This window comes from Phoca vitulina, unplaced genomic scaffold, assembly GCF_004348235.1.
Source record: "Phoca vitulina isolate PV1807 unplaced genomic scaffold, GSC_HSeal_1.0 scaffold6, whole genome shotgun sequence".
Classification (NCBI taxonomy): domain Eukaryota; kingdom Metazoa; phylum Chordata; class Mammalia; order Carnivora; family Phocidae; genus Phoca; species Phoca vitulina.
Genome location: NW_022589709.1, coordinates 19,267,207 through 19,405,753, shown reverse-complemented (window position 1 = coordinate 19,405,753; position 138,547 = coordinate 19,267,207). Strand labels below are relative to the sequence as shown.

General features: G+C 52.7%; 6 protein-coding genes, 1 non-coding gene and 1 pseudogene across 15 annotated transcripts; 4 read left to right on the top strand and 4 right to left on the bottom strand.

The window, feature by feature from the left end:
- Positions 1–7,878: 7,878 nt before the first annotated feature.
- Positions 7,879–18,373, bottom strand: TSPAN17 (tetraspanin 17). 2 transcript variants are annotated; one of them, XM_032403781.1, is made up of 11 exons: positions 18,120–18,351; positions 17,670–17,742; positions 15,990–16,030; positions 14,704–14,754; positions 14,468–14,614; positions 13,479–13,649; positions 11,622–11,747; positions 10,942–10,989; positions 10,184–10,300; positions 10,042–10,103; positions 7,879–9,517 (listed from the first exon to the last, which is right to left on the bottom strand). In XM_032403781.1, the coding sequence occupies exons 1-11, from the start codon at positions 18,204–18,206 to the stop codon at positions 9,481–9,483; spliced, it is 960 nt and encodes a 319-aa protein (XP_032259672.1). In that variant the 5' UTR covers positions 18,207–18,351; the 3' UTR covers positions 7,879–9,480. The 2 variants fall into 2 exon arrangements, with proteins under 2 accessions (XP_032259672.1, XP_032259673.1); XM_032403782.1 differs by lacking the exons at positions 15,990–16,030; positions 17,670–17,742 and having other exon boundaries at positions 18,120–18,373.
- A 1,630-nt stretch (positions 18,374–20,003) lies between these two features.
- EIF4E1B (eukaryotic translation initiation factor 4E family member 1B) lies at positions 20,004–23,345 on the bottom strand. Its single transcript, XM_032403541.1, has 7 exons — positions 23,265–23,345; positions 23,014–23,210; positions 22,597–22,692; positions 21,652–21,715; positions 20,745–20,858; positions 20,464–20,603; positions 20,004–20,118 (listed from the first exon to the last, which is right to left on the bottom strand). The coding sequence occupies exons 1-7, from the start codon at positions 23,343–23,345 to the stop codon at positions 20,004–20,006; spliced, it is 807 nt and encodes a 268-aa protein (XP_032259432.1).
- Positions 23,346–32,684: 9,339 nt separating this feature from the next.
- Positions 32,685–41,909, top strand: SNCB (synuclein beta). The gene is made up of 6 exons (XM_032403780.1): positions 32,685–32,974; positions 33,618–33,747; positions 36,565–36,606; positions 36,831–36,949; positions 40,794–40,883; positions 41,255–41,909. The coding sequence occupies exons 2-6, from the start codon at positions 33,627–33,629 to the stop codon at positions 41,285–41,287; spliced, it is 405 nt and encodes a 134-aa protein (XP_032259671.1). The 5' UTR covers positions 32,685–32,974; positions 33,618–33,626; the 3' UTR covers positions 41,288–41,909.
- Positions 41,910–52,146: 10,237 nt separating this feature from the next.
- Positions 52,147–61,874, top strand: GPRIN1 (G protein regulated inducer of neurite outgrowth 1). Its single transcript, XM_032403540.1, has 2 exons — positions 52,147–52,759; positions 58,814–61,874. The coding sequence occupies exon 2, from the start codon at positions 58,980–58,982 to the stop codon at positions 61,872–61,874; it is 2,895 nt and encodes a 964-aa protein (XP_032259431.1). The 5' UTR covers positions 52,147–52,759; positions 58,814–58,979.
- Positions 61,875–62,107: 233 nt separating this feature from the next.
- On the bottom strand, positions 62,108–104,667 carry CDHR2 (cadherin related family member 2). Its single transcript, XM_032403770.1, has 32 exons — positions 104,380–104,667; positions 87,445–87,511; positions 87,102–87,173; positions 84,462–84,601; positions 84,308–84,345; positions 82,978–83,080; positions 81,095–81,184; positions 80,359–80,484; positions 80,141–80,287; positions 79,979–80,054; positions 79,775–79,890; positions 79,422–79,655; positions 78,250–78,405; positions 78,006–78,167; positions 77,663–77,724; positions 77,170–77,413; positions 74,454–74,693; positions 71,774–71,843; positions 71,020–71,625; positions 70,185–70,256; positions 69,717–69,766; positions 68,252–68,403; positions 67,996–68,104; positions 67,816–67,904; positions 67,286–67,354; positions 67,101–67,178; positions 66,946–67,006; positions 66,742–66,866; positions 66,106–66,219; positions 65,944–66,024; positions 65,457–65,514; positions 62,108–63,154 (listed from the first exon to the last, which is right to left on the bottom strand). Exons 1-32 carry the CDS (start codon positions 104,587–104,589, stop codon positions 63,020–63,022), a joined length of 4,152 nt encoding a protein of 1,383 aa, XP_032259661.1. The 5' UTR covers positions 104,590–104,667; the 3' UTR covers positions 62,108–63,019.
- RNF44 (ring finger protein 44) lies at positions 104,181–118,758 on the top strand. Of its 8 annotated transcripts, none has more exons than XM_032403771.1 (12): positions 104,785–104,801; positions 110,919–111,229; positions 115,332–115,483; positions 115,661–115,880; positions 116,297–116,464; positions 116,886–117,059; positions 117,158–117,319; positions 117,403–117,527; positions 117,847–117,934; positions 118,023–118,144; positions 118,287–118,386; positions 118,580–118,758. In XM_032403771.1, exons 3-12 carry the CDS (start codon positions 115,377–115,379, stop codon positions 118,640–118,642), a joined length of 1,329 nt encoding a protein of 442 aa, XP_032259662.1. In that variant the 5' UTR covers positions 104,785–104,801; positions 110,919–111,229; positions 115,332–115,376; the 3' UTR covers positions 118,643–118,758. The 8 variants fall into 8 exon arrangements, with proteins under 8 accessions (XP_032259665.1, XP_032259670.1, XP_032259662.1 ...); XM_032403773.1 differs by lacking the exon at positions 104,785–104,801 and adding an exon at positions 109,411–110,442; XM_032403774.1 differs by lacking the exons at positions 104,785–104,801; positions 110,919–111,229 and adding an exon at positions 104,181–104,261.
- A 5,274-nt stretch (positions 118,759–124,032) lies between these two features.
- Positions 124,033–124,481, bottom strand: LOC116632139 (annotated as a pseudogene).
- A 2,398-nt stretch (positions 124,482–126,879) lies between these two features.
- On the top strand, positions 126,880–126,952 carry TRNAQ-CUG. The gene has a single exon. It is a non-coding gene; the product is annotated as a tRNA-Gln (tRNA).
- Positions 126,953–138,547: the final 11,595 nt, after the last annotated feature.

The window sequence follows — 138,547 nt, the reverse complement described above, 5'->3', positions numbered from 1 at the left end:
AATTATTTTGAAAACTAAGTCCTTTCCTGGCATGCCAAGAGCTCTGTCATTCAGTTCTGGCCTTAGGGAAATACTGTGCTTCTATCTTTTTAGCAGGACATGATCATGGAACCTCCTGAGCATCAGTGAATTTTCTTAGACTCTTGCTAATGGAGGATCAGCTCTGTCCCTGACTTTTTCAAAAAGCTTCTTCGAGAACACACTGAATTTTTCTTCAATTTAACAAACACTTATTAAGTACCCACTTAACTGGAAACAAGATGAAGGAGATGGTCCCTGCCCTTGTCTCTTCCTTTCTAATCTTTATACTTATTTATTTTCTTGTGTTAGTGCATTGGTTAGAATTCCACTACAATGCTGAATGGTAGTACTAACAGCATCTTTGCCCTATTCCTTCTATAATTTTCAACATTAAGTATGAAGTTTGTTCTATATGTCTGATAGATGCCCTTTATTGGGATAAAGAATTTTTTTAAATTTCTAGTTGCTAAGAAATTGTGATTTTTAAATTTAATTTTTTTTAAGTAGGCTCCGTGCCCAGCCTGGAGCCCAATGTGGGGCTTGAACTCAGGGCCCTGAGATCAAAACCTGAGCTGAAATCAAGAGTTGGACACTTAACCAACTGAGCCACCCAGGCACCCTGAAATGATCTTTTTATATCATAAATTGATGTTGAAGTTTATCAAATACTTTTTCTAGATCACATTTTACTGGGATGTGTAATCCAAAAGCTTTACTATACTGAGCTCTAATAGACAGTAGACAGGAACCTACAAGAGGGGGTGAGGAGGACCAGGGACAGCCAGGGAAACAAAGGAATATTTGAGTAGGTCCTTCAAGGATATGAAGAAACTGACCAGCATCAATGTAGGGAATGGCACTGTGAGTTGAGGGGGACAATCTAAGCAAAAATATGGTGTGTGAACATGCCTTCAGAGAATGGGGACTAGTCTGGAGTGGTCCTTTCATGTGAGATACCTCTGCTAGTTGGCAAATGCCGGCCCACTGTGGGTCCAGGACACACCTTAGCCCTGCAGGAATGGCTGCTTGGGCACTTGACAGTGAAGTGAGCACAGATGGCAAAAATCAAGAGAACAATCAAGATTACCCTTGGAAATTGCTTAAATTGTCCATAAAACACATGCATGGGTTTTATATCTAAAACCCTGTAAGAATTCTAGAGTGCTCCTGCTTACCTGCCAGGCTAACTCCAACTTAACTTCTGTGTTAAGCTTTGTTCTGTAATGTTAATGCTCATTAGTAGATTTGTTCAGTCCTGGGAGGACTACTTGAGTTTCATCTCAAGTCAGCCAGAAGTTAGACAATACAGGATGCCACTGTGATGTGCAGGTAGCAGGCACTGGATACCTTCTCCTGAATGGCCAAGAAGGTCTCTGTGTCTCCTCTAAATCAGGCTGAATTTGGCCCAGACATCCCTGGGAGTCCCTCTTATCCCCCTAAAGTCTGCAGGCACAGTGACCAGGGAGTGGCAAGGGTCTTCCCAAGCCTGGCTTCCCCAAGGCCCTCCAGCCCAGCTGACCCAGGCAGGACTGGTGTATGGCAAACACCACCTCAGGAAAGGGGTCCCATCCACCATGACCCCACAGACCTGGCAATGGGGCTTCTGGCCTTGACCATGACCCTTCTTGCTTTATTGCCACCAACTTCTCAGCTCATCTCTTCATGGGCCACACTCCAGCACACTGGCCTCTTCTTCTTCTTCCCCTTGTTCTTCTTCTTCCCTTTGTTCTTCTTCCCGTTGTTGTTGTTGTTGTTGTTGCTGTTGTTGTTGTTGTTGTTCTTCTTCTTCAGATTTTATTTTTAAAATTTTTTTACATAATCTCTACTCCCAATGTGGGGCTCAAACTCACGACCCCGAGATCAAGAGTTGCATGCTCTTCTGACTGAGCCAGCCAAGCACCACACTGGCCCCTTCTTATTCCTCAAAAACCCCAAGTTCATTTCCACCTTAGGACCTTTGCACTGCCTGCTCCTTTTGCCTGGACTGCTTTTCCTTCTCATTGTTCAGGTCTCAGCTCACATGTTGCTTCCTCAGAGAGGCCTCCCATGTTCCTTCCTAAAGTGCCACCTCCATTCCATCACCCTAATACATAACCCTGTTTATTGCCTTCTGAGCACTTACCATTTATTACCATCTTCAGTGTTTATTTTCCTAGTTACTCTCTATCACCCTGCACCCATGAAGAAGGTCTTGATTGTTTTGGTCACATTGCAGCTACCCAGTGCCTGGCACAGAGTAAGCACTTAATAAATATTTGTCAATTGATTATGCAATGGAATCCTTGTTTGCAATGGAATCCTTGTTTGCAATGGAATCCATGACTACCTGCTCCTGCTTTGGAATGTCTCTCTCCCTCCCCTATACATGACTAATTGAGGACATTGCCTGCCCTACCTTAGGGCCCCAATGCCTTCCTGGGATGCCATCCCAAAACTCCAGTCCTGCCTCCTAGACTGGCCCCTGCCCTTACCCCAGCAGGCAGCTGAATTCCAGAGCCCTTCTGCCCACCCATGTGCTCATCTTGCCCCAGGACCTGGGTTGAGGGCCAGGTGGCAGCCTTGGTGGGTGGGCAGAGGCAACTGCAGGCTCCCCATCCAAGTCACGGGCCTGCTCAACGCATCTCCATCTCCTCCCCTCCTCTCCACCCCTGTGTGGGCCTCTGGGTGAGCGTCCCTTGGCGGCACCTCCTGCCCCATTCATCCCCATTAGCGGGTGTCCACACTGGGCTGGAGGGAGATCAATTACCAGTGCTGGCCACTGAACCGTGCTAATGAGAATGTACGCTCGCTCAGCTGGAGGCAGGGATGGGTGGGAGGGGTTGGGGAAGCAGTCCATGTGAGCTACCTCACTAAAGGCGTCAGGGGGGAAGGCTCCCTCTGGGGACCCTGGAAGGAGCCCCCTGGGGGGCAGAGACCCCAGGAACCAAGGTTTAGCTCAAGCTGTGTGAGGGAGAAGAGGAAACAGCCTGGCTGGGGGGTAGGGACTCAGGGAGCAGGGGTGACACTGCTGAGAAGAGGGACATCCTCAGGCCTGAACTGATCAGGCGCCCCCTGAGCCTTCGCTCAGGCCCTTCCCTCTGCCAAAGGTGCCCTCCCTGTGTGCCCCACGCCCCAAGGGCCAGCTCAGAGATGTCCACCTGCACCCTCACCCTCAATGGCCTCCTGGCTCCCAGGCCTCCTTGGACCCGCCCTGCTGGATTCTGATTGTACCAGATGGTGCTGTTCTGTATGAAAAGACACTTGACCTCTCTCGTAAGAGCCATGCAAAGAAAAACCTCAAGGAGAGACTATTTCCTTCTATCAGATTGGCAAAGACAGACCAAGCAGATAAAGGCAGTCCTGGCCCTGCTGCTGGGAGCAGGAGGGGCAGGTGCAGCTCTATGTAAATGGGTGTGATCACTTCAGAGGGCAATTTGGCAGTAGCTATTTAAACCAAAAATGCCCTTTAACCCAGCCATTCGCTTCCGTGCATTTATCCTCTGAGATACAAGTGCCCAGAGATAAAAGTACAAGAGTGCTCACCGCCCGGAAACATCCCACATGTCCATCAGGAGTGGCCGTGGAAGTCCATGAGGCCTCATCACACAATGGGGCATTCCCCTGGCCTCCTCGCCTGTGGAGCGAGATTAGCGGGGTGCCCATCTCCAAGCTGTTTGGGGAAGTAGATCAGTTAATATAAATAAAGTGCTTAGAGGAGCATCCAGCACATAGTTGAGTACAAGTTCCCGCTATTATTATCAGTTTGCTATTGTTGAAAAGAATGGGGTGGATCTATACATACTGATATGTAATTATCTCCCAGAAATGCTGGTCAGTGAAAAATGCAGACAGAAGATTCTGTTGGAGGCGCCAGTCGTGCGGTATGTGGATTGAGTTCTGGCTTGCTTTGTTTCTTGAAGAGATCTGCTTTTGAATGCATAGACCATCTGCGGGAGGACACGGCCAGGACTAACAATAGTGGCTGCCTCCGGTGAGGAGAAGGTGACCAGGAGACAGGGCAAGAAGGGATTTGCACGTATCCTTCCATGCAGTTTGTGGTTTTTAACAACACGCCTGCACCACCTATTCAAACAAATAAATCACTTGTCAAGACTGGTGACTCACCTGCCTGAAACTCCCACCAGCCCCCGAGCTCCCTGAGGACAGAAACAGTGTCAGAGCTGCTGCCAAGTTCTGGGCACCCAGCATGGCCTGGCACACACAAATACTTGGCAAATGTTGGCTGGCAGGAAAGCCACCTGGAATTCCACGTGGCCCCTCTGCCCGGAACCCCCTCTCCCCAAGCATGATTCCCAGGAGACTCCCACAGACGGGGGCAGGTGTGTGCTGAAGCAGCCTGGGGACGGTCTGGCCTGATCAGGAGGCAGGCCTGAGAGCTAATTTCCAGAGGATCATTCCTGGAAGCAGGACCCAGGTGTCCAGGTGTGTCCGGGCCTCCAGGGGTCTAAGCCTCTGCCAAGGACTAGAACTTCGGGCCACAGCAGAGGCCCCTCTGTGTACAGGTTACCGATGTCCCCATCTGTCTGTGTAGCCCCTTCTTACCAGGAGGCAGTAAGGCTCCCTATCAGGCCAATGCTCGGGCTGGGGAGCAGAAATGAGGCCCCAGGCCCAGGAAGGGACCTGCCGGGACCAATTCTGCCATCAGCCCCGACTTGGGACCACCCTTCTCTGTAGCCCTCATCCTCTTGTCCAGTGAAGCTCGGGCTGCTTCAATCTGAACCCCAGGAGAGAGGGCTTGGCTGTGCCTCTTTCCAGAGCCTTGGAGTGGAGCCTAAGTGGGAACAGCTCGACTCTCCACCATCCATCAAGCAAGGGACAGAGAGGCGAAACATGGCTTGTCCCTGCAGGGAAACACCCCAGCAGTCACACGAAACAAAGCAGCTCTACACGCACAGACATGACTAGGTCTTCAAAACACATTGTGGCATCTGGGAAAGCAAGCTACAGCAAGACGGGGCAGTATCCTGCCACTTCGAACACACACACAATGACACCCAACATTTTCTGTGTGTACGCAACATGAGTGCAAAATTTTAAAAATATAAAATGTCTGGAAGGTTCTATGGCTCACAGCCGTGAAGACACGGGAGGAAGGCAGAAGAGGGGAGTAGAATGGGACAGGGGACTTTCGTTTCATCCATTTTTTAAGGAGATTGGTTTCCTGTTTTACCTGTGCTACCAAAATAATTTAAAATTAAAATTAGGGGTGCCTGGCTAGTTCAGTCGGTTGAGCATCGGCTCAGGTCATGATCTCAGGCTCGTGGTATCAAGCCCTGCATCGGGCTGTGCGCTCAGCAGGAGATTCTCTCTCTCCCTCTCCCTCTGCCCCCCTCACTCTCTTCTCTCTCTCTAAAATAAATAAATCTTTAAAAAAATAAAATAAAATAATTAAAATTAAAGGCTTTGTCCCATGTCGCTTTTTCATAGAAAGCGAGACCACTCACTGACCACCCCATTTAATACGCAGGCCGGCTCCCACCCTGCACCCCCTCACGGCCCCCTGCTCTCGCTGACATTCCCATAGCACTCACCCTTCCCCAGCTGAGTGACTCATTCTGACGCTCACTGGGTGGCATTTTCTTCCTTCCTTGGCTGGTGTGCAGCTGCAGCCCAGGAGGAGAGTCCTGCCCACTGCCTGTTGCCATGTAGCTCCAGAGCTAAGAATGGTTTTATGTTTTTTAATGGTTGATCATCAAAAGAGGGATAATATTTTGTGACACATGGAAATTATATGAAATTCAAATTTCAGTGTCCAGGAAATTTTATTATAACACTGCCATGCCCATTTGTTTGTCTTGTCAAGAGTTCCTTTCTGCCATAAAGCAGAGTTCAGTGGTTGTATGGCCTGAAAGCCTAAAATATTTACTATTTGGCCCTTTGCGGACAAACACCGCTGACCCCTGGTCTGGTCTGTGAGCACCACAGGGGTGAGGGATTTCTTTTTGTTCCTTATGTATCCTTATACTACAATGTCTGACACATAATAGGTATTCAGTGAATCTGGTTGGATCAGTGAAGTGTATGTGTTGGAGCCTATCGCCTGGACCTCCTAGGGAAAGTGACCCCCGTTCCCACCATCTGCGGGGGCCTGAAGGTGGGTTCAGGCAGTGTCGTTGGCTCTGAGTCCTTGCAGAAGAGAGGCCAGGGGGGTGGAAAGGCCTGGATTTGACACCAACAGGGTGGACCCCCAGGTCTGTGGAACCGTGGCTATGGCCTTGCTCTGCCCCAGGGGCTGCCCCCCCCAACGTCGGCCACACCCGCAGCCTCCCCCAGTTTGCAGCCGAGTCGGCTACACTGCCTGAGCTGTGCTTTGGTGCCCTCTGGTGATCACTGGGAGCGGCTCCCTCCAAGGTCTGCACCACATGAACCTCACTGGCCATCTTCTGAAGGAAATCCTACCTCAGCCTCCTGAGCCTGTCTGACCTCCTCACCCAGAGATCCAAGGGCTCACCAGGCCAGGATCTCTCTTTCCAGTTCCCCATCTGGAGTAGCCTGATGTCACAGGACACCCTCCCTCCAAGCTGATGCCAGACTCTCTCCTCTGGTTAGACTATGCAGGCCCAGGGCTATGGGAGGCTCCCAGGCTGCCAGACAATGGCCACCTCTGTCATCACTCGTGTGCGCTCCTCCCTGACAGAGGGTGGGAGGATGACCTCTGTCCCCATGGCCTAGGGGCCCACCTAGAGGGATGGGTACAGGGTGGCCTTATAAGCTTCCTTGTATTTTCTACACATCTGGAGAGATCCCCTTCTGGGTAAGGATTCCTCAGCACAAGGGAAAGAACGGCTCTGGGTTCCACTCTGGGGACAGGAAATGTCTCTAACCAGAATGAAATACCACCTAGCAGTGATCATCATGTGCTTGTCATGATATACACATTACACCACTAGCAACTGTTCCAACTGCCTCTGCCAAGAGACTGTGGGCTCCAGGACAAGGGCAACTTTGAGCTACCTCAGTAACCCCAGCCTCCAGCCAGGGCCCACCTGAGCGGATGATGGTGGATGGGGAGGAGTGGGTGGATGGATGGGTAGGTGGGTGGATGGATGGATAGATCGATGCACAGGTGGATGGATGAGTGGGTGGGTGGATGGGTGAGTGAATGGAAGATGGACAGATGGATATCCCATAGCAGAACTGAGCTTTGGAGAATCCTGGGTCCCTAGCCAGGGTCACAACCACTCCTGCCCGTCATACCTATCCCATCTCCAAATATATTCTGGTTCTCTCACTTCCCTCTGCCCCTCTCTCACCCACTCCCACCTCTTCAGCATCCCAGGTTCCTTCATGACAAATCCATGCCAGTGGCAGGGCCTCAAGGCAACTGGGACCCAAACCTAGAGAACACTGTTCCCCTTGAGCTTCCCAGAGATGGCAGCCCCTCCTAACACCCCACCAAGCGGTATCTTCTCCCAGGCACCCCAACTGTCACGGTCTAGCCATCCCTCTTACTTTCTTCAGAGCATATATTACTAACACAAATGCTTCCGTGCCTACCTATTTTTGCATCTCCTGCGCAGGAGTGCAGCACAAGGGCCAGGAGCTTGACCTTTCCTCTACTTCCGCACACCTAAGCAGGTGTTCGGACACCTGGGCTGGGACAGGTGCCTGCCCCTCATGAGCTGGCACTTCAAGTGTTTAGGTTCCACCTTGATGCCGCAGAAGGGCAGGATTGGTGCAGTGCAAGACAGCAAGAGGGGTCAAATCGGGGGCCCCCTCCCGACTGTGCACTCTGGGCAACTCCTTCCCCTGAGCCGGTTTCCTCATCAGGAAGACTCTCCACTTCACAAGGTTGGGAGGTTTGAGGGAAAATGAAAGGTGAAAGCATTTACAATCAGAAACCACAAGACACGTACATGCACGATATTGTGAGCCGCATTTATTGTAGCATGTAGAGACCACCCACAGCCCGTGTCTTTCAGAGACCCAAGGACACCGCCCAGCCTGCACCTGGGAGCCACGATGCTGGGCGCCTGCCCCACACCCTGCCCACCTGCAGCAGCTCCCAGCATTCCTGAACGGTGGAGTCCCCAGGGCCCCCATGGGGGACTGTCCCAGAGGGATCTACGGTGGCAGGGGGGCCACAGCTGGCCCCCACACCTTTTGTTCGATTAGCGGGGTTTAAGATGTTTTTTCATTAGTTGCCAACAACTAAAAAATCGGAATACTTCACATAAAAATCTAGCTTTTTGGCTTCTCCAGATTTCTCGCGTTAGACCTACTGACATTCCCGTACCTACAATACGGCAATTAGCTACAACTGAAGGACAGCCACCAATTTCAGGTGGGAATCTGTGCTTTGTCACAGTCCCCACGACATCTTATTGTCACTCAAGGCCAGTTGCCATTAGCGACTCAGACTCAATCATGCAAAATATCACAAAGCAATGTCTCTCCATATCCTATCTCCAGGAATAGTGGGAAAAATTAGAGTCGCACTGCAAAGGCCTCACAACTCAAAGGCCTCCTTTATTTTTATAACCCACCTGGCCCTGAGGGCATCTAAGTTGGCGATCTATGCACTAGCCCAAACGTCTCCTTTCATCCACAAATGCTCACTCGACACATACCCCTTTGTGCAGATCTGAGAACAGTAGCCAGACTTCCTAAATCTGAGCCAGTTTGCTCCTTGAGAAGTCTGTAAATTCCCTGAAACCCAAAGAACTAGTAAGCAGGGTGGACACACCAGGCGCAGGGCTGTACCTGGGTGGGGTTGCCCTAGGAAAGCCAGATCCAGGTAAAGCTGTGCTGGCGCGCCCTCTAGTGGCCAGGAGGCACCTCTCCAGGCCACCGGGGAGACTGAAGTAGATTCCAAGTGAGCCTAGGAGTCAGCCATCAATGGCCTCCAAACCTGGTTCCCCCACAGGTGCCAAGCTCAGGCTTCCAGCTTCCTCTTGCCCAAAACCTTCCTGATCTCCATCCCAACCATCAGCCACTCTCCTGGGCACGCTGGCACCCATCTTAGCCCCCAGGAGGACCAGACCCTTCCCAGGCTATGGCCTCTTCCAGGCAGGCTCCAGCCTCCCCATTCTTCACTCTCCCAGGCTTCGATCCGGGTTTGGCCCACAGCAGCCTGGCAGCATTCGCAGGGGAAAAACTTGCAGAGGTGGGGGAGGCCAATTCCCAGCCTACAGGGTCAGGCAGGCAGGGCACTTAAGTGAGCAGAACAGGCCAGGTGGGTCCCTCAGAGAGCGGGAAGCGCACGTCCCAGGAGCCGATGCCACTGAAGAGCCGCTGTGGCCAGATGGCCATTCTTCACAAGATGCTGGGGATCTGGACTTTTACGTGAAATATACCAAGTTTTAAAGGTTGGCTCAATGTATACACTATCCAGGCCAAGAAAACACGTTGGCAGGGTGGGTCCAGGCCGGGGCCCCAGGCAGACAGCACTGCTGAGGCCCTGCAGCTGACAGAACCTCTGAGATGGTGGGCGTAAGCCAGCGGTTTTCAAGGTTTTGTTTATTTGAGTAGTTTGTAGCCATCATCATGTTTGATCCTGAGAGGCAAGCGAGGGAGAGAAAATTCTTGGACCCGTTTTAAAGTCTGAGACATTGAGGCCGAAGGGGGCTTCTGGCAGGGTCAAGGTCCCAGCTAGTTGAGAAGACAGCTCTGAAGCTGCGTGAGGCTGTCCCAGGCAACAGTAGGCCCCAGGGCTGCCCTAATAGCCCTGCACAGAGAAGTGTGTCCCAGCCTGGGCAGGGACATGGCAGACCCCTCCCACCCCGCCCGGCCGGCACCCTCTTAGCTGTGTCATTCCTAGGCCCCTGGAGAGCCCGCCACCCGACAGCAGCCAAGATGGTGGCCCCCTGTGCACACTCATAGAGACACACCCGCCCTCCATGCACACGGCTCCAGGACAGGCAGCCTGGGCAGAGGCACACCCACACTCAAGCCCCTTATGGAGCTCAGGTCCAAGCAGAAACGCCTGCAGCCTTGCCCATCACGGGTACAGTGGCAGGGGAAGGGGGGGGGTCCCTGGGTAGGCCAGGTAGGTGGCCTTGGCCAGTGTGGCAGCCTCACCAGTTGGCCTTCACTGCCTTGATGTCACTCACAAGGTTCTGGGCCAGGCAGATACCAAAGATCTGTAAGACAAAGGGGCAAAGTGAGGGCAGGTCTGCTGGAAGGGCGGGGCTGTGGGGGGCACGCTGTGCGGGGGCAGTACCTGGAGGAGAGCGATGCCCACAAAGACCCCAGCCACGACGATCAGGTTGTCCTGCAGCCACTTCTCAAACTGGCCCACGCAGCCTTTGGTGTGGATGGAGCTCTGCTGCTCCAGCTCCTGGGGACACACAGGCAAGGGGCTTGGCCCACCCACCCCCACGGGCCTCCTCTCAGCCCAGCTTGCTAAGCTCATCCCCGCCCCAGGGCCTGACATCTTAGCACCTGCGGCCTGGATGGAGCTCTGCCACGGGGCCTTTGCATGACATGCTCCTTCTAGTCATCAGGGTCTCAGAAAAGATGCCCCCTCCTCCAAGAGGCCTTCCCTGACCACCCAGCCCCAATCCCATCGGCTCCCTTACTTTATTTTCTCCCAAGCTCCTGATTGAAATTGTCACATTACTGTTCATATGTGTTTATCTGTGAGCTTACTGTCTTTGTCCCCTCTACTGGAGTGGGAGCTCCTTGAGAGCAGGGGCTCTGTCTGCCTGTCTCCTGAGCATGAATCCCCAGCATCTAGGGCACTGCCAGCTGTGAGCACCAGCGGGTGCCCGATAAAGAACTGAAACGAGCAAACACACACGTGTCTGTGCCCACGGGTCCACTGCCCCCATGATCGGCAGTACCAAGGCCCAGGCGCCTGGATGGCTCCTAGGACTCAGCACCCCCTCCCCCACAGAATCCCTGAGGCCTTTCAGAGGAGCTTATGGGAGGCTGCCCTTCCCTTCCCAGTGCCCCCAACTCTGTCCCCACCCCTCTCACCAGTTTAAGCCGGACATCATAGCCACACTGGGTGTTGAGGACATCTTCCTGAGAAAAAACAGGCCAATGAGAGACTTGGTGAAGGGGCCCAAGACGCCCAGCGCTGCAAAGGTTCCGGCTTCTCAGGGGAAGCAGATGGAGCCATGGACTCTGCCATGCCCACCACTCCTACGTGAGGCTCACTGAGGCCCACGCACCTCTTTCCCTGGCGCCAGGACACACAGCCACAAACGCCAGCCTGAGCGGCCTCCTGCTTAGGAATCCTGCCTGCCCGTGTGTTGTAAGAATGGGAAGAGGCGTGGCCCTCAGTGTCCCAGGTGAGCTGTGATGGGAGAGATGTCCCTGGGAGAAGTTTCTGCTCTAAAGAAAGCCATAAAGGGGTGAGAACCCCCACGCCCTGCCACTCCAGAATGGTGGCCCAGGGGTGTGGCAGGTGGCTCGCTACAATCAAAGAGACAGGTTCTGCTGAAGGGGTGCAGCCCCTACCCTGGCAGGCCCCACTGCTGCCCACGGACACAAAGTCCTCAGCCTAGTAGGAGGACTCCCACGTAAAATGACCTCCCCCCAGCATCCAAGGCCCCCAGAGCAGGGCCGAGCCCAGCAAGCCCTCTGGTGGATTCTCCCCACACTTGGCCTGTGCACTGCGATGCCCCTGCCCCTCCTCACCGGGCCCCACTCACCGCAGGGTCCCTTACGCAGCAGGAGAAGGGCACCCCGCAGCGCTCCCGGCTCGGGTTCAAGTCAGTGCAGTTGAAATAGATATTGAGGTTCCAGTCATTAGGCCCTCGGGCTCCGCAGCAAGACCACTAAGGGGCGAGAGGAGAGCCCCAGATGAGCCAGGCCCACCCCAGGAGCCCCATCCAGTTTGGAGACAGGCCCAGGCTGCAGAAGACAGGATAGGGCTGGGCTGGGAGGGGGTCTGGAGGCAGCTAGGCAGGTGGGCACCTCCTCGCCGCCCCCCAACAGAAAGGCTGGACCTCAGCTGAGAGCCGTCAGAGCAGCACTATGCTTCTGCCCAGGTTGGTGGGAGCCGGGGGGACCAGGGAGGGGTGCCCTGAGAAGTGGGTGTCAGGCCAAGCCCTGTGGGGAGAGGCACCACTGAAGCCCGTGTCTGTGCCAGGTCTCCCCACACTTGCCCCAGAGATTTTATGAAGACCTTCTCTCGTCCTCTCTGCAGGGACAGGAGGGCAACCCTGCCACCCTCATAGCAATCACATCACACTTCTTCGATGTTGCTGGCAGCACCCATATCCCCATCACCCCACCCAGCACATCCAGCGCTGCCACCCTAGACGCCGCCCTGAAGCAAGCTCGTGAACTGCAGCACACGGGAACACAGGTCTTAACCCATGTGACACGGAAAGCTGGCCCTCAAGGGACCAGCTGAGCGCAGACACGGGGGGGCCCCCGTGGGCCAAGGGGGTGGGGCACGGCCATGTGGCTCTGCGTGCACGGGTCCCAGCGAACAGCCTGGCCTCTGCCGTCCTCCTCTCACTCTGCTCAGCACTGCTGCGCCTGCGGGAAACATCTGCCCCTCCTTCCACAGCCCTGCTCCTTCTCCAAGGCCTTCCTCTTCTCCACCCTTCCCCATTTCAGCTCGTAGCACAATTTATTATTTTTTATAGACACACAAGCACATACAGTTGTCCATTTTCCGTATCATCTATCTCTGCCCCCAGACTGCCATCCCCCAAAGGACAGGCCCCAGCTTTTGTCACCACCGAACGAACTCCCAGGAACTGGCCCAGGGCCTGGCACACAATAAGTCTGCACCAATCTGTTTTGAATGAACAAATCAATCACATCCTAACTGCCTGGCTATATGTCCGCTTCTGCCCTGAGTCGAGACCTCCTCAAAGCAGGTACCAGCTCTGGTTCATCTCTGGATCCCGCAACAGACTTGGGGTGGGTGGCGATGAAGACGTGGGACCGTGGAGGTGGGTGTGAGCGGAGAAGGTGAGGCGGCAGGTGTCTGGGAGCTCATGAACTGTTCACTGACTGCTTCTTCACATGGGTTAGGTAGAGGAGGATTTAAGAGCAGAGCTTCTGTAGAGGGGGAGGTCTCAAACTCAAATATGTTCAGAGGCCAAACAGACAACATAAATGAGAGAAGAGGGCCGACAAGTATAATAAAATACAGAGTGGCATAGACGATGGCAAACGGAGAGCTCCTATACCAGCAAAGGGGACAGCAGCAATGTAACCCCAGCTAATACTATGGGTCCAGAGTTTCTTAGAAGGGGAAATCTGTATTTTTATATCAAATTTTCTCTTTTAAGTGTTGTAAACCCTGGCCTAGGAGCTGCCAGATTGGAGCCTCTGGCCTCTGTTCCCCAACACTGTGTCCCTGCAGAACTAGGCACAGCGGGGACCTACAGGGATCACAGAAGCTGGCTTCGCCTCAGACAGGGGGCCTTCTGGCTCTTTTCCCTGGGGCGTGGGCAGGGGAACGGTCCCAGAACACACGGAACTTGCTCTCTCACACATCTGCCCAGCGACCGCCTCATGCAGGTGGCCCGGGCCGGCACGGGACTCACATATTCCTGAGCAAAGTCAATGAGGTTCTGGAGGTCAATGTCGTCCCGATAGGCCTTGACGTTGTTGTTGATGAAGAAATTGAGCTGGTCTCGAATCCAGTCCTTGAATACGAAGGCTAGGATCCCTGTTGCTAGCTCCAGGAAGAAGATGAGGCCGAGGAACACTGAGAACTGGGGTGGGGGCACACAGATGGTGGGCGTCAGAGATGCAGGGCCTGGGGATGCCACGGGACAGCGCTCCCCCCCCACCCCAAGATAGCCAAGAGTCCCCACCTTCTCTCCTATTAGTATTGTTTGATGACTGTGAAGGACAGCGCGGTTCTTACCTACCCATCCGTTCCGCTTCCCCTGGTAACCACCCTGTTTTCTTTGAGAAACCACCCTCCACATACGTGTTCAGCTCCTGTGGCTCAGGCAGAACCATCTACACCTCCTTTCCCATTCCTGATAGAGGACTGGGCCTGCGGCGGGCGCCCACCAATCAGAGCGCTACCTCTCCCGGGGCCACAGGGATTGGTCCAGAGACAGCCAATCTGAACCAAGGAGATGCAATTAAAGGACAGGCCCACTGGTTGGGCAGAGAGAGCCTTGGCCTCCTAGGAGTTCCCGGAGGGGCAGTATGAAGCTAGCCCCCACCCGTTCGTGGGCATCCTTCCACCCCAGGGGGAATGGAGCCAACTGGAAGGATAGACTCGAGAAACAGAGAGATCAGGCCAAGTGACACTGTGGTGGCCCCTAGATCGAAATGTGCCGGCACCCAGCATACCCCTGGGCTTTCCTTAGTGAGCCCATAAATACTCTTTTATGCTTGGGCCACTGGGTTTCAGTCACAACAGAAAGGATCCTATAAATATAGATAATACAATTCTGATGACTATTGTTACAATAACACGATAATAAAACCACCCATTATTAAGTACCAACTATATGCAAGAAGTCAGTGGGAGGAGGTTGGGGTCCCCAGTGGATCTAGGTGGGGGTGCACTCACAAACTTGAGCAGGAAGGTGTTCTCCCGGAGGGCCCCAATGCAGCCGGCAAAGCCCAGCACCGACATGATGCCTCCAACCACTACAAAGAGCCACACGGGGTCGAGGCCTCCCAGATCTGTGAGCGCCGAGATATTGGAGAGAACGCCCTGTGCCAGGGGAGCAGAGGCAAGTGGTCGGGCTGATCCTCCCACCACCTCAACCTACGGCAGCCCCACACCAGACTCCCCCACCTTACCTTCTCACCCCAGGCCCAGAGGCCAATGGCCAGGAACAGGGCTCCCAGCACCTGCAGAAGCAGCAGCAAAGAGCTAAAGGTTGGAGTGTCAGCATCCTTCCCCATCCCCAGGAGAGCCCCTCCCCCTCTAGCAGTCAGGGTCTCTGGAAAGTGGGGGGTAGGGGTGGGGAATGGACTATAAATGGGGTCCAGGGTCCTTTCTACCTCCCCCAGAACACATTTCAGTTCTTCTCCCCCACAAAACACAGCCTGGAGGATTGAACCCACCCTAGCCCTTCCCGGAACTCAGTACTGCAGCAGAGGGTGGCTGGGACACCCCTGCCAAGCAGAACCAACAGCACTGTCCTGAGCCTCTCCTCCCACCAAGCCTGTTCTCGGTTCTGGGCTCCTAGCCTCCTTTCTGCCTCCTCCCAATCTGGCCATCCTGGTGCCCTGCAACTCTGTGATGGCCGCCCCACTCTGTTCTGTTTTCAAAGCTCACAAGCAAAGACCCCTGAATGACAAGGAATCCTGATGTAAGCAGGATCCAGTTGAGCGACCCCCATCTGGGCCGGTAGCTCTGCCCTTGAAAACAGCTGGCCACAGTTCTGCCTGGACCTTCTTTTTTTTTTTCTTTTCTTTCTGCCTGGACCTTCTAAGCACCACCCACCATCCTGCCTCAATTCCTTACTGGGAAGAGTCCTGGATGTCCAGGCCATATGCCTGAGCCTGGGCAGGTCCCCGGATATCCAGTCTCACACGGAGAGTGCCCCTCATGCCCCAGCAGAAGGCCATGACCCCACCTCTTCACACCTTCCCCACCCACCTGCTTTCACAGGCTCCTTCCCTTCCCCCCACCAATTCCAGTCCATTCCACCACGACCACCCACTTTTAACGCCTTCCTCTCTCTGACTCCAGGCTCCTCCCACTGCAGTAGTCTTTTCTAAAAATCTCTTTCCCTCCGTCCCCCCACACTAGATCTGGGATGTGAAAGCAAACATCACTTCTGCTTCATCCCACTTGACCCACCCATGGCCTTTAGACAGGCAACTGACCACTACTTTCTCCTTTCTGAACCCCTCCGTGGTCAGCTCAACACCATTCCTCCCTCCACCCCTTCTCAGCCTCCCTCCCAGGATGCACTGCTTCACCTCCCTACGCACATGGCCACCAACCCCACCACGTTCCACCTTCAGCCTTCTGCCCTTCTTCCTCCTCCATATTTATTTCCACACCACCAGACACTGGCCTCTCCCGGACCTCCACCCCCACCTCTGCCTGGCTCCAAGCGGCTAGGTCCACTTGCCTGCTGCAAAAACCTCCATGTCCCAGGCTCAGCTCCATGCCCTGGGAATACATCAGCAAATAGGACAAATGAGCTCTCTGCCCTCAAGGAGTTTATACTCCAGTGGGGGAAATCCATAGTGAGCAAACAAAGTAATTTCAGATACCAACAGATCATTTAAAGAAAAGCAAACAGAGTGATGCGGTGGGGAGTGACTGGGGGCGGTGGAGGCATGCTTTTGTTAGGGAAAATGGGGACATTTTAGCTGAGCTCTGAATGATGAAAAAGTGTATGGAGGAGAAGAAAATTTCAGGTGGAGGGACTGGCAGAAGCCCAGAGGTAAGATCCAGTATGGTGGTGCAAGGGACAGACTGAAGGGCAGAAGGGCCAGACCCCAGAGGGTGCTGGAGACCACTGGAGGAGTATGGACTTCATTAATCGCTGGAAGGTTCTCAGCAGGGTAACACCAGGGTCCACTTTCCATTAAAACAAACAAAAATCTCTGGGCCTGTTTGATAGGCACCTCCCTCTGGCCACCTGGACCCAAACCTGAAACCTCGTGGCCCCCCTAAGTGGCGGGGTCCTGTCAATTCAGCCTCATAACTTCCCCTGGAGCTTCCTCACTTCCCACTCCGCACCCCCCATTTTTGCCCCAGCCCTCCTCCCTGGTCTCCCAACTTCTAAGCCCTCTGCCCCTCACCCACCCTCCCCGCAAAGGCAGACAGCTCTGCCTCCAATACAAAAGCCAAAACAGACCCACCACCCAGCACTGAAACCCTCACTGCTTCACAGGGCTTTCAACATAAAACTCCCAACACTGTCCCAGCCTTGGGGCCTTTCCTGCTCTGGCTCCCCAGCCCCACTCCTGTGCAAAAGTGGGCATGCCTGGAACAATCCTGAGTTTCTCCTGCCTGTCCCCCTTGAGGGGGGTTCATCCAGCGATTCACTCTGCTCAATGCTCTGCCTCACCCCCACCCACTGCCCACTGGTATGTACCTTGACTCTGCACTTAACTGGCCTTGTGACTCTAGATTAAATGACTTGACCTCTCTGTGCCTATTCCCTCATCCATAAAATGTAGATAATAAATAACAAAGTAGCTGTGCGAATACAAGTTAGAATTCATTTAATCTGCCTAACAACCCTGAGGGGTGGGCTTTATCATCACTCCTCCCAGGAAAGGAGGCCAAGGCCCAGAGCGAAGTCTCAAAGCTAGGCTTGCTACCCCCAGGCCTCCAGACATCCCCACCAGTACTCTCTGCACATTGCCCACACCCTTGAGAGCTGCCTGTTGCTGGAGCCAAAAGGCCCACCACACACAGGTGACTTCATGGTTAGCACATGGGTAGAGGGCAGTGCCAGAGTCTTGTTGAACAAACTGAATGGGCCTGGTATTTTGACTGAAGGCAGCAGGAACAGACTGCAGAGGCAGCAAGCAGCCTTAGAAAGATGGGATGGGGGAGGGAGAAGGGAAAGATGACTTGGCAGGGCCCAGGGGCACATGGCACCCTGGGAGGGGCACTAGCAGCTCCCTTCTCTGGCAGGGCAGCACCGCCTGAAGCCTCGGTTTTGTCAGCTTTTTTGGCATGTTGAATTCTGTTATCCCAGGGCCAGCTCACGACGTCTCCTCTCCCCAGCAGAGAACTAGAGCTATTGGCCCTCCCAGCCCGCAAGCTCTCAGTAAGGAGCAGGTTGACCTACCCTGCTTGCAGGAGCTTAAGGCTAGGCAAGGGGTTCCGGCCCTTCCCTTCACGGAGACACTCCTCCCTGTGGACTAAACCAGGGGCGGAGCTCAGCGCACACCCCACACTCCAGGGTAGCAAAGGAGCTGGACGGGAGATAGGTCCCTGGGACCTTCAGGGAAACACCTCCCCTTTCTCCACCCGGGCTTGGAAAGATACAGGGAGACTCCACCTCCATAACCTATCCCCGCGGCGCCTGGGGCCCGCCTCCAGCAATCCGGGCCTCCGCGTAGTTCCCCGGAGTGGTCCTGGGAGTGGGTATGGAGGTGAGAGTGGGAAGAAGAGGGGGGAGGTGACGGTTCCAAGCCCTTGAGGCAGGGAGTGGTTCCCCCCCACCCACCAAGTAGGGGACTGAACCTCCTTCTCCCGACACCCCCAGCACGGGGCCCGGAACCCACCCCGCTCTCACCCAGAAGACAATGTTGAAGCCAAACAGGAAGTATTTCCCGCAGCAGCCGACTTCGGGTCCCTGGAAGTGCTGGTGTTTGCCCGGCATGGTGAGCAGCCGCCCGCCGGCCCGGGAACCGGAGCCGGGGCTGGGCTCGGCCCTCAACGGGCCGCCCTGGGCTAGAGCCGCCCGGGGCCTAGCCCGGCGGCTGCGGCTTCATGGCCGCGGCCACACAGAGCGCCGGTCGGGCCCCGCCCGCCCCCCAGGGACTGCCCCCGGCGACCCGACCGCCCAGCTCCCCGCCCGCGCAGTCCCGCCGGAGCCCCGCCGCCTCTAGGCCTGACTCCGCCCCTGCCCTACTCTGTCCCCTCGGAGCCCCGCCTCTAGGCCTGAGTCTAGGTCCTCCGGGCCCCGCCCCCAGACAGGCCCCGCCCCCGACCCGGAGCCCCGCCTCTAGGCCTGACTCCGCCCCGAGCGCCGGCAGCCACTTACATCTCCCCCAGGGTCCTGCGGACCCGCCTGAGAAGCCTGATGATGGCACCGCAAGTCGCGGGCACAAAGCACCCCCAGTTACTCCTACCCTACAAGGCTCGGTAGCAGCGCCGCCCCAGGCCCCAGCCTTGCTGTCGGAGCCCAGTCCTGGAGAGGAGTAACTGCTGATCTGATGAGCAGATGGGGACTGCGATAGGGATGGTGTTTTTAACACAAGTGCGGGCAGCTTTATTACAGTGTAGTCGAATCAGATGCGCTTTTCACTCAACGGAAATTCATCTCTACCTAGACTGGCTCAGACTCAGGCCAGATGACAGCTGGGTCTTGTGAGGGACGCGCCCCCTGCTCCCTGACACTGCGGCGTTGCCAGGGGCATATACCCGACCCCCTGGCTCTAAGCCCTCTGACGTGGAAACCTGTCCCCTTCCGTCTTACCCCTCTCACCGTACTAGCTTGGGCCTGATTGGGCCCCGGGGGGGGTCTCACATGAGCCCCCTCAAGGCCGGACCAGAGATTAAGGTTTGGGGGGGGCTCAAATCTTACTCAATTTTAGAACTCTCAAAAATAATTCTAATTTTGTTCAAAAGTGTTTATTTAGAACAGGAACAGAAAAAGGCTTAAACTTCATCACCTTTCAGCTAATCCACCTCAAGCAGAACCATGAGGAGACCTAACGGCCGCTGTCCTCCACTCCTGGGCCAGGACCTCATCTATCTACCCACCTCCACTGCAGCCTGACCTGAGCAAGGCCCACACACCACTGGCCACAGCTGAGGAAAGGGCAAGAGGACCCACCTGCCTCTCTGTGAGATAATAGGGTTCTGCCCCTAAGGCTCCAGCCCTTGTGATGTACAGCCCCGCTCCAGGGACCCACCCACATCTGGTTGAGGGAGGGTACAAGATACAGGGTAGGTCCAAGTAGAGTGATCACAAAGAGGAGAGCCCATCCCCCACCCCGTCCTTGAGCCCCAGCTCTCAGTGGCCTTGACAGAAGAGTCACCCTCAGGCCACCCGGCCCCTGTCCCAGGGGTGCACAGAGTAAGTGCTGGACTGTAGGATTCTCTTGTCATTTCCACCTTCAGTTGAGCTCTGCTTCCCCCCTTCCCCCCTTCCCCCGTGACTCACCCCAGCCCACCCTCAGATGAAACAAAGACACTCAGGGCTTTCCTCGACATTTCCTGGGTCCTCAGGCTGCCTCCCTAACCACAGAGCTGTCCCTAGGCCTGAGCCCCAACTCAGGCCTAAGGACATGTTCATATTCACTCCAGGACATGGGAAAACCCCATTCTCTACCCACCAGTTCTGCCCAGCATCAGCACTGTTGTCCAGCACCCCCTCACCCACCCACCCACACACACACACAGCAGGGAGAGGCTCAGGGGCAGTTGAATGGGGAGTGGTGCCAAAGTCTCATCACACCACAAACTTATTCTTGGCTAGGGAGTTGCTCTTGGTGGCCGTGTCTGCATGGGCCTGGTACCCAATGACGATCTTTGTGGAGAGACCCAGGCGCTCTTTGTAGACCTGCCTGGAGGATGAATAGGAGAGGAAAGGAGATAATCACCTGCAGGTCCTGGAGATAACCTGGGACCCTGGGTCCTTTGCCCAGAGCTCCTACCCTGGTTCCAGCCACCATCACTCTTTGTGGGTCTTACCTATGTGGAAACCCAAAATAGGACTCTTTAATGCAAAAGAAGAGACCTGCTAGAAATAGCTTGAAATCTGGATTCCAAACCCTCATACAGGTGGGTAAGGAAGAAGGGGGAGAGGACATGGAAAGTTCCAGATGTCTCCCTCACAGGCCAAGCCACCACCTGCCACACACACTCACCTTGTCCCCTGGAACAGACCCTGTGCCAGAGTTACCCCTCACCCGATGTGCAGCACGCCCGCCTGGTTCTCTGCCTCCCTCGTCCACACGGCAATCTTGTCCCCCTTGGTTCGGATGTTGATGACAGCCCCACACACCTCCCGGCTGTGCTCCTCAAAGCTCTCCCCGATCAGGCACAGCAGCTGGGGCCAAAAAGGGAGGATGGTGAGACCTCTACCTGAGTCACAGGGAGTGCTCCCACTATCCTGGAGACCACTGACACCACACCAGCCCAGCCTCTTCTGGTGGGGGGCCCTCCCCTCCCCCCGCCCCTCTGCACTCACCGTCTCCAGCCACAGGCGGTCCAGCTCGCTGTGGCGCTGCTGCTTGGCGAGACTGACCAGCCAGCGGCCTCCCCTCTTATTCCTGCTATCCTCCCACATGGGCTCAATGCCATCCTAAGAGGTGGAATGACAAATCAACTGCCTCCCTTTGTTCAAAGGGAAGTGGGTGCCCAGCCAGCTTCCCAGGCCCTGCTCTGGCCCCGAACTAAGCCTCCATAGGCCAGGGTCCCTCTTGTCTCCATCCCCTCTGAACAAGCAAGTTCCACCACCAGCCATTCAGCCCCCCAGACCCTCCCATGAGCTCCCCCAAGCCCCTGATCCTCAACATTTGTCACCTTTTGTAGCCTTATAGATGTACAATTATGTTTGTCTCCTTTACTGAACTGAGTTCCTTGAGGCAAGAGTTCAAGCCGGGGGCGGGGGGGGGGGATGATTATTAAGGAAGCCTCTGGGGCAACCATAGTGTGTACATCCCAGGCTGGACATAAATCACCTGGGGCAGTCTTTAAACACGGATGGTAGGGCCCCACCGTATACACCTGCTGGGTCAGTACCTCCAGAGATGAACAGGGATGAGGGCCTGGACATTGATGCGGAATGTTCCTGGGGAATTCTGACGCATGTCCCTAGTTAAGGAGTCGGGCCAGGAACCTGGGCTTCTTCCGAGTTCCCCCTTCTCCCCCCTCCCCTTCCAGACTCTTAAAGGTCCTACAAGATACAGGTCGTCTGACACTGTCCAAGCTTCCGTGTAGCATTTCCTCAGGTTGGGAGTCACATCTCGGCTCTGAGGAAGGCTGGATGTGGCAACACCCGCCCAAACTCTCCATGAGGGAGGAATGCAGCAGAAGCTGAGGAGGCTCAGCCCTCTGGTGGCCTGAGTTGGGGAGTAGGGGGAGGCAGAGCTTACCTTGAAGAGGGCGTAGTCACAGCCGGAAGAGAGCTTACTGGCCAGTTGGATGTGACTGTACATCCTGGAGAGAGCCCCCCACCCCCAACCCAGGCTGTTAAGTCCAGACTTTTTACAGCCTGGTTCCAACTTGCCTCATCCCCCCAACTTCTTACCAGACTCCACTGTTTTTCCACCCACCCTTCAGGCCTCCAAGACGTTGTTCACACTCACCCTCTCACCGCCTGCCTGGAATTCCATCCCTACTTAACCAAAACCTCAAATCTCACCTTCTCCCTGGAGCCTTCCCTGACCATCCAAACCCCCCGGGAGGCTTTTAGAGTCCCAGTGCTGGGGAGGGGGGGGTCCAGGCGCCCCTCCAGCTGAGGTTTGCACAGGCCCCAGGGGGATTCAGAGCCCCCCTCTGCCATCAAGTCCGGCCCTGCTGCCCCCTCTTTCTCTTCCTTTTTCTCCTCCTTCTCTCCCAACTTACGGATTCCACCCTTGGCATCTCTGGCCTAACCAAAGAAAGGAATCGGGGTGAGCAGCAAACCCCTAGGGTTTGTGGTGCACCTTTCAGATCCCTTCCCTTGATCACCCACGGACATGATCAGGCAGCCTAATCCTTCTTTTGTGGCAGAGACAAGCTCAGAGAGGGAAAAGAACTTGCCCAGGACCACAAAGCCTTGGAGCAACAGAGTCAGGGACAACTCCTGGTTTCTCCCACTTCCCAGGTACTTTACTGAAGCCCCAGGAAAGTTTTAGGGGGGCTCATATACCAGCCCCAAGGATCCCCACCCCCAAGCAGAACCCACCAAGCCCCAGCCCTCAGCAAATGCTGAGAGGTCCCAGGGAGAGCAGGGTGAGCTGGGTAGGAAACAACTCCTTGGAGGGGTGGGGCCTGGGAAGGATCCCCAGCTCAGAACTCCCTGGCTCTGGCCTCATCTGCGAGGAGCAGACACTCACGCCCAGAAGTCCTCCACAGTGTCAAACTTGGTGACAAGATGCAGGTTGTCCTGCCAGGCGCGGCTGCGGTCATTCTTGAAAAACCACAGAGCCCACCTGGGGGGAGGGGAGGCCAGGAGGAAGTGAGAGCCCTCCCAGGCCCATCACCAGCAGCACCTGTGCTGGGGGGAAGTCATGCCCCTTCAGGGACAAATGAGGAGATAGGATTTGGGCACAGCACCCCCACACCCCCCCAGGGTGACTGGAGTCAGTTATCCTGAAAGGCTGGGGCAGGATGGGGGAATCTAACCCAGAATCTCAGTTGGGTTAAGGCCAGAAGGGCCAACAGGGCCCAAGTCTTATGCCAGTTCTGACCTTTCTTGAAGAACTGGGGCCAAGAGAGGAAGGTCTGGTGCAAGCCCACAAAACCTGCCTTACCTGTTCAGCAGTGGGTGTAACTCCAACTTGACCCCCTGGGGGCCCCCCTCCTGGGCCTTCCTCCTCTGGGACAGCAGGGCCCCAGGGGGATTCAGAGCCCTCTCTGCCATCAAGACCGGCCCTGCTGCCCCCTCTTTCTCTTCCTTTTTCTCCTCCTTCTCCCCCAACTTTCGAATTCCACCCTCGGCATCTCTGGCCTAACCAAAGAAAGGAATCAGGGTGAGCAGCAAGCCCCAGCCCAGCCGCCCCACCAGCCCTGTCCCTTGCTGCATGAGGAGCAGGGAGATGGACTTACAGAACTGATAGTAGCCATGCAGCGGCTTGGGCTTCATCCCAGTTGGCCCCCAGCTGCCGGCTTTTAACCCACCAGCGCTACCCCACCCCCAGAGCACGGGATAGGGAGGAGCCAGCGTGGTGTGGCGGGAGCTCAGAGGGAAAGGGCTTGCGCTATGCATTCCATCAGCAAGCATTTAGTGAGCACCTTCTGCATGCAGGCAGGTGGGAGGGGGAACAGGTGTGACCAGACAAGCCCAGCCACCACCCACATGGTGCTGGCCATGTGCCGGCTGGGTCACAGGAAGGTAAGGGTCAATATTGGGGATGTGCCCATAGTGCAATCACGTCCCGTGGAGGATGGGCCTAGAATTTAAAGTGGGACCATCCCAGAGAGGGCAGAAGCAGCAACTCTGACATAGCCAGCGTCCATGGCCAGGTCAGAGACCTTAGTCGTGCATTGGAGTGTCTCTGTGTTTGTCTCTGCTGCCATTCACCACCCCCATTTGGCTACCAATGTCATCTGACACCAGCATCTGGAAGCTTCTGAATTTTTTAAAGTACATAATCATTTAGAAACAGGGAGATTATGTATTAAAAATCTACATTTTTGGTTACTCTTGAAAATTTGGGAAGGTCTCACAACACCGGGGCCTCCACCTCACTGTGGCTGAGGCCGCCCTTTGGAAGGACAAATGAGGTGCCGTAGGGCCCCGCTGGGCCACTGCATTCCTGCTTCCTGCTGCCGGGCTCACCTGAGTGTTCTCCACCCTGCAGTGATGGGGGTGCGCTGGGGGGAGACCGTGCAGCGGTCTTATAGCCTGGCTTCAAAGCCTCCCTGCCCTGACCTCAGCGAAGTACCTGAACCTCCAAGTCTCCATTTCCTTACCTGTAAAATGGGAATGTTAATGATATACAGCTCAGAAGCTTATTGTACTAAGTATAAAATACATAAGCCCATAAAACAGGGCCTGGTGTGGTGGTCAATACAAATCAGCTGAGGGCTACCCCAGTGTGCTGGAGGGAGGGGGAAGGGAGGGAGGGAGAGGGGAGTGATGGGGAAGGGGAGGAGGAGGGAAAAGCTCTGGTTCTGGCTACCCTTCCCCTGCCTTCTCAACAGCACCCCTATCTACTGGGGCTGAGGCCTCCCCAAACTTCTCACCCTCCTCTTGGCCACTTCTAGGGTCTGAGATCTATAAAGGGACTAGTCTCCTCCCCCCACACCCAGGGAAGCCCTTGACCACATGGAGGCTGACAGTCAATATCTGTCCAACCCACATGCCCGAAGCTCCAGGTACATGCCCGGCATGGGGCTAGGTGCTGGGAGGCAGGGAGGGGCCAAAACTGAGCGGCCTCTGTGCTCTGCTCTCTCAGGGGGAGCCAAACAGCAGGTACTCTTACAAACACCTGTGTAGTCACAAATTCAGACCTCTGAAGGAAAGGAGTTCGCAGATGGGAAAAGATAAAGTCCATGACCTGAACTGGGGGCTTTAGAGTGGCAGTTCTCAAACGCATGGATCAGAATCACCTGCAGGCCTTGTTAAACAGGCTGCTGGGCCCTGCCCCCAGAATCTGATTCTTTAGCTCTGGGCTTGGGCCTGAAAATTGGCATTTCTAACAAGCTCCCTGAGGATGCTGGTCAAGAACCCCATTTCAAGAACCACTAACTTAGAGGCAGTTCATGGATGAGGTGATGTTTGAGCTGATACCTAAAGCATGAACAAGAGTTAACTAGGTGGGTGGAGAAGGGCATCTCAGGGACTGGGAGCAGCATGTGCAAAGGCCCAGGGGCAAAGGGAACATGGAACACTGAAGGAAAAAAAGAAAGACCAGTGTGGCTCATGCCCAAAGGAGGAAAGGATAGTAGGTCTTGATCTTAGGAAAATGGAGAACCACTGAGTGCTTCAAGTGGAAACAGATGGGCTGGGGAGGTAATCAGAGGTGCTTTCCAGCAGGTTCTTTGGGCTGCTGTGCAGGAAACAGACTCTGTGGTAGTAAGAGTGCGTGGGATGAGATCTATTAAGTTGCTAATGTAGTTGTCCAGGTGACAGATCTCCTGACAGGGAAGATGGAGAGAACATGATGGATTTCAGAAGTGTTTAGAAGGAAGACTCCCTGGCGTTTGGTGATGGATAGGCTCTGGAGAGGTGGGGCGCAATGTCCCAACTACCTGTTCCTACATAACAAACCACCCCAAACTTAGTGGCTTAAAACAGCAACAATCCTCTATTTTGCTCACAGATCTACAATTCAGATCGTGCTCAGTAGGGACAGCTCGCCTCTGCTCCAAAGTGCTGTCAGCTGGAGTGGCTTACCTCGGACGCCGAGGGCTAGAGTCATCTGCTCACTCACAGCCGGCTGTCGGCTGGAACCTCAGCTGGGAGTGTTGGCTGGGACAGCTCTGTGTACCTCTCCATGTGGCCGCTTGGCTTCCTCACAGCATGGTGGCTAGGTTCCCAGAAGCGGCATCCCAAGAGACGGGAAGCAGAAGCTGCCAGTTTCTTAAGGCCTGGGCCCAAAACCTGGCACAGCATCGTGTCCGCTGTATCCTATTAGTGTCCCAGGGCCCACATTCAAAGACAGGGACATAATTCCACCTCCTGTTTGGAAGAGTGTCAAAGAATTTTGGACAGAGGAAGCACTGCAGGAGGGCCAGGCTTGGGGAGAGATCATGAATCTATATTTGATGGAAAGAAAGGGAGAAAGGACCCTCCCCAAGTGCCAGGCATGGTCTTAGCTGCCTTAGAGTCCTGGCCCAGAGCCTGGCATGGAATGCCCCTGCTAGCCACAGTACCCCTTTCCACCTTCTTCCACATCTTCCAGCATGGGACAGCCTGTGGACTCTCGAGTTAGGTCACTAAGGAAAGACCCAAAGAACAAATCCCCTGGCCCTATGGGGTCCTGGTCCCTACTCAAAGCCCTCCCAAGTCTATCTGTGGAGAACTTCTGCGCAGTGGGCTCCTGCACCCCAATCCTACCACACTGTTCCTAAAATATCTTGAATCTGCCCATTTCTCTTACTCCCCACTGCCCCCACTCAAGGCAAGCCCTGCCGTCTCTGGCCTGGGTCACTGCCCAAGTCTCTCCTAACATTCTCCTTGCTTCTACTTCCGCCTCCTTACAGAATATTCTCCACTTGCCTCAGAGGGCTCATTTAAAATATTAATCTGATCACTTAAGTCCTCTGTTTAAAACCCTCCAGGACACCGAGGATGTGACCCAAAGGCCAGGTTCTGGGCCTGCAGGTTTCTGCATGATCCAGCCTCGCAGTGCCCCAAGCACACTGATCCTCCAACAGGCCAGATTGGCTCCTGCCTCAGGGCCTTTGCACTTGCCATTTCCTCTCCAACTCTTTGCGTGACTGACTTCTTGTCCTTCAGGGCTGGGCTCAAATGTTGTCTTCTCAAAGAGGACCTCCCTGACCATCTTATCTAAAGCTGACCACTCTCCATAGCATAACTTACAGAGTTGTCAAATCACTATCTTGTATGTCTGAAATGAATGAACATTTTGTGGCAACTATATTTCAATAAAAAATAGACCACACGCTCCAGCCTCAGGACCTTACATGGGTTCTCCCCTCAATTCCTAACTCAAGTGAGGCCTTCCCTGCCCACTGTATGTAACTGTTCAAGCCCTCAGCTCCACTCCAACACCATCTAAAACATTTTACTTGGTCACTAGTTCATTGGCCGTCTGTCGCTTCCTACCAGAATTGAAGTTTTAGAAGAGCAAGGACTTCATGGTCTTGTTTTCTGCTGAATCTCTGGTACTAGAACAGTGCCTGGAATGCCGTAGGCACTCCGGAGAAACTGAGAAGAAGAGATGCCAATGGCCAGTTATATGATTTCCCCTCTTTGGGTGTTGCCTTCCTCATCTGTAAGTGGGGGATTGAAAATGCCTGTTTTACAGGATTGATTTTAGGAATTAATGATATAATGGATGCCATGCCAGGGACGTGGTAGGCTTGTGATAAGTATCATTCACTCCTCTCTCTGTTTTCAGCTCCCACCCTGCCTGCCTGTCTCCCTCCCCACCCTGAGGCCTGCAGACAGCAGGAATGTTGCTAAATGTTTAATCACACTGTCAGGCACCGCACACAGACTAACAAAGACCCATCTGGATTTTCAAAAAACCCAGGCAGGCCTGGGATCACCAGGATCCGCATGATCCTCTTAAGAGAATGCCTTCTGCTCCAACTGCACCCGGTGGGGATTTTCTCCCAACCCTTCCCCACATTCTCCCACCCTTCCCTCCCCCAAGCTTCAACAACCATTCTCCTTAGTACATTCTTAGGAAGAGGAAAGGGATGAGAGGAAGGGAGAGGCCCATTTTCCTGGGGGAGAAAAAACGGAAAGGTGGAGAGGTCCTGGAGAACTCACAGGATTAGGGCCTGGCCAGAGAGAGGCCCAGGGGCCTGGGCTCTGCCATCCTGTGCCCTAAAGGGGAGAGGGGGAGGAGGTGGGCAGCAGTGTGACACAGGGTAAAGAATCCATTGTGCTGGAAGGTGGCAGCCCAGTAACCATGCTGCCTTCTTCTGGAGACAGTACATAGAGAGAGAGACAAAGAAAGATGTAGCACATGTTAACACCTGGTGAATCTAGGTGAAGAATATTCGGGTATTCATTATATTTAATATTGCAACTTTTCTGAAGATTTTATTCACTGTAGTATGCTTGCAATTTTTCTCTAGGTTTGAACTTTAAAAAGTTGGATGCAAAAAGAAATAGCGACAGAGATGCTAGTGGCCCACTCAGTAACCATTCTCCCCTTCTCATACTTTGATTCTGGGAAGTCATATGCCCAGCTAGATGACCACACTTTTCCAGCCTCCCTACAGCGAGGCATAGCTATAGTTGTTAGCTTCCGAAAACTCCTTGTGAGAGACAGACAACTGGCGGGTGCTCTTTTACCCTCCTTCCTCTCCTCCTGCTTTCTGCATAGATACGATGGCTGGAGCTCCGGCAGCCATCTTGGACCATGAGATGACCTTGAAGGTAGAATCCACTAAGAATGGCGGAGCCGGAAGGTAGGAGTCTAGGTTCCTGATGAATGTGAAGTTATCAAACCGACTGTGGCCTGCCTACCGCTGGACTTCTGTAAGTGAAAGAATAAAAGCCTGCTTTGCCTAAGCTTCTGTATTAGCAGCCAAATGAACTTCCTGCCTGATTCAGAATAGAACCTGTCTTCTGCTCCCTTCGCACTCTGGACTTTTCCACCTGCCAAATCTTCTGCCGAGAATGCTCACCATTGCTTGTAAGGTCCTTCTCATCTTTCAAAACCCAGCCTGAATGTCACTTTCTCCTGGAGGCTTTCTGGAGGTGCCCCTTCCCTCCTGGGCTCCCATAGTCCCTGCACTCCTGTTAATGTCCCTGATGGCCCACTTGCTGTGAATCCGAGGACTCCTCACTCCTCATCACCTTGGCCGCTCTGTAGCATTTAACCAGCTGTCCTCTAATCCCTTTGGTTTCCCTGCTACCACTCTCGCCAGTTTCTCCTCTTCCCCGTGCTGCTCCTTCTCAGTCTTTTAGCCAAGTCCTCTGCCCCTGGCCACACATGAAGTTTGCAGTACCTCAGGATTCTGTTCTGGACCCTCTCCTTGTCACTCTGCATGTTCTCCTGAGCAATTGCATCCTCCCCATGACTCTAGCCACCACCTCCATGCTAATGACTCCAAATCCAGTGGGGTACTGGGCTGCCTTAGACCAGCTCATGAGAGCAATTACTACAGTTTCAGGAGTTTGTGAGCCAGGTCTTAAATTCATTATTAAAAATTAAATTATATAAACTTATGGTTATATAAATTATGTTTAAAACAGATAATAAATACTCAAAACATAGCTTCCTAATTATTTTACTATTATCCATGCTCTTAAGATTGTTCTTACCTATTTTATCTGTATGGTGAAAATACCGTAAGAGCCCATACTATGGCTCATCTCTTCCCAATTCTCTGCTCTGTGACAACACATTGACAGTGAAATCAATCACGGAGAGAGAATTTACACCACAGATGTGGGCAAACTCTACAAATCAAGGTATATCCTTGCTTTAGAAAGCCACGTGTTAAAGATTTCCAAGTATACCATGGCCCAAATCTACACCTGAAGCCAGCCCTGAGTGACCCCCTGAGCTCCAGGCTCAGATATCCTATCTGCTGGACACCTCCTCCAGTTTGTCTATCAGGCACCACACAATCGGCCCCAGTTAGGCCTCAAACAAGCTCTCCATCACCGCCCCCCCCATCCCAGAAGCTGCCCCATCTCCTCAGTGTCTGTTTCTTTCTTTCTTTCTTTTTTTTTTTTACATTTTATTTATTTATTTGACAGCAAGAGAGAGTGAGCACAAGCAGGGGGAACAGCAGGCAGAGGGAGAAAGCAGGCTCCCCGCTGAGCAGGGAGCCCCATGTGGGGCTCAATCCCAGGATCCTGGGATCATGACCTGAGCCGAAGGAAGACGCTTAACCAACTGAGCCACCCAGGCGCCCCCTCAATGTCTGTTTCATTTTGCAACAGCATCTCTCACCTGCTGTCCAAACCAGAAACCTGGGAATCTTCCCCCAACTCATCCCTCTCCCTCTTCCCCAACACCTAATAAGTTACCTCCTAAACAACACCCAACTGTCCCCCCCGTCCTGTTCCAGCCTCACTGCGGCTTCCCTAGTTCGGGCTCCATCACCCCTCCTGTGGATTCTGCCCCATCTTTCTCGTGATCTTGCTGTATCACACATCCTCCCACTGTTCACCTCCATGTGGCCCCACAAAGTGCAGATCTCATTTCCGTCTCCCTGGTGCTTAAAATCCTTCAGTGATTTCCCAGTTCCTACGGTAGAAATACAGACACCCTTCGTGTGGTCTTTCTCTCTTCCTCCTCTCCCTCCTGCTTGCTTCTTCATCATCTATTTTGACATTCTGGGTTTTTTTTTGTTTTTTGGGGTTTTTAAAAAGATTTTATTTATTTGACAGAGCGAGAGAGCACAAGCAGGGGGAACAGTAGAGGGAGAGGGAGAAGCAGGCTTCCCACTGAGCAGGGAACCTGATGCGGGGCTCGATCCCAGGACCCTGGGATCATGACCTGAGCTAAAGGCAGACCCTTAACCATCTGAGCCACCCAGGTGCCCTCGACATTCTGGGGTTCTTAGTCGAGAGTCACAAAAATCGCTTCTGGCTAATTTAAGCAGATAAGGATTTTATTATCCAATACTGGGCAGCTCAGAAACTCTCCAGGAAGGCCAGAGAGTCCCCCTTGAAGACAACACATCCTGGATTAATGCTCCCAATCACACTGCCGACGGACCCTAGAAGACTCCCCCGGTGCTACATCTGGGCATGGACAATGCGGCTTGCCCTGTTGGTGCTGGATGCTCCTAGAAGCAGTGTCACTGCCGCTTGTGGTCCCTGGTAGGAGCTGCTACCACCAACACCATCTGTCCTCACCAGAGCCGACTGCCCTCCTTCCCTGCTTCTTCAGGTTCCAAGTCTGGGGCTGGGGAGTCTGGGGCTGAAGTCACATGTCTGGGCTCATGGAAGGCTAGGAAAGCACTGTCAGCTCCTAGAGGGGGAGGTGGGCCCTGCCTCAGAAGGTGGGAGATCCCCCAAACATAAGAAGGGGACAGTTCCAATGCCAAGAGGCCAAAAATAATGACAGACGTCCCCCATGCTAGCTTTTTAAATTATACAAGTAAAATACTATTCCAAGTAAAATAACCAAACAGCCTAAGCAGGAAGGTGACAAAATGTAAAAACTTCTCTCCCTGAGTGCTCTCAGCCCCATTTGCCAGGGGCGACTACTGTGAACAGTGTTTTGGAAGTCCTTGCTGGTGTGATCTTTGTAGATCTAGATGTAAGTATGTATATATTCGTGTATAAGGGGTCTTATGTAACTATGTGTGTCTATGTATCAAAACTGACTAGTTCCCCACATTACAGTTTAGCACCTCTCTCTCTCACTTCACACCATTTCTTGATACACTCCCATGTCAGTGGACACGTGTCCTGCTCATCCTTTCACTGGATGGATGCCCCACGATTAACTAGCCAGTCCCCTACAGATGGACATTTGCATTATTTTCAGTGCTGCAGTGAGCATCCTTGCACAAATGGGTTTGTGCGCTTGTGTGAGTAGATCCAAGGAATGAATTCCTGGAAGGGCAACCGTTGGTTCAAAAGGAGCATGTATTTATGTTTTAGGTAAACATTGGCAGACCGCCTTCCAAAAAGCATGCACCAATTTGCAACTCTACCAGTGGCCTATGAACACTTTTTCCCCAGCGCCTTGCACAGTCTGGCTACCTCCTCACCGCATCACCTGTCACTTACACACCCTGCATTTCCAGCCACAGTGCCTTTGCCCATGCTATACCCATAGCTTAAAATACTGTTCCAGCCTGTCTCCTAGGTAAAAGCTTACCTCTCCCATGAGACCTAGCACAGATGTCACCTCCTCTGTGTAGGCTTCCCTGATTCCCCTAAGCTGTCAAAGTCCCCTTCCTCTGGGACCCCATAATTTCTTGGGCATAATTCTGTCATAGCTCCAACTGAGGGCCTATGTGTGCCTGGCATTCTATGGCCACTTGACAACCCCCACCATAACCACACACAGAAAAAGCGGTCTTGTCTACATCCTCATCCACTCCTGGCTCTCCAGCTGCACTTCCTTTTACTTGTTCCTAAGCACAGTCCTGTCTCAGGGCCTTTGCACTTGCAGGTCCCTCTCTATGGATCTTGCCCATATTGGTCTGGGTGCCTCTCTGGGGTCTCTGCTCCCACTGGCCTCCTCACACAGGCGTTCCCTGGGCACTCTGTCTCAAGCACCCTCCTCTAGTCATTCTGTTACATCACCATGCCATTATCTTCATAACACTCATCACAAGCTGAAACAACCTTGTTAGGTTTAAGTGTTGACACGTTTGTTTTCTGTCCTGTGTCCCATTTCTGCACACACACAAACACATCATTGTAAACTCCCCAAGGGCGGGGACCTTGGTTTCCTCTTCCACTGTCTCCGGCCTCAAACCTGCCTGGCACCTGTCTAATCGCTCAGTCAACATCTGTTGAGCGAATCATACGTCATTTTACAGAAAAAGGAACTGGCATTCAGAAAGGAAGGCTGAGTAGCCCGAGGTCCCACAGTTAATAAAAAACACAGCTGAGATTCGAACCCATTTGAACCCCAAAGCCAACTGCAGGTAGTATTTCTTCCCTACTCTTGGCGCTCTGCATTGTCTCCCCCACCCGATTAGGCTCTTGGGGGCTGGACGCGAGTCTGACGCCCAGGGGTCCCCAGCGGCGCGTCGGGGGTCGGCCCTGGGAGGCGAGCGGGCTCCGCGGAGATGTCACCCTCCCCGCCCCCCTGTCAGTCAGGCTGAGGGGGCGGTGCGGCCGCCAGAGGGGGTGCTGAGCTCAGAGCTGCCGCAGCGCCCGAGCGGGAGCCGGAGCCCGAGCCGGAGCGTGCGAGCGAGCGGGGCGCAAGGCGCGATCCGTGGCTGGCGACGCTCCGAAGGCCCGGGCACCGCTGCGCCCCGGCTCAGGGCCCGCGCCCCGCCTGCTGCCGACCGACCTGGGCGCCTGGCGAGGCCCCGATTCCCCATTCGCCCCGAGCCCACCCCAGCCCGGCCTAGCCGAGCCCCTGCGTCCGCCCGCCGCAGCTGCAGCCGCTGCTCCATCCCCAGCCGGGGCCCAGCTTCCAGGTGAGGCGGCCGCGCTCCGGACGGGGGTCGGGGAAGGGGCTGGGGAGGGAGAGGGGACTGGGCGGGATGGGGAAGCGGCTGGGAGCCGAGACGGGGACCCCGCTGGAGAACGGAGAGAGGGCTCCGGTAGGTGCGTGCCAGTGTGCGCGCTGGGGTGTTTGTGTGACCGCCGCTCTGTGTGTGCAGCCGGCTGGGGGGCCGTGCGGACGTGCGCCCGCGCCCGTGTGTTCGTGTGTGTCAGGGTGTCCGTGCGCGTTTGAACGTCTGCGTGTCCTGCATGTGCACGTGAGCGTGTCGGCGGAGAATGTTTGTGTGTATGGTCGTGTGACTCTGTCATGTGTACAGGCAGGCCCCAGGGCTGAGCGCCGAGCCCAGCACCCCGGTTCCGCGGGGCTGCAGGTCGCAGGGCCCCGGATAACCGAGGCAGTGGCTCCTCCCGCGTCCCCGGGTTTCAAGGACGCCGGGACTCGTCGCGGCCCTGTGGTCTCACGCTGGGGAGGGGGGTAAAACGGGAGAGGGCTCCCGGCCTGGAACGGCGCCGGGGTCTCAGGAAGGCGAGGAGGGGGTAACCCGTGTCCCACGGGAAGGGCTGCGGTGAGGGTGCGGGGCCAGCGCACCCGTGCCCGTGTGTTCGCCCTCCCAGGCCGCCAGGATGGACGTGTTCATGAAGGGCCTGTCCATGGCCAAGGAGGGCGTCGTGGCCGCCGCGGAGAAAACCAAGCAGGGGGTCACCGAGGCCGCGGAGAAGACCAAGGAGGGCGTCCTCTACGTCGGTGGGCAAGGGGCAAGGCTTCCGGGGCTATGCAGGGTTCGGGTGTCCTTCGAGGGAGTGGGGCCAGGGTCCTTGCCGGGAGGGAGTTGTCAGCGGAGGGGTCTGAGCGGGAGAATATGAGTCAGCAGATGGGGCGGGGTCAGCAGGGGTCACTGGGGACACAGCCAGCTGAAGGAAGCCTGGGTCAGTGATGAGACCCTGGGGAGGGGAGAATGGGGGGAAGAGTTGGTGAGAGGGTGGGGTTCAGCCGAAAGGCCAGGGACCAATGCATGGGTCAAAGCAGATAGCCTTTTTCTTATTCTTCACATGATTACTACTTACCTGGTGTTGAGCCCTTACTCTCTGGCAAGTACCAATGCCCTAACATCCATTACTTCACTTCGTGCCCCTCGCCCATTCCACAGACCAAGAAAAGTGGGGTTCCCAGAGGTTTAACTACCGCGCTCAAGGTCACACAGCTGCTGAGACCTAAAGCTGGAGTTGGAGCCAAGCTTTATGGGCTCCCGAGCCCCTGTCCTGGCGGGTGCTGCCTCCTGTGTTATTGGGGCTGCCCCTTAGCCCCCCCCCTCCTGCTGCGTTCACCTCAGGACTGCTCTCAGGGTCTTCCTGCCTCCCGATGCCTGTGGCCCCATCATTGCCTCTGGGTCCCTCCTCCTTGCAGCTTCCCGCTGTGTGAGGAGAGAGGCCGAGTGATTGAAATCTCTCACCCTAAGTGTGAGAGGAGAGGGAGCCCGCAGGGTCATTTGTATAAGGGGATGCAAGGCCCCAAACTGACAGTTACTGAATTTCTGTGGTGATTCTGGGCTCACTGGTGTGTAGTAGGCAGAATTATCCTTTGTGTGGGTGGAAGAGGGCTGGTTAATTTGCCCAGGGTTGTGGCAGATTAGGGATTGTGGCAATTTGAAAAATATTTATTGACTTCTTACTACGTGCTAGTAGGTGCCGACTCTCCTGATAGGGATGCAGAGCATTCCAATAGTGGAATTTGACATCAAGTGGCTGGGATGGGGACCATTGCAGTAAGGTAATCAAAGAGGATAGCATTTGAGCTGAACCCCAAAGAATAAGGAGCTGGGTGGAGGAGAGGAGTTGGAGGAAGCAGAAAAGACTGAAGGAGACAGGGCTGGAGAGCAGAGGGCAGGAAGCTGTGGTGGGGGATGAGATCAGAAAAATGGGCAAGAGGCAGCTCATGAGGGGGCCCTTGCTGGCCAGGGCAAAGGATCATTACAACCTGCCATGAGAGATTGTAAGCTAGGGACTGACATGATCTGACTTCAGTAGAGAAAGTTTTCTCGGGTTTCTGGGGAGAGACCAAATGCAGGGAGGCCTGCTGGGAGGTAGCGTAGCCAGCAGATGAGGGTGGCTGGAACTAGGGCACAGGTGATGGACATAAGGTGGAGGCTTGAACCCACACCTGCCAGGCCCCAGCTCTGGCCTCCCACCTCCCTCCCCCAACCCAGTCCTTTCGCTCCTATGTATCCCTGGCACCTGACACAGTCTCCCTGCTAACAGACTTGAAGCACCCCCTTCCCCTTAGTTTGGCACCTCCTGTTCCTCCCCCTGCCTAGGAACCCCCAATGGCTCCCAGTTCCTACACATTAAAGTCTCAGCTTCCTGTAGCCTGTAACTCAACGCCGTTCACGGTCCTGCCTTAGTCCGTGTTTCCATCTCTCCAGGTGCACAGACAGTGTTGCTGTGCTCTGTGCAGGCCCAGAAAGAACACCTCTCTGTGCCCTGTCTGCGTGGTTTCCTGTGTCTGAGATACCCTCCCCAGTCTCCTCTCTGCATATCTACCTGTTCCCCCATTTTCAAGGCCCAGGCAGTGCCCTTCCCCTACCATGTACCCCTTGGAGGCTGGAAGTCCTCTCTCCACTATTTGAGGTCCAGGGTGCCAAATCTGCTCTTCTCTTACCAATGGTGAGCCATTGGCCCGGGACCTGGCACAGAGTGGGTGCCAGCAAATGTTTGTAGAAGGAATGACAGGGTGCCATGCAGCGCACACACAGCCCTCCCCACAGCTGTCTCCGTCTGGCTGGCCACAGCCAGGAGATTCCTGCCTTCCCATGCTGTCCTCTCCTTCCACCAGCCTCAGCCCGCCCAGACACCCAGTTACCAATTTCGGGGTCTACCAGCTGTTGTCTGCATTGCCACATCCTCAGAATAGGAGACTCCCCGCTTCCCTGTAGGCTCCTGCCCCCCACCTCTGATCAGGCCATCTTGCCTTTCGCAGCAGCTAGGAGAAGACCCAGCCAGTGCCGTGGATGTCAGGCACCCTCAGACCCATCATATACCTGAGACACTCCTCACTTTGGCCGGAAGGAGGAACTCACACCCCAGTTAGAAGAGTCTTTAGAAGAAATGGAGTGGGGGCTGGCAGGTGTGAGTGCCCGTAGGTGGGATGTGGGCAGTCAGGAATCAATGGCACCAGAGGAACTTTTCTAAATACATAGCACGCCCCCTGCCCCCTGCTCCACCCCCACTGCCACCCTCACCTGCTCACCCTGGGCTGAGAGGTAAAGGAAATGTGCTTTGCACAGTGCTGGCTCCCAGGCAGCGACCCTCGTGCGGGTATCATTTCAGGTGGAGGAGGGGCAGACAGTGGAGGAGAACTCAAAGTCCTCGGGAAGTAGGTGTGGAGGGCTCAGTGCAGTGATGAGGAGGGGCACCCGTGGGATTTGGGGGCCCGAGGAGGCAGTGATGGGACCAGGATGCCCACTGCCGACTGGGTCCCTCTGCCCACTCTGTAAACACCATGCTCACCAGAGGCTCTGTTCCCTCAGCTCAGAGTCCTGATGTGTGCTCCTTTTTGTCCCTGCAGGAAGCAAGACTCGAGAGGGCGTGGTACAAGGAGTGGCCTCAGGTACCAGCCCAGCCCCGGCCCAGCCCCCTTCCCTCACCTCGGGCCTGGGATCCGGCTGGGATCTGGAGGGTGGGGGCTGGCGGTGGAAGAGGGCACCCCCAGGGATTCCTGAGAGTATGCTCTGTGAGGGGAGGCCAGCTGGGACACCGTGAGGGGGAGAGATGAATCTCTGTCTGCTTCACCTTGGCCCCCAACCCCCTTCCCCAATCTTCCGCCTGCTCCAGTGGCTGAAAAAACCAAGGAGCAGGCGTCCCACCTGGGAGGAGCCGTGTTCTCTGGGGCTGGGAACATTGCAGCAGCCACGGGCCTGGTGAAGAAGGAGGAATTCCCCACTGATCTGAAGGTGAGCTATCCTCTTACCGCGCGCACGCGCGCAAACACACACACACACACACACACACACACACACACACACACACGGGCCAGGCATGCCCGCCCATACATGTGCCACCAGGCTCCCCCTCTCCCAGCCAGCCTGAGGCACGGCTTGCCTCACGTTCTGCAGGGCTCTATTAGACTCAGCTCAGAATGAGTTCGCGTGGTGTGTAGGGGTGTGGTGCTCCCTGTGACAGTGACCCAGGTCTAGCCGTATGCATGTATCCTGCTTGTGAGTGTGACCTGGGCCACTATGGGCCACGTCCGCATGTCATGGATTGTTCGTTCTTTCTTGTCGTTCAACAAGTATCCGTGCCAGAGAGGAATTATTCTAGGAGTTGCCGTGGTGAATAAGTTCCTATGTTCATGGAGCTGATGCTAGGAGATAGACAACCAATGAATGAGATGGTTTCAGACAGGGATAAGTGCTATGAAAAAAAGACAAAGGTGATACGATAGAGTCAAGGGGTAAGGGGACTACTTTAGTTGGGAGGGCTTCTCTGATGAGGTGACATTTGAGCTGACACCCAAGGGATGAGGTAAGCCTTGTGAGCATTGTATTTCAAGCAGTAGGAACAGCATGGGCAAAGGCCCTGAGGCGGGCATGAGCGAGTATGGGCCACGGGGGAGGGCTGAGTTGTGCATCGCATATTTGTGCAGGCGTGTTCCCCCAGGGGAGCAGTGGTGGCTACCCCCAGGTTCATGAAGGCAGATACCTTCATTAGGACACACTACAGCGTAAGAGCTGTGAACTTTGAAATGCCACAGAGTTGGATTGAGTCCCACCTCCACTACGCCCTGACTCCGTGACCCTAGGCAGAGTCCATCACATCTCTGAGCCTGCTTCTTTGCCTGTAAGACAGAAGATGAACACAAGAGGGCTCTTACACAGATTAGATATATATCAGAGGTTCTCAAAACTTATGTGTGCGTCAGAATCATCAGGAGGCCAGGTTAAAATACAGACTGTCAGCCACCTCCCTAGAATTTCTGATTCAGTAGGTCTGAGGTGGGACCGGAGAGTTTGCATTTCAAACAGGTACTTGGGTGATGCTGATGCTGCGGGTCCAGGGACCACCCTTCACGGCAGGCCTTTACACAATTGATCTTTTCCCCTGTCGCAAGTCTGGGACTTAACTCGGAAGTTCTGGCTCAAGTCCTATGTGTGCATTTTACCAGCTGTGTGACTTCCCATTTATTATCATTGTTCCAGGGATCCCTCCCATTCATTGATCTCTTGTATGGGGAGGCAGTGTTCTAGACTCGGTACATGGAGTACATCACTGAATCTTTACACTCTCTGGGAAGAAGGCGCTACAACGTGTCCATTTTATAGATGAAGGAACTGAGGCTCAGAGAATTGAAGTGACTTGCCTGCCTCTTTAAGAAGGTGCTTGGGAGGATAAGCTCAGGTTTGTCAGTGGAGTTGCTGGGAACCAGCACAGGGCCAGGCCCCGTGCTGGGAGCTGGGGTGCAGAGAAAGCCAGATCTGAGCCTGAGGCATCAGCCTCAAGGGGCCTTTGCACAGAACCATTCCTCTCCGGCCTCCTCCTTCCTACCACCACTTCTGACACCCCAAGCCTCGTCTCTCAAGGGAGCTCAGGATCACGGACTTACTATTTAAACAGCAGCCCTTTGGGGCTACCAGGCCTGGGGAACCCGTGCAAGCCCAGGGTGCACATTTCTGAGTGTCCCGACCTCCCAGCCTGCTCCTATGCATTATCATGGGACCCTCCCTGTCCTCCTACAGAGCAGACAGCACCATGGCATTTCCCATCTGAGGCAGCTGAGTTCAGAGGTGAAGTGACTGACCTGAGCTAGTGAGTGGCTGGGCTGAAATGTTTTTAAAGTAAACTTTTTATTGAAGTGCAACATACATACAGAAAGCACACAGCCCCATGACATTTTCATAGAGCGAACCCCCCATGTAACCAGCACTCACATCAAGACACAGGACATCAGCCCTTCAGAAGCCTGCCTTAGACCTCCCCCCAGTCCCTAACCCCCGGCTAAGATGAGGGTAAGATGAGGGAGGGGTCTGGGACACAAAACTTGAGGGGGACACTCACTCTGGGGTCTCATTTGCATGGCCCTGAGAGTGGGGCCTTCCTAACATTTGCACCCTGAGTGCCTTATTCACATCACCTTGGTCCTGGCCCTGCCTCCCCCACCAAGGGTCATTGCTTCTTGACTTCTGTCACCACAGATGAGTTGGATATTTTTTTTTTTGAAGATTTTATTTATTTATTTGAGAGAGAGATCAAGAGAGCACAAGCAGGGGGAGGGGCAGAGTGAGAAGGAGCAGCAGGTTTCCCGCTGAGCAGGGAGCCTGATGTGGGGCTCGATCCCAGGACCCTGGGATCATGACCTGAGCCGAAGGCAGACGCTTGACCGCCTGAGCCACCCAGGTGCCCCGAGTTGGGTATTTTTAACTCCATAAACACATTATCACAAAGTGCACACTCTTCTGCACCTGGCTGCTTGCACTCAACAGTGCGGTATTCAACCACGCATGGTATTCAACCACGCCATTCTCCCCTCTCACTGTGCGCCATCCATCCCGTGAGGAGCCATACTGCACACCTCCATTCCGCTGCTGCTGGGCATGTGGGTTGTTGCCAAACAATGCGCTCAGGCTGGAATTTTTAATACTGGGTGACTTGGGGCAAACTAACATTTCCCCACCTCCTAGGCCTTGGTGTACCCATCTGTACACTGGGGGAAATGAGCCAGATCAGGAGCTGTAAACTCACGTGCCCACGGGGCCCACCTGTGCTGGTAATATGAAGGAACTGAGGCTGCCTGGGGGGGGGGGGGGGGGGGGGGCGCGGGGGGGGGGGGGGGGGGGGGTAAGGCAACTAGATGGCAGAGGTGGTCAGGCAGGCCTTCTCGGGGCCAACCCCTCAGGTTCCCAAGATTCTTAGCTCTGCCCAGTAGGGAGGGACAGTGGGAAATGGGGAGGTGGTATACCCCCTCCCTACAGATTCCCCCTGGGGGGTCTAGGAGTGTGGCAGCCCACATGTGGCCTTGTGCAGCCGTGCATGGACCCGGGGTGATTGTGTGTGCCCATGTGCAGCCAGCTCTGTCTCGTGTTTGTGCACATACATGTGCTCACCTGCAGGTGGCTGGCCATGTGTCTGGCAGCCCCCCTATTTATGTGCCTGCTGGTCTGCACCCGTCTGGGCAGCAGATGCAGGCGGGAGGGGAGAGTCTTAGCTCACACATCCAAGCAACACCATGAGCTGTTGCTTCCAGCTTATCTTAAAATAGCAACAGCTGAAGAAACCAGGCCACACAGGACCCTGGGGGAGGGATGGGTGGAAGGTGGCAGGGGAATGGCTCAGAGCTCCTGCCCAGCCCTGTCTCAGAGCTCCTGCCCAGCCCTGTCTCAGAATTTCCATCTCCCTTCAGTCCAGAGGAGCCTCCAGGGTTATCTCTGGGGTCCTGATGCCCAGCAGAACCTGACACAAGGCAGGTAGGGATAAATCGGTGATTGAGTGTACTGTCTATCTCCCCATCCCATCCAGTCCAAATGATGGAAGTGCAGGGGGCTACCAGAAGCTGGGGAGAGGGGTATGAGAGAGCCCCACTTCCCCTCGCCACTCCCAGCTTCGTGGTGATCTAGGGGGATTTCAGCCCTCACACCTTCATTCCACTTCCAAGGCACTCCAAATAAACAATTTAATTAAAAATTCTGGTTGTCTGCCAACAAAGCCTAGCCTTCCCCCCAATCAGCCAAAAGCTTCCCAGGGTAGGAATTTGGGGAGCATCCCCCAGCTGCCCTCATGGCCCTGTCCCTTCTCTGCCGGCAGCCAGAGGAAGTGGCCCAGGAAGCTGCTGAGGAGCCGCTGATCGAGCCCCTGATGGAGCCAGAAGGGGAGAGTTATGAGGAACCGCCCCAGGTGAGGGGTGGCAGGGCTGGGTGGGGCTTTGGGCATCCCAGAAGATTGCCACCATCCCCAGCTGGGGTGGGAGGTCCTGATAGGATAAGAGTTGGGCCAGGGAACTCCACACCCCCCTTTTCTAGAACCCAGGCCCTAGGAGGTGGCAGCAAGGAGGGAGGACAGATGGGGCCTAGCACTGGGCCCCAGGCACCCCTGCCCAGGAAAGTCCCAGCTGTCCCCAACTTCCAGGTTCCTCCCTTGCCCAGGGAGAGGGGCATGGGCTGTTCCTCCTTGAGGGGGAGGAGTCTCGGGGCCAGAACCTGGCCACTTGGTCTCCAACCCCTTCCTCTTTTGCTCTTCCCCACTCCACCCCCAACCCTCTGATGCAGGAGGAGTATCAGGAGTATGAGCCAGAGGCGTAAGGGCCCAGGACGGCCTCCCACCAGCAGCACAATCCCTTCCCTGTCCCCTGCCCCGACCCCCAGAACCAGGGCTGTCCTTCTACCCCTTCCCCCCAAACACGAGATCTTCCTTTGCTCCGAGGCGCCCCCTTGGAGCCTGTGTTGGTGTCTGTCCATCTGTCTGTCCTACCCGCCCGCGTCCAACCCTGGGGCGTGGACAGGGCCGGGGCTGCGGCGGTGGCTGGTAGCCTCGCCCCACCTATGTTGCCTCCTCCCCACCCCATCCCGTCCAACGTCTGCGCGGATGTAGCATGTTCTATGTATTTTTAAATGAAGATCAGAAAGCGACGGCTCCCCCCACACACTCCCGACAGAGGCTCTCTGGGAGCCCCCCGGGCCAGCCCCAGAGCCTCCCACCCCACTCCCACAACGACCCCAAGAATCTTTTTTTTTTTTAAAGCCAAAACCAGGAGCCAGGCTGTGCCATGCCCCCTCCCTCAGCCGGCCCAGTCCGAACGCGGGCGTCGTGTGTCATGATTGTGGCATGGAGAGTCCCCTACCCCCCGTGTGAGCGTGTCCTGGGTGGGCGGGCCCGGGCGCCTCCCCGCTCCGCGTGTCCACGAATAAAGCCAATCTGTCTGTAGCCGCCGCCGCACCGGCAAGGCAGGGTTGGGAGGTGGGTAGAGGCGGCCGACCAGCTTCCGGGTCCCAGACTACTCCACTCCGCTCTTTGGCGCCTGGCACCCTCAGCCCAGGTACAAGATTGACCACCTCGGGCCTCAGTTTCTCCATCTCCTATCCTCTCCCCCCGGGATGACCCGGGGGAGAGGGTCTACCCAGGCTGGGAATTGCTGTTGGCTAGGAGGCGTGAAGGTGGCCTCGGGCGCCACCTGCTGGACTGTAAAGCTCCCGCTGGGGGTGCAAGGCCAAGGGAAGCCCGGCGCCGCCGCAGCGCGAGGTGTGACAGGCTCACACCTCTCTGCACACGCAGAGCAGGGGCGCGGATGACAACGCACGCGCAGACATGTGTGCGCGTACACTGGTCCTTGCGCGCCAGCCGGAGTGTACGCACCCTGGCAGGCGCGCACGTGCAGACACGCGTGCACGCATGCGGACCGGCACGTGCAGACATGCGCGCGCACTCAGTTACACGCATGCTGACCGGCACGTGCAGACACGCGCGCGCACTCAGTTACACGCGCGCTGCGGAGGAGCCCTCGGAAACCAGCAGCGCGGGCACCGAAAGACCCTGTTACGCGCAGGCAGAACGTTTACAGGCGCACAGCCCTGCGCACACCTGACCAACGCAGAAAGACCCATCCAAGGGGAAGGGGAATGGGCAGTCGCCTCATAAGGAGGCAGAGCTCGGGCAACCGGTGCTCCACCCCCCCTCGGAAAGGCTCCCGAATGTTTGCGGCCTCCGCTGAGATGGGCGAGGGTCCGCAGAAAGCTGGGAAGCCGGCCAGGAGCCCTGAGCAGATAAGGATCGGCACTAGAGGACCCCCAATACCGTCTAGGTGGGGGGAAGAAGGGGGCGGAGGCGCCGCCGTGAGGCACAAAGGCCCCGCCTCCGGCAAGGGGAGGGTGCTGTTCTGCTGGGTTTTGAAGCGCCCCCCGCCGAAGCTCCGCCCCCGCCGGTGGCAAACCCCGCCCCCATCGGTGCGGCGCTCCGGCCTCCTTTGCCGCAGCGGCTCTCTAACCTGGTCGTACAGAGGCCCCGCCCCCGTCCTTGCGGAATCCCCGCTCTGCCTTGCCGCAGGAGCCCCCAGCTCATTTGCGCAAGACGTCACCCCCTTTTCTCCCGGATGCGACCTCCTTTCCGACTTTAGCCCTGTTTCGTCCTTCAGCCCCAGCGCCGGAAGGAGCTTGCTCTATTTAATCAACCCCCAGGTGTTAGCGCTTCGTCCTTCCCAGAGTCTTTGGGGGCGAGAGATGGTGCCAGGTCCGGATAGGCCTTGAACGCTGCGGGAGCCCGGTCCACTCAGGTCACCTTGGCCTGCAATGTGCGAGCCATTATTTCCGGAAGTAGGAGGCAGCTGGCAGACGTGTGTGTAGGGAGAACAAACCGGTGGGCTCAGAGTCTCCGATTCAACGTGCAGGTGCCAGGATTTCAGATCCCTTTTGACCGATTTAAGACACTATTTACAAACCCACTCTTCGTGGGGATTGCAAAGTCGTGGCCCTCATGTTAAATTTGGCCTGTAGAGATGTTTAATGTGCTAGCACAAGGTTTAAATTTTTCTAATTTGATTCCAGTTAGCGACAGTCCCTTTCCCACCCTATCCTATTCATCTCATCCACTTCACTCATTTTTATGAACTACCTGGCTGGTAAAGAATTTGAGTTCGCCGCCTCCCCTCCTGCTACCAGCACCTGATTCCCATTTTTAGGTGCCAAAACCAGGCTGACCATCTGGTTTGTGAGGAGGTTTATTCCTCCTTCCTGGGTGCCAAGCCACGCACCTGGTTTTCTGCTCGGAGACCAATGTTTTCATCTGCCAGAGTCACTTTAAATGCATTCCAGGCACAGGCCCAGACGCATCCGCAGAAGATGCCAGCCCTGTGTCACACGGCAGTCCTGACTCTGGGTACACGTGTGAGAAGACACAGCTCATGGGTTCCTCCCTTATGAAAGAATGAAGTCATTTCTCAAGTGCCCAGTAGGTCCCCAGCATCCAACACTTGACTCCATTAATTTTATTTGAAACCATCCTCAAGGGGTCCTTGGTATTCTAATGCCCCAATTTATGGATGAGAGAATGGAGGCCAGAGGGGCAAAGTTACCTGCTCTGGGTCACATTGCTGGAAAGTGGCAAAGGCCACATTCAGCCCCAACTCTGAGTCTGAAGCTCACCTCCTTTGGAATTTTCCCAAACAAACCTGCTCTGGGAGAGACAAAAAACACCAACAATAGGGAAATGTGGAGGCAGCCGCAGAGCAGAAATCAGACACTCATATGCAATTTCATGGGGACTGCAAGCGAGGAGGGGAGGGTTGAGCTGTGTGTGCACACTTACCTATGTGATGCACGTGTATCTGCATCCATGCGTGTACATGGATGTTGCCCGAGTGTGTCGTGTGAGATTAGTCCTTCAACAATGCCTACACCATTCTTAGAAGTGAGGGGCTGCAGGGAACAGCCCTGACAGAGCTCACATCCCGTGGGTCAACAAAAACTTGGAACAAGATAATCTGGAGTTTTGTGACAAACATGAAACAGAGTGACGTGAGAGACGATGACAAGGAGAGGGTGGTGACCAGTATTAAATTGGGGTGGTCAGGTCAGACATCTGAGGAGGTGAGGTTGGAGCTGAAACTTGAATGAAAGGGGGGTTAGCATGGGAAGATCTGGGGAGAAGAGCACTGCAGCTGAGGAAGGGCCCACCTTTCTGTGTCTGTGTCACATGGCGGGTGGACCGACAGCGAGGTTGAGCCCGGCCCGGCCTCCCCAGTCTGTGGGTCCAGCCCCACCTCACCTGACCCGCATCTTCCCTTCCTCCGCCTGTGCTCTTTCTTTCACCTGGGTAGCTGCCCTCAATGCTGCCTATTGAAATCCTTTCCTTCTCTGATCTTTCCCTTGTTCTCCAACAAGAAGGGATTTCTCATCACCCCTATCCTGCTCAGCTGGGTACCCGAGACCCCACCCCCACCCCTGCACCGCACCCATGTCAGTCCTCAGAGGGCCTTTGCTGGCTGGCTCATCTGAAAATTGCCCTCTTCCCCTGATGAAGGGCTGAGGGCTGTCCTGGTGTTCCTCCCATTTGCCCGTCTCCCTCCCAGTCTCCCCACCCCCACCCCTAGTAATTTGGCTCCACAGCTTTCTCTGGAACTTTATTTTTGTTTTCTCCCTTCCCTATTTATAGCTCTCTCCCCTCCAAACCATTCCTGCATCCATCCCGTTGCCTAGAAACTGGCTCTGGGCTGAGGGTGGGGGAAGGCCAGGCCGAGCCCAGGCAGGGGGGGAGGAAGAGCTGTCACCCACTCCCCCTCTCAGCGCCTCCCCCAGGCTCCTAGAAGCCCACCCCGCCCTCTGCCCAGCATCCATGGGTGTTTTTTTAAAAGATAAAACAAAATGTAAAAAACAGCATCTCTTGTGAAGTCCTTCACAGCCTCTAAAGGACATGATGCATGTGATTTCACTCGTGCCTCTCAATATAGCCTACTCTGCCAGAGGCCTGGACCCATTTTTTCAGATGAGGAAACTGAGGCTTCAGGAAGCAAAGTCCCCACAGCTGAAGTCTTCTCAGTAGCAACTCCACAGCTTTGGTTTTGTTAGTGTCAGGATATTGGCCTGAAACAATGAAAAAGAAGATTTAACAGTATAAAAAAATTCCATAATCCATGAGTTGCAGAGGCTAAAGAGAAAAATTTTGTCATGATCCTGCTGCACACTAAGCAACCAATAATGCCTCTGCCATACCCTCCACAGTGCCCCTTCCATGCTGCTCCACAGCACCCCCTTTTCTTTAGAGGGGGAGGGGCGGGGAGAGACTCTTAAGCAGGCTCCACACCCAGCGCAGCACCTGCTGTGGGGCTCGATCTCACAACCCTGAGATCATGACCTGAGCCGAAATCAAGAGTCGGAGGCTTAACTTGACTGAGCCACCCAGGCACCCCTACCATGCCCGTTTTGATGCCCCAACCATGCCTTACCATGCCACCCCCCAGTCCCCCTACCATCTTGCCACTATATCCCACCATGTCCAGCTGTAGCTCATCTCTGGCCCTAATCCAATCCACAGACTGGACCAGGAATCCTGAGCTTGGTTCCTGACTCTGTCATTTCACTGACTGGGTGACCTTGGATAGTTCATGTAACCTCTCTGAGCTTCAATTTGCTCAGCTCAAAAGTAAGGATACTAATTTTCACCCCATAGCACTGATAAGAGAATTAAATGAGATACTGATGAAAAGGTGTTTTGCAAACTATAGAGCCCTGTAACATGTGAGTGATCAATTAGAATAGTAAATATTGTTACTGTTATTATCAGGGCCAAGAGGTGGGGCAGGGCAACCAAAGTGGGCCTTGGGATCAGAGAGGTAGCCCATGACCTGTGTCTGGGAAGAAGGAGCTCCTTCTCTGGCAGAATGAAGGTCAAGGTTGGGGATGCCTGAGAGCACCTGCAGACCACTGAGGAGCAGAAGACAGCTCAGAGGCCCTCTTGTGCCTGATTCCTTTCTCAAGCACCCCTGTTCCCTGTCCCCATGCCCTAATACCCCCTCTTCCTGTCCCTCCTGCCCCAAGGCCCACCTCTGCCTTCAAAATAGGCTCTCTGGGCAGAATGGGAGAGAGGGCTGCCAAGGAGCAGCTGGGCCATGATTCAGCCTGAGTCACCCATCCAAATCCCAGGGCCGCCCCCAGCTGGGCCAGGGCCTACAGCTGCTAGTGGGAGGGGGGTGTAGAGAGGGAGGGAGGGGGCCTATGTGGGCAGCACACTGTGCTCATAGGTGTCTAGTCCAGGGGCTCTCATGAATATCAGGGCAGTGTTGTGAGGGCCTGGGAGTGATGCATATGAGGAGGTCAGGGTGGGGAAGATCACCCCATGGACATCAGTTATCTGGACTGACTGAGGAGGCAGGGTTTTCGTGTGTGTGTGTGTGTGTGTGTGTGTGTGTGTGTGTGCCTGCACATGCATCGGGTGTCACACGTACATGTGACTAAATGAAGAAGGGCTAATGGTGTGGGCAGGAGTTTTGCTCCCAGCTTTGTCACTTTCTAGCTGTGTGACCCTGGCAAGTTACTTAACCTCTCTAAATGTCTGTTTTCTCACTTAGGAAATGGGAAGCATATTATTAATCTCAGACGGTTTTCCTCAAGTATAAAATGTAATAAGATGATGACTGTAAAACACCTAGGTAGCCAGTGAAGGGTACACCACTACCACCACCGTCATCATCGGGGGTATAGTGGATTATACATTGCTTGCGTGAGGATGGATACATATCTGAGTGTTTGTATTCAGGTGAGTCTCTACAAGCCTTGGTGGGGCAGGGGTCTGGATGAGTGTTTCTTGAAGAACTGGGTGAATGTGTATTGTGTGCATGTCTCCGAAGCAAAGATAAGAACTCTTCAGAAAGTGGGTTTCCCCCCATACACACACACACACACACACACGCACGCACACATCACACCTTCCCTAGAGGCCATGATTTGCTGAAATTCAGCCTAGACCAGGACCAGTGTTCAGGCAAAGGAGCTGAGAAACTGTGGACGCTGTTACATCAGGAAACTCAGACTTTCTCAAAAGCCTTTAACCTCAAGCAAAGCTGGAATGGGTGTGAGGAGGGAATGTGTTTGATGGAGTGGATATGAACATGAGAGAGCACAAGGTGTGCGTGTGCATGCACACACGCGTGCACAGAGGGGTGGAATTGGGGGGCGGCTGCGTCTGCTCTGGTACAGTCTGCTCGTCTCCATGGCACCTGTCACCACACACGCGTGCTTTTCAGAAAGTCACTGGGATGTTTATTCCACCCCCAGCCTGGGTGCCAGCCAAGGAGCTGCAGGCACTTGTTTATCTTCTGGTGCGTAAGAGTGTGTATGGCTTCCCAGCAGCAGGGCAACCCGAGATACATGCGCACACACACTCACACGGGTGTGGTGACCGTGTTAGTTATCACAGGGTGAGCCACAACCTGGGCCCGGGCAGATTTGCTCCACATGGGGACAGAGATGACCCCCCAGCAGCTCCAGGGAGACACACCACCAATTCAGCCACCCCCAAAGCTCCAGGAAAGTGTGAGAGCCAGTTGCCCTGGCTGTGGTCTTGTGCTCTGGCCCCACCCCCAGAACTAATCACTGCATAGCGGTTGGTCAGGCTAGGTCACTGCCCACCCCTAAAGCTGACAGGGAGGCCCATCCTACCCCACCACATGGACTGGAGTGGGAAGGTGGTTCCCCAAGGAAAATGGAGGTGCTGAGGTCAAAAAGGGTGCACAGGACTGGCCTTGCCATAACCCTGGCATCTACCATGAGTGCTACACTATGCTTGGTGCTTGGTTTTATTTCTCCCTATATCCTCTTCAGGAATCTGAGAGCTGAGTTACATAGGATGAAGTTGAGACTCAGACAGACCTCAATCAAGGCCACACAGCTAGTTGCTGGCAAAGTCAGGATCTGAACCCACACTGCCTGCTTCCATGCCCTTTTTGAGCTCCCACTCTGCTTTAGCAAGTGTTTTGTTGTCTGGAAATTTTCATTTTTAAACATGTTTATATCAGTAAGTCCCCATGGAACAAAGGTGGTTGGAGAGTGTGACAAAGGGCACAGATGGAAAGAGGCCCTGACTGTGCCCATGTAGCAGACACAGCTGGAGCTCTGACCACATCCTTTCAGATGCCCTTATAATTTATGTGCCCACCAGCAAGACTCCCAACAGGTGGTACCTGCATCCTTGTAAAAAATCTGCCCCTGGGCTTTAGAACCCGCTTTACCCGCATGAACTGTGGACCAGAAGTGCCTAGGAATTAACACATAGCTCCATGGGTTGGCCCTTCATCAATGTCTGCCAGGTGCTGGGATATAAATACACCAGCTCACTTACCCTCAGCCAGGGGAATTCTGAGGTGTACATTTACCCCATTTTCTAAAACTTCCTGCAGGATTACACTTCACCCACCCACTGGGATAGTTGGCTTAATAACCATCTCTTATTGGATGCCTTCCCCTCCTGGGTCACCTTCCCACTCCCCTGCTGGTGTCTCTGCACCTCCCAAATGAACCACATTGCCTCAATCTTCATCTCAGGATCTGTGAGCTGCCCCAGGGCTCTGGATCCCATCCTCTTCTTCCACCCTGAGCATCTGGGCCCAGGCATTGTGCTCTCCCTTCCTGGCATCTTCCCTTTCCCTCACTACTGGCCCCTCTCATCAGAATTTAAATGCCTCCAAATCTCCTCAATTTAACCTCCTATCCCACTGTAGAGCTTATGATATTGCCTGTCTCCCTCCAAGCCCAAATTTGCGGAGAGAGTCATCTTCTTGCTCTCTTTACTCCTTTACTCCAATTTACTCATCAATTCCCCCGCCCCAAGTCTGCCTTCCACCCCCACCACTCCACTCACTGTGCTTTCATCAAATTTCCATTACCTTCTTTGCAAAGTCCAGAAATCATCTCTCAGGCCATATCTTGTCATCCTGATGCAGTTGACCCTGCCTTCCTTCTGGAATATTCTCTTCCCTTGGCTTCTAAGGCATCATTCTCCTGAGTTTCTCCTGGTTTATCAGATTACTGTTTCTCATTCTTTTTTGCAGTCTTCTTTTCCCAGCTGGTACCTTAATGTTGGCATTCCTCAGGGTGGATGTAGGGCCCTTGTCTCACCTTATTTGGTCTATACTCATTCTTCATGTACTGACACCCCTCTCATGACTTCCATCACCAGAACCCTGGTTTGTCTCCAGCCTGGCCACTCAAGAGCTCAGTTTTAGACTCAGACGTCTCAGCATGGTGGCCCCACAAGCTCCTTCTTTCCCTAGGGCTCATCAGATGTACCTGTCCTCCATCCACTCAGCTCCCCAGGCAACAGAATCCTCTCTCCCCTCACAGGCACAACACCCATGACCAAGACCTGTTGACTTTACCCCTAAATAGGTATCAAACCCGGCCCCTCTTCTCTATCCCAACAAACGCTGCCATGTTTAGGGCATAATCATCTCTCACCTGGACAACTTCACAGCATCCTCGCTCATGCCCTGGTTCTACTCCTATCCACCCTGACCCTGACCCCCAGGGGGAGCTTTTTAGATCACAGGTTGGTTCTTGCCAACTGTCATGTCTTTTGAACCTCTCCAAGACTTGATGTCTTCATCCGTATCATGGGGCCAATAATGTTTACCTGGAAGGATTGTAGGGGGAATAAAATGAAACAATGAATGTAGAATAGGGTTTGTATACTGTGAAGCGATAGTGCTCTTGTGGGCAGTGAATTAGCAATTTTCAGGGCCTGAAGCGTTAGGAAGCATCCCTTGTGTTTGGTGTTGTCCATGGTGCTGAAAACTGGTCCGGCATCCTGAGGTTTTCTGCTTCCCTGGGATGCTGGCTGAAGACGTTGGTCCGATAGATTTTCTTCATTTACTACCTGGATTTTCAAAAGATCACGGTGATTTATGATTCACCATGTAAGTGGGAGGAATAGAAGCTAAGGGTTTAGCGTGAGGTTTCAGGAGTTAGCTCCACTATTAACTAGTTGTGTGAACACGAAGTAACCTATCAGTATCTCAGTTTTCTTATCTGAAAAATGGGGATATAATATATAAATACTAATTTGCTCCTAAGTGATTGGAAATTGAAATTTTATGACACAGTAACAAAAACTTAGCACGGTTTCTACCCCTAAATAAACGTTACATTAACCTTAGTTGTTACCATTTTTCATAGGTGGCCTCTCTGTACAGGTAAGAAGGTTTTATCACCTCTCGGCAATTACAGAATTATTTGTTCTCCTCTGGGAGGTCAAAGAGGAGGGGACTATTTCTCTGCGAAGAAATGTCGAGGGGGGTGGTAGGCAAAAAGGCCTCATGTCCTTGGCAGTTCAGATTCAACTGGAAACCCCTGAACACCTACTTCATCCTTCCAAGACCACTGTGAGGTGATTAATGTTAGTCCCATTTTATAGATTGGGAAACTGAGGCTCAAAAATGGGGAAATAACTTGCTGAAGGATACCCAGGGGAAGAGAACCGAGCTTTCATAGACCAGAGAGTGGGCGGGCACCCTGGCTGGGGAGGCCCGTAGCGAGGGAATCGAAGGAGCCTCGCTCCCACCCTACTCGTGTCCCCTCAACTCGCGGGAGCGTGGGCGGTGGCGAGACAAAGGGGCGGGGGCGGGGCGGGGTGCGGGGAGAGAAGGCCGGAAGTGCGGCCAAGGCGGAGGCGGGAAATTTCCGCGCAGGGGGAGCTCGGAGATCGCGCCGACCTGGGTCCCTATCCAGGCGCTGCGTGCCCTTGGACAAGGGGCTTTCCCTCTCTGAGTCCCAGTTTCCTCCTCGGTAAAACTAGTAGAGGGTGTTCGCGGGGCTGGATTGAGTGAGATCTGACGGGCAACGCGCCCCGCCCGCAACAGGCGCGCAGCAAATGGGCAGGCGCTCCGCCCCTCAGTCTCCCTGTCTGTGAAATGGGAACCCGGTCGAGGAGGGCGGGGAACCCAGGAGCCCCCGGACCTCGGTGAGGAGTGCGGGGCGAGGGGCGAGGGGCGAGGGGCGAGGGGCGCCCTCCCTCCCTCGGGCCTCCTTTTCCTCGCCGGCACCGCCCCCTCCCGGCTTCGGAGGCCGCCAGTCGGCCAGCGCGCATGCCCGGGGCGGGGCGCAAGGCGAGAGAGCCGAGCGGGCGCGGGGGACGGCGGCGCGGAGTCCGCGGGTCCGCCCGCCAGCCCCGCCGGAGGCAGCCGAGGCCGCTCGGGCGGCGGCGGCGGCGGGAGCCGGAGCGCAGCGCGCCAAGGAGACGGAGAGGCAGCACTGTCGGGTAAGCTCCTAGCCTGCACTTGCTGCCCGCTATGGGCGGGCGACATCGACCCCATTCCTCGGGTCCCGGCCGCCCCGCAGCCTCTGTCCAGGGTCCTCGAACCACCTGGGTGGCGGGGCTCGCGCACCATGCGTGGCGTGTGCCCAGCGTGCGCCCGGGATGTGTGTGTGCGCGCTCGGCTGGGGGCGGCGGGTGTCCATTTCCAGGCTCCTCGCCCGGGCGGGGCAGGGCAGGGCGGGGGCGGGTCCCGCAGCCGGGGGCCGGGCGCTGGAGGGGCCCTGAGGGCCAGCCAGCCTTGTGTGTAGGACCGGGACCCCACGCCCGGCCTCGCCGCGTGCGGCCGCATTGTTCAACAGGGCTGTGCGGGAGGGGGCGCTTCCCGCCACCGCGGGGAAGGGGGTCCGCCCGCGTTGATTCATCTCCACCCCCCACCCCCCACCCCCCGGCGCGAGCTCTGTGCTCGAGTGGCTCCACTGGAACCACCGGCACCACTGAGCACACTCGCTGTCGCACACTCAGTGTGGCACACACTCTGGGGCACCGTCACACACTCCATCACACACCGCGTTCACACACCTGCATCTCCCGGGTGAGGCCACGATCTTCACACACACACACACACACACACACACACTGTGGCCCTTGGTCATTCCATCACACTCACAGACGGCCACCTGTGCACCCACCCAGTACACCCAAGTGGGAGCCTTGCGTGTACACCCGGGCTTAGCTACGCATTCACACCAGACATCACCTATCACAGCACACTCAACTCAACAATACTCCCTTATCACAACACACTCGCAGCCACCCTGCTCTGGCCTGCTTGTCCCTATTCACACTTGCTCAGGGTGTCCCTCATGTACCCCTAGACCCTGGAGTAGGCTGTGCACACACTTCCTCTCCCATCCTCTCCATCTCTAGCTTGCTGCCCATCCCCTGCACTCACTCAGCCCAAATGTGCACACCCCTGCAAGTCTACGCTTGCCCTCCTGTGGATGAATGGATGGATGGTCTGGGGCCACTTCTGGAGAAAGGTATGGCTATCACCCTTTGTTAGACTCTTTCTCCCCTGCAGCCACAGGCAGGAGGCTTTGCTGCCCCAGGGATACTAGGAGACAAGGGGCCAAGAGGGTGAGGGGCAGCAGACCAGGATCGTCAGGCACACGCTCACACCTGCTGAAGCACTCCCAGCCTTTGTTGCTCTTGTCACATGGGAGGACGTGTTTGCAGGTGCCTGGCAGCCTTGGCTTCATAGTGGGAAGAAATCCTAAGGAGAAGGAAGGGGCTGGCCAGGTCCCTGGGCCAGAATAAGCATTCGCAGAGGCTGCTCTGCCCAGGAGTGGGGCCCATGCACCTGTGCACACAGCCAGGCCAGCTCTCTGTGAGGGACCCTGAGGCCATGTGGCCACACATGCGCACACCCACAGGGTCCAAGTGGCCCCCACAAGACATAAGTACATAAGCCATTCTGCACATACAAGTTGCATGTATACACACCAAGCTCTTCTTGAGCAGAATGCAGGAGCCAGGTCCTGGCTCTCCAGGCTGGTCTAAGCTGGCACGGACATCCACATGCAGTCTCCACGCTCCTCTGCATGCCAGGTGAGCTGGCCCACACACCTAGGGGATCAGTTCAATCTTTTACCTCAATCAGGTCACATAAGCGTGCAGGTTCATCTGTTCATCTTGGTGGGTGTGTGCATGTGGGGACACTCATGCTTCCTCAGGCCCAGGGGATTGGGAGGACCCTTGGCCTGGCCCCAAAGAGCAGAAAGGGGCTTTAAGAGCCAAGTGTCAGTGTCCAAAATCTTAGCTGATACAAGCAGGAAGAACCCAGGCTTTGGGTTCAGACACAACAGGCTTTGAACTACAGCCTCCTGCACCAGCTGTGTGCCCTTGTCAAGTCTTTTCTCCCTCTGACCTCAGTGTCTGCATCTGAGAAATGGGATGATAATGCCCCCCTCATGAAATCATTGTGGAGTCCAGAGACCAAATGAGCCTGAGAGTGCTGGGCCCAGGGCTGAGCACACAGTGGGAGAGCGATGGAGCTGGGTTCCAGTGGGAGGGCTGGGCACAAGGAGGGGGCACCCCCGGCCTGGGCTGCCTCTTGGAGAAGTGGCTTGAGGATATTGAGGATCCCTCGAGAGCCAAGAAGCACCCAGTAGAACTGTGAGCAGCAGAGCCTCTGGGAACGGTGCCTTGGCAAATCTTAAACCCAGGGCTGGGCCAGCAATTCTAGATATAACTACATCCCTTCCCCCATTTCACAGACTAAGGCCCAGACTGTGGAAATACTCAAATTCATGGAGCAAGTCAATGACCAAGCTGGCGCCTGACCCCACATCTTTCTAATGCCCTGGCCAGGCTCCTCGTCCCTACCTCAGACCTTCTTCTGTGTCAGAGAACTGCACGCTGGGAACCAGCCAACCTGGGAAGAAGCCAACCTTTTCCAGGGGGGTTTTTAGAAGAGACGTGTTACCAGCTGGGCCATGCCTGCCTCTCTGTTTCCTCTTCTGGAAAATAAGAACACAGCACCTGCCAGGCAGGTGTATGGGGTCTGCACAGAGTAAACGTACTAAAGGCTTGCTGTGTGTAAGGTCACCTCCCACCCTTCTCAGCATCTAGGTCAAGGGTCAAAACTCAGGTGGCTAGGGGCGCCTGGATGGCTCAGTCATTAAGCGTCTGTCTTCGGCTCAGGTCATGATCCCAGGGTCCTGGGATCGAGCCCCGCATGGGGCTCCCTGCTCAGCGGGAAGCCTGCTTCTCCATCTCCTACTCCCCCTGCTTGTGTTCCCTCGCTCGCTGTGTCTCTCTCTGTCAAATAAATAAATAAAATCTTTGAGAAAAAAAAAAACTCAGGTGGCTATAGGCCAGGTGTATAGCCTACACGAGGGGCTGGCTATAAGAAAAAGGAGTCAGTGATCGATAGCAACGGGCAGTCAGCCCCAGTGTCCAGGACACCACAGGGAGGGGTGGAGATTGTGGCTAATTGGAGAGTACACCCCCATCCAAGAAGGCAGCCACTGCTTGGCTCCGGCTGACTGTTGCCACGCAGGAAGCATGCTCAGATTGCCAAATTTTAGTTTTCCCAGAGAATCTGGAAATCTGATTTTCACATGAAATCTTCTAATTTTAAATGTTGATCAGTTAACTCCTTTAAAAATTTCTTTTTAGCGCTCTGGGTCAAACAAGCAGATCTGAGGGCTAGATTCTGCCAGTTTGTGCCTCTGCTACAGGCCGTCCGTCCCCTGCCCCCTCCTGGGAGCACAGCTGGGCTCTGACAGGCGGGAGTAGATCAAAACAGGCCTTCCATGTACACAGCCCAGCCCGAAAGTGAGCAGAGCTCTGCACACCCCTCATCCTCTCTAATCCTCACAGCAGCCTCGTGGGAGCAGGGGCGGCTTCGTCAGGGTCCCCGGTGAGGAGAAGGGACTTGCCTGAGCTCATAGAGCTGCTAAGTGGGGAACCGCCTCCTCTCCCTCCCCTTCCAACTTCACTCCAGCCACTCTGGCCTTTTCATGGCTGCCTCAGGCGCTACCGCCTCAGAGGGGCCTTCCTCGACCAGGTGTGTAAACTAGCTGCCCCCCCCCCATAGTCCCACAAGTACCTCAGCTCAATTTCCAAAGTCAAGTGCCCCGTTGTCCTCTGCAAGACTGCTCCTACCCCAGTGTCCCCATTCTGGTGATGACCCCCATCCGCCCAAGTCCCATAAGCCCAAAGCCTGGGGGACACGGTGGTGAATAGTATCAGCTCAATCCCCATCCAGTGACTCAAGGTCTAGGCAGGGATCCAGGGGTATAAAGGGCAGAGTGACATGTGTCTGGTTAGGGGAAGAACAAGAGGCCGTAAGAGCTCCTAGGAAGCTGGTGGGCAAAGAAGCTCACTGGAGGAGGGGGCATTTGAACTGGGACCTGAAGGTTTCATGAGAGTCAGGCAAGAGGGTGTGTAGAGGCCGAGGTGAGAGAAACTGTGAAGCCATGGATGAGCCCAGAGAGGTTATAGTGCGCGCATGCATGCGTGTGTGTGTGTGTTTGTATGGACTTTGGGGGAGTGCGTACTGAAAGGTAAAGTTTAGCAGGTAAGTAAGTACACAGAGGCTTGGAAGCACATTATAGAATTGGACTTGACCCTAAAGGTAATAGGGAGTCATTAAGGTTCCCCCCCGTTTTTAAAAAAAGTAATATATGCACACATAACCAAAATTTCATGCATCACAAAGGGGCATACCAAAAAAAATCTCTTCCACCTCCAGATCCTTGGTCTCACTTCCCAGAGGCAATTGCTACTAAGTTTCATGGGTTTCCTTCCAGAAATTTTCTTTTTATAAATAAACCCATATATGTGTATCTGTCTTTTTTCTTGTCTGCATGCATGGAATCCCACTAGCCCTGGCTTTTTTCACTTAATTTATCTTAGGCATCTTTCCTCATCACTCTACACATTCTGATAGCTGGGGTGGGGGGTGGGGTGCCATGTGGCTGTCCCATATTTCATGAACTGGCTTCCAGTTTTGTTTTTCTCATCACCAGCCATGTTCTCGTGTACCCTTGGTGCACCATCGATCCATCTTCAAGACCATTCCTGGAGGTGGGCTTGCTGACCTAAATGCCAAGTGCATTGTAAACTTTTATAGGAATTGACAAATGTCTTTCCAAAAAGATTACAGCCAATTTACTTCCCTAGCAAGAGCAAGGAGGGGTTGGGGCCAAGGAGTAGCATGTTGGACCAACATCTTAAAAAGATCATTCTGTCTTTCATTTAACAAATATGCCTAGGGGACTACTGGCTTACTATATGCCAGTTATTGTTCTCAACCCTGAGGGTATATAAGTAAATATCATAAAGTCCCCATCCTCCTGGAGCTGACATTCTAATGGAGAGACAAACCATAAGTAATAAACCACTGTATGTAATATATCAGATGGTAAATGGGTAATATGAAGAAAAGCTGAGCAAGGCAAGGAGGATGGAGAGTGCCCACCAGTGCTGGGGAGGATGGGTCAGGGAAAGCTGCAGGGAGCAGGCCATGCAGATTTCAGGAGGGAAAGCATTCCAGGCAGAGGAAACAGCCAGTGCGAAAGCCCCAAGGCAGCCTGTGTGACTGGAGCAGCGTAATCAAGAGAAAGTAGTAGGAGACAAGGCCAAGATCAGTGATGGCGCCAGAAGATCAGGGACATGTATGGAGTTTTTACTTGGCATGGTTTGGGGAGATACTGCATGGTTCTGAGCAGAAGAGGGATGGGCTACCTTGGGTCTTACTGAGATCCTTCCAGCTGCTGTGTTAAGAATGAACCGTATGGGTTGAAGGAAAAAGCCGGGATAATCCAGGTGGGAGATAGTGCGAGTTCAGCTCAGGAGAGTGGCCAGATTCTGGCTATATTTTGCAGAGAGATCTGTTATGTTGTGCTGGTAGATGGGACATGGGGTGTGTGAGAAAAGTCAAGGGTGATTCTACGGCTTTTGGCCTGAGCACTCGTGAAATGGCTTTGGGAAAGATGGTGGAGCGGGTTTGGGGGGGATCCAGTGTGCTAGTCACTCTGGCTGTGGATGTGTAGTTGGGACAAAGTTGCTCACGGATCCAGCTGCCTGCCAGAGCCTCTCCCTGCATGTTCCCCAGACACTGCACACTCAGCCTGTCTAAACACAGCTCCCCTTTTCCCCAGATCTCCTGCCTCACACCCCCCAACCCTGGCCAGAATCCTGCGGGCCACCCCTACTGCCTCCCCCTACGGCTGGCTGGCTCCTGTCAGTTTTCCCCAGGATCTCTCAATTCTGCCAACTCTCTATTCCTTGGACCTTTACCGTGCCAGTTCTCATCTAGATTATTGCAGAGAAGGGCTGGGTGAATGAATGAAGAATTGGAAGAATGAGAGGTTAAAGAATGTTTGGCTACGGGCGCCTGGGTGGCTCAGTCGGTTAAGCGGCTGCCTTCGGCTCAGGTCATGATCCCAGGCTCCTGGGATCGAGCCCCGCTTCAGGCTCCCTGCTCAGCAGAGAGACTGCTTCTCCCTTTCCCTCTGCCTGCCGCTCTGCCTACTTGTGCTATCTCTCTGTCAAATAAATAAATTAAAAAAGTCTTTAAAAAAAAAAAAAAAAGAATGGTTGGCTAGCCCCTCTCCTCCCGCCTCCATACCATCCCAGAGCAGTCTTTGAAATCTCACATTTCAGACTATGTCCCTTCCTCAACTGTTAATCATTCACAACTCCCCAGGGCCTGCACAGACCAAAACTGTGGCCTACAGACATATTTTGTTTGACCCACATAGTGTTTTTCTTTTTTGATCTTGAATTAGGATATTTTACATTAAAGTTCTGGATCTCCTGCTACTCACTGATACTACCAGGATGCATTTCTCCAGAACAGAATGTGGCTAGTGGAGGAGTGGCTCCCCCTGTAAACGGGCATGCACTCTCTGCTGCTTTCCCTGCCATTCCCTATGGTACTATACCCAGCCTGCTTCCCTCACAAAAATTACCTACCTGGTCCCTGCGGCATCGGAGTTTGTGACCTGTGGCCTAGACGAAAAAAGCATAACTTCAGGGTAGCATGCTGTATGGGGTGGGCTGACAAGGAAGATGAAGGGTGCATGCTGCATGGGGTGATGGTAGATGAAGTTGAAAAGTTCGACTGTGAGGGCACCTGGGTGGACAGTCCGTTAAGCGTCCGACTCTTGGTCTCAGCTCAGGTCATGATCTCAGGGTCGTGGGATCAAGCCCCACATCAGGCTCCTAGCTCAGTGTGGAGTCTGCTCGAGACTCTCTCTCCCTCTCCCTCTGCCCCTCCCATGTTCTCTCTCTCTCTCTCTATTAAAAAAAATAATAAATTTTTTAAAAAAGAAAAAAAAAGTTAGACTATGGCCAAGTTGTGAAGGGCCTTGAATGCCATTTTAGGAAGTCTGACCTTTATCCAGAGGGCCATAGGAAGCAGAGAAGCAGGGGAGTGATATGGTGGGACAGGAAATGACCAGATGGGGGCAGAGAACCCAGTGAGGAGGCCCAGCTGCTTGGAGAAGGGTGGGAGGGAAAAGACAGAGGCTCCTCCCCACTGGGTCTTCCCTGAGTCTGAGTCTGTTTTCTTTATGTTTCAGAACCAGATAGCAGCCTGGGGCACAAGTATGGTCAGGAGGGCAGTTGGGCAGTGCTGAAGACCCAGCCCGGCTCCAGCTTCTTTGAAAGAACTCCAGCCCCCCAGCCCCTCAGCCCACAGCCCTCTGCTGCCCACAGGATGGGAGCTTGGGGGCTGGGAACCCAGCCATGAGGGACTGCTGCCCCTCCCAGCAGAAGGCCAGCCCTGCACCCTCTAGGCACAACCCTGCCCCAAGCCCAGGCATGGACTCCAGACACAGCAGCCCCGCTGGGGCTGGGGAAGGGGCCTCCTGTTCTGAGGGCCCTGGCGGGAGCTTGGCCTGCCCCTCCCTGACCTTCATCCCTCCCCAAGAGGCAGCTACCAAGGAGACATTGGGGGCACATGGAGCCTTGATCTCAGGGACACCAGAAGCCACCTTCTCTGGGAAGCCAGAGCCTGTGTCCTCAGCGAAAACTGATCCCTCATCCTTGGAGAACAGAAATCCTATGTTTTCAGAGAAGATGGATTCCAAGTCTTCAAAGCAGGCAGATTCCACTTTCATAGGAAAGGAAGATGCTGGGTCCTTGAGGAAGGCAGATCCCATGTTTATAGTAAAGACAGAGCCTACAGTCTTGGGAAAAGGGGATCCTGTGGCTTCTGGAAGGATGGATCCTGTGACCTCAAGAAAGGAGGATCCTGGATCCTTGGGAAAGGTAGATCCTGTGTGCTCTGACAAGGTGGATCCAGTGTCCCCAGGGAAGGAGGATCCTGTATCCTCTGCCAAATTGGATCCTGAGTTCCCAAGAAAGGAGGAGCCCAGGTATTCAGGAAAAGAGCTTCCTGTGGCCTCAGAAGAGGTGGCTCTTGCATCTGTGGGGAAGGCAGACCTTGTGTCCTTGGGAAAGAGAGATCCGGGGCCCTCAGGAAAGATGGATCCTGGGTCCTTGGAAAACACAGATTCTGCAACTGCAGGAAAGCTAGATCCTGGGTTCTTGGCAATACTGACTCCAGGGTCATCAGGCAAAACTGAGCCTGTGTCTCCGGGAACAGTGGCTCTGGGGTCCTCCAGAAGGATGGATCCTACTCACTTGGTGATGACAGATCCTGCATCAATGGGAAGTGCAGAAACTGGGTCCTCCACAAAAGAGGACCCTCAGTTCCTGGGGAAGATGGATCCTACCTCCTTGGGAAAGGGAGATCCCATGTCTATGAGAGTGATAAAAACCATGTCTGCTGGGCAGGTGGATGCTGTATTTTCAGGAAAGATGGAACCCACATCTTTGAAAACTGTGGATCCTGTGTCTTCAGGCAGGGTGGGTCAAGTTTCTTTGGGAAAAATGGATCCTGTGCCCTTAGGAAAGCCAGAGCCCTTGTCTACTGGGCAGGCAGAACCAATGTCTGTTGGAAAGACAGAAACTGTCTTATCACGAAAGGAGGACCCAATGCCCTCCACAAAGGCGGATCCCATTTCTGTGGGAAATACAAAAACATCATCTTCTGGAAAAGTGAATCCCGAATCGAAAGGAAGGATAGACCCTGTGCCCTCAGGTCCAGGGAATCCCAAATTCTTGGGGACAGCAGGACCCTCATCCTCTGTAAAAGTTGAGACAGTGACTGAGGGGAAAACAGATCCACTGTCCTCAGAGAAGGCAGGTCCTATGGCCTCTGGAATAGTGGGTCCCACAGCCTCAGGGAAGGCTGACCCCCTGGCCTTGGGCAAGGTAGACACTGTGAGCAGAGGGAAGGCAGAAAGTGCTCCCCCTGGAGAAGTGGATTCTGTGTCTTCGGGAAAAGTGGCCCCCATGATCCTAGAAAAAACGGTCCTGGCATCCTTGGGAAAAGCAGAAGCTGTCCCAGAGGGAAAGGTGGATCCTTTGCCTCCAGAGAAGGGGAATCCTATGAACTCCACAAAGGTGGATCCCAGGGCCTCAGGGAAGGCAGAACCCAAGTCTGAGGGCAAAGCAGAAACAAAGCCCCTTGGGCAGGAGGGCCCTGTTTCATGGGGAAAAGCAGAGGCTGCATCTCTGCGGGAGAAGCCACTGGCCTTGGAGAAAGGGGAGCCGGAATCCTCAGGAAAAGTAGACCCTATTGCCCCTGGGAAGGTGGAGCCTGTGATCCCGGGGCAGGCCGATGCTGCGCCTCCAAGAAAAGCAGAGTCCCCATCCTCGGGGAAGTTGGCCCCCCCGACTCTGGAGAAGGCAGAGGCCTCCTCCTCCAGGCAGTCAGATGGCAAACCCTGCGGCCCAGGCCCTTCTCCCGCGGGGGCCGGTAGTGGCGGAGGCCTCTTGGAGCCAGTGCCCAGCACGGAGGCCTCCAGCCCAGGCCAGAAAGACCTGGTGGCCGCTGGGGCTGAGAGAAGCCCGGGCCCTGAAGCCACAGGGCCCCCACCCGGGCCGCGGACTCGTGACAACTTCACTAAGGCTCCGTCGTGGGAGGCGAGCGCCCCGCCGCGCGAGGACGCGGGGACGCAGGCGGGCGCGCAGGCCTGCGTGTCGGTGGCCGTGAGCCCCATGTCTCCGCAGGACGGCGCGGGCGGCCCGGCCTTCAGCTTCCAGGCGGCGCCTCGCGCGCCCAGCCCGGCGCCCAGGCCACCCTCGCGTCGGGACGCGGGCCTGCAGGTGTCGCTGGGCGCCGCCGAGACGCGCTCCGTGGCCACCGGGCCCATGACGCCGCAGGCGGCCGCGCCGCCGGCCGCGCCACCCGCCTTCCCCGAAGTGCGGGTGCGGCCCGGCTCCGCGCTGGCGGCCGCCGTGGCGCCCCAGGAGGCTGCCGAGCCGGTGCGCGACGTGAGCTGGGACGAAAAGGGCATGACGTGGGAGGTGTACGGCGCCGCCATGGAGGTGGAGGTGCTGGGCATGGCCATCCAGAAGCACCTGGAGCGACAGATCGAGGAGCACGGCCGCCAAGGGGCGCCCGCGCCGCCGCCGCCCGCCGGCCCGGGACCGGGCCCGGGCCGTGCGGGCTCGGTGCGCGCGGCGCCCCCCGAGGGTCCCGCCAAGCGCCCGCCCGGCCTCTTCCGCGCGCTGCTGCAGAGTGTGCGCCGGCCGCGGTGCTGCTCCCGCGCCGGACCCACGGCCGAGTGATCTGCTCCCCTTTTATACGCCCGGGTTTCCAACCTTTTCAGGCTCCCTTCTTGACCCCAAGATCCTAGAAGGGATCCCCTCGACGGGCGGGAGGCCCACTGAGGGGTGGGCAGCCTCTAGGGCCTTCTCATCCTTTTCTTCCCAGCCTCCTCCCCTGCCAAACTCACAAATGAACCCTCTCTACCCGGCCCCCTCATGGTCATGGAACCACGAACCCAGCCCCGACACACACACACACACACACACACACACACACACCCCGTCCCCTTCCAGCTCTCAGCTCCACTCCTTCCCCGTCACACTGGGTTACCTTGGGGATCTGCTCAGCAGGCCCGGCCCTGAGAGCTGAGGCAGGCTCCTGAGATGTCCAGGCTGGTAGGCTGAAGTCTTCAGTGGCTGCCTGGTCCCCAGAACGGGAGAGACTGTGTACAAAAGCTCCAAGTGTGCAAGGATTGGTGTGTGAGACCCCTGAGTGTGCAAGGCTTCAAATATGGGGCCCCCAGAAGAGTGGTGTGTGTCCATGCAGTGGGCTGGCCCCCATGGCCCGGGCATGTCTTGCATGCTGGTAGTCGTCCCCAACTCCTATCTCCCCCTCATCTGGCCCAGCCCCCAGCCCTATCCACCCTCACTGGACACTGTTCACAATTCCTGACGGGGAAGGCAGCTGCAGGAATGCCGTGGGGGCTCAGTTGAAAAGAGAGTCTCAGACAGGTCTGGGAATCAGTCAGAAGCCAATGGAAAGTCTTGGGTCGCAGGCAGCCTGACAGCTGGTCTTGTTTATTGGGGGCAGGACAGAGAGCTCACTCTACAACCACAGCTGTCCTTTAAAGGCTGCCCTCTTCACCCCTCGTCCCCGTGTGCTGTGAGCCCCACGAGTCCCTTGTGACCACTCAATACCCCTGTCCCCACCCCCCCAGCCACAGTTTTCGGCTACAAACTGTCACAATATACGTTGGTAATAAAATTTTCCCCCAATCCTTGTCAGGTGTGATTAGCTACAAGCAGAAGGGGGCAGAGTAGCATGATATATTATTGTGTTCACAGAGGGGTAGGTGTGGTTTGGGGTGACAAGACCTCTTCCGAGGTAGATCAGAAGAGTGGCGGCCCGTGTGGGGCTCTGCAGCAAGGGTCCTGTGGCAGGGACATCACAGGTCCGTGGTGTCCAGGCCAGCATTGGTGAAGGGCAGCTCCTGCTGTCCACCTCTGCCCATCTTCCTTCCTGACAGCACCACACCCAGAGGCTCCGTATCTAGCTCCATCGGACTGTGTAGGGGTCCCTTCTGTGGGGAGAAGGAGGGAAGGTGTGAAGGGCAGGGATGGGGTGATTTCCTTGGTCTTTAAGGGAGTCTTCAAGCCCATGACAGATGGCTCCTTAACTGGGGTCCCACCTACTCTTCCTGGGGCCTCAGTTTCTTGGCTGTGTCCCAGAGGTGACCATGGCCACTAATGGTGCAGATGGGCTCAGGTGAACAGGTGAAGGGGTGGACCTGAGGGGGGTGGTCTACTCTGGCCTTTGCCCTGATCCACGGACACAGTAGGACTTCGGTGTTCTTCCCAATACTGAATAATACCGGGCTCTGTGTCCTGTGCCAAGGAGTCAGTCCAATCCAATTCCTGCCACCTGCACCCCAAGGCAGGCATTGTGCTGGGTGCAGCCCATCCATTACCTAAAGTCCCCACAGGAACCCCCTAAGGCAGGGATCCTGTACCCCACTTTACAGATGTGGAAACTGAGGCTCGGAGGGCTCTCATGGCCTGGAAGAGGCAGAGCAGGGTTTGGATCACTGGTCTTGTTGGCTCTAAAGACTGTCCATTGCTGCCCCTGGTTGAATTCGGCATCTCCCCCTGCCACCCTCAAAGGGCCACATCACACCCAGGGTCCCACCTGCAGTTCATCATGGCACTCACTCATCTTCCTGCCTTTCCTCTCCCCCCTCCCCATGCAACTTGCCACACACTCACACCTCCTCACAAGTATGCCCTCCTGTGGACCATCCCCCAGGCTCAGCTACGCCAACATAGAGACACCTATGGGGGCAGAGCCCCTGCCACCATCCTCCCCAGGGCATTCCACAGGCTTTTTCCAGACGTGGGCTCTTCCAATTCCTGGTAAACAGTGGAACATCTGAGGGGCCCCAGGAAGGACTAAACAGGGCTCCCCAGAGTCCTCACCATAGACCACCAGTGGGAGCCATTGGTGCAGTGCAGCCTAGGAAAATTCAACCTGCCCTTGGAGACAGGAGACCTGAGTTCTGGTCTGCTCTTGACTTGCAAGCTTTCTGACCTCAGGCAGGTCAACCAGAGCCTTCTGGCCTTGGTTGCTTGTGAAGGTTGGATTAGATCACCTCTCAGACCTTCCACACAAACATTTATGGAGGTCTTGGGTGAGTCAGGGCACCAAGAGATCCTCAGAAAAATGTCCCACCTGTGTTCCTCACCCAGAGACCCCAAGGCCCACCTACTGTTGCAGGAGAGGTGGTGGAGTCTTGGGCAGCTTCTCTGAAATATAACAACCCTCTGTCATCCTAGGGCAGTCTTGGCTCTTTTCTGGCTTTTGAAGGCTCTCAGTGGCCCAGCCTCTCTCCCTCTCTAGACTCATCTCTTAGGCTCCCTGCCCCTCCCAACCCACAAGTCCAGCCCCACCTGAAGTCCCCAATTCCACTCCCTTCTAGGGGTCAGCCTTGGCCTCCACCAGGGGCCACCTGCCTGGCCACAAGTTCTAACCCACAAGTGTTCTCTTCTTCCTCAATTCCCCCCAGACATGTTCATTGGAGTTTTGGCCCCAAACCATCTTCAACCAGAGATGAGCCATCCACCTCACTTCAGCACTGCCTGGTGGCCTGGATTACCATCTGTGACCCCCATCTTTGGGGGACCATTTGGAGGCCTCCATGTTACAGCCAGATCCCTGTGCAACATTCCCACACCCCACCTGCTGATCTACTCCCTGTTCTCTATCCTGCACATTAGAACCTCAAGAGCTTTAACAACACGCTCAAGCCCAGGCCCACCCCACCCATTGGATCAGAATCTCCAGGCTGTGACACTGCATTGGCATTTCTAAAGAGTTCCCCATGTGATTCCAATCAGCAGCCCAGGCTGTGTGAACTGTTGATCTCATTGAACCATCTCACCTACTGAACAAATAATGGCACTGCTATTTATTTGAGCCTACCTTCTCTCCTTTACTAGATTACATCCACCTCCAGATTTCTTCCCCGCACCCCGCCAGCTTTCATACAAAGTGTATAAACAGAGGGAACCAGAATTTTTAGCTCTTGCTTCATGCCAGGTGGTTTTCATACCTGCTCTAACCTCATCCTCAAAAAGCCCTGCACGGTTAGTGTTCCAATCCTCATATACAGATGAGAAAACTGAGAACCAGAAGAAAGTCACCCACCCCGAGTCACACAGTGAACCAGGTGACGAGCAAGGATTGGGCCCCATTCCAAAGCCATGGGCTTCCTAGGGCCTGGTGCGGAGACATGCGTATGTCAGCAGCAGGTCTGTCCCAAACCCCACCCTTTCAGAGAAGGACCCCAAGTCAAGAAGCCCCAGGCACCAACTCATCCCCCAGCTTGCCTTGGTTATCTCCTTGTCCTTTTCCAGGTCAACAGAGTTGTCATCCAGGGAATTGAGACTGTGGGGGAGATGATGGAGCTCAGATAGTTAGTAGCCCCAGTCTTCCCTGTCCATGGCCAAGAACCACCATTGCCTCCACCACCATCACCACATGACTGTCTCCACCTCCACCACCACCAACACCACCACCACCATCTCCACCACCATCACCACCATTACCATCACCTCCACCACCAACACCACCACCATCTCCACCACCATCACCGCGCGACCGTCTCCACCTCTCCCACCATCATCTCTATCACCAACACCACCACCATCTCCACCACCATCACCTCCACCACCAACACTACCACCATCTCCACCACCACCACCATCTCCACCACCACCACTATCACCAACACCACCATCACCTCCACCACCATCACCACCTCTACCACCATCACCACCACCGATGACCAGCATGGCTGTAAGGGTCACTGCTCACCTCATGTGGTCTAGGTCACTGGAGGAAGATTGGGACTCAAAGTTCAGGTCCTTGGTGGGGAGGTTCAGCATAGGATTGGCCCTGGAGAGAAGGCCTATTCAAGCAGTTGTGAACCTCAGACACCCCATGGAGCCTCTTACCCACCCTTTGAACCCTGCTCACCGCTCAGTGGTGTACATGTTCGTCCCAGGGATGGCAGAGGCTAAGGGCATCACCCCTGCCGCTGTCTTCCGGGCCTCCTTGGCTGCCTTCACAGCCCGAAGCTTCCGGTGGTAGCTGTGGAAAACCGGGGGCTAGGGGGTCACTACTTTCCCTGCACACCCACTGTGTGCCCAGTGCAGGCACTGAGAGTGTGACTTCACAACAACCCTGGCAGGTCAGAGGGTTAGCGCCATTTTACAGAGGGCACAAGTAAGAGCCAGGGGAAGGAAATGATTTGTCAAAGCCTGGCCAGTGGCAAGGCCTGGAGTCAAATCCAGATGTGGCTGCTCACTCCAAACATATTGGAAAGGGAAAAAGAAGGATTTATGAAATGCATAGTATGTGCCAGACATCTTGCTGGTGGCAGGACGCACATTGTGTCCTTGTGTGCCTTGAGGAATCTAGTGTTGTGCTCATCCTGCAAAGGAAACTGAGGCTCAGGGAGGGGAGATGACCTATCCAAGTGGTCATGACAGGTCTCGGGCGATTAAATACAGTTATACCGGATGCCTAAACCCAAGCTTTCTCTACCCACCAGACATCTCGGATGGTGGGAAAGGTGGGGTTGAAGACACAGGGGGTGATGGGGAGCAGTACCTCTTCCGGGTACACATGAGGGCCGTGGACATGATGACGATGACCAGCAGCAAAGCCACTCCCAATCCTATCATGACACTGATCAGCAGCTTTTGCAGGTCCGACTCCTGGCTCTCCTGGGAGCCCTGGAGAAGAAGTGTGAAGGAGGTTGTGGGTGGCCATCCCCTGCCTCACTCCCCCATTAATTCCGCCGCTGACACTCACCAGCACCACCAGCCCCAGCTGCAGCAGCTGCGTCAGTGAGTCCTGGTCATTCCGGATCATCCTGGCCACAGAATCCCACTCAGACCCAAGGGACATTGGCATCCCCCAGGCTTTTTGCTCACCCTCCTGCCCACCCCAAGGGGAGCCCCACTCACACACTCAGCTCATCAAGTGTCAGGGCTGACCCATTCGAGAAGACAAAATAAGCATCAAGGTAGGAACGGCCCCGGGCCCTGGAATGGGACAGGGGTAAAGAGTAAACAGTCCAGAACCACCCAACAGGCCCCTCATGCTGCTGCTTCTTGTCCTCACTCCAACCACCGGGCCTGTGGGCACTCACCGAGCCGTGGATTCTATGTCCTGAATGCTCACAACATAGACAGTAGTCCTGGTGGCCTTCACGAGAGCCCTGCAAAGGGGGCAGATGTCACAGAGTCACAGGGTAGGGACCTTAGACCAGGCCTCTGGCCGGGACTCCGCCAGTGGAATTAGGAATTGTGTGAATTAGAAAAGGGCATCTCCTCTGGACAGCTTCATTGGCTACTCAGGTAGCACCTCTGTGCAAATTAGACAAGGCAGCCCCTTCCTCTAGGGCTGGGTTTATGACTTAGCAAGCAGAATGCCCTTGTGTAGTACACAGCCTTCACAACTATACATGGCGGCCCTACTTAGGCCTCTCTCTCCCCAGCCAACCCTAGGCTTCTGGGAGCATTGAGAAAGGAAGTGAGGGTACAGGTACAGAATAAAGACAGGGACAAAATCAAGTGTAGGTCAGGGACAGGTTTGACATACATTCCATCCAGGACTTGTCAGGGACCAGACTCCCAGGCCCTGTTCTTCCCCACAGACCCCTCTAGGCACCAAACCTACGCGGTAATCTTGTCCATGTTGGCGCCCACCTCCTCCTTGTTCATGGAAAACTGCAACCTCACACGGTAACTTTGGTCCACAGTGAAGAGCTACAGGAGGAAGGCATGGGGAAGATGAGGCACAAGGGACCCAGGAGCTGGCAGAGGGTACTGGGGGCTAGAGGCAGGGCCCAACACTCACATTCAGGGTGATATTGGCTTCCTGAGCAGGACCCACTGAAGGTCTGTCCTGGGCCTGGACTGTCACTTGGTAGGTACCTTGGAGAGTGGAATCAAGGTCGGTCACCAGCCTATTGAAAGTAGACGAGCACAGCTCAGTCTTGGAACCCAAGCTGGAGTCCTCTGGAACCTGTTTATGTATCTCCCAGGGTAGGGAACTCACTGTCTTGAGGCCCCCTTGGCTCCCCCTGCCCCACCCAGGGGCTGCCCACAGTTACTCAATATTGCCAATGAACACGCTGGCTTCCGAGGAGGTAGTGACCCGGAAGAAGCCCTGGAAAGGGATTGTGGCCCCATCCTTGGCGATGAAATCCACTTGGAGGATGGAGAACAGGATGGCCCCGTTGTTCCCTGAGTCATTGTCTCTGGCCTGGGAGAAAGAATGGACAACACCTAGGGGCCAGGCCAGGCACCCCTCCAACCCCAGCAGAAATCAGCAGCTGAGATGGCCTGGGAGGCTGGTTCCAGTATCTCTATCAGCCTCCTCCAGGCCACCCCAACTAAGCAAACACCTTAAACAGTGTGCTTGCTCTGCAAATCCAGGTTTGGACAAGTCCCTGCTTCTGGCCCCCTAACTCAACATGTTGCTGTCCGAAGTCCATCCCATGTGGAAATCCTGCCCTGCTTCCCCTCACCCACCCACTGCCACACACACACACACACACACACACACACTCAAATTTCCTGAGCACCTACTGTGTGCCAGGCACCTTCCCTTAAATCCCTCATTTCAGTGTTTACTGACATGAGTACAAATTCCCTTAGCAGACCATGAAATGATTGGAGGAGAGGACACAAACATTCTTATTCATTCTAGTGCCTTTTAGAGAAGCATATAGCCAACATACAGACCCGTGAGTCTACTGTTCAGAATGAGACCAAAGCTGGTATTTATGTTTCAAAAAAAGGAATCAATTTAAAGAAAATGGCTCCAAGCTATGGCCACACTCTTGACATTGGAATGCAATTGGCTGAAGATTGGAAAACTCTTTAAGGCTTGAAAGTACCTAGAGAGAGAATTACTATCCCCATTTTATGAGAGGAAACTGGGGCTCTGAGGGAGACCCTGTCCTGCTGAAGACTCAGCACAGGGAGGGGCACACACATACCACCCAACCTCTTCACCCCCACACATCACTGCCAGGAACTGCCAGCTTCTTCCAGGAGGGAAACTGAGCCCCAGAAAGGCAGGCAGCTCCCCAGGTCAGTAAGAGGCCCCACCAGACCCGGGTGCCTGGGCTGTGTGGGAGGTCTCACTCCCCCGTGTGGTATGCCCAGCACCCTCTAACAAACACACCCACGTCCAACGCCATAAAACACTGCAGGTATTTTTATAATTTCACTCTGGAAATTATTTATCTGCAAGGAACTCATTTAATTTACAGTTGTTATGACTTGTCTGTATGACTCAAGAATTGTGGTGTAGTGAAAAAAATCTAGCCTGCAAATAGTTTTTATGGTCATGAAATTTTTATGACAACCAAATGACAATTAATGGAGTTTAATCCCATCAATTAGGCAAGTGCTCATTTCCATTCTGGGGTTTTCTTTTCATATGTTGGAGCCATTACCTTTCCTTTCTACTGTTAAAACATTTTGGGGGCAGCCAAAAGTCCTGAAGGCCTTGGTCCTGTGTCTCCCAGGGCTAACATGGGTGGACAAAGGCAGGAGCCAAGGGCTTACCTGGACAGACGCCACCTGCTGGTTGGGCACCACAAGCTCTGGGATGATAACTACAAGTGTGGACAAGAAAGGGTCAGTGGGGTCAGGGCCCATGCCCACCTGGCTAAGTGCTGATCACAAGCCCAGCTCAGGATGCAGTCCCCCCAAACCTTCCCTCAACCTCTCTATCATCAAAAACCCCCATTACAATAGCCTCTGAGTCATCAGTTAGCAGCTCATCTACCTCCCATTGTGCAGCTGGGGAAACTGAGGCCCAGAGAGGGAGGGCCTGGCCCAGGGTCCAAAATGAGTTGGGGCAGAGCTGGGGTGAAAACTCAGGTCTCCCCTCCTGCTGAAGCCCTGGGGGAGAGGCGGCACTGGAGGCCTTCCTTTCTTCCCAAGGGCCCACCCGGACCCTGAGGAGAGGGTCTGTGGGAGCTGCCCAAAGGAAATCCTGGTGGAGTATGGAAGGAAAGGCTGACCGCTTACCAAAAGTCTTATTGTCAGGCAGAAAATAGGGAGCGTTGTCATTCGTATCCTCGATAGTGATGGCGAGGCTTCCTAGAGGAACAACTTTGGCTGCTTCTGGCCTCTAGGCCAAGGCCTGACCCAGAAAGCCTGGGCCTCAGCCATGCCCTCCACTGCCTCCCTGCCATGCATCTCCCATGCACTGCCCCCTCCCCTGCTCCTGCCCTGGGGTGCCTGCTCAGTTTCCTCTGGCCTTTGTGGCAGGGAGGGGGGAAGCCCCTCGTCCGAGATCACCCGGCAAGGACTGAGCCCGGCCTGGGTGTGTCCCACCTGACTGCAGCACGAGCCTGACACCTGCTAGCTGCGTAAGCTAGGTTACTGAGCTGGCCACTGTGCGCCTCAGTTTCCTCATCTATAAACCGGGACAGGGATCCCTGACCCCACCGGTTGTGTGGGGAGGAGCACAAAGGAGTGCTTTTATGGTGCCTGGCACAGCTCTCGGCCGCAGGACGGTCTTGAAGCAGGCCAGCTGTTAGTGTGGTTCTTCGAGCCAGCACGATCAGAGGTGGGGTGTGAGCACCATGAAGGGTGCCTTCCCCGTCACCCGGCCTCACGAGACGCGAGCACCAGGGACTCTGTGCCAGGCACCGCGCTAAACGCTTTACACGCGTGTTCTCGCTTCGTCTTCTCGGCCAACCTGCTGCCCAGTGCCACCAGACAGATGGGGCCGGAAGCTTAGGGAGGTGTCACAACTTTCTCAGTGACACAGCTGGTAAGGGCTGGGGCCAGAAGTCGGACCCCAGCCCATGGTCCCTGTGCTACAGCCTCCCGAACCCGGCAGGCCGGGCTGCCTCACCATTGTCACTGTAGGCCAGGAAGCGGGGGTCCGTGGTGAGGTCACAAGCCCGCACGACCAGCGTGACCAGGTCACAGGTCTCATAGTCAATGGCCTCGCTCTGACTGATGAACACCGAGCCATTGGCCAGCACAGAGAACCAGCCATGGCACAGGCTGCCCACGTTGACCCCGGCCTTGGTACAGATGACGTTCACAAGTTGTACCTCCAGCTGGGTCATGGTGTCCACGTCCCGGGCAACCACCTCGGCCACCAGGCCGTGTTGTGAGCCATTCTCAGCTACACGGATGCCCCGGAGCGAGGCTGAGTCCAGAGTGGGGGGTTCATCATTCACGTCCTCCACAGCCACAAAGATTGCTGCTGTGGCCTCTTTCCCCTGGGGGTCTGGGTTCTCGGCACTCACTGTCAGATTGTAGGAGGCCTGGGTCTCGTAGTCCAGGCTCACATCCGAGGGCAGCCAGAGGCGGCCCTCAGCCCACCCAGACCCCAGCACCGAGCCTCGGAGCACAAAGTTGTTGGCACCGGTCCCTGACAGGCTGAAGCTGATGCGGTTGTTGGCTTCCGTCTGATCCGCATCCCAGGCCTTCACCACGCCCACCAGCTCTCCTGTGGATGAGGACAGACTTCATAGGGACCCCTGGCTCAGCCCCTGGAGGCTTCCTCTGCACTTGCCTCCCTCAAGTGCCCCGGTGAGGGGTCAGATGCCTCACTGGGCCCCAGCCCCAGGGCCCGGCCTGACCCAGAAAGGACTTACCTGGGTCTCTCTCCTTCACCGAGAAGGAATAGATGGACTGGTTGAAGATAGGCAGGTTGTCATTGATGTCCTGCGGGCAGAGGAAGTTCTGAGTCCAGGGACCTCAGGATCCCCCACGGCTCAGCCTCCCCAGAGCCAGTCTGAGAAGCTTGAGTTTCCTCTGGCCCAAGGCACAGACTCCCTGTCAGCATCTCCTCACTTCACAGATGAGAAAAGGGCCTCTGAGAAGACAGAACTAGCCCAGGGTGCACACCTGGGGCTCACAGGCCTGTGGCAGGACCTCTGAAGTTAGTTATACACTTTCAGGGAGCCCCAACTCCTCCCTGTTTCTCTGACCACAACTCAGAGCCATCTCAGACTCTGCTTTCCAGAAGGGTGGTTGAGTCCCTATTGGTGTCCCTGTCTGGCCCAGCTTGACTCCCCATCTCTGGGATTTATTGTGTTGGTACCAATACCACTGTTTCCACAAAGGCCCCGTGGCCCAAGCTTTCCCTTGTCCCCTCTTTTCTCCTGTCCCTCCTGCGCTCAGCCGACCCCAGGACACTCGCTCTGTGCTCAGGCAGAGCTGAGCTCCGGGCACCTGCCAAGGCCTAGGCCTGGTCCTGGCCTTAGACGCCCACTGTTTTCTGTCCTCACCTACCCTCTCCGGCCCTGGCCACCCACACCTACAGTGACCACCACTGTTGTCACTGCACGGAGCCGCCTCCACCTGCTGCTTCCGCCCCGAACACTGGTGCATGCTGGGGGTGTCCTTGGCTTTTCCAGCCCTTCCCCGGGTCGGCCCACAGGTGTCTGCTTTTGCCTTCGGCTTTTTCTCAATAATGGTTCAACAGACATCATTGAAAACAAAGGCATCTCCCCCTTAACTAGACGTGTTTTCCGCTGGTGATTTCCCAGAATGGCATTTCTGGCTCCATGCACATGGCCAACTGTTTCCTGAGTCACAGGGGTGGCCAAGAGCACAGCTCCAAGTCAGATCCAGCCCCACCTCTGCCTCACATGTGACTTGACTTCTCTGAGCCTCAATATCTTCATCGGCAAGATGGGGCCATAGTCCCCACTCTAGGGGCGGTTGTGAGGACTATTCACGGGTGAGAAAGGACCCACTCACTCACTAAATGCGGTTCTGCTCTCTTCCTTCTTCATGGCCTACTTCACCGCAAGGACAGCTGAACAAGCTGACAAGTCCTAATTCGGCTTCTGTTTCTCCCTTTTCCCTGCGGTCTCCCTCTGATCCTTGTAGGAAAGCCGCACATCCCCACCCAGGGGCACCCAGGGCTGCAGGGGGGGATGATGCAGGCCATGCACTGCACAGGCCTGGGGGCGCCGTCCGCATCACGGACATTGTAGAGGCGCACGTTTGTTATGACGCTTTTTTAGAGGAAGGTGCCCCGTGAGCTGGTGGCAGCCTAAGAACCAGACAGACTGCGTTCAAAACCCCATTCTGCGGCCCTAGGCAAGCTTCTCACCCTCCGTGCCTCAGTTTCTTGATCAATAAAATGGTAACAACCGTTCCTACCTCGCAGGGCCAGGTGTGTAGTAAACCCTGGAAAGGCTGATTTTCACCCCCTCCCTTTACCTTTGAATGGTGGTGAGGCGATGGGAGAGTTTCAGTAGAACTTTGTGAATGATAATTAGAGCCAACATAGTGAGTGGTTCTTGCCTTATCTGCGGGAGAAATGTTCCAAGACCCCCAGTGGGTGCCTGAAACCACCGGTGGTACCGAACCCTGTGCACACTACATTTTTTCCTAGACATACATACCCGTGATCAAGTTCAATTTATAAATTAGGCACAGAAAGAGATTAACAATAACTAAATAAAACAGAACAATTATAACAATATACTGTGATAACAGTCAATGTGAACGTGGTCTCTCTCTCTCTCTCTCTCAAAATATGCGATTGTTCTGGACTCATCCTACTTCTTGTGATGATGTGAGATGATAAAATGCCCACGTGATGAGATGAAGTGAGGTGGATGACGTGGGCCTTGTGACATCACTAGGTTGCTCCTGACCATCTGATACGTCAGAAGGAGGATCATCTGCTCCCGGAATGCTGTTGACTGCAGGTGACCCAAACTGAGGAAAGCAAAACTGTGGAATGTGGGGGGCGGGGGCAACTGGATACACTGAGTACCTTCCTTGGGTCAGGCACTCTGCAAAGCACTTCCCGTCCGTTAACTCACTTTCTGATATTTTTTTTTCTTTTTTTTCTTTTTTTTTTAAAGATTTTATTTATTCATTTGAGACACAGAGATACAGAGAGAGAGAGCATGAGCAGGGAGAGAGGCAGAGGGAGAGGGAGAAGCAGGCTCCTCGCCGAGCCAGGAGCCCGATGTGGGGCTCGATCCCAGGACCCTGGGATCATGACCTGAGCCGAAGGCAGATGCTTAACCGACTGAGCCACCCAGGTGCCCCTCACTTTCTGATATTTTTGTCACCATTTTACAGATGAGGAACTTGAGGGCACAGGGAGGTTGAGGGATTGCCTAAGGCCACACAACTGAGCCAGAATCCTAACCCAGGCAGCCTGCTTCCAGATCTCTCTTGCCCACCATACTGCAAAGGGCAGAAATGTGACTCCATTTGGAAGGGTGGGGGCGCTGGCCGTCTGCTGGGAGCTCCCCAACACAGGGCCCATCCTGGCACCCTGCGCACGGCTGAGCCAGACCTTACCTCCACATTGATGGTGACGTTGACTTCAGTGCTGAGGACAGGCTCACCACAGTCAGCCACGAGCACGGTCAGCACAATCCGGCCCCCCAGGGCAGGTTCCATGCCCTCTCGGTCCAGGGGCCCCAGGTTTCTGAGGATCCCTTTATCAGGGTCCACTGAGAAGTTACGGCTGTAGGGGCCGGGCAGCAGGCTGAAATGCAGACGGCTGTTGTTGGTGTCGGGCTGATCGTTGTCCTGAGCCTGTGCAGAGAACCGGCATCCGGGCGTCAGTTATCAGATGCTCCCCAGCTCCCCAGAGCCTCCCCTGCAGCCTGGCTTCCCCCTCCAGCACCGGCCCACAAGGGCAGTAACTGGGCCTAAAGCCAGTGGGACACGGGCCAATCTCTCAGCTTCAGTCTCCCATCAAGGAAGGTCAGATCAACAGCTTGCAAGAGCTTCTGAGATCTTTTTTTTTTTAAGATTTTATTTATTTATTTGACAGAGAGAGACGCAGTGAAAGAGGGAACACAAGCAGGGGGAGAGGGAGAGGGAGAAGCAGGCTTCCCGCAGAGCAGGGAGCCCAATGCGGGGCTCAATCCCAGGACCCCCGGATCATGACCTGAGCTGAAGGCAGATGCCTAACGACTGAGCCACACAGGCGCCCCAAGAGCTTCTGAGATCTTAAGCCCTGAGGCCATGCATCGATCCCACAAATATTTACTGCATACCTACCATGTACCCGGCCCTGTCCCAGACACCGGCACAGAGCCATGATCAAGACAATGCCCTTACAGAGCTGAGGTTCTAGTGGAGAGGAGGCTGGGGCAGTATATTATAGATATTCAAAATTCAAAAACAAACAAATATAAAATAAGTGTGAAGTCCAACAAGATTCTCATTTTCCCACAATGACTACTTCAGTGTTGTGGTGTTTTTTTTTTAAACTGTGGATTCTTCATGCAATTTGTGTGTTTGTGTGTGTGTGTGTGTGTGTGTGTGTGTGTGTGTGTGTGTGTATGTTCCTGTCCTGCCAGGGTCCTGAATGTGTGCTTGGTTTGCCTTTGGGATGAAGCAGCATGGAGAATACAACAGGTTCTATCATGCCCCCGGGCTCTTGCATAGGCCTTCCCCTCAGCCTGAATGCCCTCTACGGCTCCCTGCCTGGCTCCTGGAGGCCAGGTTGGTGAATCCCCTGGGCCTCCACATCCCCTGAGCTATCTTCAACACAGCACAAGTGACACCCTTGGGTGACTCTCTGGCACCCTCCCCCTAACTGAGAGTCATGTGTGGGCAGGAATTATGGTGGATTCATCTCAGAGGCCTGGGGCCCAGCAAAGGCCTAGTGCACAGCAGGTTATTCAGCAAATGTGGCTTTGAATCCAGAGCTGGGCTACTCTGACTTGGCACCTCGTCTTTTCCCTTCCTCTTTGCCCATCCTCCACCTTCAGCTCTTTCATCTCAGTTCCTTTGGGATCTTGTTTATGAAATGCCTCCTGTCCAGGCCAGCCAGAGATGGTTTTTCCAGAAGCCTGACCCTGTCTGTTCACCTCTCAGGACTGTGAATTCAGGCTGTTAATTCACCAAGCGCTTCTCAGGGCTCACACTGGGCACTGTGGTTACAGCAGCAGATCTAAAATGCTCCTGCCCCAAGGAGCCCACAGACCAGAGGAGCAAGAAGGAAAGGTCCAGGTTTCAGGGTAGAAAGGTCTGAGCTCTGGCTTCAGGGCTGCCATCACTGGCTGTGCAAGCCCAAGGAAATCATTTAGCTTTCCTGAGCCTCAGTTTTCTCCTTCTGTGAAATGGGAACCATTAGAGCATCCACTTCACAAGTCAGTCAAGACCCCAGGGATGGGAATGTGCTCTGGAAACCTCACAGCCCCAGGAGTAGGAGAGCGCTCTGTGGCCACGTGATTGTCATTTGGAGGACCTGGTTTCTTTCCTTCTTCCAAGGCCCCCTTTCAGATGACTCCGGGAGATGCTTGTCTCTGATGTTTCCCTGGAGCCAGTCGTGGGTTTTTATCTCATAGACTCCGTGAACCTGGCCGCTGATATTTCCTTTTTTGCATCGGCCATCAGGAAGCTCAGAACTGAATGTTCACCTCCCCTCCTGGCAATTGTGTGGTTCTGGGTTCTAACTTTACCTTTGTGCCCATTAGCAACACCACTCTCATTTTCTCTTTTTCCCTATTTCTCCCGTTTTTTACCTGACTTTTTTTTTTTTTTTTTTTTTTTTAAAGATTTTATTTATTTATTTGACAGAGAGAGAGATAGCGAGAGCAGGAACACAAGCAGGGGGAGTGGGAGAGGGAGAAGCAGGCTTCCTGCCAAGCAGGGAGCCCGATGTGGGACTCGATCCCAGGACCCTAGGATCATGACCTGAGCCGAAGGCAGACGCTTAACGACTGAGCCACCCAGGCGCCCTTTACCTGACTTTTTAATCAAAGTCACCTCAAATCCTTTTTGGAATGAGACAGGGGCTGGAATTAAAAGGGGCAATATGTTTTTGAGGGCATGCTCTGTGCTGGGCTTTGTGCTGAGCACTTTACATGTGTTATCTCATTATTCCCCGGTGACCCTGGAAACAAGGACCATGATTGTCCTCATTTTCCGAAGAGGAGACCGAGGCCCCGAGAGACGGATTAACTTTCTCAGATTCCAACCCAGGGCCGGCATGACCACAGACCCAGGCTCGGTCCCCTGCCCCTGTCCCACCCGCCGAGTCCAGGCCGGCTCGCACCTGGATGGTCACAAAGACGTCGCCCTCCTCTTCCCGGACAAAGATATTGTAAGAGCCGCTGGCCACAGGCTGGTTGTCGTTGATGTCCAGCAGGACGATGTGCAGCGTAGTGGAGGCCGACAAGCCCCCGCCGTCTGTGGCCTGCAACGTGAGGTAGTACTCGGCCTGCTTCTCTCGGTCCAGCAGCTCACCGTTCCTCACTGTCACTGTGCCTGAGTCTGGATCCACCTCAAAGATGTCTGCCCTGTGCAGCGTGGCCAGAGGGAGCAAACAAAAATACGGGATGCCCCCTTAAGTTAGAAAAATATTTTAGTATGTCCCATGCAATATTTGCCATCCACTTATATTGAACAAATTATCCGTTGTTTATCTGAAATTGAAATGGAACTGGGTGTCCTATATTTACCTGGCCACTCTAAGCCCCACTGCGAGGCAGAGAGGCGGGCTTGGGCCCCGCTCATCCGCCTGCCCCCTGCCCACCCTGAGACCTTACCCGTTCCCTGGAAGCAGGCTGTAGGTGATGCGGCCCCCCTCTCCCGTGTCGGGGTCAAAGGCCTGTGAGGCAGAGAGATAGACAATGGGACACGGTTCGGAAATGATGGCACTCACTGCCAGCCATGCAATTGAAGGGGACAGGGCTGTCCTGCTTCCTGTCCCAAAGGGAGAACGCCCGACACGCTCCGATTCACAAATAGACACCCTCACACACATGCGTGCACACTGGCTTGGGCCTGAGGACATCGGATGATACAGAGACTAGGGCAGGGTCACGGTCCCCAGGTCTGCCCTTCTCCGTGTCTCGCCTAGTCCAGCGCCATAGGGTCCCCTTCACTTACATGGATGTTGTTGGTGACCACAGTGCCATCTGCTCTGTGCTCCCAGACACTGAGGTTGTATAAGCTGTGGGGGAATGTGGGCCTATGGTCATTAATGTCTCTAAGGTGGATGGTCACCAGGGCGACGGAGGCATTCCCACTGCCTGAGTCAGTAGCCACGACCTGAGGAGAGAGGAAGAAGCAGCAGCATTGGGACCAGAGTGGCCACGGACTGTGCTCCCTGGCGCCCCAGAGCACCCCTCACCTGCACCAGCATCACTGTCTGCCTCTCGTAGTCCACCAGTGCCGGGGCTCTCACCAGCACCTGCACGTCCGCTGAGCCTGCCGCCCGCTCAGGGGAGACGCTGAAGGCTTCGGCATCAGGGCCCCCCACGGACAGCAGGAAGGTGCCATTGCTGCTCTGCGGAGAAGGGCTAGGGTATAGTAGAGATCCCAACCCCTGCATCTTGCCCCCAATCCCTGGCTGTAGGCTCCTGCGTCAGGAGGCCCGGCCCTCTGAAGTCCCATGAGAGGGGGGTCCCAAAGACTGCGGCTAGAATGCCCTGGGGAAGCTGAGCTGCTCACTATTCCCTGCAAATATGGGCTTATCAGAACAAGATGTCCCCAGGTGCCTGGGCTCTTGGCTTGGGCTGAAAAGACAGCCTGGACACACTCCCCTCGCTCCCAGAGGACATTACTGAGTCTTTTTTACCAACCCCCACTCAGCACAGTCCACCACCCATACCAACACCAAACACCAGCAGCACCTAACATCACCCGATTACCCACACCACCCTCCATTCCACACCCCTTGCACTCCACGCCAACCACCAACTCAACACACCCACCCACCTACCACCACCCAATATCATCTTCCACCCCACATTTTGTACCAACTCAATATCACCAAATACTACCAAACACCGTCCATGGGTATTCATTGTTCAATACCACCCAGCTCACCCACCACGCAGTATCAACCTCCACTTAAGAATACCCTCCAACTTTGCACCCACTCAGTCCACTTTATGCTCAACACGGCCACATCCCCCAATATCCAATACCCCAACATCCCTCAACTTCCCAAGCACCCATCACCACCCTCTCCTCAACACCACTGAAAACTATACTCCACTCAACTTTACCTAGCATCCAGTGTTAACCTCCATTCAGTGCTGCCTTTCTGTTCACCACCAGCTAGCATTGCCCTGAGCACAAAACTACACACCAGTGTAACATCACCCAGCATTTCCAAATATCACCTAACAACTCTGATTTTCCACCACTGTTCATGATCAGCACCACCATCACCCACCCACCACTCACCTCCCCACTTTGCACCTTGGTACCTTGTTCTATGGGTTGCTCCCCACCATCTCCCCTAGCCATCTCCCACCATCACCCTTGTCCAGCCACCCCTTGTCTGGGTGCACCTACCTTGTCTGGATCGTAGACCACCATGGTGAGGTCATCGATGGGGATGCGGGTGGAGGCATGCTCATCCACGTAGCCAGTGAAGTTGATTTGGGCCTCTTGGGGGGTGAAGGTGCAGGCCGGGAGGCTGCAGTTGTAGAACTCAGGTTTGTGGTCATTAACATCTGTCACCATCAGCGTGACCCATATGCTCACCTTGGCCTCCTGCCCATAGATGTTGGGGTGCATCTCGGTGGCCTGGGAGCAGAGCAGAAGCCAGAGAGCAGAGGTCAGAGAACCAAGACTCAGAGAGAACAGAGATCAAAGGTCAGAAGTTGAGGGTGGGGTACAAAAGAGGCAGTGGACCCCTCACTCACCGTGACCTGCACCTTCACCTCCTCATCCTCCTCCAGCAGCTGCTCACGGTCCAGGGAACCATTGACCGTGATCACCCCATCTGGCCCGATGTCAAACCAGCCAGGCATTGTGGAGTCTGGTGAGAGGCAGTAGGAGCTGCTGCTTCCAGTGGCTCTGGCAGAGCCCCCACCCCTTCTTCCACCTGGGGACACCCCCATTCTCACTGGAAATGCTGTAGGTCACCGGGTCATTGATGCCTTTGTCACTATCCACAGCCTCTACCTTCAGCACTGACGTTCCCTGTGCAGAGAACCAGCTGGTTCAGCGTGCCAGGCCTTTCCCTGCCTCTTGTGACCACCCAGACCCCTCCAGGTCCTCTGGCACACCTGGGGTGCATCCTCAGCCACAGAGGCTGAGTAAATTTCCCTGACAAACTGGGGGTCCAGGTCTGGCTGGTCGACCACAGAGATGGACAGGAAGACAGGCGAGGAGCACTGGTTGATGAAGTTGTTGTTGTATGTGCCGCCCGAGTCCTGTGGGGAGACAAGTCTCCGTAAGGCCTGGCCTCGGGTTGTGGCGCCCCTCCGTCTGCACCCACACTCACACAAGCCTTCAGCTCCAGCTGATAGAAGGCGCTCTTGTTGTTGTAGCTGAGGCTGCCATTGAGGATGATGGAGCCGTTGGGAAAGATCCTGAAGAGGTGCAGGCTGTCCCCGGTGCTAGGGATGACCTGAGGCCGAGCACAGTCAAGAGCCTCTGAGAGTCTGGGGCTCGAACCCTGCCTCTGCTTTGACCAGCCCTGCCACCCTCACCAGGTCACATAACCTCTCTGAGCCTCCGTTTCCACCTCTGGGAAATGAGCTCAGATATCTCCGCAGTGGGTTGAGAGGAAAGTCAAATGAGGTAAGGTATGTGTTAGGCTCATCATGGGCACTCAGTAGACAGGAGGTATAGATAGCAAACTTGTCTCCAGGAGAACTGGGGTCACAGCCCCCGCTGTCTGTGTGACCTTGGACAAGGCACTGTACCTCTCAATTTCCTCTTCTGTGTATCAGCTACCCGGTGGTGTCACAGGAACTCAGCAAGGGCCCAGGGAGTGCCCCAGGCAAGAGGGTGAGAAGAAGGGTCCTGTCCATGGGAGGCACCCTCCTTAGGTAGCTTGGCCAAGTGAGGTCCAGAAGGGGCCAGCAAAAGGTTTGGGAGCCAGGGCTGGGCCACCGCTAAGACCCTGTCCTCATCCCAACACTCAAGGTTCCTGTAAGCTGTGTGGGAGATGCTGCCCCCTGGTGGTCTTGAGGAGCAGTGGGGCCCATATTCCGACGGGACTTGACCATGCTCACCTCCTCTATGGAGTACACCACAGCTCCTGCAGATCCTGTGTCTAGGTCCTTGGCCAGCACAGAGAACACCAGGGAACCGACTGGCAGGGTCTGTAATGAGGAATTCCAATCCATCCCCTCCATGACCAAGCACTCATTTCCCCTCCCTGAGGTTGTGTCCCCAATTGTACCACAGGGATAACATCTTCTGGAGCCTGAAACCCGGTGTTCCCCTTTCCTTCCCATCTGGGCTGGGCCTCTGGAGACAGTTAGGAGGAGGGAGGGCAGGGAGCAGAGAACCCCCTCTTCCTCTCCCTACCACCTCAGCTGGCTTCTGATGTGCAGAGCCCCTCGGGATAAAGATGCACAATCATTCCAGAGCCCAGGATGTGCCACTCCCCTGTTCAAACATCCTGTGGGCTCTCTACAGCCCACAGCAGTACATTCCAGACAGCATCCTGCAGAGCTGGGAGGTTCTCTGGGGAGGCCTTTGCCCCCTGTGACCTGTCCACACCTTCAGTATTTCCACACAGTGGCCAAAGTGATCTTTGAAAATCACGGATCAGACCACATCACTCTTGTGCTAAAAGCCCTCCAATGGTTCCCCTATTCTGTCCAAAATACAGTGCACACTGCCTCTATGGCCCTCTGAGGTCAGGCCACTGGCCACCTCTCTGATCTTACCTCCTCTTCACCTTCTACCCTCCATTCACACCAGATTCCTGGCTATGCCTACAACACTCCAAATGCATTCCCAGCTCAGAGCCATTGAATCTGCTGTTCCCCTGCCTGGAACATTCTTCTCCTGGGGCATCCCACACCTGGCTCCTTCTTGCCGTGTATGTCTCTACTCAGATGTCACCTACTCAGAAAAGCCTTTCCTGGTCACTCAACCTAAGCCAGCCCCCTTCCTGGTCACTTTCTCTCACTTTGCCCTGTTTTACACTCTTTGTGGAGCTTAATACCATCTGAAATAATCCTGCTTATTTAATGTTTCATTGATTATTATCTATATTCTTCATTAGAATGCGGGCTACTGAGGGTGGCGACCAGGTCTGCCTTACTTACCAGATAGCCTCAGCACCAAGGACAGTGCCCGGTATACAGTAGGGGTGCTCCGTCAGAGTCTGTCAAATGGTTGCCTGGACCTCACTGGTCTTATGTCTGACCTAGTGTGGGGCCCCACACCTCATACATCTTCAAAGCCACATGGTGATGAAGATCCAGGAGTGGTGTTGTGTTTGCTGCTCAGTGACCATTGGGGAGCCTTCTCCCCATGCAGGCAGTTCAAGTGGGCCTGCCCTCCCTTGCTAGAGGGAAAGGCTCATGATGTAGACCTAGCCAATCAGAGTATTCCGTACCCCTAGGTTGATAGGCACAAAACCCAAAATGGGCCAATGAGAGTCAACCCTGGAGTTTTGGCCAGGACCATGGAGAAAGAGACATGTGTTCAACTTGCAAAGCATGGAGCTGCTCTCTTATCACCACAAGAGAGAATGGCCCCCTTACCCAAGGATGGGGGCAACAAGATAAGCAGAGCTGAGAGGTGGAGAGAAATCTCTTCCTGATGATATGGTTTGAGTACCAGGATCCACCATGCCTGAAGCTACTATACCTCTAAATTTTTCAGATATGTGAGAAAATCAATTCCTTTTAAAAAAAAAATTTTTTTTTTCTTTCATAACTGGAATCATTCTAATACAGTCTGATTGATTGCAACATGTTGCTGGAACTATCGTTCATGGGGTTACATTCCCCTGAATTTTGTTCCTGCAGCTGCCCCTTTTAAGGGGTGCTTTTCCCTGATCCTGGACCCCCAGCTGGCTGTCTCTGGTCCTTCGCACCCTGAGAAGAGCTTCTGGGATGCCCACATCACACACACCCCCCATTAGGGCACGTGTTACCTCATTGATGCTGGTGGAAAAGCCAGTATTCTGGAAAACGGGAGCATTGTCATTTCTGTCCTCCACGATCACCTGCATTTTCCTCTGCACCTGCAGGTGGGAAAACCCAGGCGAGCCCGGAAAATATGAGGGCTTGAGAAGACAAAAGGAGAAGCATCTGGGTGGGACTGCAAGTTGGGCTTCGCTCCTCAGGCAATTTGGCAATATTTGGGGTAATCTCATTTTTGATACAATTTCAAACACCAGAAAAGTTGCAAGTACAGTACACAAAACTCCCAATACTCTTCATCCAGATTTAGCCATTGTTTGCTTTCTCTCTCTCTCCACATGTTTATAGAACCGTTTCAGAATAAGTTGCAGACATAATTAGGTCGGTTTTAAAAAATCTGAAATGTGTCTGTCCTATTACAGGAATGTTCATTTTAGTTTTGTTTGCCATAGTTTTAAGCTGCGGACAACCTAAGTGTCTGTCAGAGGAGACCAGCTAAAGCACCGTGGTACGTGCCCACGTGGAAAATGGTACAAGAAATGGGGGACTCATGAGGCAACATGGGCAGAGCTCCAAAGCTGATTGTTGAATGGACAGGGCAGTTCAAGATAATATGTAAAGTAGGATCCCATTTGGGTTTCAGGAAATGCAACAAAACTACAATCTTTCTTCCATGGATGCATATATATGTAAACGCATAGTGAGGTGTGTGGACGGATGGTGACTGGATGCTTTGGCTGGGAGTGGGCTGGGAAGGGTCTACCCAGGGTACTCGAGCTTGAGCTGCAGTTTTTGAGATGTTTACGAAGAGAATGTATTCATGAATATCCAAGGCATTAAAATGATTTTTTTTAACGGATGGGGTTTGGGGAATGTATTTTAAAGACAAAATCCTTTACTTTCACAGACATAAGACACAGTGGTATCAGCATGTTATTTAGAAATCTGAGCGCTGACACCAACACATTCAGCCGGTGGAGTTGAAAGTGACTGCCTCAGAAGAGCTAAGATAGGGAGGCATTTAGCACTTGTTTTTTATTAGCATTTATATTAACATAATATAATTAATGTTATAATATAAATGAGATCTTTATATAATTAAAGTAAATTACTAATAATGTTAAAATCTTGGTAATATTGTGTGACCCAAAATGGACAAGTATAATTTGGATGAAAATAAACATTAAATTCAGTTTTTGTTAACTAGGGGCTCTGTCTGCTTGCTTGAGGTAGGGGACACAGTCAGGAGAGGGTCCTAGTCCCCTGCTTCCCCTGCTCTCTGATCCCAGGGCCACCCTCCCCTTCCCTCCCCCCTTCCAACTCACTGGGTTGTTGTGACTGTCGCTCACGGAGATAACGATGTTGAACAAGGGGACCGTCTGCGGTGGGCAGAGAGAAGAGGCCCGAGGTGAGCCCCTGCTCTGGGTGGGAGCACAGGCAGGGCCCCCACCTTCCCACCCCCCTCTCGGGGTCTTCCCAAGCTGCTGCCCTTTACCTCGTAGTCCAGAGGGTTGACCAGCTTCACTTCCCCGGTGGTCCGGTTGACCATGAAGAAGTAGGAATTTTGGCCACTAATCCCATAGGTCAGTGGGTCATTGTCCTGGTCCTGAGCTACCAACCAGAAGGCCTCGGCACCTGGAGGTGGGACAGGCAATGCCCGCGGTCCATGGCCACCTCTTTCAGCGCTGGTCTGGCTGATGGGGCCTGTCTTCTGTGTGTGCAGAAATCTGGGACCTCCCAGCCCCTAAGGCTCTGGCCTCGGTGGCCATAAATGTCAGGTTTTGTTTTGTTACTCGTCACCTGCTGGGTGGCTTTGATAATAGCATGCTGATTCCCTCTAGGGGCAGACCCCATCTGCACTGGACATGGCGGGGTGGGCTGCGATCCAGGCATCTCCCTTTCTCCTGGCCCTGGAATTCCTTGCCTGGAATTCCTTGAGAGAAGACCAAAGATGGCTGGAGTGGAAGTGTCTAGCTGCAGCAGCGGGGGGCATCCTAGGACGGTGGACAGCTAAAGTCCCTCTGGAGGTGCCTGGGCCTCCCCGAAGCCCTCCCTTCACCCGGAGAGCTTGCCCGGAGCCTGCCAGAAACACCATCTGCTCCAGTGAGCATCCGCTGCTGGCCAGGAGCCCCAGCTCTTTCACTGTGCCCCTGACGCCTGTCCCTGGGCAGAGCAGGGGCTTGGAGATATCGGGGGACTTGAAGATCCCAAGGCCATCAACTCTCCAGTCTGAAAGAAACTTTTTACAGATTCATCCAACCCCGCTCCGAGACCTCAGCTCCTTTATCACATCCAGCTTCTGCTCAGCCACCACTAGTATCGACATTACTCCTTCCCCAGCTGCCCCCTTCCACCGTCAGACAACTGTCCCTTAGCAAGGGCTTTCTCCGTTTCACTAAAATGTGTTTCCCTGTAAGTCCCAGCTGTGGGGACCCAAAGGCCTCATCCGTTCTGCCCATGAGGTGTGGTGCCCAGGGCCCATGAGACTTTCAGGAGACCCACAAGAATGTTTCACTTCTGGGGCGCCTGGGGGGCTCAGTCGTTAAGCGTCTGCCTTCGGCTCAGGTCACGATCCCAGGGTCCTGGGATCGAGCCCCGCATCGGGCTCCTTGCTCAGTGGGAAGCTTGCTTCTCCCTCTCCCACTCCCCCTGCTTGTGTTCCCTCTCTTGCTGTGTCTCTCTCTGTCAAATAAACAAATAAAATCTTTTAAAAAAAACACCCATAATTATATATTTTTTAAAAAGTCTGCCTATTGTACAGTGTTAGTGTCAGGAAAAGTGATCTTGTGTAGGGGAGAAAGGACAGGGAGTGACCAAAGGGATGAGAGAGGGGGGCCTGGGGGTGTTGGCAAATTCTTAGTTCCTGATCCAGTGATAGCTACATGTGATTCAATGCACTTTCTTGCTCATAGATTATGCTTCAAAATAGAAAGTCTAAAAGACATAGTTTAAAAAAAAAAATCTGACTGAAAATGCTTTCCCATGGTAAGAGAGCCGTAGGATTTATCTTGGAAGAAGGAACTGGCCCTTTGGTTTAAGAAAGCCCAGAGAGAAGTCATGTGGTTTTCAAAGAAGACCCTCATTTGGTCTGGCTCAGGGAGGGAGGTACCCTGCTTTGAACAATGAAGTTACTAGTTTTCTGTTTCCAGGGGGGTTGTGAAGGGCAGAGTGTGCCGGGCCCCAGGGCTGGGGAGGTGAGGAGACATCTTTCATTTCTGCTTCCCCAACCCATATCTGCCTGCTGGGAATTAGGTACTCAGTCCCTATGGTTCTTCCAAAACGATGCTTCCCAATGTCATTCCCTCTTGTACGCTGCCACGATCTTTACCATATCCAGTGTCTCATTCTTTATGATCCTTCTTTTTAATTGACTTAGCATTTCATGTAAATACACTTATTTTAAAAGTAAGCTTTAGGGGTGCCTGGGTGGTTCAGTCAGTTAAGCGTCTGACTCTTGGTTTCAGCTCAGATCATGATCTCAGGGTTGTGGGATCCAGCCCCACTTTGGACTCCATGCTCAACACAGAGTCTGCTTGAGATTCTTTCTCTCCCTCTCCCTCTGCCCCTCTCCCCACTCACGTTCTCTCTCTCTCAAATAAATAAAAAAATCTTAAAAAAAAAAATAAAACAAAAGCAAGCTTTAGATTGTGGCTGTAAATAGAAATCCATTTCTCTTGCCATAAATAGAAAGTAGCTCTATGAACAAAGGCAATGAAAATAAGGCACAGTTATTAACTTCTGGCGAGAAATGTGTGAAAGTCTTTGAGCCTGAAACCTGCTCCCTGTTTAGGGGGGAGAAAGGCAGGGGGTGGAGGGGGGTTAACAAGTATGAGAGGTGGAAGAGAAAGAATGGTCCCAGATGGATCCTCTCCTTGGGGCATCAGAAACACCAGCAAGAGATGGGAAACAGGAGGAATGTTCTTGTGGGGTGTCTTTGATACTTGACGCCGTGTGAGGGCCCTAACACACAGCTGAAGAGGAGAAAACAAACTTCTAGAACAAACTCCCTTCAGGCCACCTTTGCCCCATGAAGAGCCACAGAGCCGTAGGATGGGAAGCGAGTCCGTAAGGGAGCCCTTGGGAGCCTCTGTGAGTAAGGGTTTGGCACAGTCTGGGCACGGGGATGGTTACTCACCCACTGGTAGGTCCTCGGGCAAATTCACTCTCGACATGTTTCCCAAGAACATTGGGGCCACGTTGGCTGCCCCTATGGGAACAGAGAGCACTTTGAACACCTGGATGCGCCTGCAACGCCTGACCCACTCCTGCCCCCATGGGAGCCCACACCAGTCCCAACCTTCAGCCCAGCTCACCCGCCTGGGCCTGGATTCCTCCCTAGGCCTCCCCAGGGCCACCAAGCAGGGGGCTGGATCATAGGAGCTGGGAGTTTGCTGATGAGGCAGTGCCCCACTCTTCTGGAGGGTCCTGCCAGGATCTCCAGGCTAGTGCTACTCTGGGAGGGAAGAGGAAGTACCCACCAGACACCACGAGGGTAAGAAGCAGGAGACAGGACAGCCACGGCCACACCATCATGTCTGGAAGGACCTAGGAGAAGAGGGATCAGGGAAGGGGCAACTGTCCCCAGGCCTCCCTCCCTTTGGTGGACCCCCCTCTGTCTGGGTCTGAGCCAGGCCCGCCCCCAACTCCCACTCGTAGTTCTCCAGCTTCCAGGGCCCTTGCCACACACTGCTCTTTTCCAGATGTTCCAGGGTAAGGGGAGGAGCTCAGAGGGGTAGGCAGGGTACCTGATCCTGGTCCGAAATTCCAGCCTGAGAATGACCCTGAACTTGACTCCAGAATTCAGTGTCCTGTGTAGCAGGTACTGCTCTAAGCACGTGATATGCATAATCTCGATATCCCTGCAACTATGAGGTGGCTGAGAGAAGAAGGGGCTTTCCTGAGGCCACACGGAGAATCGATGACAAGACTCTGCTCTGAACACAGGAGTTTCGGGCTCCAGAATTCCTTCCCTCAACCACTACATTACCCTGCCTATTCAAAGTGTCTAAACTAATAGCATCCTTCAAAATCAGGTGCCTGAAGAGGGACTGTGACTTATCCAGGACAGACCAGACATTCTGTGGGTGGGCAGGGTCCTTTGTCTTACTTGCTGACACATTTAATAGCTGCCTTTGCAGCCCTTCCCAAAGTGTGCTCCATGGAACCCTGGCCCTGTAAGATGCCCCACAGCAGGAGGTTTCCCTAGTCAAGTCAGTTTGGGAAGGACTCCAAAGCTATGGGAGAACCAAGAGAAAATGACCCCAATCTATCGCTGATTCCAAAAGATAGGGTCCTCCAAGGGGAGAGAAAGAGACAGCAGAGCAAGAAGGGCTTCCAGAGCTGAACCTTGACAATGAAATTGTATCAAAACCAAGAAGGCTTCTCCCTCACGCCACGCTCCCTTCCTCCCAAGTTCCCGCCTCAGGGATGCATCCATTTGCTCAGGTTACCCTTGACTCCGCTTTTCTGGAGTGCCCCACATCCAATCTATGGTGACCCCTGCATGTCTCTCCATCCCACAGTGGCCACACCCATGGCCACCTTCCCCCCTCACCTGGCTCAGCCCTCCTGCAGGCCTCCCTCCCTTCAGTCTCTAATCCAGTTCGCTCAGCTCAAGTAATCCTTCCTCAACCCCTCTGATGATCTCTCTCCCCTGTTCCAAGACCTTTGATGGCTCCCCATCACCTGAGTCCAAATTCTATAGAAGGGCTTCCACAGACCATCCATGCCTGACTGCCGCCTACTTCCCCAGCATCATTTCTAACCATTTCTAACCATGCCCCGTTTCACCCCTCATGCCCTGCATGGCCAGAGGTGCACCCCGTTTTCCCTCACTGTTGGGGAAAACACGGAGGAATCAGGAGGGTTGGTAATTTTAAATGTCTGCTGACATTTCCTGAGCACCTACCATGTGCTGGGTACCCTGATTCATTCATTCATTCTTTTAATAAATATTTATGGATGTCCACAGTCCCCTATGTGCTAGACCTTGTTCCCAGCACTGGGGGAATAATTGTGAGCAAAAGAGCCAAGGGGCTGCCTTCACCGAGCTCACAACTTCAGTGAATAAGACAGACCCTAAACAGGTAAACAAGTTTAATTGCCTGCTGCATTCAGTGCTATGAAGGAAGAGAATGAGGCTACGGTGGGAGCATGAAGAGGGGCGCTACTTTACACAGTATGGCAGATAAAGAGGACTGCAAACCTTTTGACTCTGCTTGCAGCAAGAGATGAGGACTATGTCTGCCCCCGCCCTTTAAATCTGGTACATTCATCATGTTTTTATTTTCTCTGTTTATGAGGTTTTAACATCTCGGGGGCCTCACTGGCCTTTCTCAGGTGAGCTAGTTCCTAGAGATGGCAAATGACTTGCCTGCAAACACTCCTCTCCCATACGAGCCAACCAATCCAGAGCCCACACCGCAACTCCTTTGTCTAATTCACACATCAAGTCAAATATTGTCCCTGCCCTGAGTCACCCCAGGAACAAGCACTGGACAACTAAGGACGACCCCTCTAGCTGGCCCAAATTATTCCAACTATTCAATCCTAAGCTTGCTCCACTGCTTGACCTGCTGCTTCCTTCCCAACTTCCTTCCCATGGAAAACGCATTAAGGCTCTGGGTCATGCTTTCTCCTTTCTCCTTCTGCCTCCTAACCGAATGCTTCCCCATGTGGCCCTGCATGGCATGGCAAGCCCCCTTCTCTAGAAAATTGTGATAAAAATCTTCTTTCAATGGCCTTAGTCTTTCCATGTCATTACACAGTCATCTCCTTAAATTAAAAATCCCACTGGTTTTATAATTAAGACATCTGGGCAGGCCCCATGACTGACGATAGAATATGGCGCCAGAGATGCTGTGCCAGTTTCCAGGCCTTGGCCCCAAGATACTGGCAATTTCCCCTTCCGGTCTCCTGGAACACTCACTCTTGGAACCCAGCAGCCATGCTGTTCAAAAGCCCCAGCAGTCTCTTGAAGAGACTCATGTGGAGAAGATCCAAAACTGGGACACCTGGGTGGCTCAGTCGGTTAAGTATCTGCCTTTGGCTCGGGTCGTGATCCCAGGATCCTGGGATGGAGCCCCGCATCGGGCTCTTTGCTCAGCAGGGAGCCTGCTTCTCCCCTGCTTGCCACTCCCCCTGCTTGTGCTTGCTCTCTACCACCCTCCCCCACCCAAGTCAAATAAATAAATAAAATCAAAAAAAAAAAAAAAAGGAACCAAAACCCCTGGCCAACAGCCCAGTTGAGCTCCCAATGAACAGTCAACACCCAACCACGTGAGTAAGCCGTGGGCATAAACCATCCCAAAATGGACACTCTACCTCCTGACGAGCCATCCGGGCTGAGCCCTGCCCAAATGGCAGATTTCTAATCATAATAAATGACTGTTGCTGTTTGCCAGTAAGTCTTGGGGTGGTGTGTTATGTGGCAGTGGATAATGGGAACACATAGGGTGGAGTCTCTGAGAAAGGGACATGTCTGAAGGGTAAGAAGAGGGCATCCTGTGAGGAGTGGAGGAAGGAGCTTCCTATTCAGCATGGAGGATTCAACATTTATCTCCACTTCCTCCTTCTTGAAACCCCACTAAAATCATGGTAAAAATTTTAGAAGTTCAAAAGAGTTGGTGAGAGATGAACAACTTTTCAAGCTAGTGATAGTTAAAACCAGAGTAGGGGAGCGCCTGGGTGGCTCAGTCAGTTAAGCGTCGGACTCTTGTTTTCGGCTAAGGTCGTGATCTCAGGGTTCTGGGATCGAGCCCCGTGTTGGGTTCTGCACTCAATGTGGAGTCTGCTTGTCTCCCTCTCCCTCTGCTCCTCCCCCCACTCTAACTCTCTCTCAAAGAATTTAAATGAATAAAAAAAATTAAATGAATAAATAAATAAATAAATAAAATCAGGGGCTCCTGGTTGGCTCAGTCGTTGGGCGTCTGCCTTCGGCTCAGGTCATGATCCCGGGGTCCTGGGATCGAGCCCCACATCGAGCCCCCTGCTCAGCAGGGACTTGGCTTCTCCCTCTCCTCCCAGCTCGTGCTCTCTCTCGCTATCTCCATTGCTATCTCTCTCTCAAATAAGTAACATTAAAACAAAAACAAAAACAAAACAAAAACGGGCACCTCCCCCAACCACCAGAAATAAAAAACAGAATGGACCCACTCAAGAGAAAAAACCCTACAGATTCTGAAATGTGGGGGCCTCCATTGGATCACTTTATGACGTGGCCTCCAAAAGACAAGTTCCCCCACAACCCAGGGACCCCACTAGACTTGGAGCCTTGTTCTTAATCTGGATTAAGATGCATCAGACATTGAAGGGAAGACGGGTGCCATTGCATGCTGGAGCTGCTACTGAAAATTGCTATAGCTTCGGGAATTTTAGAAGCTGGTTGGCAGTATGTTCGTGGCTTGAAATGAGCCAGGGTGGAAGTATTTACACCACGGAAATAGGCAAATACAACAAATCATGGAAACCTGAACACCAGTGACAGACACTGAAAAATCTAAACTAAATCAAACAAAAATATGGTCAAAGGCAACTCAGAGGTGAATTGTTATTATAAATCTTGTAGTATTATTTAATTTTTTAAAATTCAGTGCCCAGTTGGTGGAGCATGCGACTCTTGACATGGGGATTGTGAGTTTGAGACCCACGTTGGGTGTAGAGAGTACTTAAAGATTAAATCTTAAAAAAAAAAAAAATTCAGTCCCAGGGCACCTGGTTGGCTCAGATGGTTGAGCTTCTGCTTTCAGCTCAGATCATGATCTCTGGGTCCTGGGATGTGCCCCCGCTCAGCGGGAAGTCTGCTTCTCCCTCTCCCTATGCCTCTCCCCCTGTTGGTGCTCTCTCCCTCTTTCTGTATCTTTCTGTCTCAAATGAATAAATAACATCTTTAAAAAGAAATTCAGTCCCATGTTATGCTGCTAAAGCAAGCACTGTTACAAGGTTGTTCCTGGTAACTTGGCCAATATGAGAGATGGCCCCTGGCCAACTAAGACCCAGGTGTGTTCCAGGAATTGGAAAGAGGGGCCCTGCAGCAGGAGCAAAGGGAGAGAGGGGCAGGGAGGGAGACGGGGATGGGGAAGCAGGCAGCGGCAGATCATGCCGGCCCTCTAAGACTCGATGAGGACGGTCTACTTTAGTCTAAGGAAAACAGAGGGTCATCTCAAGGTTTAAGCAGGGGAGTGACTGAGACAAATTTACTTTTCTAAAAGATCTTTCTAGCTGCTCCGTGCTGGTGGATTGAAATGGTGGCAGCAGGGCTGGAGAGAAGAGGCAGGAATAGAGATATAATTTGGAGGCAGGACATTTGAAATTCACAGAATTTAATCTCCGCAGCAACCCATTTTACAGACAGAGGAACGGGCTCAGAGGAGTTCACAACTAGAAGTGAGGGGGTCTCTCCCATGCACAGAGGGAAGGGTGCAGCCCTCAACTTCCCCCAGGGCTCCAGCAGGAGGGGAAAACCCCAGGTAAGCTGTGAATCCCAAACCTTCAAAATTTTTGTCCTCTCTGACCCGGTAATCCAACTAACCTAAAATAAAGAAACTCTTGCAGCAGCAAATTGTTCCTGACAAGTGGTTATTTATAATCACGGAAAACGGAAGTAACCTAAGCGTGGGAACGCCAAGGAACGGTCAACAAAGCCGTCACCGACACCTCAGTGGAATATGTGCGGCTGTTGAGCATCATGACAGTGAGCAGCAACAGGTGCCATGGAAGGGATGTCTACTCTGCGCCAGACACCGAGCTGGACACGACTTGACACAAGAACGCTTAAGATAGGCACCACTACACCCACTTTACAGATGGGGAAACGAAAGTTCAGAGAGGCAAATTGCTTACAGACCTGAGAGGCAGCAAAAGCTCTCTGGGCAAGTCGCTGCCCTCCTCTGAGCCCATTTCCCCCCCCCCTTTTTTTTCCTAGAAGATTTTATTTATTGAGTTCAGAGACAGAGAGAGATTGAGCAGGAAGGGGTCAGTTGGGGGGGTGGAGGGCAGAGGGAGAGGGAGAAGCAGACTCCCCATTGAGCAAGGATCAGGGATCAGGACCTGAGCTTAACCGACTGAGCCCCACAGGCGCGCCGACCATTTCCTCATTTGTAAGGTGGGACTGACAACTCTAAGAAGTCGTAAGGGGTGGGGGAGGGAATGAGAATAGACTGTGCCAACTCAGCGCCCAGTGCGCAGAAGGTGCTCAGCAAATGCAAATCCCTTCCTTCTGCCTGTTGTGGGCTTGTCCTCACCTTGTGACTACTACTCCCAGTCCTCCGGTGACACGGAGGTGGCCCTGCTCTGGAGAGTGCCGGCTTGATGGAGCTGAGGTCAAATGTAGTGCCTGAGGCGGCCCTGGAGCTGGGTGCGGAGGTGGGGTGGGACCAGGACAGCAGTTCGGTAGGGGGTAGAGGTGACAGTGGGGATGGAAGCAGTGATGGGGACAGAGGCACTGGTAACGTTTGTGATGATAAGGGTGGAGAGGCAGATGGGGCTGGTGGAGGCTGGTGGGGGGGTGGGGACAGTGGTGGCGGGGGGCACCCAGTGGGCCCACAAATGCAGTTGGACGCTGGTGATGGTGGTAGGCTGCTGGCGTCCACCGTGTGAGCAAAGTCCAGGGCACCTTAACACTGGCTGGATGCAGCCAGCCCTGACATCCTCTCGCTGTGCGATCTTGGATCTCACCCCTCACCTCCTTTGTTCCCCTGCTTCTTCTCCTGCAGAGGTGAGTCAGCAGCCATAGGACAATTAGTCATTAAGTGTGCAGGCACAGGATTGCAAAGTGTGCTCTTCACTATGATGAAGTGCAGGCAGGAAAACAGGAAACTCCTGCCCTCGGGAACCAGTGCTCGAGGGGAAAGAGGCTGGCAATGAAGGGCCAGGTGCTGTGGCTGGCACTTTGTACCCTGCGCCATTCAGTCCTCGGCACACCGTGGCCCAGGAGCAGAAGGGACATGATCCACTCACTAATGGGATCAGAACCCAAAGCAGGAAGTCTGTGCTCTCTCTTTCCCAGCTTCTGGGTTGCACTTCCTCATCAGCCAGACTTCCCCCAGACACCTCAGAGCCCCCAAGGGCAAGGTAGAGGGAGAGGCAGCTTCATCCTCCAGGGTCCCTGAGGCCTCCACCTCCAGGCCCCCTTTCTATAGCCAGCTACACTCATGGCTCATGGAAGCTTCTTCCGACTTCCCCCTCCCATTCTCACGGGGCCTCAAGAAGCCTGATGATTCTTACTCGGAGCAACAGTGATGACCCTCTACATTAGAGTAAGCAAGACCCAAAGTCTTTCCCCTGCATCTGGTCTGGATCATCCCCCTAGAAGGGAGAGGTGGCTGTCAATCCCCCTTATGCCTGAGCCCAGGGAGGATAAGGCTCCTGCCCAATGGCCCTGAGCCAGTTGGGGACAAAGCTGGGATGCCACCCCTCTGATTCCCATCCCACCCAGTCCAGTGCTCTGTCTTGCTGTGCTCCCACCTCTCCTCCCCCCTTCACCCTCTTCACGCTGGGTTTCCCACAATCTTGGCCCCTTGTTTGAGACTTCTTACACACACATTCATTTGCTCATAGTGAGGCCAAAGTTCTTTGGTCCAGAGTGTCACCTCTGGATTTGGTCATTTGAGAAAAATGTACAGGCCCATGTGAGCTGGGGAAGGAACAAGAATAAACCTGCCCCACCAGTGAGCTTCCCACCCACTGGGCACAGCACAAAAGTCTGCCATGGCTCCAGCTAGCTGCAGGACATACTTCCTGCCTCTCGGCCTGGGGGGCTAAGTCCGCATACGTCCTGAGTTTCTCTTCCCACACAAGCTCCTCGCCTCCCCCCTCCTGAATGCTCCTGTTCCCAGTCCACATCCTCTATTTTCCTCCCTCCAGGTATTTGCATATGCTGTGCCCTCTGCCCAGAACGCCTTCTCTGGCCTTCTGCATCTATGTAAATTTTCTCCATCCTCTAAGGCCAGGTCATGCACGGAGCCATGGTTATGCGTTGGCGGGTCCTCCTCTGGCCCCGAAGTTCCTGGTCTCGCAGCAGGGGCAGGGGACAGAGCAATTGCAAATGAACAGGATGTGAATGGAGTTGCCTATGGGCTGGGGCTGGGAAGAGACCTGGACGGTGCCCTGGCCAGCCCATCCCAGGCTTCCATGGCGCCAACCCACCTTGGGCCTTCCCTGTGCCATCTGCCCAGGGCCTCTGCTATGGGGGGGGGGGGTGCTGGGCGTGAAGGAGGCAGACTCACCCCAGCCCCAATACCACACAGCCACACCCAGAGGCTCTTCTTTCCTCCTCTCCACCTCTCAGTTTGCCTTCTAAAAAATGGGACTATCTACATTCTAGAAATTCCAGCTTCCTTCCCCCCACACTTCCCTTACTCTCAAAAAGGGCTGCATGGAGAAGGGTCAAAAAAGGACACAGAGGTGAACCCGGGTACTTCTGAACCCCCGGGAGGCCCCTCTGGTCTGGAGGAGGCCCACTCACCCTGGGCCTGGCAGCACGGGCTCCTTGACTCCAGTGGGTGGAGGCACCAGCCGCAGCTCCCAAGAGCCCAGGGCTCCCAGACTTTCTCCCAGACTGGGAGTGAGGACCCCGGTTGTGCCCAGGGCCTCTAGGAGGATGGGAGAGGGAGCTGGCACTCACCCCCCACAGGCCGCTGAAGAGCTAACTCGGCCATGGCCGCCTCCAGCTCACCACATACTTTCACTACCGCTCGGTTTACTTCTCACAGCTCTGCCCCCGCTGTAGGAATTATCGTCCCAGGGTCCAGGTGAGAAAAGTGAGGCTCAGAGAAGCTCAGAGAGGGATGGCCCAGAGCAAGGGACAGAGCATTAGACCCGGCCTAGCTCCAAATCCAGGAGTCCCTGGGTGAGCCTTGGTCTGGGCTCCATTTTACTCTGTGGGGCCCTACCTACAGCCACAAGGCAGATACCAGCCCATCCAGGGAGCGCTGGTGCAAGGATGTGGACCCCAAGGGCACCGGGCCCCCTGCCATGGGGCCCCTCCAGTGCCCATCACCCTGGCTGCTTCAGCGGCAGACAGATAATGGAGTCAAATGGCCCTGGTTTGGATTCCAGAATCTCACTTACTCACTGTGCCCTCCCCCCGCCCCAGGCAAGCCCTTACTCCCTCTGGGCCTCAGTTTCCCTGCTGAGAAATGGGGTGAGGTTAAGAACCACAGAGTCCACATGCTGGTTTCCATCGGTCAGATCCCACTGTTCCCTGAGCCCGGGTTGGGCATCTGGTGCCCCAGCCTGGCGGTCCCTGCCTCAGGGAAGAGGCCCACCTGTCCCTGGCTCTCAGCTGAGTCCCCACCTGGCACACCAGGCCTGGAATGAGCCAGAGCTGAGGGCCAGCCTGTAGTCAGTGCTAGCCAGATGCATCCTAGCACTGGCTGAGGGGGCAGTAAGTCCATCGTGGACCACAGGCCCGCCTCTGCCTCATGGCTCTCCAGCTTCCTTCCAGCCCCGAGACCATCCTGCTTCTACAAATGTGGGAGCCGAGGTCCGGAAGAGTTCCAGAGCCCCCCAAAGCCAGGATGGAGCTGGGATCTGAACTCAAGCAGTTGGGGTCAGAGCCCCGTTCTTTCTCCTCGAGCTCTGGGGAGCCCCCCCGGCCCCAACTCACCCCCTTGCATTTTTTGTGAAAGAGGTCCAGGCAGGTCAACACACTTCCCTGAGGGAACTGCCTCCTTTCTGTCCTGTGAAGAAACCTCCGTGTGTCCAAATGACCCAAGGACTTGGAAGGGAGGGGAGCCATCAGAATCTGGGAATAGGTACTACCAGCCCCACACGGAGAGGAAACAGGCCTTGTAGTCAGCCTGGGACTCAGCTCCAGATCCGCTCAACCCAGCACCAGTGCACCCACCTGGCTGGGTGGGACCCCCAGAGCTCACCTGAGCCCCTACAACCCCACTCAGCCCCTACCCCTAGCCAGAAGACTCCCGAGCCCCTGCTGCAGCCAGGCTGTGCCGTCCTTACCTGGGTCCCAGAAGGGGCTGTGAATGCGGCAGATGGGCACCGTCTGGGGCATGCCACAGTGCAGCCAGCAGACTTTGGCACCATCTCCTCCTCCCTTGAGCAATCATTAACCCTCCCAGAGACTGCACCTCCCAGGATGGGAAGAATGGGACTGACTCCTCAACAGGCACTGACCATGGCTAGGGTGGGAGCAGGAGGGCAGGGCTGAGGTGACCCGCCCTAGTACTCCCAGGATGGGAGGCTCAGGCCCCAGGAGAAAGGGCCTGGCAGAGCCTGAGCCCAGAGGACCTGGGATCCAGGCCCAGCCCTGGGGCAGGCAGGAGGTGCGGAGGGGGACAGCTGACAGTCCGAAAATGACCCTTAGGCCCCCCATCCCCTCCCGGCTATAAGAGGCCTCAGTGACGGGGAGCCTATAGAGAAGGTGAGAGAGTGGTTAGGTCAGGAGAGGGGACTAATAAGCAATCAAATATGGAGATTCCAGAGGGCATCTATGAGGTTTTCAGAGAAGAGCGAGGGCAACCTTGAACTTGCATAATGCACTCTCCTGCCTATTGTTGCTAATATTCCCCTTCACTGAGGCCCTCAGAAGATATCTCCCTTCCCCCAGGGACTCATCCATCCCCAGGCTGCCTTTAAATACCATCCAGGGGGCGCCTGGGTGGCTCAGATGGTTAAGCATCTGCCTTTGGCTCAGGTCATGATCTCCATGTCCTGGGATCGAGCCCCGCATTGGGCTCCCAGCTCGGCAGGGAGTCTGCTTCTCCCTCTGCCTCTTCCCCTGCTTGTGCTCTCTCTCTCTCTCTCTCTTAAATGAATAAATAGAATCTTTAAAAAAAATTAAAAAATAAATACCATCCAGGTGCTCATCACTTCCAGCCACGCAGGCCCAACCATCCCTGTGTTGACAAGGGAGAAAGGGGACCCCTGGTACAAGATCACAGCCTCTCCTAGGGTGGCCCTCTCCTTATGGGCAGGGACCACACCTGATTCAGTATCTAGAGATTAGATGTTACTATGTGTCAGGAACATTAACAGGGATGTTTGTTCTCCACCCTCCCCAGCCCCCAAATTTAAAATAGATTATCAAAGTACACATGCTTTGTGTACACCCATGTTCACAGCACCCTTATTCGCATTAGCTAAAACGTGGAAACAACCCAGTGTCCATCGACAGATGAACAGATAGACAAAATGCCATATATACACACAATGGAGTGTTATTCCATCTTAAAAAGGAAGGAAATTATCACCCACGCTGTAACATGGATGAGCTTTAAGAACATGATGCTGAGTGAAATAAGCCAGGACAAACACTAGATGACTGCACTTACATGAGGTATCTAAAGTAATCAGATTCATGGGAACAGAACATCGAATGATGGTCACTAGGGGTTGGAGGGGAGGGAATAAGTTATTTAATGGGGACAGAGTTGCAGTTTTGCAAGATGAAATGAGTTCTGGAGGTGGATGGTGGTGATGGTTGCACAGCATTATAAACATACTTAATACTTCTGAACTGTACACTTGAAAATAGTGAATTTTATGTTATGTGTATTTTAGCACAACTCAAAAACTGGAAAGAAAATATATGCTTCAACAAGCTTAAAAAGGTGAAAACCAAGATGAAGGGAAAAGGTATGAGGAAAACAAGGAGAATATAGACTTGAAGAAAATCCATAAAATATTTAAGTATTTGCCTTGAAGTTCTGGTTACTTGTCAGAGGTGGGTGATGAATTGCATTCTGAGCTTCTCAGTAGGCAAAGGGAAGAGAAAACAGGATCCACTGATCCGTTAAGTCTGGCATCTATCCACTAAACACACACACACACACACACACACACGCATGTGCGCGCCGGGGGTGGGGAGGATGGCGTGGAGGGAGAGAGAGAGCGTGCAAATGTCAGGACCTGGGAGCCAAGGCGATCTGAGTTCTGATAACTGAGGGGTGTTTCCTCTCGTGTGTCTCCAAGGAGCGGACGCTGCAGAAGGTGGATGGCTCTTGATAGGACTATTTTAAGATGGTTGTTAAGGGGGCACCTGGCTGGCTCAGTGGGTAGAGCATGTGACTCTTAATCTCGGGGTTATGAGTTCAAGCCCCACATCAGGTGTGTAGATTACTTAAAAATAAAATCTTATAAAGGGGGCACCTGGATGGCTTGGTCTGTTGGGCGTCTGACTCTTGATTTCCGATCAGGTCGTGATCTTGGGGTGGTGAGATGGAGCCCTGCATGGGGCTCTGAGCTCAGTGCAGAGTCTGCTTGAGATTCTCTCCCTCTGCCCCTCCCCCCACCCTCGGGCTCCCTCTCTCTCTCTCTCTCAAATAAATAAATAAAATATTTTAAAAAACAAAACAAGATGTTTGTTAAGAGATTGGGCTGAGGGGCCAGATAGCCAGGTTCAGCTGTGATGGAGCACGTTACATCACCTCTGTAAGCCTCAGCTCCCTTGTCTGTAAATCGTGGATAATGTATGAGACCTATCTCCGAAGGTGGTGGCGAGGATGAAATGAAGTCATGCATTTAAAGTCCCGAGCATGGTTGTAGGATCGAGCCCTGTGTCTGGCTCTGTGCTCAGCACAGAATCTGCTGGAGATTCTCTCCCTCTTCCTCTGCCCCGCCCCACGCTCATGCTCTAAATAAATAGATAGATAGATAGATAGATAGATAGATAAATAAATAAAATAAAATAAAATCTTTAAAAAAATAAAGTCCCGAGCACGGTGTCCAACAAGGGGTAAAGTTTCAAAGGATGTTAGTTTTTGTTGTGGTGTGGTGGGCTTGCTAGTGACCTAACTACTAAGAAGAAGGGCAGGCAGCCCCCGGCTCCAGGCCTGCCCCAGACCAAGGGAGTCAGCCTGGTCTCTCCTCCCAGCTCCAGGTAGGGCAGACCCCAAACCCAAGCCCCTGGTCTCCCTTCCTGCTGTGACACCTGGGGCCAGCAGCTCTGAGTCACTGCTCCAGCCCCAAGAGGGCATGTCCTAGCCTGCCAGACCTTTGGACAGCATCTGGATGAGCCAGGTGTGGCCCCATGGTGCCCTGCCCATCTCAAGCGGCACCTGTCTGCCTGCACAATGCAGCCTGAGAAGCTCACTGAGCTCTGGGCTGTGAAAATCTAGGTCTGAGTAATAGTCCCAGGCCCAGGGTCAGCTTCAGGGAAAGGCAGGCTGCCAGTCCGAAACTGGGGCTAAGAGGCCAGGATGTGGATTCAGATGACTTGGGTCCAAACCCCTCCCTTCCCACTTACCAGCTGGGGGCCTTAGCCATCTCCCTAACCTCAATGTCCTCATCTGTAAAATGGGTGTAACAGCAGAACCCAACTCAAAGGTTTATTATAAAGATTAATCAGGTAGGCGCAGTTCCCTCTCTTGAGTTCACCCACTCTCATATCTGGGGAGTGTACTTTTTGCTTTCATAAACTTTCCCACTTGTGTTACTCATCTCCTATAAAAAACAAAAACAAACAAAAAACCCTCAGGTAATACAGTGAAGCACTTAGCACAAGAGCAAGTGACAGAGAGATGTGCACATGGTACAGCAATTCAGATACACGCCAGGGCTCCTTCCTAGCCACTGTTCTAGGGGTGTGGTTTTTACAAATTTTGTTCAGAAAAACTTCTCATTGCCTGTCTTTCCTGGCAACCTACTGTGCGCACCCACTATGTGCTCGGAATTGATCAAGTTGAAATCAAGTCCTCACTTGCCTCTGACTACCTGGCTGACACTGGGCAAGTCACTCCTCTCTGAGCTGCCCCTTGTTCATCTGCATCATGGAGACACCATTCACCTCCCCTGCCCAACCCCCGCCACGTGGTACAACCTCAGGGGTCGAGCTGGAGAGCCGGAGCTTAGAGTGGCTCTTTGCTATGAATGTGTCCAAGCCCTCGTCAACTTCCCAGTCTTCTCTCCATGTTGCATACAGCTTTGCAGAGTCCAAGATTTTTTCCTTGCTCTGTTCTACAGCAAAGGGACCGGCCCAAGAACAGCCCCTTGGTGTCAGAGACTCACAGCCTCCAACCCTAGAAAGAATTTAGGACCCAAGAAACCAGCTCCTCCCCAACCCCAGAGCCCTGAGCCCCTTTCCAGGGCACACATTCCCTCTAAAGTACCCTTCCCAAGTGGCCGTTCTGTCATGCTCTCATGCCTCCAGTATGGAGACGTTCACCTGCTTACACGGCCTCCACTCCATGACCCCGACTATACGTGTTTCATTGAGTTGAGAACTGCCCTGACCACTTCCATGGGGTCCACCTTCTGAGAGGACCAGATCCTGCTTCCTGTCTCTGCTGTGAAACAGCTCCTCCAGAGCTTTCCCTCAGGTCCCTCCAACCCCTCCCCACTACCACCAGAGGTAGGTGTAGCAGCCACGCAGACCTGCGTTCACATTCCAGCTCTGTCCCTTTTCTGGATGTGTGTCCTAAGGAAAGCCACTCTCCCTCTCTGAGCTTTAGCTTCCCCATCAGGAAAATAAGGGAAAATAATCATGTGGCTGTCTCCTTTCACTGAACTTAGTGGAGTTCTAAGATGGAACATAATGCCTCTGAGCCCTCTAGGAATGTGACTTGATGCCACATGGCCATGGCCCTCCTGGGCCTCCTTGCCATTTCAGTGTTCATTCAACAGACAGGGATTGAATACTCACTTTATGCCAGACACTGTGCTTGGTGCGGGGCACTGACAGGGTTGGAGGGGACCAGAGGGATAATCTGTATGAGAGCAGAGTAGGCCAGGCCAAGAGGAAAAAAGGGAAGCCCAGGCACAGGGAATAGGGTGTACAAAATCACATTCCAGAAAGAGCCTGACCCTTGGGGGGAACTGAAAGATCAAGGCTGGAGTGCAGAGGCCAAACATTTGCTCAGAAGACTAGGTTTCAAAAACAGTTGTACATTTATACAGAGGAATACTATTCAGTGATTTAGAGACATCTGTGTTCATGGCAGTATTATTCACAGTATCTGAGACATGAAAACAACCTAAGTGTCCATGAACAGATGAATGGATAGAGAAGATGTGGGATACATACACAGTGGAATAGTATTCAGCCATTAAAAAAAGAAAGAAATCCTGCCATTTGTGACAACAAGGATGGGCCTGGATGGCATCATGCTAAGTTAAATAAGCCAGACAGACAAATACTGCATGGTGTCATTGACAGGTGGAATCTTTTTTTTTTTAATTTTTTATTTTACTTTTTCTAAAGATTTTATTTATTTTAGAGAGAGAGAGAGAGCACGAGCAGGAGGGGCAGATGGAGAGGGAGAGAGAGAGACTCTCAAGCCGAATCCACGCAGAGCACAGGGCCTGATGCAGGCCTCAATCCCAGGACCCCGAGATCATGACCTGAGCCAAAACCAAGAGTCAGAGGCTTAACCGACTATGCCACCCAGGTGCCCCTATATGTGGAATCTTTAAAAAAAAAAAAACAACTGAATATGTAGAAACAGATTGTAGAATGGTGGTTGCCAGGGTGCCAGGGGCTGGGGCATTAGGGAAATTGGGTGATGTTGGTCAAAGGGTACAAACTTTCAGTTATGAGATGAGTAAGTTCCAGGGATTTAATGTACAACATGGTGACTATGCTTAACAATACTGTATCTTATTTTTGAAAGCTGCTACGAGAGTAGAGCTTTAATGTTCTCATTGTAACAACAACAACAACAAAATGGTAATTATGTGACGTGAAGGATGCAGGAACCAAGGTTATTGTGGTAACATTCTGCAGTATAAACATGTATCAAATCATCATATTGTACACCTTGAACTTACACAATGTCATATGTCAGATATATTTCAATAAAGCTGCAAGGGCTGGTGGGACGGGTCAGACTAGTAATACACACAATAGATAGGATCTCAAAAATATGATGACCACTGAAAGGCAGTATATACAGAGCCAGCCATTCCATTTATCTAAAGTTCTAAACACATGTAACTAATCTATAGTGACAGGAACCAGATGAATAGTTATGTCTGGAGGGAAATGACTTGAAGGGGGTAAGAGGGAACTTTCTGGGGTGATGAAAATGTTCTCAATCTTGATCGGAGTTTTAGTTATATGGAGGTATACATTTATGAAAATTCCCTAAGCTATACACATAAGATTTGTGCATTTTACTGTATATATGTAAAATATACTCTAAATTAGGCCTTAATGCAGATGTAGTTCTGATAAAGGGAAGGCGAAGGGAGAAACAGGTTTGCTGAAGGATGAACTAGAGTAAGGCAGAAAGCAGGCTCCAGGTGTCAGGAGTGAGTAGAAATCCTGGACTCTGACACTTCCTAGCAAAATTTCTTCACCTCACTAATGCCTCAGTTTTTAAATATACAGTACAGGGATAATAATAATTTTCCCTCACTGAGTTGTTAGACTTTAAGGAATAAGCAAGTTAATTCACGTTAAGCGCTCAGAATATTGCTTTGCACGTGGTAAAAACTCAACAAATGGAAGCCTAGAGAAATAAGACGGCCTCCAGGGACCTGGCAGAAGAGCCCATCCCTGGGTCGAGAAACGGGGGGACCTCGTGGGGCTGCCTCTGCGAAGCGAGATCTGCAGGGACTCCAACAGGCTTGACCTGGCGGGCGCGGGGCAAGCTGGGAGTTGTAGTTCTCGCCAGTCTAAAACGCCCACGGACGCGGGGCGACGAGGATCAAGGCTCCTTTCTGGGAGTGGGGGATGCCTGGCCTGAGCAGGGAGCGGCCAGCTCTGCTCCACGGTGGCTCTAGCGATGGGCATAGGCGTCCTGTTGTCACTGGATTCTCCTAACCACCGAAAGAGGTATCAACGCTCCCAGTTCGAAGACGAGGAAACAGGCTCAGAGAAGGCACCAAAGCGGGGAACCAAGATCTGCTGCCCGCAGTCGTTATTACCGACCCTGCCCTCCTCAATCCGAAGCCGGGGGAGCGGGATAAATTCTACAGGAAGCGAAGGTTCTTTGAACGGCCACGGAGTCGCGTTATGCTCCCCATTTCACAGTCGAGACAGAGTCAGTCACTGGTCCAAGGTCACGCGGGCACTAAGTGCGCCGCTGGGATACCAGGCCCTGAGTGCTTCGCCCTTGCGCGCCCTTTGCCGCCAGACGCCGAGGGGCGTGGCCTAGAGACGCCCCGCCTCCGCCACCCTCCGCTCTCGCGCACTTGGTGCAGTCCAGGTAGTTCCACACGCGCTCCAAAGCGCGCGCGCGCGCCCGGGTAGTGAGGTCTGCGGACGGTTCCACTGCGCGGGGCCAGAGGGGGGGCCGCGGCAGGCGGCGCTCAGGCCGCAGCGGGACCGGGACCCCGGGCTGCAGCGGGAGCGACTCGCCGGCCGCCCGGTTGGGGTGGAGCACAGCCGCGGCCCCAGGTAACTCCTGGCCCGACCCTTCGCCATGCGCCCCAGGTGCGAGGCCAGCGAGGACGGAGCGATAGGGGGCGGCCGCGGGCTGACAGAGTAGCGCAGGGACTTACAGCGCGGCCTCTACCTGCGTGTGCAGTGCCGAGCTCGCTCTCCCAGGACCCGGAGCCAGAGGTGCTCCGCTCATCAGTCCACCGGCTAGGTCCGAGTATCCCAGTTCGGGGACACTTTCCCCGCCCCGGGAACTACAAGTCCCAGAGTGCCCTGCGCCCCGCACGTGACCCGACCGCCCCCCCCTCCCCCCGGCGGGTTCCGGCTTCGGCCGGGGCCCTGCCATCAGGGAACTGGAGGTGAAGAGGCGCCGCAGTCTTTTGGCTTCGTAACTTCCGTCCCAAACATTTTACCAGCGCTCCTGGTGCCAGCCGTTGGGGAGCCGGAGCTTCCCGAGCCCTGCCCTGGAGCGGCTGCGGGACCGGGGAACAGGCCACTACACCCCAGCGCCGTCGATACAGCTTTCAGGATGTCAGAACGCCGGGCGGTCCAGAGAGGGTCTGTGTCTTACCCAAGGTCACATAGCTTCCGTTGCCTAAGGATCTCTAAGCTCGAATCGAGCTGCTGTCGGGGGGGTCAGGGCGGTGGTGTGGACAGGACGGGGATAGGAAGCTGGCCCTCAGTAGGAGAGAAAATGGGGAATTCGGTTGGACTCATCCCCCGGGGTGTGCCAGGCGCCCGCACTCCTGCAGCCCCCGGTTTTCATCTCTGGATGTGATAGTACCTGCTCCCACCTTTGCAGACCCTGGGAGTTACAGTGGCCAGAGCTGCAGGGGGAAGGGTGTCAGAAAGGGGAGCCCCTTCCAACACCGTACCCACAAAGCTCGCACATTCAAGTGCAGACCCAGACCCCGAAAGTTGCGCAGGGACCGCCAAAGATGCGCACGTAGTGAGAGCCCCTGCTGACTCACTGAGGTAGGTACTGTCACCTCCGATTTACACCTGGCCAAACTGAGCCTCAAAAAAAGATGGTGACTTCCTCAAGATCACAGAGCTAATAAGAGGCAGAGTCAGGTTCCAAGTCCAAGCCCAGACAGGCTGACTTCAGAGGCTCTGTATTTATTTATTTATTATTTTTTTAAGATTTTATTTATTTGACAGAGAGAGATAGCGAGAGCAGGAACACAAGTAGGGGGAGTGGCAGAGGGAGAAGCAGGCTTCCTGCCGAGCAGGGAGCCCGATGTGGGACTCGATCCCAGGACCCTGGGATCATGACCTGAGCCGAAGGCAGACGCTTAACGACTGAGCCACCCAGGCGCCCAGAGGCTCTGTATTTAATCATCAGTGTGTGCCTGTCCTCAGTAGCCCTATAGGAGATGAGTATCAGTGGTGCGCGCTAGGTGCTCAGTAAATGTCATGTGTCACTACTGTTGTCCTGATTTTACAGGTAAGACTAAGGTGGAGAGAAGCCAAATAACTGACCCAAGTCAGAACTAAAGTACCCCTGACCTGAACCCCAGACCCATGACCACCTTAACAGACGGCCTGCCCTACCCCCATGTCCACAAACACAGCCACTTCTTTTTAGGGGAGCCAAAGCTTGGAGCTCAGATGTGAGGGTGGTGTGTTCAGGCGTGTCCTGAGCAGAGAGGACTTGGCAGGGAGCCCATCAGCCCTCCATGCTGGGGTGTGAGGCTCTGGGCTCTCAGGTCTGCAATGCTCTGTGGTAGTAGCTGGGAGGTCTGCGTCCCACGCTGGCTCTGCCAGGCTGTGCTGTGTGTCCCTGGGTGATCCCTCAATCTCTGTGCTCCGCAAGCTCCACCTGGGAAGGCTACTGAGCCCTGTATCTGGAGGAAAATTTGAGGGGTCTTAGAAGAAAGGAGTGGGGTGCTTTCTGACCCTGAGGGAGGAATGGAGGCAGCCAGCTGTCCCAAGTTCTTGGGTAAGGCAGGGACAGCAGGGCCCCAGCAGGAATCCATGACCCTCCCCCTTCCTGCCAAAGTGGAATCCCTCCCATCTGAAGAGGAGGCTTGGGGCTGGAAGCTGGAATGTAACATCCAGGGCTTTGCACTTGGAGGGGCTGGGATTTGAATCCTCTGCTGCTCATCCACCAGTCCTTGAGCCTCCATGGTCTACTCTTGCCTTGGGATATCTGTGCTTTTGATTATTGAGCAACCCTTGGGGACTCTGTTTTGACATTTGTATCGCATGAACCAAACTTAATGTGAAATTAGAATGTGATCCCAGGTTTGCCCCTTGATGGCTGAGTCATCCCCGCCTCACCCATTTCCTCATCTGTAAAATCCTGGCACCTAGCTCTTAGGTCGTCGGAGGACCAGTGAGGCAATCAGGATGGCACTTGCTTAGACTGTGCAGGAGCCCCTAGAACCCTAATTTCTCCACAGAATCTCACTGCAGATGCTTGCATAAGAATGAGCCGCCCCCACCTGTGGCTTCTGGAAACCCACTGGGCCACACTTCCGGGATCTGAGGCAAAGGAGGCACTTCCTGAACCACTTTGCTCATCTATGAGATGAAAACAGAACCTGTCTTCCAGTGGCAGGGGTGGAGTAGGGTGGAGTGATGAGAGTGAGGCACACGGTAGGTGTGCAGGCCACAGCAGCGCATTGGGGTTCCGAAGCAGAAGACCTGCAGGTAAACCTGAGGGGGGGGGGGGTTCGCAGGAAAGCCCAGACTTCTGGCTTCTCTGGAAAATCTGGTAAAATTGAGCCTCCTCCCCACTTGCTCCAAAGTGATTCTGCTTGTGCCCAGGAAGGTTTTTCAGATCAGGAGGAGATGTATTACTGGCCTCTGGCCCTGGGGGCACCCTGAGGGGCTGTGGGTGTTTGCTGAGGGCCTCCCAGGGGAGTAGGCCGGAGCAGGGTGTTCCCAGCCCTGTAGCATCAGAGGTGAGAGTCAAACTCAGAGCCCCTTCCTTGGGCATCCGCTACCCAGTGTGAGCCAGAGCCTACTGGGGCGGGGGAGCAGTCCCGGAGCCCGTTTCCTGAGGCAATGTGGTAAGGGCCCTGCCACGTTAAGGAAGCCAGAGCAGCTGACTGCAGAAGAGGGCTCAGGGAGGCTTCGTGGAGGCAGGAGGCAGTCTTGGACCTGAACCCCAAAGGCTGAGCAGGGTTTTGCCAGAGTTAAAGGGTGGTGAGGTCGTTTTAATTAGAGTCGGGACAGTCAGAGGTTCGGTGGCTTCAAAGTACATGACTTGATTGCAACTGGAGAATTGCATTTGGAGGGTGTGGGAACGGTAAGGTATTCTCACCATGGCCTTGGGCAAGTCACTTCATTCCTTGAGCCTCAGATGCTCACCCATAAACTGAGGCCTTCCAGTGAAGGCTAGATGATAGTGCACTGAAAAATGCTGAATCCCCTTATGGAGTGAGACATGAAGCGAAGAGACTGTGACAGGGGTGTATGCAAATTAGATGGTATGAAGTGAAGGCTGGGGTACGTCTAGCCCTGAGTTCAGAGATGGGGAGGTTCAGTACAAGCTGGAGACCACAGAGCTTCCTGTAAGAGGTTAGATGGGAACAGAGCCCCAAAGGACAGAGAAGAGGACTAGATTGGTAGAAAGGAATAGAGAAGGCATCTCAGGCAGGCAGTCCAGCTAAGTGCAGGTGGGAAGGTGGCAGGCAGGGAAGGCCAGTAGGTGCACCAACGTGGTTGTGGGAGGACTGGAGAGAGGTGAGCCTGAAAGGCTGGGGGACGCTGGTGAAGCCCAGCCCCAGAGGCAGGCAGCAGGGAGCCATTGCATGTCCTGTCCCTACATAGGCAAGCAGGGAGTGGTCTTAACAACGTAGCGCCTTCCAGTGAGGGGAGGATTTTCTAATTCCTTTTACATAGTGGGAAGAATAAAAGGTCAGAAGGGATATAGAAGGGAGAGATGATGAAAAGGAGTTGGTTAGAGAACGGCATCACCTTGTACATCCCCATTCATTCTCATGCACACATAGTTTTAACCAACGGATAGAGTTGGGCAGGGACTGCATCATGAACTCGATCTCCTGTGCTTAGTTATCTGCAGAGGGCCCCTGGGTACCATCTGCAGTCATTGCATTGCCGGCTGCACAGCCGCCATGCAGTAACTGATTGTTGCTGGTCTAAACAAAACTTGATTAAGTATCTCTGTTCCCCAAACTTCCTTCTGGATTGTTTCCATTGGATACCTTTCCTGAAGGGGGATTTCTTACTTTAAGGGAACAGAAATTTTTATGCCTTAGAAGATTTAAAACATACTCTTTCACAGTAATTTTTTAAAATTTCTTTAATTTTTTAAAGAGATTTTATTTATTTGAGAGAAAGAACAAGTGAGGGACGTGGGGCTCAATCCCAGGACCCTGGAATCATGATGTGAGCCAAAGGCAGACGTTTAACTGACTGAGCCACCCAGGCGCCCCCACAGTAATTTTCTTTAGCATTTTCTGTAGGTTATATTGTATGGATTTTTTTCTTCTTTTTCTCTTTTATTATTATTTTTTCACCGTCATAAGTGTACTCTTTAACCCCCATCCCGTTTCACCCATTCCCCCACCCAGATTGTACAGGGTTTTGGGTTTGTTTGTTTTTTAAGATTTATTATTTGAGAGAGAGAGCGCAGAGGGGAGAGCAAATGAGAGTCTTAAGCAGACTCCACACTGAGCACGGAGCCTGACGCAGGGCTCACTCTCACGACCCTGAGATCACGACCTGAGCTGAAACCAAGAATTGGAGGTTTAACCCACTGCGCCACCCAGGCACCCTGTATAGAGTTTTTTAAAAAGAGCAAATGTACACAAGCATATACAATAAAAAGTGTATCCTCCTGATCCCATACTCTTCCAGTTCTCCCTGAGGACACTTGTTAGTTTCCTGTATATCCTTCCAGAAGTATTCTGTGCAGATACTGTATATATCCAATTTTCAGAAAAATGGATAGTTTACACTGTTCAGCAAATTGCTTTCCATTTTTTTTATTTTTATTTATTTATTTTTATTTTTAAAAGATTTTATTTATTTATTTGACAGAGAGACACAGCGAGAGAGGGAACACAAGCAGGGGGAGTGGGGGAGGGAGAAGCAGGCTTCCTGCTGAGCAGGGAGCCCGATGCGGGGCTCGATCCCAGGACCCTGGGACCATGACCTGAGCCGAAGGCAGACGCTTAACGACTGAGCCACCCAGGCGCCCCTTCCATTTTTATTTTTAAATTTGGGGTTATGAAGTACACCAAAGAAGCATAGAAAATGACACCATCACACCCCCAGTAGCCCTAAACACAGGTTTAACAAATGTTAACATTTTGCACTGGCATCTTGTTTAGGGAGGTAGCCCTATGTTAGTGCAGTCCCATGCGGAGGAGTCCAGTTATTGATCATATGCACACATGATTCTTTTCAGCCTGTGCCCAGCTCTTGGATATTTAGAGTGTTACTGATTTTTTTTTTTCTTAAATAATCGATGTGGAGGTAATACCCCACTTTGTATAATGCTGCCCCGGTATGAAGGCAAAGGGGAACGAAGCTTGGCTGTAGTTTCGGTTCAAATACCTGTTCAGCCACCCTTCATAGCTGTGTGACCTGGGGTGAGTGAGTGACACCCCCCCTTGATCCTCTTGACCCATCTGTAAAATGCTGTAGTAATCCCTCCGCTTCATCGCTGCGGGGAGGAGTACAGTAGGAAACTGAAGATTTCTTTGGGCTTAGTTTCCCAACACCCTTAAGCAGGGAGCCCTCCATGGGGGAGACCAAGCTCTACTGGCCACGCGCCGAGAGCTACCAGAGCGCCGGACAACTGCAGCTCCTGCTTCAAACTGTTCCCCGCCCCTTTCCCGGGCCACGCTGGGGGCGGGGCGGTTAAATGTCTCTGTGGCGTCAGCGCACGCAGGACCAATCCCCCTGCCCCGCAGGCGTTAGCTCGTTTGCGTGGGTTACCCGCTATTGGTCCGTTGGGCAACCCAGGCCGTCCCAGCTTTTTAAAGCTGCCGCGTAGTATAAACAAGGAGATGCAGGGCGGCCAGGCCATGATGTCATCGCGGCGCGGTAGCTCTTGGGGCTGACGTCATCTCCGGGGAGGTTGCCGACCCAAGGCTGTTAGAGCCTTCCTAACCCAGTTGGGCTGGCTTAAGAAGGCCGCTCCTGCCCCGTCGAAGGTCAGTCCCATTGCACTTCAGTGTCCCAGGCGGCGCCCCGTCCCCGAAGAGAAGACCATGACACAGTAAGTCCGGGCTGCGGCTCTCCTAGGGGGACCCATTTCTCTGGCAGGGAAACTGAGCCTCAGAGGCGCGAGTGGTTCGCGAGTTTGCATAGCAAGTTCGAGTTGCAGCCGGTTGGCCTTGCCCACCCCGGGGTCTCCCATCTTTAGCTCAGGCCATGTGGCCCCGCCCCTTGCTTGTGATGACGGCGGTCACTTTAAGTGCAAAGGTGGGGGCAAGAAGGAGGTTTTAAAGAAAATCTGCCTTCCAAGATGGCGTCCCATTAATCACGTGCCGAGTCGCGGTGAGTGATTGGCTCTCATAGTCCCGCGGGGCGGAGCTCTTGGCGGGGCTGCCGCGGGCAGCAGCCGGCTACTGTTTGCCGGAATCTCCCGGCGCGCCCCCGCGAGCCCCCCTCCCGCCCGGCGCGCGACCCCGCCGCTTCGAATGTTGTGAATCAAATGTGGGGTTTGTTACATTCCGCTGCCGCCGCGGACAGTTCTTAAAGGGCCAGCCGCCTGCAGCTGCGCAAACCCGGCCGCGTCCTGCGCCGCCTCCCGCTCCCGGAGGGCCTGGGCTGAGAGAGGCAGACCGCGCGTGGGCCTCGCGAGGCGGACGCCGGCGGACCGACAACAAAGAGAGAGCCCCGGAAGGAGCTGGACTGCACCCGGACCGGGGGGTGGGGAGGGGAGCACATTGTTCCGCAGGGCGGGGGCTCTTAAAGGGTCCAGGCAGCCCCCCTCCCTTCTGTCCAGCTTGGCCGTCCTAGATCGGGAACAAAGGAGCCAACGTGTGGCCTGGCGGCCGAAGGTGAGTAGGGGCTAGAGCCCCAACTCCCTATTTCCGCATCCCTGGAACTCCTGTCCTCCTCCCTTGGGACTGGGGGCTGTGATCTAGCTGGCTCCGCAGGGGTTAATCGCGGGCGGTCCAGAGCGGGGACGGAGAGACCTCTAGAATCGAGGAGGATTCCCCCCAACCCCCCAAGGCCAGGTCGAGTCTTCCTTCTCCCGGGGCTGAGTGCCGCGGTTGGAGAGGAAGGAGCCGCCCCCTCCCCCTGCCGCCGCCACTTCCTTTGTTGTTGCTTTTGTCTCACGCCGAGCACATGGTCCGGGATCCTCGGCTCTTAAAGTCACAGCGCTCTGGCCCCAACGCCGCAGTCTGGCCTCCCGCCCCCTATGTCCTTCCGAGCGCGGCATAAATGAGTGAGGGGGGGACGTGGGGGTCTCCTCTCCGGGCGAGTGTCTGCACCTTGGCCCCCCATCCCCGGGGAGGGGTGGCAGAGGAAGCTCCCCAGAGCCCCGCAACCTGCGCCTGGTCCGCGTTGAGGAGGGGCCGGTCCCTCAGGAACACTGGTTTCCTCCCCCGCTAATGTGACCACCTGGTTTCTTGCGTCTTGTTCCTTCTGGCTTTATTTGGGCGTTCTAGGAAGGAGAGATTTCCATCCCCATTTCACAGCTGTGACAACTGAGGCTCACGGAAGCGGAGAGATTTCCTTGACCAAGGTCATCTAGGGAACCTGGGCTAGCCGAGGACTCCTAGCTCCGAGGCTGATAGTCCTGTCCTCAACTCCCTCCAGGCAGCACACGTTTGGAGAGCTCTGTTTGCCTACCAGCAGTAGTGGCCTTGCCTGCCCCATGGGGGGGGGGGGGCGGGCTTCTCATCATGCCTGAATCTACTCAGGCTCTCAGGCAAACATTCCCCCGGGGCAAATGACTTGGCAGGGGTTCCCTGGACTTGGACTAGGATAGTTACATGGGGCACTGGAAGTAGGGAGTTGGCTGCGTCCTGGGGGAAGGGGTGGATGCAAAGTGTGGTGCCTGCTTCCAGGCAAGATTGGATTTAGGGATGGGACCCTGTAGACCCATTTACCCAGACCTCATTGAAAGCACAGCACAGAGGACTATGGAAAGGCAGAGAAATTGGGGGTGGTCACCTGGCCACCCTTGCAGTTTGACCTTGAGCAAGTTGCTGCCTCCAACTCTGGGCCTCACTTGTTTCATTCACCACAATAGGGTTAGTAGTGAGTGCCTAAAACAGAAAACTCTCCATCTCCTTTAGGGACTGAAATTAGTTGGGATTAGGTGGTTATTGGGGGCTACTGATGCTAATTAAAGAGTCAGGGGTTGGGGGAATCTGGGCCTAGGTGGCCAGCCAAGGAGAACTAGTTCAGTCTTTCTCTGGCTTTGTGGGCTAGAGCAAGTTACTTCCTTTCTCTGGGTCTCAATTTCCTCAACTATGAAGTGGGTGTGTCCCCTCTGCACAACCTCTGTTCTTAGTAGGACTTCCAAGAACCAGGGGTCCCTCCCTTACCAGCTGGGGTTTTCCTCTAGGGAGGCATATTTCCCAGCTATCTCCTGCAGAGCTTGAAGTGGCACTTGATTTCTGTTTGTGGAGGTCAGCCTCTCTCAATTTCTAATAGTGATCACTCACACCTCCACTTTGCCAATCACCTCTGCCTTTGAGCAGCCCTTGCCAGTCCACTGGCAGGTGGTTATCTGGCTGTTCCATCTTAGAGGTGAAGAAGCTGAGGCTGAGCGGGGAAGTGATGCGCCCAATCCTCAGCCAAGACTCTGGCCAGAGTCAGGGTATCGTGTGTAAACTTTGGCACCATCATCTATAGCTGGAGGCCCTTTGGACTGCTGGTTTGGTTTCTCAGCTCCTTGCTACTTCCTTTTCCTGAGGAATGGGTGTTTTTGAAGGGGCTGGCCAGAGCAGATTCCCATGTGCCTGGGCCTCTGTGGCACCCACGCCCCACAGACTTTAGCACAGAGGAGCCATTGAAGCCACTGGGTCGTGTCCTAGTGCACTCACAACTCTGGCTGACAGGCTCTGGACCTCACCTCTCTGGGCCTCAGTGTCCTTACTTCTGAGGGCTGCTGTGAGGACTCAAGATGGCATGTGAGAAGTGTCATAGTTCTTACTGTTAATGTTTTTCATCAGCAGGACTGTGGTCTCCCAGGATCTCTGAGGTCAGTTAGAGCAGAGGTGCCCAAACCTGGCTGTGCCATAGAAACTGCTGGAGAATTTGGTAAAATGTCTAGATAACCTTGTTCCCCAACCCTCCAAAGATTCTGATCCAGAAGGTCTGGAGTGGCCTAGGAGTCTCTTGTTTCAGATATTTAGGGGTGTACTCTGAGTCTCTGCTGGCCTTTGTTTGCTCAGCTGAATTGTCAGCAAGAATCAGGAAGGCTGTGGGTGTACACACATGTGTAAGGATGTGCACTCTGCTCACACCGGGGCTTACAAACCTAGTCACCTACGGTGGGCAGGTAGAGCATGGGCATTGGGTGGCCTGGAGAGAAAGCTCGTGCTCCGGTGAGGGGGACCCAGCAGAAACGAGGGCCTAATGGGACCAGATTTTCTGCTTTTGTTTCCTCTCAGGAAAGACCAGATTTTTATGTAATCTCCCAGTTTTCAGTCATGGGCACCAATTTCACTCCTGCCAGACTGTGTGATTGGCTCTCGAGTGTACATTTACCACATCAGTGCTGGCCACAAGCTGGTCACTGGGCTCTGTCCGCCCTTCTGCCAAGTGCCAGAGCCCAGGTTAGGCGGGAGAAATGTGAACTCCAGCTCTTACACTTCTGGCTGTGGCCATGGCGAGCTTCCCCTGCAGACTGGCTTTGAGAGTTAGGGTCCAGGCTTGTAAAGCCGAGCACAGAGGAGGTGTTCTTGCCACTGCTAGCAGGAAGGAACAAGGCGTTGAGGATATGGTGCACTGGCTCCCTAGCTGTGTCAGCAGGGGGGTAACACTGAAAGCTGGCTGTCAGAGATGCATAGGAGTTTTGTCAGATGGAGAAGGGGCGGACGGAGGAGGCCTCCCTGTGGCAGGAACAGCAAAGGGCTGGTCCTATTTGATGCAGCCTTTGGCTCTGCAAGGCCTGACGGGTTCCAGAGTTCTCTCTGCCAGGGCCTCATCCCAACCTCTGGAGTTAATAAATGGTCCCCCAGCTTATCCCACCTGGACCCCCAGCTCCTACCAGAGGGAGGAGACCTGCCCCACCCCATTACCACTCAACTTCCTCCTTTAGGTTCTTGCTTCCCCTTTTTTCTCAGCAAGCCCCACTGCCACTTGGGGGCTGTGTTAAGCCCCCAGAGCAAGGGCCTGGCTGTATGCCAGACTCACCCACCCACCAGTGGCCGCTTCCTTCATTACCTCCTGCAAAGCGCTTGGGCAGGACCCTTCTTGCTGGCAGCAGGGTGCAGTGAGAGGCTTGTGGCCAGCTCACCTCCCAGCTTTGACACTTGGGCAAGTCCCTTTCAATTTCTTTGAGCCTCAGTTTTCTGTTCTTTGAAATGGACCTTGAAGAGTAGATGAAGTCACATGTGGGTAGGCACTGTGGGAGCTGGTTATGGAAAGAAAGAAAACAAACTGACTTGAATTGGGAGCCCCTGAGGGCAAGAACTGGGTCAGAACCTCTTACCTGGCAGTAGTGGAAAGAGAAGGCCTGACTGGAATCCCCCCCAGAGCCGACCCAATGGAAGGGAGGAAGCTGGAGTGCCCTCCCAGGAACCCCCAGCTTCCTGGAGATTGAAGTTGTAGACCGCCACAACAGCACAGGGTGCCCTGGGGTCCCCATCCTGAGGGAGCCTTACTGGAGCCACTTGGCCTGGAAGCATGCTGGCCAGCCCTCCTAACTCACCACAACCCTGAAGGGGAACTTGATCCCATTTCGTAGAGCAGGAAACTGAGACCTGGGCTCCCTGTTCCTGATCTGTCATCCCTGATCCCCAGTGCCCAAAAAGAAGGCCAGACCCAGAGTGTACACTGCACATGGAGTACAGGGACGTGGTGGATATCAGTAGCCCTTAGAATCAGACTGCTGAAGTTTAATTCTGTCTCCGCAATCCCTAATGGGGCAAGTGTCTGGACTTCTGTGTGCCTCAGTTTGTTTATCTGTTTGCCTCATAGGGTTGTGAACCCTGGCCCAGCCCCTCCACCCCTCTGCCACCCCTGATGCGACCATGGGCTCTGGCAGTGACTAGGTGGCCACCCTCTGCCCCTGTGGGTCAGCGGCGATTCTCTGTAGGACCCGGCACTACCCCGGGCCAGCTCCGGGGAAGGTAGGAAGGAATCTCCTAGTCCTACAGAGCCTAGAGCCCCCGGTACTAGGGCTGTCAGCTTGGGTTGGGGCATAGGGACCAGGGGTGGCAGGGCATAGGGCCCTGAGTGGTCTTCCTTCCCTAGTGGGTAGTGACCTGGCTTCTCTCCATGCTCTCTGAATGAGTGGCTCCCCTCAGTCCTACTGGGGCCTCCTCTCTGTGGTGCAGCCCCGGCCGCGAGGGCCCCCTGGCCAGCCTGCCTGCCCAGGATGAGCGCTTACCCTCCCAGCAGCCACCACCCCGACCACCACACCTCCCTGTAGAGGAGCACCGAGCCTCGGCTCCTGCCGGCAGGAGCCCCCGAATGCTGCACCCAGCCTCCCAACAGAGCCCGTTCATGGTTGATCTCCACGAGCAGGTAGGCACAATACTCATCACCTCTGTTTCCCCACCCTGCTGGCCCCTCCCCACCAGCCTCTGGCAAGTCTGTCTGAGGACCAGAGGTAGCAGAACCCTGATTTCCCCTTAACTCTTTGCATGTTCAGTGAGGCATTATTAGCCCTGTTTTACAGGTTGGTAAATTGAGGCCCAGAGAAGGGAAGGGCCTTCCTTGGGACTACACAGTGGATGAGTGATAGAGTTGGAAGCCCCTCCCAGGTTCCCAGAGGGTTCTCTCTGCCCTCTAGGGCTTGGGACAGGGGTATAGGCAGGTGTGTACCTAGGTAGGACCCAGCTAGAGAAGGGAAGGGAGGTGGCCCAGCAGGGCTTTCTCATTTGGGGGCAGCAGCATGGCCGTTTCCTCCCTACACTTCCCGGGTTTCTCTCTACCCACAGGTGCACCAGGGACCCGTCCCTCTGTCCTACACAGTCACCACAGTGACAACCCAAGGCTTCCCCTTGCCTACAAACCAACACATCCCTGGCTGCAGTGCCCAGCAGCTCCCAGCATGCTCCGTGATGTTCAGCGGTCAGCACTACCCCCTTTGCTGCCTCCCACCCCCGGTGAGTGAGTGCCTCCACCTCCTGCCCCATCCCCACTTGAAAGCCCTAGACATAGGCCAGCAGCAGAAGCAAGCCGAGCTTATGACACCCATCCAGGCTATCAGAGCACCTACCCAGCTCCAGGCCTCAACCCTGCCCAGAAAAGGCATGTGTGCATTCGCGAATAGTGAGAGGGCACCTCAGGGTTCAGGGACCTTCCTGCACCCCAGTGCCTGCCTTATGGTTTGGAATTGTAACTATGGGCCTTAAGAGTGTAGTGTCCTGCCTGGGTGGCCTCTGGCAGGGGTAGGAGGGGCCAGAGGGCTTCAGTGGGGACCTCTCGATGGATGGAATGGCCCCTGGCCTTTGGCACAGGCATAGGCCCAACCGAGAGCCTAGAAGAACATTCTACAGCCCCCCCAACCCCTCCCTCTCTTGGCAGCTGATCCAGGCGTGTACCATGCAGCAGCTCCCTGTGCCCTATCAGGCCTACCCCCACCTCATCTCCAGTGATCACTACATTCTGCACCCCCCACCGCCAGCCCCACACCCCCAGCCCGCCCACATGGCACCTCTTGGGCAGTTTGTATCGCTGCAGGCCCAGCACCCGCGAATGGTGAGTCTGGGCAATGGGTTTGATGCTATAGGGGATGGCATGGGGAGCGGGGCTTCCCTCCTTACTGACTCTGGCTGGCCCACCCCTGCTTCTTCCAGCCCCTGCAGCGGCTTGACAACGATGTGGACCTTCGGGGTGACCAGCACCCCCTGGGGAGCTTCACCTACTCCACCTCTGCCCCAGGCCCAGCCCTGTCCCCATCTGTGCCCCTGCACTACCTGCCCCATGATCCACTGCACCAGGAGCTGTCTTTCGGTGTGGTAAGTACCGCCCCCAGCTAGACTCTAGGGTGATCAGGAAACAGGCCCGCTGGGCTGACCTGCACCTGGCACCCCTCTCGTAGCCATATTCCCACATGATGCCACGGAGACTGAGCACTCAGAGATACCGCCTGCAACAGCCGCTGCCCCCGCCACCCCCACCGCCACCCCCGCCACCGTATTACCCCAGCTTCCTGCCCTACTTCCTGTAAGTACCAGCACATCTGCCCCAGAGCCGTGGTGCTCTGGTCTCCTGGGACCTCCAGTTGTTGGACCCAAACAAAGCCCCATGGGGTGCTTGGGGCCTCTAAAGCCATCTGGCATCCCCACCAAACCACACACATTCTCAACACTCACCAGCTGGGTTCCTGGCCCTCCTACAATGTCCTGGGACAAACACTGGAGTCCCTGGTGTGAACGGTGCAGAGCTCTGGGCTTTGTTTCACAGAGGGAGTCGGGAGCAGCTCTGCACCCCCTACACCTACTGACCTTGACCCTGGGCCCCCCACACCTGTCTCCCCCCCCAGCTCGATGCTGCCAATGTCACCAACAGCAATGGGGCCCACCATCAGCCTGGATCTCGATGTGGATGACGTGGAGATGGAGAACTATGAGGTCCCGTGGAACACTGTCTTGGGAGGTGGGAGCTTGGGGGACCTCCGGCCCTGAGCATTAATAACCCTCCCCTCCTGCCTGGATACAGGCCCTCCTGAACCTGGCAGAGCGGCTAGGAGATGCCAAGCCCCGGGGCCTCACCAAAGCGGACATCGAGCAGCTCCCATCATACCGCTTTAACCCAGACAGCCATCAGTCAGAGCAGACACTGTGAGTACTGTGCCCCCATCTCCTGCCCCTCTGTGAGCACAGGGGGGCTGCAAGGGGACCCCTTCCTCCAGGGGGTTTTGTGCTATGCAGTGAGCCTCCCCCTGCCATCACTGTGGAGGTGACGCTCTCTGCCCTCTCCCAGGTGTGTTGTCTGCTTCAGTGACTTCGAGGCACGGCAGCTGCTCCGAGTCCTCCCCTGCAACCACGAGTTCCACACCAAGTGTGTCGACAAGTGGTTAAAGGTAATGCAGCCCAGGCCAGATTCCAGGTGTTCATCATGTGGTGAGGGAGGGGGGTGGACCTTGGAGGGTTTCCCTTCTTGTCATCATCTAGAAGTCCAGGCTCTGTTCAGGGATCAAGTCCCAGAGGCAGAACAGACCCAGCTGGGGTGGGGGACAGGCAAGAGTGGAGCCTGATGTGTGGCTGCTCCCCCAGGCCAACCGGACGTGTCCCATTTGCCGGGCCGACGCCTCCGAGGTGCCCAGGGAGGCTGAGTGAGGCCCACAGCCGCCCAGGATAAACCCTGCCCGAAGCTCTGGAAGCTCGGGTTGGAGGGACCTGGGGAGGACGGGGAGGGAGTGGCCCAGGCCTGCCCCGTCATTCCCGCCTGCATCTCCAGAGCTGGTGCCAGGGTCAGCCCCAAGAGAAGCCCCTGCAATAAGCCCCTGCATTTGCCAAGCTCCAAAGACTCCTGCCCCGATCTGCCTGCCAGTCTGCCCACCACGGAGCTGCCTGAGTGTCCCTAACTCAGTCTCCCTCCTGTTTGCCCTCGAGTCCGTCTCCTTTTCCTGCCAACCCTAGGAGCCAGGGGTCTATCCCCCCAAGCTCAGCTAGGGGAGATCCTCAGCCCCAGGATGGGCAAAGAGGGCTCCGTCCTGGGTTGCCTGGTCTCTTGCACTGAAATGGTATGCCATCTGACTGGGTGGCACTGACAGGCGTGCGGACAGAGGGTGGCATGAGGCCATTTCCTGAGCCCCAGGCCTGGGTCCTCCTGCTTTGACCCCAGACAGACTCAGGCAGCCAGCCCTACCCAGGCTGCTGTGAGGGTTGGCTCCCTCAAGGACCCTCACCCCAGTCACAACATTCCAGCCCACCCCCAGGCTGGAAGGTATCAGAGCCAGCCTCCTGAGCAGATGGGAGACAGGCCCTGAGCTGGGGTGGCCTGTATCCTGAGGGGGCTTGGGCCATGCAGGGGAGAGAGACCTCCTGTGTTCCTGGTGGCCACCCCTTCCTGGCAGTGATGGCGGCCAGACACACGCCCAATGTCCCCTCTCTGTTGTTTTGCATGAACGTGAGGAGCAGCAGTTTTTGTTTATTCATTTGGCCCAAAACCGCGTGTAGGATTTGGGGGTGTGGATTTTTAAATAATTTGTTTCCTTTTGGTTTTAACGGGGGATATAGGGACCAACCAGGACCAAGTGCCCAGGGGGCCGGGAATGGTCTGGTGGTGCCGCCTGGTCTGCATGCATGTGTGCGGCTGGGGCTGGGCTGGGCGGCTGGCAGTCATGGGTGGGGTTGGGGGTTGGTCTGTGCTCAGCTGATAACTGCCATGCACTGTACTGCACACGTCCCCAGAGCCTACCGGGACCGTACGCTTTTCAGGGCATTTCTCCCTCCAGCCAGGGCCCGTCTCCCACCTGACTGGGCGAGTCTCCTCCAAGGAAGTCCCAGGAGGACAGGGACCAGGGAGGGCGTGGACCCCATCTCCAGGGGCCCCCTCCCAGCCTGAGTCCTGCCCTCCAAGGTCTGGAGGAGGCCCCCTGTAGGGTCTGGCTGAGCTCCCACCTTCTCTTTCCCCAGTCCCATTCCTTTCCCGTCCTACCCCCAGCTGGGGTTGCTGCCCCGAACGAACCGCGTGTGGGGCCGGCACATCCTAGCAGGCAGCCCCTGGCGCCTGCTGCCTCAGGGATGCTCCAACCACCCTCGTTCTCCCTGCGGCGGCCCTGGCTCCCTGCCTCCCCTCAGCCTGCCATGGGGCCCCATCAGCCTGGCCCCACCCCCGTGGAGAACCCAAAGTCTTACTGTATATAACTCCAGGTGATGTTTCTATATTTATAGCAGTGTTGAAACCCCACGTGTTTTACACAGAGAACCACCCTCTCCAAACCCCCCCTCCCTTTCCCACCCCAACAAAAGGTTTTCAGAATCCTTAAGGTTCCTGGGGCAGGCGGAAACAGGCTCACGGATTGTGTGTCGGCTGCAGCAATGATTCCAACGAGCAGCTATGGGGGGGGAAACACAACACTTTAAAAAAATCATTAAAAAAAAGATTTATAAAACAATTATTTAGGATGTTTGTGATTTGCCGACCTTGCTATAGATGCCATGTTACCAATGATTTCCTGTGGTGGGGGCTTGTCATTGTTTACTCTTTTATTTACCAACTTCTGGCCTAGGCATGACAGTGGGCACCATCCCCCAGCCCTGGCTGGGCCCAGCACCTGTGTTCTGTGTTAGAAAGGTTATATATATATATATACACACACATATATATATATATATTTAATTACATATATATATATAAAAATATATGTAATTTGGGGGGGCCCTGTTCCTTGCACATTTTACAGTTACCTCATTTTTCCCATGTATGTATTTGAGAAAATGCTAATATATAGAGAAAAAAATGGTTCTTAAAGCTTAAATGTGTGGTTTTTTCCATTCCATTGGATTCACATTGGTTTGTAGCATTTAACATAACTAGTATGTTGTATTATATATATGTGTATACTGATTGAAATTTTTAACAGATTTGTACTTTTTTTAAAATGAAAGTTGCTAGTTCTGCTTGACCAAGTAGTGCAATCATTATTTTTTTTAATATTGTTGCTGATTTCAGAGGGATATTCACTAATAAATGTATGATGTATATCAAGTACTGCCCAAGCTGCCTTTGGCTACCTGTGTTCTTTTGGTGGGAAGTGGGGGTAATGTCAGTCTGAGAGTGGGCAGGGGATAGGGATGAGGTGGGCAATAAAGATTGTTCTCTGCTGTGGCACCTTGGGGGTACCTCCTGATCAAAAGGGTCTGCCAAGCCAGGTTAGTGATGACATTCTGGGCCATCTGCTTCACACTCAAATTAGGCAGGATTCTGTTGGCAAGTGGCAGAATTCCATCAAACTGGTTTTAGGAAAGCGTTACTTGTTGGTCTGTCATTTCAGTTCTGGAGGTAGGTTCTGCCTCAAGCATGACTGGATTGGGCTTGGGCATGTTATAAACCAAGGTCTCCTTCATTTTACAACTTTGTTTTGAAGGAGCTGCTTCTGTGTGGTGGTTCTTGGTAGCTCTAGTTCAGTGTCTTCTAGTTTGGCATCATTCCATGGGAAAACCATTTTTTTTTTCCTGGAATTCTAATGGGATTTCTGGGATGGAGTCTTGTTAGACCCAATTTGGATTGTGGGTACATCCCTGAGCCATTCACTACCATACCAGGGAGCTACACCGGCATGATTGGCCTGACTTGCATTACATACCCTCCCACCCACAGGCCCTACTAAGACTACATGAACCTGAGTCCCTTATCCCCAGGCTCAGTGGGGACTAGGGGCCTGAGAACCACCCAAGGACCAGGTTGGTGATGTGGTTACATTCCTCTTACCCATGATGGTATATGGTGCGGCAAGGATATCCGCTGACTTGTTAGCATGTCAGAGCAACATGATCTGGAGCAGGAGCAGTGCGCTGGGGTCAGGAGACCCAGGACCTGGTGTCTGTGATGCCACTATCTGTAGCCTTGGTCAGGTCACTTCTCTTTCAGCCTCTGGATCAACTACAAAATAAGGGACAGTTAGTTGAGTGGTTCTCTGTGTTTCAGAGATGGTGCTATGGGAGCATAAGGGGGATTAAGAAGGGTTCTGTAGTTAAACAAGTTTGGGAAGGAAATAACACACTAAAGGTAATAGGAGCCTATGTTGCAGGGCTTCTCTGAGCCTTGGTTATGCTGATGCGTATTATAAGCCTCTAGGAATGGATACTGTGAGCAACACTTCCTATATTGGGCTTGTTTGGCTACATGTAGTGCTCAAATTGCATTCTCTGGGGCACACTGGGCAGTGCTGGACTAGACCAGTGATAGCAACGGAGTTCCCAGGGCCCTAGTCTGAAGTCTAGGGAAGTCTCTAAGCTTTTTTCAGTATTTAAAAAAACCTATGGGAAAGAAGACATGATCTTATCAATTGATGAAAAAAAAAACTTGCCAAAATTGAACATTTAGTCATGACAAAAACTCTCAGCAAGCTAGAAATAAGAGGGTAACTTCCTCAACTTGGTAAATAATATCTACAAAAAACCCGACAGCTAACATGTAATGGTGTGAAAGACTAGGTGCTTCACCCTTGAGATCAGGACAAGGCAAGGATATCCACTCTCACCACTCCTGTTCAATATCATACTGGAACTCCTAGCCAGCACAATAGGATAAAGCAAGAAAAAGGAAATAAAATTAAACACACAGACTGAAAAGAAAATTGTCCCTATTTGTAAATTTGATAACCTATAAATTATCAAAATCCCATGGAGATTTTGGAAATCCCAAGGAATCTACAAAAAAAAAAAAAAAACCTTAGAACTAAATGAGTTCATCAGGTCACAGGTTACAAGATGAATATAAAAATTAATTGTATTCTATATAGTAGCAATGAACACATGAAAATCAAAATTTATATAATCACTCTAAAGATGAAACATAAATCTAACAAAACATTATGAGATTTGTGTGTTGAAAATCAATAAACACTGGATGAAAGAAATCAAAGACCTACATAAATGGAGAAACATGGTCATATTCTCAGATCAGAAGACTCAGCAATAGGTAAAGATGTGATTTCTTCCCATATTGAACTATGGGTTTAATGCAATTCCTATCAAAATTCTGGCAGGTTTTTGTGTTTTTTTTTTGAGATGACATTCTTCAAAATTTATATGAAAAGGCAAAGAAGTAGCTAACTTTGAAAAACAAGAATAAAGTGAGAAGACTCACCATACCTGATTTTAAGAGTTGCTGTAGATCTGCATTAAGACAACATGGCAGAGAGATAGACAAGTAGATCAATGGAACAGAAGAAAGATCCCAGAAACAGACCTGCACAAGTATGGCCAGCTAATTTTTGAGCATTCAATGAAGGACAGGCTTTTCAATAAATAATAATGGAGTAGTTGGGCATCCATAAAAAAATTAAAAAGGATCTTAAGTCACAATACAAAAATGAACTCAAAATAGATCATAGATTTAAAGGTAAAACATAAAACTGGAAAACTTTGAGAAGAAAACAAGTGATAATCTTCACTAGGACCTAGAGCTAGGTGAAGAGATCTTAGACATGACACTGAAAGCAATCCATAAAAGAGAAAAAAGTGATAAATTGGACTTCACCAGAAACTAAATGCTTAATTTGCAAGTCACATGTGAGAAATTACTCATATCAGATAAATAAAGAACTCTCAAAACTCAACAAAAGACAGTCCAATTAGAATATGGGCAAAAGACATGAACACATTAAGAGGATATTTCATTTGTTCACCACCATAAGCTATTAGGGAAATGCAAATTCAACCACAATAAGATTATTACACACCTGTAAAAACAATGAAGATAATAAATAGTGACAATATCAAATTCTGGTGAGGATGCAGAGGAATTGGATTTCTCAGACATTGCTGACAGGAATATTAAATAGTACAGCCATTCTGGAATATAGTCTGGCAAGTATCTTTTTAACATTTATTTTGATACAATCTATCATAAATAAGTCAGTAGAGGTTCCACTCTGCCACTGAAGCATCTGTGAAGAGCCCTGGACCATTCAACTAATGAGCATCTAAAGGACGTCCCATCTTTTATCCCAGCCACCACACACACCTTCCATGTTGTTCCTGTCCATTAATTGCTTCCAAATCCAGATGATCAAATAATTCTTCATCCCCTAAGTAAACTAAAAAGGGTTGGTTCAGACATTCCAGGATCTGCAACCCTCTTAAATCCCAGGTGAATCATGAGAGGAACAAGGCTTCAGTGGGTGGCAAATTGGCCACCCTTGAAGAGCTGCTGCAGCCTCTGCTTGGCCTCTTTGTTCAGCTTCACCATGGCGACAGCCTGGCAGTTTCCTCTAAAACTAAACATATACTTACTAAATGACCCAGCACTCCTGGGCATTTATCCCAGAAAAATGAAAACATGTCCACACAAAAACATGTACACAAATGTGCATAGCTGCTTTATTCGTAATCACCCCAAATAGGGAACAACCTACATGTCCTTCAGTGAGCAAATAGTTAAATTGTGATCCCTCCAGATCACGGAATACTACTTAGCAATAAAAAGGAACAAACTAGGGGATCCTGGCTGGCTCAGTCAGTGGAGTGTGCGACTCTTGATTCGAGGTCATGAGTTCAAACCCACATCTGGTGTAGAGATCACTTAAAAGGAACTAAAATTTTAAAAAAAGGAACTATTGATACATGCAACAACTTGGATGGATCTCAAGGGAATTATGCTGAGTGAAAAAAGCCAATCACAAAGGTTATATATGTATATATATCAATATTAGGAGAGATGGAGAATAGATTAGTGGTTGCCAGGGGTTAGGGATGGCGGAACAAGGGGGTGTGTGTGTGTGTGTGACTATAAAGGGGTAGGAGGGTTAAGATCTTTGTGGCAATCAATGGTTCTGTATCTTGATTATGGTGTGGTTACATGAATTTATATAAGTAATGAAATTTACAACTACAAACACACAAATGGGTGGATGTAAAACTGGTGAAATCTGTGGATTATATCAATGTCAATTTTCTGGTTTTATGTAAGAGGTTATCATTGGGTTACATAAGACCTTTTTGTAATATTTTTACAACTTCCTATAAATCTATATTTATTTCAAAATAAAAAGAAAAAAAAGCCTGTGGAAATTGGATAAAGGCCGACATTATGAATCAGATTAAAATCCTATCATTTTTGTACTACACATAGAAAATCCTAAAGACTCCACCAAAAACTAAAAGTAATAAAAGAAATAAGTGGCAGAATACAAAATTAATATCCAGAAATTGGTAGTGTTTCTATACACTAATAATAAAGTAGCAGAAAGAGAAATTAAAAAAAAGTCCTATTTACAATCGCACCAAGAAGAATAAAATACTTAGGAATAAACTTAACCAAAGAGGTGAAAGACCTGTACTCTGAAACTATAAAACACTAATGAAAGAAATTGAAGATGACACAAATGGAAAGATATTCCATGCTCATGGATTGGAAGAATTAATATTGTTAAAATTTCCATATTACCCAAAGCAAGCTACAGATTCAGTGCAATGCCTATCCAAATACCAATAGCATTTTTCAAAAACTAGAACAAAAAATACTAAAATCTGTATGGAACGACAGAAGACCTGAATAACCAAAGCAATCTTGAGAAAGAAGAACAAAGCTGGGGCTATCACAATACCAGATTTCAAGACATACTACAAAGCTGCAGTAATGAAAACAGTATGGCAATGGCACAAAAACGGACACATAGATCAGTGGAACAGAATAGAGAGCCCAGACATAAACCCACAATTATACGGTCAATTAATCTATGACAAAGGGGGCAAGAATACACAATAGGAAAAAAACACTCTCTTTAATAAATGGTGTTGGGAAAACTGGACAGCTACATGTAAAAGAATGAAACTAGACCACTTTCTAACACCATGCACAAAAATAAACTTGAAATGGATTCAAGACCTAAATATGAGACCTAAAACCATAAAAATCCTAGAAGAGAGTACAGGCAATAATTTCTCTGACATCAGCTGTAGCAACACTTTCCTAGATATGTCTCCTGAAGCAAGGGAAACAAAAGCAAAATAAACTATTGAGACTACATAAAAATAAAAGGCTTTTGCACAGCAGAAGAAACCATCAACAAAACAAAAAGACAACCTACCGAATGGGAGAAGATATCTACAAATGATATATCTGATAAGGGGTTAATTTCCAAAATATATAAAGAACTTATACAACTCATCACCAAAAAACCCAATCTGATTAAAAATGGGCAAAGGACCTGAATAGACATTTTTCCAAAGAAGACATACAGATAGGCAAGATACACATGAAAAGATGCTCAACTCCAACATCACTAATCATCAAGGAAATGCAGATTAAAACTACAATGAGGTATCACCTTACACCTGTGAGAATGGCTAAAATCAAAATGACAAGAAACAAGTATTGGTGAGGATGTGGAGAAAAAGCAACTGTTGGTGGGAATGTAATGTAGTACAGCCAACTGTGGGAAACCTAGAGGGACCTAGAAGGTATTATGCTAAGTGAAATAAGTCAGACTGAGAAAGACAAATACCATATGATTCCACTCATAAGTGGAATCTAAAAAAAAAATTATTAAACAAAAAGCAGAATCAGACCTATAAATACAGAGAACAAACTGATGGTTGCCATAGGGGAGGTGGGTGGGAGGATGAGCAAAATGGGTGAAGGGGAGAGGGAGAGACAGGCTTCTAGTTATGGAATGAGTAAGTCATGGGAATAAAAGGCACAGCATAGGGAATATAGTCAATGCTATTGTAATAGCGTTGTGTGGTGACAGCAGCTACACTTGTAGTGAACATAGCATAATGTATAAACTTGTTAACTCACTAAGCTGTACACCTGAAACTAATGTAATGTTGCATGTCAACTATACTCAAATAAAAAATAAATTAAAAAAAATTTTTTTTAAATCCTATCATCTTGGGACTCCTGGGTGGCTCAGTTGGTAGAGCATGCGACTCTGGATCTCAGGGTCGTGAGTTCAAGCCTCACTTTAGGCATAGAGCTTACTTAAAAAAAAATTAAATATTTTTAAAAATCCTATCACCTTTGGGCTGTAGTTCTGTTACTTGAAGGTGTGGCAATGGGGGGGTGGGTAGAAGGTCATTCTGGTTACCGCTCTTCTATCAGAAGCTCTGCCTGCCAGCAACTACAACTAAGCCTGGCCCATGATAGCCATTTCTTGAAGAATGAATGAATTGGCAGTAAAGTGTGTCTTTAATAACAGTTGGTAGAATTGGTAACATCTCTCCAAGCGTTGCACACCATAAGTCCCTGGAGGGAGGAAGATAGAGCTCCAGGAACAGATACTTTCTGTGCCTCAGACCCCTTTGAACTCAGCCTGTGTACTGATGGGAAAGACTTTCAGAGTTCTTCTCTGGGCACAGAAGGTGTAAAAGCCTACATACTCTATAAGGGCAGTTTAACTGCCACTGAGTCCTCAGCACCTTGTAGGGTGCTTTGCATGTTGTTTGTGCTAAATAAAGTCATTCAACAGAACTGGCTGTTTCTGCCCAAAGCCATGTACTGTTCTAGGCAGTGGGGGAACTCCAGTGAATGAGACAAAGTTCCTGCCTCCAGGAAGCTGGCATTCCAAGATAGACAATATATAAGTAAAGAATAACTTCAAATTATCACAAGGGTCATGATAATGGGGTGGTCTCCCAGAGGAGGCGACAATGAGATCAGTGAGACCTGAATGATGAAGAGGAGCTAGTCAGGAGAAAAGCATTCCAGAAGGAGGGAAAAGAATGTGCAGAGGCCCAGAGGCAAGAATGAGTTTGGGCAAGAGCACAGGTGAAGTTGAAGAGATGAAGTTGAAGAGGAAGTCAGGGGCCAGGTCCCAGAGAGCCTTTCATTTGCTCTTCAGCTCCCTGAATTGAGGCACATATTATCTTTGGTTTCCCTTTGGAGGAGCTACAGCTCAGGGAGGCCCCAGGATAGCCCTAGGCCCAGGTAGAAAATGGGAGAGTCAGGATAACCTGGTAGTCTTTCCACTCCCGCATTCTCCAAGTCAGAAAACCCACTTTTGAAAAACCCAAAAAGAGGTCTCCTTCAGTCTGTTTCCCCACCTCCCTCCATGCTCCACTGCCACCTTACAACTTCTTGGGATGCAACAGGAAGAGTCTGGTCTCTTCTTTTCCTTTTTTTATGAATGGGGAAACTGAAGTCAGACTGATTGCAGCCCTAAAGATAAACCCCCTTTGTCATTTTACTGGAAGATAGGTGATGTCAAAGAAATGGGGTTCCATACTTGTCTTTCCCTCCTCGCACCTGCCTCTCCAGCTTCCCTAAGGGAGGGGATGGAGGTGGTAGAAGAACTATTATCCCAATCTCGTCTCACTCTTGTCAGTCCCTGCGTCTCCCTCCTTCCTTCAAGTCAAACCAGGTTCTCATGGTTTCCCCAACATGCCCTGTTTTTACCCCCGTGTTGTGCATGCTGTTCCCCCTGCTTGGAAGACCATTCACATTTCGTGAGTGCCCACCATGTTGACGAGTTATCCCTCAGGGGTCCTTCTTCGGTTTTCTTTACTGTAAAACTGTTACTACTTCCCTCATAGTTCCTGCTGAGGAAAAGGAGGCTCAGAGATGGGAGGGGACTTGCCAAAGATCCCAAAGCCAACACACAGTAGAGTTGGAATCAAGGGATCAAGCCCAGGTCTGTCTACCCACCCCTGCAGCCTTTGCCCTTGAACCACACTATGTTGCCTCAGATGCTTTAACTTTTCCTGGTAAGCATGCTCCTTTTCCAAAGTTCAGTTTGAATGTCCCCTCTTCAAGTGAGCTTCCCCAGATCCCTCCCTCAAGCCAGAGCAGGCCACACTTCTACTCTGCTTCCACAGCCCACCATGCAGACGGCTTTTCCCCACACATCTCACCTGTCATGATCAATCCAGCTAGCTGCCCATGTCTCTGCTTCAGTAGACCAAGGGCCATCACAGTCACCATGTTCCCAGATCCTAACAAAAGGGCATGGACACAGTAGGCATCAGTGAGGGTTTTCTCAACAGGTGATTGAATAAGTGAACAAATGAGCTGCGGGGAAGAAAAGCATGTGGGAAGATGACCCCAGTCCCGGGGCCCGGGTGTTTGCACAGGCCCTGCCCTCTCTCTCTTTCCAGTGTCCCAACATAGTGAATTAACTGTTAACTGTCCCATATCCAGTGATCTTTCTGTACGAATGATGATTCCTTGAACCATCCCCTCCTTGGCTTCCATAGTTCTGACAAGCTGGGGCAAACCCATTGGCCTCTGCTGTTCTTTCAACCTCAGATCAAGTCTCTGACAGAGAAGTGCACGCTGGGAAAGCCCTCTGAACAACAGACGGCTTACTGCTGGTCAGTGCTCAACACAATGGCAGGTTGCTCAGCCAGAAATTAGCCACATCTGCTGAGCATGAATGGATTTATTTTAGCAAATGTATAAACATTTTATATGATTTTAACCAAAGTATATCCAGGAAAAAAAAAAAGCTTGAAGCAAATATGCCAAAATATTAATAATTTGGTGTAGTAGGAATGTGAATAAGGGTTATTTTCTTCTTTATACTTTTCTGCAATTTTTTAAAAAGAAAACACCCTGCCATATATGGGGTGCAACTAAGCACAAAAACCCCAATCTACTTGCCAATTATGTTCCTCCCTCCCAAAGGTGGGAGTCCTGACATCCTAAGGATGTCCTCTACCTCTGACAACACCCTCCCACCAACCCTCCTTTTCTGAAACCTGGACCTCACCCTTTCTGAGATCTGACTTTCAATTCTGGGATATACCCCCATAGTCTTTCAACACATCTGGTTTTTTTCCTTTAATTAGCTGCAGTAGTTTCCTGTTTGTTACTTGCAACTAATGATCTCTAATATAGGCACCAAAAGGTAAGAGCTATCTGAAAAGATCCAGGTGTATGTTCCTAAATTGGTATACCATGCTAATTATTATTTATATCTACTCTCCTTGCCAGTACCTGTGTTTTAATAAGCCAGAGTCTTATAAATACGTTTCTGGAAGACCAGAATCACATGGTCTAGGCACTGCCTGGCTGGCAATCAGAAGAGTTTGAGAAATTGACAGCATATCTTTTAACCATTTCTCTTGAGTGTCAGTTGTTAGTTTATCTTTAGGCAGGAAGTGCATGGTGTGTTTAGGGAACAATCAAGAGATCTGTAATGGTTAGTTAGTGTGACTATGTGGAAGAACAGAAAAACAAAGCTGTAACAGTTCTGTAAGGGCCCAGAGTTGAAATCCCCAACTTCCAGGCTGAGGAGCTGGACTTTCACCTGGGACAAAGGGGGTGCTGAAAACTGAATGCCCACATGTGATCTCTGTTTTCAGAAAGAAAATTGGCAGCAGGAAGAAAATAGACTGGTGACACTACCTGGCTTTTCATGTCTACTCCCACCATGAATTCTGGTCTCAGTCTCACCTGGGCTCTCAGTTTTTCCAGAAAGCCACCTAAATCTTCCTATACTCTGGCCTGCTCTCTAAAATGGCTATTTCAACTCTTCTTCAGTCTTCTTAGACCTCTGACCCCCATCAACCCCCATCACATGCAGACACTCTCAACTTCTGCCTTCAAATCTACAAATACACCAACTTCTGTTCCCATCCTTCCTCCTAAGGCCAACCCTTCCACCACCCCAGGGGCATCTTTCTGTTATCTTTTCTCTGTGCATTTTCAACCTTTTTCTCTAAAATCTCATTGCTTTTAACATTTACACATAATGAAGTCTCTCTCACCTTAAAACAAATGACCTTTCCTCATTCATAGCTCCTCTCTGGCTTGTTCTAGTTCCTCCAATACCTTCCACCGACTAATTTCCTGAGCGCTGCCTACATTTCATCTTTCCACTTCATCTCCCATTCATTACTTCTGCCTTCTGATACTGTACTCCACTGAACTAGCACCTGTGAAGGTCACCAGTGACTGTCTGTTCCTAAATGCAGTCATCAGAAACCTGGACATCATCCTCAATTTCTCACTCCATCACCCCCCACATCTTATCAGCCTCCAGGTCCTCCCGGTCATTGTGCTTTCTAAATAGTCCTTATTTCCATCATTAACACCCCACCATCCCCAAGCCATTCCTAATCCAGGACTCTATCCTATCACCTCAGTCCTGCCTCCTCCCATCCAGTCTCCCCAGTGACAGAATCAGCTTTCTAAAACCCAAATCTGATGTCTCTCTCTTGCTTAAAGCCCCTCAGTGGCCCTCAGAATAAAGTGTGATTCCCTAACCTAGTTCACATAATCTGACCCCCAATCTGTGGGCCAGAAACAAGGGGACACTTGACTCTGTATCAGGTACCAACTGGGGAACTTTTACATTTACAGAGATCTTGTAAGAGACCAATTAGGAGGTTACAGCTGACCATAAGAGATGGTTAGTGGGGATGGAAGTTCAATCAACAGGAGGTTAAGAAAGAAGTGGAGGCTGGCTGTGCAAGCCATCTTGGCAGGAAAGGAAATAGGACGGTAACTTGTGGGTAAGATTAAGGTTTTGCAAGGGAGGGGATGCCAAACATTTTTAGATGGAACATGAAGGGAGATTCAAGTGATTGAAAAGGGGATAGTTGTTAGTTAAGGTTCTGGCAATGATGACACAAATGGGAGACTGAGCACACACTGCTCGGCAGGAGTATAAATAACTTTTCTGCACGACAATTTGGAAATCAATCATTTAAAAAAGCAAAATTTCCATCCTTTTGTGACTCAGTAACTTCTAGGACTTTTTTCCCCTGAGAAAACAAGCATGGATGTGTACATTTATCACTACACAGATGTTTTTCAATCTGTACTTAGAAAAAGCAAAAAAAAAAAAAAAGAAAAAAAAAGTTGAACAACCTAAAATGTCATGAGGATTTTTATCAGTTTATAGTTTATGATACGTCCACTCGGTGAAATGCTGCATAGTCATTTAAAAAAATATAGAACATATGAAATTGAGATAATACAATATTTACAATGCCATTGCATTTTTGTAGAAAAAAAGTTTTTATATACAGTCTGGGAAGACATACATTGGAATATTAACAATAGATACCTCTGGACAATGTGATATTATGAAGGTTTTTTTTGTTTCTTTGCACTTCCTAAAGTTTCCTATCATGAATAGGAATCCTTGAATAAAGAAAACAATTGATGGGGCGCCTGGCTGGCTCAGTCAGATCAGTGACTCTTGAGTTCAAGCCCCATGTTGGGTGTAGAGATTACTTAATTAAAAAAACAAACAAAAAACAGGAGCGCCTGGGTGGCTCAGTGGGTTACGCATCCAACTCTTCAATTCAGCTCAGGTCATGATCTCAAGATCATGAGATCAAGCCCTGCGCTGGGCTCTGTGCTGGGTGTGGAGCCTGCTTACAATTTTTTCTCCCTTTTCCCTTGCTTCCTCTCCCCCACCCCAACCCATGCGCTCTCTCTAAATAAAAACCATTTATAGGGCGCCTGGGTGGCTCAAATGGTTAAGCCTCTGCCTTCGGCTCAGGTCATGATCCCGGGGTCCTGGGATCGAGCCCCGCATTGGGCTCCCTGCTCCGCAGGAAGCCTGCTTCTCCCCCTCCTTCCTGCTTGAGCTCTCTCTCTCTCTCAAATAAATATTTTTAAAAAAATAAAAAATAAAAACCATTTATAAAATCACAGACACACACACACACACACACAGACACACACACAGTCCATTCATATGAAGTTTAAGAACAAGCAAAACTTCTATGGTCAAAGAAGCCAGAATAGTGGTTATCTCTGAGGAACTATAGACTGGGAAGACACACAAGGTAACTTTCTGGGGTGATTAAATATACTGCATCTTGTTTTTGGTGTACACATAAAGGTAAAATGTTATCAAGCTGTGGATTTAAGATTCGGGCATTTTACTGTGTTTAAGTTATATCTCCTTCAAAAGAAAATACACCCACAAGACAGAAAGGAAAGAGGAAGCAGGTAACATCACAGAACAATTTTGAGGTGAAAAAGGAAGTGGATGAAGTTCTGTGACAAGATCTCAAATTTCTCAGGAACTAGGTTTTTTAGTAATGGACTTAGAGTGAAGAGGATGCAGGTGGGCTTGGATTTGAGAAAAGGGACACAGTGGAGCAGTGCCTATGCGGTAGAAACGCATGGGGAGTTTCCTAGAGCTGGATCACAGAAGTGGGCACCAACACCCAGGCTCCTCAGTTTACTGTGGTACATGCTAGGACTCTGCAACTTAAGGAACAAGAGAGAAATCAAATGGTTCAGTTAAACTCTGGGAATTGTGACAGCACTGAAATGTAGTGGAGAGGGCCATGAAACCAACAGAATTCTAATAGGGAGATTGAGAGGAATGGAGAGGGACAGAAAGGCCTTACGGGCAGTGTAGGGACAGTGAAGCTGGAGCACTAAAGGCTGTGGTCAGGAAGGGTTTGGTTCTGAGGTCTTGAGGGTGAGGCAGTTCACATTGAAGGCTTACCTCAAAGCACAGCACTGCTGGGAGGGACAGGAGCAAAGAAAGCAAACATGTACTAAGCATCCTTCCACCTACCACCAGGCACTTCACAGACAGCAGTCCATTTAAAGAGCATCTGAACTTTCCAAGGATGCACTGCCTTGATGTTTATAGATGAGGAAACACCCTAGAGCACTCAGCAAGGGGTAGTTTCAAATTCAGATTTGACTCAAAGCCTCTTTCTACTACATTCAGCAGCTACACAAATCAAATCAGGATGGGCGCCTGGGTGGCTCAGATGGTTAAGCGTCTGCCTTTGGCTCAGGTCATGTTCCCAGGGTCCTGGGATCGAGTCCCGCATCGGGCTCCCTGCTAGGCAGGGAGCCTGCTTCTCCCTCTTCCTCTGCCTCTCTCTCTTTCATGAAAAAAAAAAAAAAAAAAAAAAATCAAATCAGGAGCAGTAGGACCAGAATTTTAGGAAATCCACATATGTAGATTAAGAGTCACCTAGGTTGCTGGTGGAGAAGTATCAGTTGCCAACATCTTGGGGAATGTCCAGTAGCAACCAGAACAGGATAAAGTAGTCCAAGCAGATGGCATGTGCTTCAGGAACACTGTCCTGGACGACAGCGCATCAAAGCGGCAGAAGAGAAATACAGATCCCTTTCCTGGTTCCAAGATATGAAGGAAAATGAGCAGTATCTGCTTAAGGGCTTTTTGAGGTAGTGTCTTCAAGAGAGAACCAGGTTTCAGCTTAGTGGGGTTAGAAACCTGGGAGTTTGGGGCATCATTTGGAGTTACCAAGAAGGGCAGACAGCAAAGGGTAGAGGTAGAGCCATGAGAGGGAGGAGAAGCTCAGCACAGTGTTGGCTGAGCTCATGGTCAGGAGGAAGAGACTTTGGGGGCCGGTGGCTCCATCAGGGGAAAAGTACATGGAGTTATAACACTGGAGGCATGGCAAGAAAAAGTATCAGGCATTAAGCAAAGTGTCAACTTAACCCCTCCCCTTTTTCTCTCCTCCATCTGTATCTAGGATAAACTGTTGGCAGTGGGCAAGCTACAGACTGTGCTGAAAACAGTAATAGGAGCTATTACTTACCGAACACCTATTGTGTGCCAGGTAACTGCAGCAGCAATTCACTTCATCCTGACTGCAAGGCTACAACTGGCCCCATTTTACAGATGATGAAACTGAAGCCTAGAGTTGAGGTCACTTGGCCAAAACCATGGTCACAGCCGGGATTTGAAACCAAGTGTATTTGGCATCAGAGTTCAAATCTTCCTTTACTCTGTTAATTGATGGCAAAAATTTTACACATAAGCTTCACAATCGTGAAGTGTTCATTTTTAAAAGTGGATTCTGACCTAAGGTGAACAAATGCTTCTTGCAGACTTACTAGACTGAGCAGACTTTCTAGTTTATAGTTAAGATCTACATTTATTTTTATTTTTTTTTTTTTAATTTTTTTTAAAGATTTTATTTATTTATTTGAGAGAGAGAATGGGAGAGAGAGAGAGCACAAGAGGGGGGAGCGGGAGAGGGAGAAGCAGACTCCCCGCTGAGCAGGGAGCCCGATGCGGGACTCGATCCCGGGACTCCAGGACCATGACCTGAGCCGAAGGCAGTCGCTTAACCAACTGAGCCACCCAGGCGCCCAAGATCTACATTTAAAAAAACAAACAAAAAACAAACAAAATGGAAGCCCACATCTTCAGATAAGCAACAGGGTAGACTCTGAAGGTGACAAGAATTCATAGCTCACAGGAATGAGTTCTCTGCACAAGGTCAGACAGTGGGGAAGAGAAAGGCAAAGAACCAAGGCTTACATTTCCTCTCAGAAATAAAAAAAAAAAAAAAAAAAAAAAAAACAAGCAAAAATACCTTAGGAGGGGAGCTCCAACAGTCCAGACTTCGTTAGATCAAAGGTGACTCTTCTTTAGGCACTCATTCACAAGGACATAGGTCTGTACTAGCAGGAGACATGGCATCCCTTATAAAACTGAGTTATAACTGCAAGAAAATATTCCTTCAAAATACACTCCCATGGAGAAAGTGAACAATGACACCTGTGTTGGGCACTTCATATACATTTGATTAACCTACAAACCCATCCTGAGACAGATGGTGCTAACTTCATTTATAGTTGTGGGAAACTAAAGAACTTGTCTGAGGTCAGAAAGGCCCAAACTTGAACCTGGATCTGTCTGCTCCGGCTACCACCACACTAAGTTGCCCCCTTTCACTGAAATACACTATTTTAACTCCTTGCTCTTCTTTGATTCTACCTTGCTTTTCAGCAATGCAATACCCTGTTCCCACCCCCATGACTTCCCAAACTTTCCTTCCCACATAGGAAAATACCTACCACATCTCTCCTGGACAGAAAGACCCACAACTTGTTAGGAGATTTTTGTTATAAAACATTTAATGTTAACCTACAATACAATGTAAACTTTTATGAAAAAAATTTAAAGTACACTAGATTTCTTCAGTAAATTATCACATAACTATTCAGGTGCAGTACAAGTTGGGGCACTGCATCCTTTGTGGATGGATTTCCTGTTGCTGCGTTCCTCACAAGTCCTAAAAAAACCAGTTGTAAAGTGGAGCTCCTTGTTCAAGCACCAGATAATTCTCCCCTGATTTTGCATTCTGGGGGTTAGCACTCCTTCCCACAGTCATTTTCTGAAACTCTTTCCTTGGCCTTGGCACCATTAGCAATTTTCATGACTGCTCAGTTGAAGATTCTAGGTTCCTTTTTCTTTTTTTAAGAGATAAATATTCTCCTCTGGTCATATTTTATCCAAACATCATAGTGGAAGAAGACAAGGACAAAGAAGTATTTGCTGCAGGAAATTCTGCAGAAGTGAAAGAAAAGACCAGAAAGGCCACACTGAGGCTGCAGAAATTCAACTGACTCCAACAGGTTGTCTTTGCTTGGCCATTTCTGATGGTTATTCAGCTGAATCTACAACTTGTTTTGGGACTGCAGAACACAACTTGAAACAAGTGTTTTTGTTAGGTTGATGACTTGCTGTTTGATAAACAGCTGAAATAACCCAGAGGTGATCTGGAAATGAGGAAATCCTTGCAGATACTTCTCAGTATTTTCTCCCTTGCAGGTCCCATCAAGTTCCCAGAGGTCCTTGGGAGTAACAGATTGTACTGGCTTTAAGTGACAAAACGTGCATCCTTCACGGAGGAGGAAGGGAGATGGCACCTAGGCAGCAGCCCTAGGGTCAGCAAGGAGACAGGAAGGGGGGGGGAGGTGGTCTGAGCAAAGCAGGCCTGTTTTAAGATGGACTAGGAAGGAACATGTGCTTCAGATAAGACCTCTTGAAACCTAAAGTAATGGGTAGGCCATCACAAGAACTGTACCGACATAGACTTTTTCTTAATATTCTGGCATCTGACCTCCTTCACTGAACAAGTTTTAAAAGGGCAAGAGACATAAAGTGCACATTGTAGAATAAGATGCAGACTGAATTAAGGAAAAAGTTTTACAACTTCCCAAAGAGGTATGGGCAAGATACTTGGTACATCCAACCTAGCGAAAGCCCTTAATGTCGTCCCCTCCTGTGTACTGCCAGGGAAACAGCTGTGAGTTCAACAAGGAGGGAGGCTCCAAGTTAAGTGGAAAATTCCTCTTTGCATGGTTGTCAGCAGGAAGCAGAATTCACATAAGGTTGAGTGGAGAGTATGCTTTATCCTGGTATTCACTCCAGATTCCTTTCATGACAAAACAACATTCGGACAGTGATTTCCCACTCATCTGGGCTTCAGGCAGCAGGAAACAAAGTGGAATAATAGGCAGCCAGGAGCAGAATTAAATTTTCCTAGAGATCGTGTTCTAGACACCTGTGCCAAGGCCACTGGGAAATTCCCAGGCTCCCCAGGTGCTTTGTGTGAGGTTCCTTACTCTGTTCCTTGGTGTTTGCCCCAACCCCTGAGGGCTACAGAGAATAGAAGACACATCACTGCTACCTAAAAGAGTGGCCCTTAGACTTTAGGTAAGCAAGAGAGAAAGCCTTTGGAAACTGCAAATCTACCAAGTTGTTTTATCTTGACATGAACCCTGGCCTCACAGCATGCTAGAACTACAGTTACTTCAGTAGGTTGCAGTGTTACGAGTCTGCACCAGTCTAGCTGTAGCACACTTTGGAATATTTGCCAGCTCATGCTGGCATCTGTTAATACATGGCCTGACCCATGTACCCATTACCATAAACTCAACCACAGAACAGATATCCAGAGGTTAAAAAACCCTATTACCTCAACACAGCAATAGAGAGGATTAAAAACTGCCTCCAGCAGGTGGCTACATCAGAAACTAAATGTGCCTTCCAACAGTTTACACAGGCTGAGAGTTCTGTCTTGGCTCCCTTCAAGGTCTCTAGTTCTATGCCTAAATCACCACCACCATCACCACACTCCCACTGAGACAGGCAGGGAACTCTTACGGGGTTCTGCTGGTTCTACCATAGGTCCTGCTACTCCTTTGGGAAACACCAAGCTTGGCAGTTCAGGAAAGCTCAGGGCTGGGAAGGAAGAGCATGCACATGTCAGAAGAGGAATGAAGAGTCGCTATCCTTTAGTTCAGATCCCGTAATAACCACCTGGTACAGATTCCAAGGGAAAGCTGCAGTCATGTGTATAGTGAGTATACACAGAGTTCACGCCGCATATATGGGTATATCTGTACAGTCTTTGTGGGGCAACGAACCCAGATTTCCTCCCAATACTCGAAGGGGGGCACATAGATAGCAAGAAAGGACAGCAAGAGTTGGACCAAAAAGAACAACCTCTCTGGGAATGTGAGAGGAACAATGGCAGAAATAAGCACAAACCAGCCCAGGGCACCTTTATTACACTCTTGTGGGCTAAGGAGCCCAGGGCATGAACTCAGGGGCTTAAGAATTGGCTCTTACCAAATAAAGTTAAGGGAAAAAAACACCTATATCAGCCTCATTCCTTTGGTCATTACAAAGCAACAGAAAACATTTAGAAGTTATTTATAAATTCTGGGAAGTTCAAGGAACATCTCTGTTCTGTGCCTTCTCTTCCCTCTCTTCTCTGGTGGTGGGAGAAGCAAGTCTTCAGGAGATGCTGCAGTAGCTGGATGATAGAGGTTTTTTCACTTTTATTTTCCATAAAAGCAAGAACGAATGAGAACCA

What these genes read in the sequence shown, in the direction of transcription:
- EIF4E1B (XM_032403541.1), bottom strand. Translation starts at nt 23,345, where the DNA reads ATGAAGCCCAAGCCGCTGCATGGCTACTATCAGTTCTGTAAGTCCATC. An exon ending in TTACACCCACTGCTGAACAG is followed by an intron (nt 22,693 to 23,013) that starts GTAAGGCAGGTT and finishes CCCTCCCCCCAG; the next exon opens with GTGGGCTCTGTGGTTTTTCA. An exon ending in GCGGGCGTGCTGCACATCGG is followed by an intron (nt 20,119 to 20,463) that starts GTGAGGGGTAAC and finishes TTCATCCTCCAG; the next exon opens with GCAGGTCTACAAAGAGCGCC.
- CDHR2 (XM_032403770.1), bottom strand. Translation starts at nt 104,589, where the DNA reads ATGGCAGGGCCCCGGCCGAAGCCGGAACCCGCCGGGGGGAGGGGGGGG. An exon ending in TGGTCACCAACAACATCCAT is followed by an intron (nt 77,725 to 78,005) that starts GTAAGTGAAGGG and finishes TCTGCCTCACAG; the next exon opens with GCCTTTGACCCCGACACGGG. An exon ending in GTGTTCATTGGCAATATTGA is followed by an intron (nt 68,105 to 68,251) that starts GTAACTGTGGGC and finishes TACTTTCAATAG; the next exon opens with GCTGGTGACCGACCTTGATT.
- RNF44 (XM_032403774.1), top strand. Translation starts at nt 115,377, where the DNA reads ATGCGACCATGGGCTCTGGCAGTGACTAGGTGGCCACCCTCTGCCCCT. An exon ending in CATCAGTCAGAGCAGACACT is followed by an intron (nt 118,145 to 118,286) that starts GTGAGTACTGTG and finishes GCCCTCTCCCAG; the next exon opens with GTGTGTTGTCTGCTTCAGTG. An exon ending in GTGTCGACAAGTGGTTAAAG is followed by an intron (nt 118,387 to 118,579) that starts GTAATGCAGCCC and finishes CTGCTCCCCCAG; the next exon opens with GCCAACCGGACGTGTCCCAT.
- GPRIN1 (XM_032403540.1), top strand. Translation starts at nt 58,980, where the DNA reads ATGAGGGACTGCTGCCCCTCCCAGCAGAAGGCCAGCCCTGCACCCTCT.
- SNCB (XM_032403780.1), top strand. Translation starts at nt 33,627, where the DNA reads ATGGACGTGTTCATGAAGGGCCTGTCCATGGCCAAGGAGGGCGTCGTG. An exon ending in GGAGGGCGTCCTCTACGTCG is followed by an intron (nt 33,748 to 36,564) that starts GTGGGCAAGGGG and finishes TTGTCCCTGCAG; the next exon opens with GAAGCAAGACTCGAGAGGGC. An exon ending in GTTATGAGGAACCGCCCCAG is followed by an intron (nt 40,884 to 41,254) that starts GTGAGGGGTGGC and finishes CCTCTGATGCAG; the next exon opens with GAGGAGTATCAGGAGTATGA.
- TSPAN17 (XM_032403781.1), bottom strand. Translation starts at nt 18,206, where the DNA reads ATGCCGGGCAAACACCAGCACTTCCAGGGACCCGAAGTCGGCTGCTGC. An exon ending in ATGATGTCCGGCTTAAACTG is followed by an intron (nt 10,301 to 10,941) that starts GTGAGAGGGGTG and finishes GTGTGTCCCCAG; the next exon opens with GAGCTGGAGCAGCAGAGCTC. An exon ending in TGGGCATCGCTCTCCTCCAG is followed by an intron (nt 10,104 to 10,183) that starts GTACTGCCCCCG and finishes TTTGTCTTACAG; the next exon opens with ATCTTTGGTATCTGCCTGGC.